This window comes from Myxine glutinosa, chromosome 12 (assembly GCF_964187855.1).
Source record: "Myxine glutinosa chromosome 12, kmMyxGlut1.1, whole genome shotgun sequence".
Taxonomy (NCBI): domain Eukaryota; kingdom Metazoa; phylum Chordata; class Myxini; order Myxiniformes; family Myxinidae; genus Myxine; species Myxine glutinosa.
Genome location: NC_136272.1, coordinates 100,218,912 through 100,338,911, shown reverse-complemented (window position 1 = coordinate 100,338,911; position 120,000 = coordinate 100,218,912). Strand labels below are relative to the sequence as shown.

The 120,000-nt window shown below is 44.8% G+C and overlaps 2 protein-coding genes across 2 annotated transcripts; one reads left to right on the top strand and one right to left on the bottom strand.

The window, feature by feature from the left end:
• Positions 1-38,429: 38,429 nt before the first annotated feature.
• On the bottom strand, positions 38,430-46,234 carry LOC137437684 (uncharacterized). Its single transcript, XM_068132189.2, has 3 exons — positions 45,903-46,234; positions 40,661-40,735; positions 38,430-40,008 (listed from the first exon to the last, which is right to left on the bottom strand). Exons 1-3 carry the CDS (start codon positions 45,929-45,931, stop codon positions 39,690-39,692), a joined length of 423 nt encoding a protein of 140 aa, XP_067988290.1. The 5' UTR covers positions 45,932-46,234; the 3' UTR covers positions 38,430-39,689.
• A 536-nt stretch (positions 46,235-46,770) lies between these two features.
• On the top strand, positions 46,771-114,826 carry PPME1 (protein phosphatase methylesterase 1). Its single transcript, XM_078766131.1, has 10 exons — positions 46,771-46,894; positions 68,122-68,222; positions 71,548-71,639; positions 71,836-71,893; positions 88,050-88,101; positions 94,483-94,637; positions 96,066-96,156; positions 98,874-98,939; positions 114,072-114,222; positions 114,453-114,826. Exons 1-10 carry the CDS (start codon positions 46,830-46,832, stop codon positions 114,750-114,752), a joined length of 1,131 nt encoding a protein of 376 aa, XP_078622257.1. The 5' UTR covers positions 46,771-46,829; the 3' UTR covers positions 114,753-114,826.
• Positions 114,827-120,000: the final 5,174 nt, after the last annotated feature.

The window sequence follows — 120,000 nt, the reverse complement described above, 5'->3', positions numbered from 1 at the left end:
GAGGTGGAAAGAGGAGGAGGTGGAAAGCAAGAGGGCTGTCAGATGCTTGTGATTGGCAGGTGGTGGCAGACCTAAAGCCACAATTGGTATTCCCAGAAGAGATCTGTGTGACAAGGTTGCGGCCTGCCATTGTCATTTGGTCAGGTGCAACAAGACAGGTCATCTTAGGGGAATTGTCTGTACCTTGGGAAGAGAACATGGAGGAGGTGCACGAGAGGAAGAGAGGAAAGTACAGTGAGCTGGAGGCAGAGTGCCGGGAGAATGGTTGGCGAGTTTCGTGTCAGCCATTTGAGGTGGGGTGTAGAGGGTATATTGGAAATTCTTTTTCTGCATTTCTTGCTCGGCTTGGAGTGTGTGGGGCAGAAAGAGGGAGGATGTGTGACAAGGTGGCCCAGGTTGCCTTGAAAGGCTCATTTTGCATTTGGAGGAAGTTTATGGAGGCACGTCCAACGGTGTAGTTTGAGGTTACGGAATAGAAATGGAGGTGTGTGTGTGTGTTGCAGGAGTGGGTCATGAGTGGGTGTGGTTTTGCATGAATGGTTTTGCATGTTTGCATGAGTGGTGCATGTTGGTAAGGGTAGGTGGTTGGTTGTGTGTGTGTTTTTTTTGTTGCTATTATTATTTCTTATTTTGTGCATGTGGGTGAGTGAGTGGGTGAGGGTGTGTGTTTTTGCATGAATGAATTTTTGCATGAGTGTGTGTGTTTTTGTATGTTGAGTGGTGTATGTTGTAAGGGTAGGTGGTTGGTTGGTGTTGTGTGTGGATGTGTGTATGAATGATCTGGTGTGTTGTGTTGATGAGTGTTGAAGGGTATAAAGGTGGGTGTTTGAGTGTTCCACCATGTTTGTTTGGTGCTGTGGATTCTGGATGTGGAGGTGTTGCTGTTGTAGTTTGCGTTCGCACTGGCTGGGGGTGGGGGTATGTACACATCCAGGTGTAGTTGCTGCATGTGTATGTGTATGTGCCCCTGCTGGCCCACCTTAGCTGACCGTATCAAGGTTGAAGGGCCGAAACGGGATGATGCTGAGGACATCGACTGAGGACCCGGTCATATATATATATATGTTAGGGTGGTAGGCTTGGGATCCTAAGGTCCTGAGTTTGAATCCCGTTCAGCTGTTGGATTAATACCAGGTGGGGTTGACTCAGCCTGTCATGCCTTCCGAGGTTGGCGAAATGAGTTATAAAATGAAAATGTGAGTTTACCAGGGTATTGGGTCCCCTCTCAAGGAGGTTGATGGCAGGATTTGCACTCTGGCTGTGGTAAAAACACCTCATTCCGTAGCACACATTGTGGAGTGTGTTGGGATGGTGCTGAGGAGTCGTCCAAGGACGCAGCGACGTGCTGATCCAGCGTATGCTCCCATATATGTGTGTATATATATATATATATATATATATATATATATATATATATATATATATATATATATACAGTATATATATATATATATATATATACCTATATAAATATATTATTGCGGATATGAGGATTGTATTTTTTTTTTATTGTGTGTTTTATTAATATTGCTTGATTCTGGACCCTCCTGCCTCCAGTGTTGTGTAAAGGTCAAAGGGCGTCCCATAATTAGTCCATAAAGCATACACGTCAGCCAATCATAGATTTCCCCCTGGTTGATAGTTATATCTTTATTATGTGTATTAGGGTAAGGCCTTGTCTTCCATTAAGATGACACTCCATTGCACCAAGTGAAATAAGATAGATTCCCTTCATTCTTCATTCCCATTCCCAAAACCTTTCACATTCCCCTTTCATCATTGCCAAGCCTCGATCGCCAATTACATCCCCTCCAAAACCACCATTGAACATGTGCTCGGGTCGGGGAAGAAGGGGCGTGCCCGCCCGTCGTCATCAAGGGCGGAGCCAGAGGGTCGCGCGACCAACCAGGGCCGAGGTGAGCACACCGATGGGCGTGTCCTGAAGGCCGGCGGCTTGATCGCCGGAGGCGTTATAAAAGCGCGCGCGCAAGGTACTGAGAGAGATCATCCGGAGAGATCATCCGGAGAGATCATCCGGAGAGATCATCCGGAGAGATCATCCAGAAAGATCATCCAGAGAGATCATCCAGAAAGATCATCCAGAGAGATCATCCAGGGAAGCACAAAGCCTGCTATTCGTCGCCTTGCTCGCCAAAGTTGGACCAAGCAAGAGAGTTGGGCAAGAAGCAAGCACGTTGTTCAGTTGTGTGGTTGGACCAGACGAGTCCTGGCAAAGCACGCGACGTCCACGCAGCAGCCACAGCAGCTTCAGATACAGCAGCTTGAGGCCTGGACGGCAGTTTGGAGCGGGGCCGCGAAGGAACGGCGGCTGCCCAACGCGCCGATCGTGCTGCAGCACCCTTGGACCTTCCTTTCCCTCCAGCCATCCACCTCCTGCCTTTCCACCCTTCTTGTGTACGTGAGTTTGTTTTGTTTGTTCTGTCCTTGGGTTAATTAAGTTTGTATAAGCTAGCGTTGCACTGTGTCTAATATCTTCTGTAAATTATTTTCTTATCTTTCCTTCTTCCTTGGTTACTTTTGAGCGTGTAAATAATAGGAATAAATTTAGTAGTATTTCCAACCTTTTCGTCTTCTTCTTCTTCTTCTTCACATCCGTGTCGCTTTTGTCTTTTCCATATTGAATATCTGTGGCGCGATCCGGCCAACGTTCGGGAATCGGGTTAGTCGGGGTAACTGTTAGGGCCGCGGGGCCTCCGCTCGGCAAAACCAACATCTTATCCGCGGTCCGTAACAATATATATATATATATATATATATATATATATATATATATATATATTGTTGTGGATATGAGAATTGTGTTTTTTTATTGTGTAGTACATTGTAAAATATCACCCTCCTTCCTCCAGTTGTGTATAAAGGTCAAAGTGCGTCCCGTAATTAGGTCATAAACAATCACGTTAGCCAATCATAGATTTCCTCCTTGTTGGTAGTTTATTTCCTTATTCTATGTAGGTTAAGGCTGTGTCTTCCATTAATTGACACTCCATTGCACCGAATTCAAATAGATAGATCCCCTTTTATTCCCAAAGCCCCATTCCCAAAGCCTCGATTGCCAACTGCATTCGCCGCAGCTGCTGGGCGGTTTTCACCGCGACTCCATTCGCCACGAGGTGGGCTCGGAGAAGAAGGGGGAGGAGCCGCCAAATCCAGGGCGTGGCCCGCCCATCGTCATCAAAAGGGTGGAGCCAGCGAGCCCTGACCAGCCAACCAGGGCTGGGGAAATACCATCACGGGCGTGACGCGGGTTGATCTAAAAGCGCGTTATAAAAGCGCGCGCGCAAGCATTTTGGGGAGAGGCGGCGGATGTGGCAGATGCGTGACAAGAGCAGTCCACCAGAGTTCAGTTCAGAGGAGGAGAGAGGGAGTTCTGGAAAGGGAAGAGCATAGCCAAGGAGCACAAGGCGAATGAGAATCGGCACGCCCTGCTCGCGGTACCAACCAGCACTCGAAGGAACAGCAAGTGCGGGCACGCGAACCTCGACGTCCCGCGGTCCTCGGATCTCCCTGTCGCCCGTTCTGTGAACCAGAGTGCAAGGAGCCGGAGCTGTCACCTCCAGCCCTGCCGTTTGCACGGACCTGACCCTGCCTCTCCCTCCAGCATTCATTCCTGCCATTCCATCCTTCTTGTGTACGTGAGTTTGTTTTGTTTGTCTTGTCCCTGGGTTATAATTAAGACTGTAGGTAAGCTAGCGTTGCACTGTGTCTCCTTGATTCCTTCTGTCTTTATTTTATTATCTTTCCTTCTCCTTGGTTTCTTTTGGTTGTAAATAGTAATAAATCATATTTGTATTTCCTACCTCTTGTCTTCTTCTTCTTCACATCCGTCGTCTTTGTCTTTTCCCAATTAAATACCTGTGGCACGATTTGGCCAACGTTTCAGGATCGGGTTAGTCTTGTTAACGGTTCGGGCCGCGGCCACCATCCGCTCGGCAAATTACCATCTTATCCGCGGTCGCGAACGAAGCGGCTCACTGGCCTTTCCGGAGGCCGCGGTGCAGCTTCAGGGAACACGTCGGTCAGTGACAAGCGAGGGGACTAATCCCCCCTCAAAGGGGAACCATAGGCCGACGTTGGGTTCCGTAACAATATATATATATATATATATATATATATATATATATATATATATATATATATATATACACACATAGATTAGAGCCAAGGGTGTACTTCCTTTTTCCACATGCGAAATTTGCATTTACGTTTATTTAAATTATACAATGGACTACAAAATGTAAATGTTTCATGATATCTGTTATATTATATCACCTTTATCTATCAATATTGTTGAAATGAAGATCAAATAGCTGTATGTTGAAATATGTTGAAAAAGGCAAAACTTTACATGGGATGTACTTACTTTTTCACGTGATTGTATAGTGTATATACAATTTTATACTTCCTAAGGTATACCAAGTGCTGAGCAAGGCTGTGCTGATAAACGTTACCTCTCATTGTCGACTTTACCTGTATCCATAAACCTTTCATATCACGATATACTTTTAGCTATCTCTCTCTCTCTCATCATTGTCATTGACTTAATCAGCAGCCATTCGAGGCCTCAAGCGTCCGAATCGCAGACAGCGACCTCTCGGTGACCTTTTTGGAATATTCTAGGGTGGGTTTGTTCTGGTCTTACCGGTTTTCCCTCGAGTGTGCTCACACTGAACCACACTCGATGCTGTAACATATAGAGACGTTATTGCATTAAATAACATCACCAGTCCACAGCATTAAGGTCTTCAGCTGACAAGTGCAGTTATTTTTTGATGGTGTACCCAGTAAGACACCCTTTTTGGGTTTTTTAATAGGTCTTTGCTGGAGCTACTACAGCCAACACATTTTCCATGTTGAGTGCTACGCCCTTGCAATTTTCGGTTTGCACGTTTTATCACGTCCAAATGACCCAAATTAAATTATGAACTGAAGAAGAAGAGTTCCTTAGCCGTAAGGAGGGCCTGAGGGGTGGGTTTTCCTTGTCTGATCAAACCGGCGGGCGCCAAAGGTCCCGAGCTCTGTATGTCTGCTCAGAAACTCTCACTTCAAAGACCGCTCCACGAGTAGTCACCATTGGGGAGGCGCCTGATCACCAGCTGTGAGGCTCTGCTGTTGGGGAAGCAGTTTGCTTGCTTGTTTGTATGTATTTGTTTACTTGTTTGTTGTGTGCCTTGTGATCGCTGAAAGCAAAACACTGGGCGATAAAGGCGGGAGAGAGAGACATGCAGAGAGATCAACAGGTGCACCTGGTGGGGCGTTGTCCATCCATCCCCATACCATAGGTAATTAGTCATGAAGGACTCGAGTCCCTTTTCTTGGCTTCCTGACTCAAACTCGTACCTGAAACGTTCGGACTTCAACTCGGCTTGGGTTTGCCCCAGGCCTGATCGTGACATCACTGTGAACCGAGTTTGACCACAGGTTCACATTCTGTCGTTCGCATCTGATCACAATGCTGAGGCCCCAGGTTCGAATCCTATGAACCTTGTTTATTTTTTACATTGTTTACCGACGTCCTTGTAATTCATATAAAGTACACCGATGTCTGTCGATATTCCTGTCCTTCATGTAATATCTGCCAAGGTCATCGATGACTCTTACTTACGTAGATCAATGCAAATAAATAAATTACGTGGTACATTCAAGTCCTTGGAACGAGATAAGATACTCCAATAAATAGCAATGCTTTTAGCAGAGGGCTTGCAAGACAGCCTACAGGTATGCCGACTCACCTTTGAATGATCTTTCCTGGGTTCGAATGTCAACCCTGGTGTTTCGCATGCCAGGCATCAATGTGTGCACCGTCCATCAGAAGGGCATTAAGCCCCCAAGAGACCTTAGGGTCTTTAATATCCACCCAACCAATGCAGACCAGTCTGCTAGCATTGGTTGGGTGGATGTTAAAGACCCCAAGGTCTCTTTTGCAAAGAGTGTCGGTGAGTTATCGCCGGAACCCTGAGCAAATTACAAATTCCCGCCTCAACCATGGATGGCAGGTGGTCCGGTGTCCTTGGAGGTTCCTTGACCCCAGGTGACGCCGCTTTTTATCTCCACGTGTTGTTGCTGTCTTGGCAGCAGCATCTGAGCACTAAACGAATTGACCAGGTAGGTCACATGTTTCATGTGAATGGCCTTCTTCGACTACGAAGGTCAACCATGGGTCCGCGACACATAATTGGTAAGAAAAAAAGTTCCTTATTGAAAAATAAATGAATGTATTCCGTCATTCAGAGAATTCCTTGAATGGCCAGTGACACAGGAGTAAATGTGGTTGTATTTTTTGCACCCCGAAGGATTAATTATCAAATGCGCAAAGTTACTCAAAACTTATAAATGGGATGAGCTGGTTCCTTATCGTTTGTCATTTGCTTAATTATTAAAGCAGATATGATCAGCACAGTCGTCTCAATGGATTGAGCTTTTATATCAGTAGACATGGATAGCCTTTCTCCATCGACCGCATTCCAGATCAGATCGTAAGTCGACCACATTCCGTCAGAGCAATATTGCCATATTGATGCCATAGGCTGTTAATAAATTGTCGAAGGCCGATGACGTCATCATACTCGATTCAATTACTCACAATCATGCACTCGGTACAGTGGTGAGAACGCTTGATTGTTGTAATCCGGCTGAAGGCCGCATTAGCAGCCCATCCCAATCATCCCATGCACAGCAGCACACGGGATTTTGGAATCGCTTCTGCCTATCTGTCTGTGTGTGTCTGGCTGGGCCGCAACTTTTGTTAACCATTTGAGCTATTGTCACCAAAGCTTCATTATGATAACACGGAGAAGGCAAATTAATAACTTTGTCAAGAGGTCAAAGGTCAGCATCACATAAAATCATCCCATTGACCTGAAATTTCGATTCACCATTTGAGTTTTGTCATCAGATTTTCACCAAAGCTTTATATAAGAATATGCAGAAAGCAAATTAATAATTTTGTCAAAAGATCAAAAGGTTAGAGGTCAGTATCACCTAAAATCATCAATTTTCATCCAATTGATCTGAAATTTAAATTCACCATTTGAGTTTTGTCATCAAATTTTCAACAAATCTTTATTATCAGAATATGGAGAAAGCAAATCAATAATTTTGTCAAAAGATCAAAAGGTTAGAGGTCAGTATCACGTAAAATCATCAATTTTCATCCAATTGATCTGAAATTTAAATTCACCATTTGAGTTTTGTCATCAAATTTTCAACAAATCTTTATTATCAGAATATGGAGAAAGCAAATCAATAATTTTGGTCATAAAGTCAAAGGTCAGCATCACATAAAATCATCAATTTTCATCCAATTGATCTGAAATTTAAATTCATCATTTGAGTTTTGTCATCAAATTTTCACCAAAGCTTTATATAAGAATATGCAGAAAGCAAATTAATAATTTTGTCAAAAGATCAAAAAGTTAGAGGTCAGTATCACCTAAAATCATCAATTTTCATCCAATTGATCTGAAATTTAAATTCACCATTTGAGTTTTGTCAAATTTTCAAAAAAAGCTTTATTATGATAATATGGAGAAGGCAAATTAATAATTTTATAACAAGGTCAAAAGGTTAAAGGTCAGCATCACCTAAAATCATCAATTTATCTGATTTACTTGAAATTTTAAGAAATTGCATATTGCGTCACTGCATTGGTTCACCAATCAAAAGCTACAAGCCGATTTTTTTTTTTAGATCAAAAGGTCAAAGGTCAAGGTTGTGTAAAATCACCAATCTTCACCCAATTGACCTGAAATATGAAGAATCTACATATTGGCTCACAGTATTGGTTCACCAATAAAAAGCGAGAAGCTGATTATTTTTTTAAAGATCTAATGCTCAAAGGTTAACTCTGCATAAAATCATCATTTTCATTTTGTTTTGTTTTTTAACTGTTTTGCTATTTTGAACATACGGAAGAAGATGAAGATGTCTGACTACAAACGTACGTGGACTGGCTTTGCATTTTCAGATGCATTCTATGTATAGGTTTGGATTATTTTGTTGTTACCTTTGCTTCTCTAATGACCGTTCAGGTAGGAGGTCGGATTGTCAGGAAAAACTCAGCCGGTTCACCAATGACCAACTGGTAGGAGGCAATCTTCTTGCCATTGTTTTGTCAATATGTCATGCCAGTGCACACAATGTGGTCGTCTCTTTATGCCCTCAGGGCACCAAAATGCTAACTTGAGTTTTGAGTGCTTCGATAAACCCTTCTGACGAAATGTAATATCCACCAATGAAATGATTCTGGAAGCCACATTGCCTCTCAGGTGCCAGGAAGTACAGCAATTATTGCCTGGTTTATATGGAATACCAACCAATGGTTATCCATTTTACATCATGAACAGGTAAACCAATGGTTATCCATTTTACATCATGAACAGGTAAACCAATGGTTATCCATTTTACATCATGAACAGGTAAACCAATGGTTATCCATTTTACATCATGAACAGGTAAACCAATGGTTATCCATTTTACATCATGAACAGGTAAACCAATGGTTATCCATTTTACATCATGAACAGGTAAACCAATGGTTATCCATTTTACATCATGAACAGGTAATGGAAGAAACGTAATTTTTGGTATAAAGGCTTCTTAAGAACACTTCGATCCAGACGTTGATCATTTTTTTGATTTGAACACCATCACGAACATCCAGCCTATGTATTCTACCTGTTACCAATAAACCATGTTTGAGATTACTCTTATCCGTCACCATGTTGTCAGAAACTTAAACAAAAAGGGAAAAATCATATGTCTGTCCTGTTTACGTCACAAATCAAACACATGAAGTCACATTCACATATATTATCAAGTCAAGGAAATAACTGAAGATACACCCTGGCCATGGTAGGCCAAGCTACCATTTTCTGCAGACGAGGTATAATCCATGAGCTCATTGCATGACCTCCAGCAATACCACCAAACTCAGTTACATTGACAATCTTCTTTCACGACAAATTCTAATCCTTTTACAGAACACCTGATGTTTTGACACATCTACGTTTCGCTAGGGATTACGAGCCAAGATTCTCTTGGACATTTTCAGGAGTTTGGTGGACACAATGGAAAACGCAATTGAGTTTGTCTTCCCGGCCAATGCCAGGGGCTAAACATTCGATTGTAACCAACCCTGGGGCTTCAACTATCTACCACTGACTCACTATTGTCAGGAAACGGATTTTACGACCTCACTGTCGACTTCACGCCCCTCCCTACTTCCTCCCCTTTCAAGGGCCTTGCCGATTATTAACCCCTTTGGGGATGCAGCAAGCTCCAACAAGGTCTTCAATAAAGGAAGCACCCTCCCTCCCAACTCCTTCCCCCTTCCCACCTGCCCATTGCAGCCCACCATGCTCCAGGTAAGACCGTGGTGCTTTGTGAGATTTAGGGAAATGTTGACTTTGGATCTTGAGCAGAGTTTCGCATCGTAAGCAAAGGAAGGTCACCCACTAGAATTATCAATCAGAAACTAATAATTCACCAGGTATTTGTACACAATAGTAAATGGATGGGTAAAATTACCTGTAATTATAAAAAGGAAACACAACGGCGCTTTGGATGATTCTCGAATATCTGATGCACCAAGAGGAGTGCACCTTTACCTGAGCACCCCCAAACTCGATATTGGTCACTTGCGGAAAGGGAAAACCGTTGACCATAAAACTGGCTCCATGCCTCTGGTTGACATCTGATAACCGGACCCTTTGGTCTAGCATATTCCCACACGTGCACATCTAAAAGACGCGGTGGCCTGGTAGGGCCAGGCGAGGGGTGACCCGAGGGAGATAGTGGACAAACCATCCTTTGATGCTGGTGTGCAGCTGAGAGGAGCAGAAGTTGGTTCCAAAAGCACTTCGCACCTCTGTGCCATTTGGTCTTTTCTCTCAGGCTTCCGCCGGAGCCCTGCTCACATGTCCGTCATCGTCGTTAACAAACAACTACTCTCTTTAGGCATGCGGTTCTATTTTTAAACCAGTCTCAACACCTCAGCATCTCCTTAGCTCCACCGTGCCGGTTATACATTTTCTTTGGCAATTAACTCCCATTTTGGTGAAGTTCTCAGGTGTGGTGTAAAGTCCGAGTCGAATTTGAGTTTAGACATTTGAGATACCTCTCATCAAACAATCGTAACATTGCGTATCCTTCAAGTTATAACTGCCCATTCATTGTAAGGTGTTGAGTTGTCTATTATTTATGATTCAAAATGCAGATAGACAGGATTCTTGTAATGGAAGGTGAAGGCAGGACAGAAATTTAGTTGATGAGACCCAAGTTGCATTTGATGGGCAATGAAACAGGACGTTGTGACTGTTACGATTCAATTCAACGACTACTAATCAAGACTAATAATTCTCATCTTGGTAATTAGGAAGCAATGATCATTAAGTATGTTGTCTTATATTAAATCGGATGTTTTTACTTGATGTGGATACTTCTTCGACCGAAGATGCAAGTATTCCGAGGTTCACAGCTAAAGACCAAATTGATGGTTAAAAATAAAACATTCAAAAACAAAGACAAGATATTTTTACTATTCGTGGAAAGTTATCCAAATATGCCACAAAGTGTTCCAAGAATATGGATGTGCATAAATACTACAAGTAGGTGGTCATATGACTCTAAGGTGGTGTTGTAGCGGTTACCGCTGGATGCACACAATCGCCTTGCACCGGCCAGAACACGGCCAGACGCGCCTCTCCCGGGCATGCCCGGACTCACTGTTCCCGGGCACGCCCGAACCTCCCGGGCACGCCCGGTCTCGTCTTTCCCGGGCATGCCCGCTCTCGCCTTTCCAGGGCTTGCCCAGAGCGTCCGGGCATGCCCGCTATCGCCTTTTCAGGGCTCGCCCAGAGCGTCCGGGCATGCCCGCTATCGCCTTTCCAGGGCTCGCCCAGAGCGTCCGGGCATGCCCGCTATCGCCTTTCCAGGGCTCGCCCAGAGCGCCCGGGCACGCCCAGCCTCGACTTGCCAGGCCGCAGCCAAACACGCCCGGGCAGGTCCAGACTCGCCTTTCCAAGGCTCGCCCTTGACACCCGGGCATGCCCGGTATAGCTTTTGCCGGGCAAACTTCCCGACATAAATGTGTATATATATTGCTGCCCGATAAACGGGCTTGTCAGAATACCTGAGCTGTTTTGTTTCAATAAAGCAACTCGGACGAATTCCGTCTTTGGTCGCGTCAATTCTTTCGACTCGCGTTGGAGCGCAGTTCCTTCATTGGTGACCTACCGACATGGATACGGCAGTGACGCTTAAACTGCCTACCTTCTGGGAGGCTCACGCGGCTGTTTGGTTCGCTCAGGCGGACTCTCAGTTCGCCCTGCGAGGCATCACCGCGGACGACACCCGCTTCCACCATGTTGTGGCGGCGCTCGGTTCCGCCACCGCGGCCTGCGCCTTGAGCCTCCTCGAGCACCCGCCGGCTGCTGACAAATACGACGCGCTGAAGACACTCCTCCTCGACGCTTTCGCCCTCTCACCGGCAGCACGCGCACGGCGCCTGCTCGCTCTGCCCGAGCTCGGCGACACGCGCCCGTCAGAGCGCATGGACTATATGCTCTCGTTGCTCGGTGAGCACTCTCCGGATTTTCTGTTCCGCGAGCTGTTCCTTCGCCAGCTGCCTCACCCGGTACGCCTCGCCCTGGCTGGCACGTTGATCACGGATTCCCGCGCCCTCGCCAGGGAAGCCGATAAGATCTCCTCGGCGGGCCAGCACATCGGCGCGGTTACCTGGAGCCCGCCGCCGTCCAAGGCGACGCCCACGATGCCCGAGCACCCTGCGCGGTTGGAGGCCGAACTGCCGGTGCAACTGGCGGCCGCCACGCCACACCGCCCGCTTCCGACACGACGGCCGGGGCCTCCACCTGACCGTGCGTGGTGTTATTACCACGCCAGGTTCGGACACAAGGCTCGGACGTGCCGGCCCCCGTGCACTTTGGGCAGGTCGGGAAACGGCCGGGCCGGCGTTCATTCCCAGCCATGAGCGCCGGCCACTCGGGCAACTTGCTGTTTATTCGGGACAAAGCGTCTGGGCAGCGTTTCCTGTGTGACACCGGCGCCCAACTGAGCGTCATACCCGCCTCCGAGCAGGACAGGCGGGACGCCGTTTGCGGCCCCTCTTTGGTCGCTGCTAATGGCTCGGCCATACGCACTTTCGGCCCACGCGTCGTCACCCTCTGCTTCGGCAGCCAGCGTTTTCAATGGACTTTTGTGACCGCCTGCGTCCCCATGGCTATGCTGGGCGCCGACTTACTCTGCGCGCACGGGCTGCTGGTCGACGTCAAACGTCGTCGCCTTGTCAACGCCGAGACCTTCAGCTCCCTGGCGTGCACGATGAGCAGCTCCGCGCCGACCGAACTGGCGTGCGCCCTCCCGGCAGCGAACGAGTTCGCTCGCCTGCTCGCGGAATTCCCGGCCCTCATGTGGCCGACGTTTTCGGCCGTCGCGGTGCGGCACGGGATCGAGCACCACATACCCACTACAGGCCCGCCAGTCTACGCCAGGGCCCGCCGCCTCGACCCGGCCAAGCTCGCCGTGGTGAAGGCCGAGTTCGACGCGTTGGAGCACCTCGGCATCGTGCGGCGCTCCGATAGCGCGTGGGCCTCGCCACTGCACATCGTGCCAAAGCTGGGGGGTGGATGGCGCCCGTGTGGCGACTACCGCCATCTCAACGACGCTACCACCCCCGACAGGTACCCGATCCCGCATATTCAGGACTTTTCCGCCCGTTTGGCGGGACGGGTCATCTTTTCGAAAATTGACCTGATACGGGGCTACCACCAGGTACCTGTCCGGGCGGCCGACGTCCCGAAGACGGCCGTCATCATGCTGTTCGGCCTGTTCGAATTTTTGCGGATGCCGTTTGGCCTCAAGAACGCGGCCCAGGCGTTCCAGCACTTGATGGACGGCGTGCTGCGCGACCTGCCGTTTCTTTTCGTCTATCTGGACGATATCCTCGTCGCCAGCACATCCCGCGCCGAGCACCTCCTCCACCTCCGAACACTGTTTGGTCGCCTCAGCGAGCACGGCTTAATTGTCAACCCGGTCAAATGCCACTTCGGCACGACGACCGTTGACTTTTTGGGCCACCGCATCACCAAGACCGGGGCCGTGCCGCTGCCGACCAAGGTCGAGGCCATCACCACGTTCCCGCGTCCCCGTTCCATCAAGGCCCTCCAAGAGTTCCTCGGCATGGTGAATTTTTATCACCGATTCGTGCCCCGCGCTGCTCAGCTCATGCGGCCCCTTTACGAGGCCCTCCGGGGCAAGCCGGCCAAGCATGACATTGTTTGGTCCGCGGCCATGGACGCGGCCTTCGCCAGCGCCAAACGGGCCCTCGCCGACGCAACGCTGCTGGCTCACCCGGTGCTCAACGCGCCCATTGCCCTCACTACGGACGCCTCCAACTACGCGGTGGGCGCCGTCCATGAGCAATGGGTGGACGGGGTTTGGCAGCCACTCGCTTTTTTCAGCCGGCAACTCCGGCCGAACGAGTTAAACTACAGCACGTTCGACCGCGAGCTGCTCGGGCTATTCCTGGCCGTTCACCATTTCCGACACCTCCTGGAGGGCTGCCCGTTCACGGCTTTCGTCAACCACAAGCCGTTGGTCTACGCAATGGCTAAGGTCACGGAGCCGTGGTCGGCCCACCAGCAGCGCCACCTCTCCGCCGTGTCGGAGTTCACCACGGACATCCGGCACGTCGCCGGCAAAGACAACGCCGTGGCCGACTGTCTTTCTTGGGCCAGCGCGAACGCGGTCCACCTCGGCGTGGACTTCGCGCTCATGGCGGCCGACCAGACCACCGACGCCTCGGTGCAGGCACTCCGTGCGGCGGACACGGGCCTCCGCCTGGCCGACATTCCCTTCGCGGGCACCGTCCTGCTCTGCGACGTCTCCCAGGGCCAGCCTCGCCCCATCGTGCCCGTTTCCTGGCAGCGCCGCATCTTCGCCTCCATCCACGGCCTTTCTCACCCGGGCCGGAAAGCTTCTCAGAAGCTGGTGTCGGCGCGTTTCGTCTGGCACGGCCTTCGACGAAACATCCGCGACTGGGCCAATGCCTGCACGGCCTGCCAGCGGGTCAAGGTCCACCGCCACACCCAGGCCCCGCTGGCACCTTTCGCCGTGCCTGAACGGCGTTTCGACCACGTCCACGTGGACCTGGTGGGTCCCCTGCCCCCCTCGCGGGGGTTCACCCACCTGCTCACCATGGTGGACAGGACCACCAGGTGGCCGGAGGCTGTGCCCCTCGCCTCCACCACCACCGCCGACGTGGCGCAGGCGTTCATCGCCACCTGGGTCGCGCGCTTCGGCGCACCAGCGGACATCTCGTCCGACCGCGGCCCACAGTTCACGTCTGAGCTTTGGGGCGCGGTCGCCCGTTCGTTGGGGGTCACGCTGCACCGCACCACGGCCTACCACCCCCAAGCCAACGGGTTGTGCGAGCGGTTTCACCGGTCCATGAAGGCCGCACTCATGGCCGGCCTTCAGGACGACGGTTGGGCCGACCGGCTGCCGTGGGTCCTTTTGGGCCTTCGCACGGCCCCCAAGGAAGACCTCCAGGCATTCGCCGCCGAGCTCGTCTACGGCCAGCCGCTCCACGTCCCGGGCGAATTCGTGCCCGACGCTACCAGTCCCTGGTCCGCCGCTCGCCAGCGCTTGGACCTCCAGGAGGCCGCCCGACGATTTGCCCCCGTGCCGACGTCCCGCCACGGTGGCCCCCAGTCCTACGCCCTCCCGGCGCTTCGCACAGCGGAGTACGTCTTTGTGCGTCATGACGCGCAACGGGGGCCACTCCGGCCGCCGTACGACGGGCCCTTCCGGGTCCTGCGACGGGGCGCCAAGTCTTTCATCGTCGACTTCGGTGGCCGGCCGGACCGGATTTCTGTGGACCGCCTCAAACCGGCGCACATGGACGTCGACCGACCACCACGGTTGGCCCTTCCTCCGCGGCGAGGCCGCCCCCCATCCACAGTTCCCCCCGCTCGACCACCCACCACCACGTCGGACCCCTCCCCACGACCCTCCAGGGGTCGCTTCGGCCGGGTCATCCGGACCCCCCTTAAATTGACCCTGCCGGTGCAGGTCGATTCTGGAGGGGCGTGTGTAGCGGTTACCGCTGGATGCACACAATCGCCTTGCACCGGCCAGAACACGGCCAGACGCGCCTCTCCCGGGCATGCCCGGACTCACTGTTCCCGGGCACGCCCGAACCTCCCGGGCACGCCCGGTCTCGTCTTTCCCGGGCATGCCCGCTCTCGCCTTTCCAGGGCTCGCCCAGAGCGTCCGGGCATGCCCGCTATCGCCTTTCCAGGGCTCGCCCAGAGCGTCCGGGCATGCCCGCTATTGCCTTTCCAGGGCTCGCCCAGAGCGTCCGGGCATGCCCGCTATCGCCTTTCCAGGGCTCGCCCAGAGCGTCCGGGCACGCCCAGCTTCGACTTGCCAGGCCGCAGCCAAACACGCCCGGGCAGGTCCAGACTCGCCTTTCCAAGGCTCGCCCTTGACACCCGGGCATGCCCGGTATAGCTTTTGCCGGGCAAACTTCCCGACATAAATGTGTATATATATTGCTGCCCGATAAACGGGCTTGTCAGAATACCTGAGCTGTTTTGTTTCAATAAAGCAACTCGGACGAATTCCGTCTTTGGTCGCGTCAATTCTTTCGACTCGCGTTGGAGCGCAGTTCCTTCAGTGTAATATATACCAGTGGGGTATGCTTACACTTTGTGTAAGCAATAACAGACCATGCTTTGTATGTAGGTCCATAATAAATAGAAGCTTTATGATTATAGCAACAAGCATCACCGACCTCCTGCGAGATATCAATTCAGGTTTATTTATTTATTTACTTTACAGGTATCTTTACGGTTTTAACATAAATTTTGATTTTTATTTTTATTTCACATTTTATATTTACATGAATTACAATTTTCAAATGCAAGATATCGATTGAGGTTTATTTTTTTACGGTCACTTTTACAGTTATTTACGTAAACTTTCATTTACGGACGCTTTTGTTTTTTCGTTTGCAGACATTATTGTCATGTTTACTTCACAGTTTACAGTTAGAGAAATTACAATTTTCAAATGCTAGATATTGATTGGTTTTTTTTGCCTTTTTACATATTATATATGTATATATATTTATATCTATTTATTTATATAAATATATATATATTATTTATTTATATAAATATATTTATTTATATATTTATTATGTATATGTTTTATTTATTTATATAAATATATATATTTATATATATATATACATATTATTTATTTATATAAATATATTAATTTATATATTTATATATATATGTATACATATATATATTATTATTATTATTTTTTATATAAATATATTTATATAAATATATATATTTATATATATATATATATATATATATATATATATATATATATTATTTATTTATATAAATATATTTATTTATATATTTATATATATATATATTATTTATATAAATATATTTATTTATATATTTATACATATATATATATATTATTTATATAAATATATTTATTTATATATTTATACATATATATATATATATTATTTATTTATATAAATATATTTATTTATATTATTTATTTATATAAATATATTTATTTATATATTTATATATATATATATATATATTATTTATATAAATTAATTTATATATTTATATATATATATAGATATATATATAGATATATATTATTTATTTATTTGTATAAATATATTTATTTATATATTTATATATTTTATTTATATAAATATATTTATTTATATATTTATATATATATATACGTATATATATATATATACACATGTCCACTGACCTTGTTTGCATTGAGGTCGCTCTGAATTTACAGGAAGTTTCAGCACAGTTGCAATACAAACAGCTACTCAAAAGCTCAAAGAGGGAGCAGACATCAAAGGGCAGCCCTAAGTCATTGTGATTCAGGAGGTCGGCAGATGCCTCAGACAAAGCTGCTGTCTGTTAGCACATCCCTGTACAAACCTTAACCATTGTTCTCTGTGTGCGAATGCATACTTTCACCTTGTCAGAAATCTACAAGATGCTGCATTGAACCCTGCGACCTCATACAGCTATACACACTCTCCGGTTCTTATACTCGGGTGTAACAAGCAGTTGAAGCTTGTTTAAAAAAAAAAAAATTGACGGCAAGATAACGCAAGGTGCCGATGAGGCAAAGATCGAGCATGAACACCTGGCTCAACCATCCCACTTGGTTCATGTTCCTTTGTACTTACTCTTCGTTTTTCATATATATTGCTGAGATATCGCATTTTGCATGTAATTATATGTATGCTCTTTTGGGTGGGGCCCTTCAGTGGCAGCCTATACAGGTAAAATTCTCTAAAATATGCACAAAAGACCAAAGGAAAACAACCAAAGGCGTTTTGCATTGAGCACGATGAATATACTCAGAGATCGAATTGATCGGTTGCGGGTAAAGCACAGGCACGGTGGGCCAAACGGTCCCCCTCAAGCTACCTCCTATATCCTTGTGACACTTCAAGCAGATCGTTAAACATAACTAAGACACAGTGGGTCCGAAGCAGTAGCTTTTGGTCCCATAATCAATTCTGCAGGTATTAGCGTCTCTAACGAGGGTACGTCTTCATGCCTGGGCAGAGCTTGCAGGAGAGGCTCGTGCCCAGGATGAATGGCTCTTCACCTCTGACCCAGCAGCAGCAGAAGGGATAGTTGCGGTCAATCCTGATGAGAGGTTAAGCGACCTATAGGCCCTGACATGCTGCGGTGGAGACACGGTTTATACCAGTCCGTGGGTGATTAAGCTGCTGCGGGAGAGTCCTCAACAACAAGCCATTTGCAGGCATCAGAATGACCGGAGAGGACATTTTTCAGCACCAGTTGCCAATCTTATAACTTCCAAGGAGAACTATTCACAACCAAAAAAAGCAACAATAATTGATGCTGCTCTCTTTACACAAAATAATGCTCATATAACTGTCAACAACAATTCTGTATTCGGCTCGTTTTAAGGATGTATTTTTAAGGGCCATAAAAAGTTGATTATATCAATTTTTGAGTGATTCAGCTTTGATAAGGACATAAAAATATTCTTATGTTCCTCAATTCCTCGTCCGTTCAATATCTGTTCAAACGTTTTGATTACAGCAGGTAGATTTATGACGAAGAGGTGCCACAACTACTTGACAAGTCATAAATCTGTCTCGTTAGCTCTTCAAACAAGTGCAATCTACTTTACTACCGATCCAGATCCATCCGGGATCTTCGAGCTGAGGGCAGGTTACCTGGGCAAACCTTGATTCAAAATAAATAATAATCATCTGCACAGGAAGAACGCAAGACAAAACAGAGTAGGAAAAGGTTAACATTCAAAATATTGGCATCATTGTCGTCATCATCATCATCATCATTGATACGATACTCGACACACGATGCTAGTGCTGCGAAAGAGGTCTCTTGGCAAGGGTTATGCTGGGTGGTTTAGTGAGCCAGGTGCTTTAGCTATGCGAGGTGGTTTAGTGAGCCAGGTGCTTTAGCTATGCGAGGTGGTTTCGTGAGCCAGGTGCTTTAGCTATGCGAGGTGGTTTAGTGAGCCAGCTGCTTGAGCTATGCGAGGTGGTTTGGTGAGCCAGGTGCTTTAGCGATGGGAGGTGGTTTGGTGAGCCAGGTGCTTTAGCTATGCTAGGTGGTTTAGTGAGCCAGGTGCTTTATCTATGCGAGGTGGTTTGGTGAGCCAGCTCTTTAGCTATGCTAGGTGGCTTAGTGAGCCAGGTGCTTTAGCTATGCTAGGTGGTTTAGTGAGCCAGGTGCTTTAGCTATGGGAGGTGGTTTGGTGAGCCAGGTGCTTTAGCGATGCTAGGTGGTTTAGTGAGCCAGGTGCTTTAGCTATGCGAGGTGGTTTAGTGAGCCAGGTGCTTTAGCTATGTGAGGTGGTTTAGTGAGCCAGGTGCTTTAGCTATGTGAGGTGGTTTAGTGAGCCAGGTGCTTTAGCTATGTGAGGTGGTTTAGTGAGCCAGGTGCTTTAGCGATGGGAGGTGGTTTGGTGAGCCAGGTCCTTTAGCTATGCTAGGTGGTTTAGTGAGCCAGGTGCTTTAGCTATGCTCGGTGGTTTAGTGAGCCAGGTGCTTTAGCTATGGGAGGTGGTTTGGTGAGCCAGGTGCTTTAGCGATGCTAGGTGGTTTAGTGAGCCAGGTGCTTTAGCTATGCTAGGTGGTTTAGTGAGCCAGGTGCTTTACCTATGTGAGGTGGTTTAGTGAGCCAGGTGCTTTAGCTATGTGAGGTGGTTTAGTGAGCCAGGTGCTTTAGCTATGTGAGGTGGTTTAGTGAGCCAGGTGCTTTAGCTATGCGAGGTGGTTTAGTGAGCCAGGTGCTTTAGCTATGCTAGGTGGTTTAGTGAGCCAGGTGCTTTAGCTATGGGAGGTGGTTTGGTGAGTCAGGTGCTTTAGCGATGCTAGGTGGTTTAGTGAGCCAGGTGCTTTAGCTATGCTAGGTCGTTTAGTGCGCCAGGTACTTTAGCTATGCTAGATGGTTTAGTGAGCCAGGTGCTTTAGCTATGCAAGGTGGTTTAGTGAGCCAGGTTCTTTAGCTATGCTCGGTGGTTTAGTGAGCCAGGTGCTTTAGCTATGCTAGGTGGTTTGGTGAGCCAGGTTCTTTAGCTATGCTGGGTGGTTTGGTGAGCCAGGTGCTTTAGCTATGCTAGGTGGTTTGGAGAGCCAGGTGCTTTAGCTATGCTGGGTGGTTTGGTGAGCGAGGTGCTTTAGCTATACTGGGTGGTTTAGTTATTCTGGGTGGTTTAGTTATACTGGCTGGTTTGTTTATACTGGGTGGTTTCGTTATACTGGGTGGTTTAGTTATACTGGGTGGTTTAGTTATACTGGGTGGTTTAGTTATACTGGGTGGTTTAGTTATACTGGGTGGTTTAGTTATACTGGGTGGTTTCGTTATACTGGGTGGTTTCGTTATACTGGGTGGTTTAGTTATACTGGGTGGTTTAGTTATACTGGGTGGTTTGGTTATACTGGGTGGTTTAGTTATACTGGGTGGTTTGGTTATACTGGGTGGTTTGGTTATACTGGGTGGTTTAGTTATACTGGGTGGTTTAGTTATACTGGGTGGTTTAGTTATACTGGGTGGTTTAGTTATACTGGGTGGTTTGGTTATACTGGGTGGTTTAGTTATACTGGGTGGTTTAGTTATACTGGGTGGTTTAGTTATACTGGGTGGTTTGGTTATACTGGGTGGTTTAGTTATACTGGGTGGTTTGTTTATACTGGGTGGTTTAGTTATACTGGGTGGTTTGTTTATACTGGGTGGTTTAGTTATACTGGGTGGTTTAGTTATACTGGGTGGTTTGGTTATACTGTGTGGTTTAGTTATACTGGGTGGTTTAGTTATACTGGGTGGTTTGGTTATACTGGGTGGTTTAGTTATACTGGATGGTTTAGTTATACTGGGTGGTTTAGTTATACTGGGTGGTTTGGTTATACTGGGTGGTTTAGTTATACTGGGTGGTTTAGTTATACTGGGTGGTTTGGTTATACTGGGTGGTTTAGTTATACTGGGTGGTTTAGTTATACTGGGTGGTTTAGTTATACTGGGTGGTTTAGTTATACTGGGTGGTTTAGTTATACTGGGTGGTTTAGTTATACTGGGTGGTTTAGTTATACTGGGTGGTTTAGTTCTACTGGGTGGTTTAGTTATACTGGGTGGTTTAGTTATACTGGGTGGTTTAGTTATACTGGGTGGTTTGGTTATACTGGGTGGTTTAGTTATACTGGGTGGTTTAGTTATACTGGGTGGTTTGGTTATACTGGGTGGTTTAGTTATACTGGGTGGTTTAGTTATACTGGGTGGTTTAGTTATACTGGGTGGTTTAGTTATACTGGGTGGTTTAGTTATACTGGGTGGTTTAGTTATACTGGGTGGTTTAGTTATACTGGGTGGTTTAGTTCTACTGGGTGGTTTAGTTATACTGGGTGGTTTAGTTATACTGGGTGGTTTGGTTATACTGGGTGGTTTAGTTATACTGGGTGGTTTAGTTATACTGGGTGGTTTAGTTATACTGGGTGGTTTAGTTATACTGGGTGGTTTAGTTATACTGGGTGGTTTAGTTATACTAGGTGGTTTAGTTATACTGGGTGGTTTAGTTATACTGGGTGGTTTAGTTATACTGTGTGTTTTTATATTGCCCTTGTTCAGGGTGCCAGCGATATCTCTCCTATTCTTCGGAAACGACGACATGGGGTCGCTTTGTCGCCGTTTCCTTTGCAGCCTCCGGCTGCATCATTTTCTGGAGGCGCTGCTGTGCCGCTGATGCAGTGAGCTGGCACTCATTTTGCCGACATCGGAAGGCCGACAGGGTTAGTCAACCCACCTGGCGATATTTACCGGCACGACAGGGGCTCAAACCCAAGACCCAAAGGTGTTAAGTCAGCCACCTTAACCGTTATACCAAAAGCAGGCTAATGGGGTCTCTAATATCCACCAACAACCAGCACTAGCTGACAGATCCTCCAGCTTCATGTCCAACGAGGGATGGAGCTCAAATTGATGCCTCGCCCAGCAAGCAAGCTCACCAGTGTGGTCGTTTATAGCCGAGTCGGGATTCGAACCCAGGCTGGACAGCTCAGACGTGAGTGCACACATCTCTAAGCTATCCCGCCAATCCTGAATTGTAAAGCCATTGTGAGAAGAGAATGAATGACTATTTATAATATAAAGGAACGACATATATACATTCGTTGACTCAGATTTTAACCTCGTAGCATTTTACTGGGATTCTTCTTCGATAATACGATTGGTGAATAAAACGGGACCGAGATCCCACAACAAATTGAGCAAACATCCAACAGTCACAGTGTCATTCATCGCAAACGTGTGTGTAATGCAAGGACTCCATGAAGACGGCGGAGGGTGATTTGTAATTCGCGAATAAAGAGGATAGGGGCGGGAGGGGGAGGAGGTGGGAGGGTTCTGAAAAGGTCCTGAGGAAGTTCACATTTGAGTACTGACCTCAATTGAACTCGTGACCTTTCTGGATGCAAGGCACGGAATAGTTTACGACTAATGAAACTTTAAACATATGTATATAATGCAATGTGGAATAAAATAACCATTGGCTTTCAATGGGGATGCAAAACATTTGCAACGAAACAATAGTATTGATGGGAATTCAAATTATCAGTTGCTGTGATTCAAATCAACTTGAGAGTATTTACGGAAAAGTAAGAGTCGTGTAACTTGGGAGAGAAAACATTGCTTAAGGATTACGTTTTGTAAGCAGTCGGTGCTTTCTACTTTCATGGAAACAGATCATTGAGATAATTTCAAAGAGGTCCTGCTCAGTCTGATAGAATATTTCAAATAGGTCATACTCATCGTCCGATAGATCATCAAGTAGGTTTTGCTCATAGACCGATAGATAATTTCAATTAGATACAATCATATTCCGATAGATCATTTCAAGTACGTGCCAATCATAGTGCGATGGATCAATTCAAGTAGGTACCGATCAGAGTCCGATAGATCATTTCAAATAGGTACCAATCATAATCTGATAGATCATTTCAAATAGGTACCAATCATAATCTGATAGATCATTTCAAATAGGTACCAATCATAATCTGATAGATCATTTCAAACAGGTACCAATCATAATCTGATAGATCATTTCAAATAGGTACCAATCATAATCTGATAGATCATTTCAAATAGGTACCAATCATAGTCCGATAGATCATTTCAAATAGGTACCAATCATAATCTGATAGATCATTTCAAATAGGTACCAATCATAATCTGACAGATCATTTCAAATAGGTACCAATCATAATCTGATAGATCATTTCAAATCGCTCCTGCTCGTAGTCTGATAGATCATTTCAAAGAGCTCCTGCTCGTAGTCTGATAGATCATTTCAAAGAGCTCCTGCTCATAGTCTGATAGATCATTTCAAAGAGCTCCTGCTCGTAGTCTGATAGATCATTTCAAAGAGGTCCTGCTCGTAGTCCGATAGATCATTTCAAAGAGCTCCTGCTCATAGTCTGATAGATCATTTCAAAGAGCTCCTGCTGATAGTCTGATAGATCATTTCAAATAGCTCCTGCTCGTAGTCCGATATATCATTTCAAATAGCTCCTGCTCGTAGTCCAATATATCATTTCAAATAGCTCCTGCTCGTAGTCTGATAGATCATTTCAAAGAGCTCCTGCTCGTAGTCTGATAGATCATTTCAAAGAGCTCCTGCTCATAGTCTGATAGATCATTTCAAAGAGCTCCTGCTCATAGTCTGATAGATCATTTCAAAGAGCTCCTGCTTGTAGTCTGATAGATCATTTCGAAGAGCTCCTGCTTGTAGTCTGATAGATCATTTCAAATAGCTCCTGCTCGTAGTCCGATAGAGAATTTCAAAGAGCTCCTGCTCATAGTCTGATAGATCATTTCAAAGAGCTCCTGCTCGTAGTCCGATAGATCATTTCAAAGAGCTCCTGCTCATAGTCTGATAGATCATTTCAAATAGCTCCTGCTCGTATTCCGATAGATCATTTCAAATAGTTCCTGCTCGTAGTCCGATAGATCATTTCAAATCGCTCCTGCTTGTAGTCCGATATATCATTTCAAATAGCTCCTGCTTGTAGTCTGATAGATCATTTCAAGTAGCTCCTGCTCGTAGTCTGATATATCATTTCAAAGAGCTCCTGCTCGTAGTCCGATAGATCATTTCAAATAGCTCCTGCTTGTAGTCTGATAGATCATTTCAAGTAGCTCCTGCTCGTAGTCTGATATATCATTTCAAAGAGTTCCTGCTCGTAGTCCGATAGATCATTTCAAATAGCTCCTGCTTGTAGTCTGATAGATCATTTCAAATAGCTCCTGCTTGTAGTCCGATATATCATTTCAAATAGCTCCTGCTCGTAGTCTGATAGATCATTTCAAATAGCTCCTGCTTGTAGTCCGATATATCATTTCAAATAGCTCCTGCTCGTAGTCCGATAGATCATTTCAAGTAGGTCCTGCTCGTAGTCTGATAGATCATTTCAAATAGCTCCTGCTTGTAGTCCGATATATCATTTCAAATAGCTCCTGCTCGTAGTCCGATATATCATTTCAAATAGCTCCTGCTCGTAGTCTGATAGATCATTTCAAATAGCTCCTGCTTGTAGTCCGATATATCATTTCAAATAGCTCCTGCTCGTAGTCCGATATATCATTTCAAATAGCTCCTGCTCGTAGTCCGATATATCATTTCAAATAGCTCCTGCTTGTAGTCCGATATATCATTTCAAATAGCTCCTGCTCGTAGCCCGATAGATCATTTCAAATAGCTCCTGCTCGTAGTCCGATAGATCATTTCAAGTAGGTCCTGCTCATAGTCCAAGAGATCATTTCAAATAGGAACTATGTGTTGAAAGGAAAACATGAGGCCTGCCCCAATATTGATGCATTTTATTTATTGGTAATTTTAATTATTTCCAAAATAACTGGCATGACTTCAATGTTTGCACATAGGCTGCATTCTTTTTTGTTATCCCGTCACTCACACAATGGGACATGGAGTTTTGCAATCACTTCTGTGTGTTGTCTGTCTGTGTGTCTGTCCAGCCCATAACATTTTTTTTACCATTTCAGCTTTTGGCATCAAATATTCAACTAAACTTTATTATGCATGATAATATGGAGAAGAAAAATTAATAATTTGGTCAAAAGTTCAAAGGTCAACGAAATCAAATCGACAATTTCCATTCAATTGAACTGAAATTTTAAGAATTTGCATAATGGGACACTGAATTGGTTCACCAATCGAAAGATAAAATAAGATCGTTTGTTTTTTATGGATCAAAAGGTCAAAGGTCAGATTGCATAAAATTATCCATTTTCATCAGATTGACTTGAAATTTGAACAGGGTTTGCACATTTGGGCTTTTGATTTCTTTTTGAGGTTTGCACATTGGGTGCTAGAAGCCCATTGCTTTTGAGGTCAAAAGGTCAATGTCACCTAAAACAATCAATCTTTTTGAATTAAAAAAAAAAGCTTTTTCATCATGTTTAGCATACGGAAGAAGAAGTTCAATTACAAAGTTGACACGGACGGGCTTTGCATTTACTGATGCTTTCTAGGTTTTTGTATACGGGGTCAAGACTAGTAGAAGAGCTAGAGCATTGAAAGGATCAGCATGCAACAGAACAAAAGGAACAGTTAGAGACAGAGGGACACCAACAGCAGAGTTGAAAGGCAAAATAGAGAGTGACTTGAACAAACAATGGGTGTGGGGAGGAATGGAGAGTGAGCAGGAAAGGACACATGGGGTAGAGAAGATGGACACAGAAGGAAACTCTCAGGAAGGAAAAACTGGAAATTTGGAAGGAGGAGGGATTGTGGTGAGCTTGGGAATTGGGGTGAGAGGGGGTTAATGGGGGCAGAAAAGATCATGGTTTTGGATTTGGGACAATCTGAGATGGTGGTGAACATGCAGCTGTCTTGAAGACCTGGAGGGAAGAATGACATTGAAGAGAATGTGGAAGTTTGTTCCACAAGCAGGAAAAAGAGGAACAAACGAGTAGAGGTGACCAGTGATCCCAGATTTAGGGAGTTTTACCAGACTTTACCAGGACTATGATTGGATCTACTTGAAATTATCAATCAGACTATAAGTGATATCTACTTGATTATCTATCGGACTATGAGTAGAACCTATTTTAAATTATTTCTCAGACTAGAATAGGACCTATTTGAAATAATCTCTCGGATTACCAGATTTAGGTGGACCGTGTGCACCTACCAGAAACTTTGGGTTGGGGGAAGGGGGGGGGGGGGTGGATCACGGAAAGAGCAGAGGGTGCAAGACTAGAAAGGAAGCGGTATAAGAAAGAAGAATCACTCACTGGTCTGCACTGGGAAAGTGATAGACACATGGACTCAGCTTCAACACGGGAGATTCCAAAATATTTAAAGGCCTTGGTTTCCACGGCGTCAAGCTGATGAAGATGTGAGGCGGGGGAGTCAGCCAAGAATGGAGAGCAGTACTCCCCATCAAGCTGTGGATGAAGGTCTTGCAGGTGGATAGGAGTTCAGGTGCTCCAAGGAAGGATTTTGTACAACAGAGGATGGCCCAGTCGGTGGCTTGCTTTGGAGGCCAACTTTGAAATGTGGTTTGCCCAAGAAGGATCATGGCTGACAGTGAGACCGAGGAGTTTGAATGACTGAACTTCCTCAAGAGGATTGTTAAGAATGTATATGGGAGGGATTGTAAGATGATCCTTTCATTAAGAGAGAGTGAGCATGTGACAGTCTAACCCTAGCTCATTCATTGCAAAGGAGGCTTAGTACCTGACCCATTTATCTGGTAAAATGCATTAAACGATTCAGCATTTTGCTTCCGAACCCATGTTAATGTCTTGGACTGTTACATTTCCCATCTGAACCTCTGGCTCATGATGCAGAGAATCCGGGTTCAAATCCATATATAACATGTGCATTTGTTCATCGCCTATAATGTTCTTGTAATTCCTGTAAAAGTGCATGAATGTCTTCCAATGTCGTTGTACTGCACGTGATTTTATGTAAAAAATCCTCAATGAACCTTAGATCAATATGGGACAAACTAGTTAGTGAATGCTATTGCTTGCAGAGGATAAACAATTAATGGAAATTTGGTGTAAATTGAGCAACAAAAACTATTTATAGAGCAACAAAAACTCCCATGTAAATAATAAGAGAAAGGTAGAGATAGAGGAACGGGGAAAAAGGCCCATTGGACCATCATACCAATGTTGCAATATTAACCTTTTACATTAGAGCAACAACAAACAACATGCATTTTAAGGCCATTTTCCCTGCTATAGCGGGAAAAAACGGGAAAGCCGGAAAAACGGGAAAAAACGGGAAAGCGGAAACCTTTTACAATAGAGCAATTTCGCATAAACCCAAAAGCTTTTCTATGTGCGTGTTTGCACCCACTGTCATTCATCTCGAATAAAGAGGAAAAAAGCACGATAAGATAAGAAACTTGCAATTACTACTAAACAGATGCGTTTTAATTTGAACATTTCTGAATGACTAAGTGCAGGAAGTCTTTCTTATTCGGTGTTTAAGCAACACACACTTTTCTCTCCATTTTCCCTTGTCTCCACTTTCCTTGTTTCTCCACTTTCCTTGTTTCTCCACTTTCCTTGTTTCTCCACTTTCCTTGTTTCTCCACTTTCCTTGTTTCTCCACTTCCCTCATCCTGCACGACCCTCGTCCTGCACGTCCTTCGTCCTCCACGTCCCTAGTCCTCCACGTCCCTCGTCCTCCACGTCCCTCGTCCTCCACTTCCCTCTTGCTCCACTTCCCTCGTTTTCCCACTTCCCTGGTCCTACACATCAGTTGCTTTTTTCACTTCCCTCGTTTTCCACTTTCCTCGTTTTCCACTTCCATTGTCCCCACTTCCCTTGTTCCTGACTCTTTGCCAAACCATGCCACGTGTCAGTTTAAGTAGTGTTTGTGATTTTGATTAAGGGGAAATTTAGCCTCATAAAAACACAATTAGCTCAAACAACTATGTATCACCGAATATAATAAATGAACACGAAACCTTTTTCAAAGTATTAAAAATGTGTGGTTTAGACGATATGAAATTGCATTAAGAGTTATGTATTGTTTGTTTTTCTTAATTTTTTTTTTTTTTTTTTTTTTTTTTTTTGTATACTGAATCGAGGCTCGTGAAAGAGCTAACATTTACTTCACAAACAAATCAACCAGACAAACAAAATATATAAAAAGCGGGAGCGGAAAACAAGATGGGGAGAGAAGGTGAAGCACACAAACACAACATTTGAGAGCAGGGAGATGTGTGGAAGGGAGAGGGCTTGGGGGGAGGAGGCATGGGAAGGGGGGGGGGGGGGTGGAGGGAGAAGTATAAAACACAAGGACACCAATGACTTCCAGGACAGAAGTTGGTATTTCAAAAAAGTGGAATTGGGGTGAAATTAGCGGGGGTAGAAAAGATCAAGGTTTTGGATGGGGGAAGATAAGAGATGGTGGTGAACAGCTGTTTTAAAGACCTGGAGGGTGGAGTGGGATTGAAGAGAGTGAGGGAGTTTGTTCCAGAGGCGGGAGAAAAGAGGAATGAAGGAGTGAAGGTGAGCAGAGAGTCTTGATTTTGGCAGTTTGACCATAAGAGGGTTGCAGGCAGATCTTGTGCGACCTGTAGGAATATTTGCGGGACAGAGCCCAGAGAGAGCTGGGGGGGCAAGGCCAGAGAGGAGTCGGTAGAAGATGGAAAGACCACCAACCTGCCTGCGGTGAGTGAGTGAGAGGCCCTTGGAGTTAGCTTCATCGCGGGAGATTCCAATGATTCTGAATGCTTTGGATTCAACAGCGTGAAGACGAGCTAGGTGTGAGGCAGGAGCACCAGCCCAGAGGGGAGAGCAGTATTCCATTGAGCTGCGGATGAAAGCCTTGTATGTGGTGAGGAGCTCAGGTGTGCCAAGGAAGGACTTCGCACGACGGAGGATGCCCAGTCGGCGACTGGCTTTGGAGGCCAGATTTGAAATGTGGTTTTCCCAGGAAAGATCATGGCAGATAGTGAGACCCAAAAGCTTGAGTGACAGAACTTCTTGGAGAGGATTATTCAGAAAGTGGATGGGAGGGTTGTCCAGTCGGTCTTTTCGGAGAGACATCGTAAGAGTGTGAGATTTGTCAGGATTGAAAGACATGTTCCACTTGTTTGCCCAGTCTGTGATTTTGTCCAGGTCTGCAGAGAGTGAGGAGGCAGCAGACTGCCGATCTGAGGGATGAAGAATGGAGCGACAGAGAGTAGAGTCATCAGCAAAGAGATACAGAGGATTTTCAAGAGAGTCAGAGAGATCATTGATGAAGACCAGAAAAAGGACAGGGCCTAGAACACTGCCTTGTGGAAATCCAGCCTGAACAGGAAGAGGAGATGAGAGAAACCCATTCAGGGCCACACGTTGACTACGACTAGAGAGGAAGTCCGCCAGCCATGCGTGGAGATTTCCATGGATACCAAAAGAGGAGAGTTTGGTGAGCAGAGCGGGGTGCCAGACCGTGTCGAAGGCACGTGATATGTCAAGGGAGACTGCTCTAATTTCCTGTTTGGCATTGAGGACCTCCATCCATTGTTGAGAAAGCAGAAGCAGCATGTCCAGAGTAGAGTGTCCAGGTCTGAAACCAAATTGATGATCAGAGATCAAGCCATTGGAGAAGAGGAAAGATTTCATTACTGAAGCAATGATGGATTCCATGACTTTGCTGATAATTGGGAGAAGGCTGATTGGTCTGTAGTTGCTGGGATCTGTTTTTGCACCTTTTTTGTGCAAAGCGGTGATGTTGGCAGATTTCCAAGCAGATGGAAGATGACCTTGAGCAAAAGAGAGGGTGAAGAGAACAGAGAGAGGGAGTGAAAGAGCGGAAGTACAGGATTTTAGGACCCGTGGGCTGATGCCGTCAGGTCCAGTTGCAGAATCCGAGTCGAGGGTTGACAGAAACTTTTCCACCTTGTCAGGAGGAAAGGACACAGAGTCCAGGAGCAGCTGGGTACGACTGGGTACGGTGGGTACAGAGAGGGATGGGTTTGGGACACAAGATTTAGAGGCAAACACAGAGTTGAGGCATTCAGCTTTTTCGCGTGCGGAGTCAGCCGTGTGGCCATTTGAGGTGAGGGAGGGGATGGAGGGGGAACAAACACCAGAAACAGATTTGACCAGACGCCACCAGGATTGCTTTTGCATTCTATATTGCATTTGCATTCATTTGCATTCTATTTGCATTCTATATGGCTTTTTGTGGTATATGCAAATCTATAGTCCATAAATAGTATAGCAATAGGTGTAAGTAAGGTGATCAACAAGCATTCTGAGTATTGCGCTGCAATACATGTCCCCTACCGGCAGTCTGTCGTCCAGAAAACTGTTGGGGAAATTACCAAAGTTCAAAGTGCCATAACTTTGTCAAAAATGATCGAAACGTCGTGAAGTTCGAACTTGATCTGTAACTTATCATGAGGAAACCATGTACCAAGTTTGAAATCATTAGCATTAAGAGTTTAGAAAAAAAAGTCCGGAAAGCTGTTCTTTGCGTGACGGACTGACAGACGGAGGGACGGAGTGCAAACCTATAGTCCCCTCCGGTGTACACCGGTAGGGGACTAATAAAGTCATTCTTGTTGGTAGCACCCAGAGTCAGGTCATGGGCACAACAACCCCTCGCAGGAGACTTATAATCTTCACTCGTACATGTGCCACAGTGCAAGTGGTTTACTGACACCTGCTGCAGACAGGGGGGATTATTAGTCATGCCACAGAATATATTAGCCCCACTTCCCCCAGTATTTCCCCCCACCTCTCCGTGGCTGTTCTTGAAGTGAGAAGGTGTTTCTAGTTTTATTACTTGGCGAAATAATTTTGCCAAGTATGTTGATCTGTGATGCTTGTTTGACACTTGCCAAACAAAATTCTGCCAAGTATGTTGGTTTGTAGTGTCTGTTTGTCTGTCTATTTGTGTCACAGGATTTTTGGCCACAGATTTCAAGCAATAGGTCTGAAATGTTTTTTTTTTTTAAAGCCACTTGTGAAGGACACCAACGCATAATTTTGGTGAAGGTCAAAATCCGGATGTGGATGTGAGATTATTTTAAAGTAATTCTTCACGATTGAGAGATATGGCCAAAAACGATATATAGCACAACACCAAGTACCCAACCTGTCTACCAAGTATGTATATGTATCACAAAAAGTAATGGACGGATTGGGACGAAACTTGGTGAACATGTTGGATGTGTTATACGAACGCAATTTTGCTGAAGATCCGAATCCGGATCAGAGAATTTTTTTTAATTTTTCAAGTCATTCTTCACCGTTGGGAGATGGGCCAAAACGATATATAGCACGATATCTCAGGTGACAAGAACAAGCTGATTAGATTTTGGTCCATGTCCGGATTTAAAGATGGCCTAGCAGTGGGATACAAAAGGTAAACATTTCAGCCTGGCGGAGGTATGCTCTCTACCGAGAGTCGTTCTGTTTTGCCAAGTGTCGCTCCGAGTGATTTTTCATTTAATTGTTGCAGGAACGGGTTGTATAGAAACTTATGGTGAAAGCTCTCAGCAGAATGGTGGCTATCTATGGAAGATTGCACATTATAGATAGACAATACATGGGATGGGATGTGGGGTAGGGAAGGAGGAGGGGAGTGATCAGTAGATTAAAATCGGAAATGAGACTATAAAAGCTATAGGATTGCAGAATGCTTTGTTCATTTACCTTTAAGGCTGTGGATATGATACAAATCTTGGGGTACTCCAAATGGAAGGGATATGAGCTTGTAGGATAGCCGAGTGGTATATGCACTCCCCTCTGAGCTACAGTCGTGGCCAAAAATATTGGCACCCTTGCACTTTTTTTCAAATAATGCACCATTTCTTCCAGAAGATTGTTGAAATTAAAAAATCTTTTGATATCCACATATGTATTTCTTTGGATTGCAGTGGAACAAAACAAAAAAAGTTTAAATTTTTTCTACTAAATCTTAGCCTATTCCACACAGAAATCAGAAAATGGCCCGGACAATATTATTGGCACCTTTAAGAAGTTGTGAGGAATAATTAGATTTCAAGCAGGTGATCCTCTTTTATTTTGGAATTGAACTCACCTATGGTGAGTTGCAGGTACTTGCAATATAAAAATCACTCATTCAACCAGTTTGAAGAGAGTAAAGGAGTCATTCTGCTGTTTTGTGTCACTGTGTGTACCACAATGAGCATGGAGAAAAGAAAGAAAACCAGAGCATTGTCTGAGAAGGTCAGACACAATATTGTAGCCAAGCATGGACAATCTCAAGGCTGCAAGTCCATCTCCAGAGGACGTTGATGTTCCTGTGTCCACCGTACGCAATGTTATGAGGTTATCAGGAAGTTTAAGGCCCATGGCACTGTAGCCATCCTCCCTGGACGTGGCCGCAAGAGAAAACTTGATCGAAGATTGCAGCGAAGGAATGTTCGAATGGTGGAGAAAGCACCTCAATAAACTGCCAAACAGATTCAAGCTGACCTTCAGGCACAAGGTACAACAGTTTCAACTCGCACCATCCGTTCGCAACTCAATGAAAGGGTTTCTATGGTAGGAGACCCAGGAGGACCCCACTGCTGATACAGAGACGTAAAGAAAGCCCGACTGGATTTTTCCAAACATCCCTGAACAAGCCAAAATCCTTCTGGGAGAATGTCCTGAGGACAGATGAGACAAAATTAGAGCTTTTTGGTAAAGCGCATCATCTCTATGTTTACAGAAAACAAAATGAAGCCTTTAACGAAATGAACACCTTCCCTACAGTCAAACATGGAGGAGGTTCAGTGATTTTTGGGGTTGCTGTGCTGCCTCTGGCACTGGGTGCCTTGATTGTGTGTATGGCGTCATGAAATCAGGAGATTACCAAGGCATTTTGGAACGCAATGTTCAACCCAGTGTCAGAAAGCTGGGTCTCCGTAGAAGGTCATGGGTCTTGCAGCAGGACAATGACCCGAAACACACTTCAAAAAGCACCCAGGAATGGTTCAAGACAAAATGCTGGAGTGTTCTGAAGTGACCAGCAATGAGTCCAGATCTAAATACCATTGAATACCTGTGAGGAGATCTGAAAACAGAAGTTGGGAAAAGGCACCATTCTAATCTGGGAGAACTGGAGCAGTTTGCACAAGAAGAGTGGGCCAAACTGCCAGTAGAGAGGAGGTGTATGAAGCTCATTCATAGCTACAAGAAGTGGTTGACTGCAGTTATTTTGTCCAAAGTCTGTGCTACCAAATATTAAGTCTAAAGTGTCAATATTTTTGTCAATGCCATTTCTTTTTATTTTCTCATTTAAAATGATATATTAAGCTCTGAATCAAAAACAAAGGTTCTGTACTATTAACAGTGAAATAAAGAATTGTAGAGACCAAATACTTTTGTCAATTTCAACTTGTTTTTAGAGAAAATTGTGAGTTATTTGAAAAAAGTGCAAGGGTGCCAATATATTTGGCCAAGACTATCTCGACTGGGATAGAATCCCAATCAATATATAAATTGCCATCCTGGTATTGCACAGGCAGGGCGAGGCATTACCCATTGGATTGGCGTTAAGGCTAGAGGACCCGTCTGCTGGTATTAGTTGATGGGCGTTAAATATCCCAGTGTCTTTTGCGAAGAGTAGATGAGCTCTCACCGGCACGATGAACAAATTACAAATTCCTCAGTGAGTATCACACATCGGCGTGGTGAGCCATCCAGAAGTATAACCTCAAGCCAATGAAACTACCTCGATAGTATTATGAACTTGACGATGCAGGGAGGATAAACAAAACATGGAAGAGATCATTTTGACAGTGATGTACACGTTTATATTCTCATCTGTAAATACTGCTATCTCGCTAAAACAAAGACAATCTCCAGATTTGATCATAAATGTCCAACAGATATCCACAGCAACTGTCCTACAGATAGAGGTGACCTTGCTTTTGTAGTCTGAAAGGAAGAGATGTGCACAAACGACCTCTACCTCCATCTAGTGGACGAACCTTAAACATCCATTTGAAGCGAACAAAATTACTAAATATAAAACCAGCTTCTGATTCTGATGTAGCATACTCTGTTACAGTGTCACTGCTGCCCAAGCAGTTTCCTGGTGTGTTTCCAAATAACTATTCTAATGCAGAAACATGTTTGTTTCATCAAATAGTGATTTAACTTGTACGAAGCAAAACGACACTTATACTAGTAATAGGCGTCTACAAACATCATTGACCATGTTGTGGAACGTCAGCCGAGGCCCTCACTTTTTCACCTTGAGGTCAAAGGTTAAAGTCACAAAATCATCAGTATCCATCTAATTGAATTGAAATTTGAGCAGGGTTTGCATATTGGGTCACTCAAGCTTATGGTTTTTTGAGATAATTGTAAAAAAACATGGTCGAAAATCGTAAATTTTTAAGGCATAGCCCACAGAATCTTGTTTCTCACAGTCTGAGAGTCCTTTAGGTGCTTTTTTGCAAACTCCAAGTGGGCTTTCATGTGACTTTCACTGAGGAGAGGCTTCCGTCTGGCCACTCTGCCATACAGTCACGTGAAAAGGTAAGTGCAGTAGTGCACCCCATGTAAAGTTTTGACTTTTTCAACATATTTCAACATACAGCTATTTGACCTTCATTTCAACAATATTGAAAGATAAAGGTGATATAATACAACAAATATCATGAAACATTTACATTTTGTAGTCCATTGTATAATTTAAATAAACATAAATGCAAATTTCGCATGTGGAAAAAGTAAGTACACCCTTGGCTCTAATAAGTGGTATTGCCCCCTTTGGCAGAAACAACCTCAAGTAGGCGTTTCTTATAACTGTCTACCAGTCTCTGACATCGACTGGGAGAAATTTTTGCCCACTCCTCCATGCAGAATTCTTTCAGCTGTGCGATGTTTGAGGGGTTTCTTGCATGCACAGCTCGTTTCAAATCCCCCCACAACATCTCGATGGGATTTAGATCCGGGCTTTGACTTGGCCATTCCAGAACCCTCCATTTCTTTCTTTTCAGCCATTCCTTGGTGGATTTACTGGTATGTGTAGGGTCATTGTCATGTTGCAAGGTCCACCTTCGGTTGAGCTTCAACTTTCCGACAGATGGCGTCATATTATCCTCAAGCACCCTCTGGTACAATGAAGAATACATAGTGGATTCTATGATGGTGAGCTGCCCAGGCCATGATGCAGCAAAGCTGCCCCAAACCATAATATTTCCACCACAATGCTTTACAGTTGGTATCAGGTTCTTGTGGTCAAATGCTGTCTTTGGTTTTCACCAAACATGTCTTCTGGTACTGTGGCCAAATAGCTCTACCTTTGACTCATCTGTCCAGAGCACATTGTTCCAGAAGCGCTGATCTTTGCAATTTGTTCATTGGCAAACTTTAGTCTTGCCCTGATGTTCTTTATTGACAGCAAAGGTTTCCTCCTGGCACACTTCCCATTTAGATCAATTTTAAGCATTTAAATTTGTGCAGCCTCTTTCTAATGGTAGACTCGTGCACTTTGACATCAACAGTGGCAAGAGCTTCCTGTAGGTCCCGTGATGACATTCTGGGGTTCTTAGAGACTTCTTTCAGCATCTTGCGGTCTGCTCTCGGGCTGAACTTGCTGAGGCAGCCTGGCCTGAACAAGTTGGCAGTTGTTTGGAATCTTCTCCACTTGTAGATGATCTTCCGGACAGTCGAATGATTGATTTCAAATTGTTTGGAGATCTTTTTAAATCCCTTCCCAGACCCGTAGGCATCTATAACCTTCTTTCTGAAGGCCTCAGAGAGCTCTTTTGATCTAGGCATGGTGACGCCGCACACTTCAACAACAAAGAGCAAACCAAACTAAATGTCTGAGGTTTAAATAAGACAGGTTCCTCCAAGATCCTCTCTAACGATGTTCTAATCATTTGCACCTGAGCTGGTGCACCTGATTCTAATTTTAGGTATTTGAAGTAGTGATAAATGTGGGGGTGTACTTACTTTTTCCACATGCGAAATTTGCATTTATGTTTATTTAAACTATACAATGGACTACAAAATGTAAACGTTTCATGTTATTTGTTATATTATATCACCTTTATCTATCAATATTGTTGAAATGAAGAAGAAGCTGTATGTTGAAATATGTTGAAAAAGTCAAAACTTTACATGGGGTGTACTTACTTTTTCACGTGACTGTAAATCCCAGATCGGTGGAGTGTTGCAGTGATGGTTGTCCTTCTGGAAGTTTCTCCCATCTCCACACAGGATATCTGGAGCTCAGCCAGAGTGACCATCGGGTTCTTGGTCACCTCTCTTACCAAGGCCCTTCTCCCCCGATTGCTCAGTTTGGCCAGGTGGCCAGCTCTAGCAAGAGTCCTGGTTTGTTCCAAACTTCTTCCATTTAAGAATTATGGAGGCCACTGGGCTCTTGGGAACCTTCAATGCAGCACAATTTTTTTTTGTCGGCTTCCCCAGATCTGTGCCTCAACACAATCCTGTCTTTGAGCTCTGCAGGCAGTTCCTTCGACCTCATGGCTTGGTTTTTGCTCTGATATGCATTGTCAGCTGTGAGACCTTATACAGACAGGTGTGTGCCTTTCCAAATCATGTCCAATCAATTGAATTTACCACAGGTGGACTCCAATCAAGGTGTAGAAACATCTCAAAGATGATCAAGAGAAATGGGAGGCACCTGAGCTAAATTTCAAGTGTCATAGCAAAGGGTCTGAATACTTATGTAAATGGGATATTTCAGTTTTTTCTTTTTAATAAATTTGCAAAACTTTCTAAAATCCTGTTTTCTCTTTGTCATTATGGGGTATTGAGTGTAGATTGATGAGGGGAAAAAAGAATTTAAACTATTTCAGCACAAGGCTGCAACATAACAAAATGTGAAAAAAGTGAAGGGGTCTGAATACTTTCTGAATGCACTGTATGTCCCTCACATATTTATCCTTCATATTGGGTGAGTTTTATAGCCGACAATTATGCTTCTCAAAGGTACAATGTAATGCCATTTGACTTTGCCAGTTATGTTTCTTTCAACACCTTTTAGGGAACGTTCATGTATTACGTCACATACCTGGTTGGGGCAAATTATCACACTTGATGATTGGGGGCAACTGAAATTATGACAACAGGGTGATGATATATGACGGGGTGGAGGGGGTGTGCATTCCCCCCAAATCATATATCATTAAAACTTTGATTAAGGGCTCTTCAAACATTGAAATATTTATTATGACTGCCTCCAACCTGGGTAATGAACGTAGAGCAGCAACGAAGGCTGGAAAGGGTGGAAATGCGAATGGTTCGGTGGATGTGCGGAGTATCGTTGAGAGAGAGGAAGACAAATGATGAATTGCGAAAGATGATGGGAATAGAGCCTGTGATTGATGCTGTGAAGAGGAACAGGTTGAGATGGTTTGGTCATGTGTTGAGGAAGGATGAAAGTGACTGGTTGAGAAGAGTGATGGAAATGAATGTAGAAGGAAGTAGAGGATGGGGAAGACCGAGAAAGACTTGGCTAAAGATGGTGGAAGAACAAATGTGGGCAAGGGGGTTATAACAAGGAGAGATGCAGAAAATAGGGCAAAATGGAGAAGATCGTCATGGGGACCGCAAGGCTAACCCCCGCTCTAGCAGGGAAAATGGCCTTAAAATGCATGTTGTTGTTTTTGTCCTCCAACCACACTAAGCATGGTGTTGGCTTAACGGTTAGGGTGGAGGGCTTGGGATCCTAGGGTCCTGAGTTGGAAACCCGGTCAGTTGTTGAATTAACACCAGGTGGGGTTAACTCAGCCTGTCGTCCTTCCGAGGACGGCAAAATGAATACCAACTCAGTGTGTCCTCTTTCAAGGAGATTGGTGGCAGGATTTGCACTCCAGCTGCCATAAAAACACCTCATTCCATAACACACACAGTGGTGTGTGTCGGGATGGTGCTGAGGTCACTTTGATAGTGTTGACTAACTGACCAATATATAAAGCAGTGTCTCAATACAATCTCTTCACTTCCATGGTGATAGACAGCTTAGAGACTTGGAGTACTTCAAAATAATTTAATACTTACATTATTTGCTAACTGGTATCTCCACCAAGGTCATACTATCCTCTTCAACTAAAGTATTAAACAAGCCCTGCCATGCCGCTATTAGACTTTCGGTCTTGTTTTTCTATTATTATTTTAAGCTATTTTTGTCATGCGAAGCATAGGAAGAAGTCCGAATAGAAAGCAGATGCAGATAAGCTTTGCATTTTCAGATGCTTTCTAGTTCCTTTTTAAATTTGTTTTCTCCACAAGTCCTTAAGCGATTGACACAAAACTTTCAATATTGGGCACATGTACCCATGGAGCGTTAAATGATGATTGGATGTAAAATGTGGGTGGAATTACAAATCGCCAGCCACACACTCCAAAAAGTTTGTTTTCTGTAGGCATGGGTTGCAGGGTGTTTCACGTCTCAGGAATAAACACCTTCGGCCAAGCGAACATGAGCATCCTTATTTCTGCAAAAATAGCATTTCTTGCGTAATGTAAGCGATTTTGAACAGGCAGCATTATTTCCTTCATATAAGCAAGGGTTATCCTGGGTGGTTTGCCATTGCCTTCCAAGCAGTAGTTAGGGCAGGAATTTGTAATTGGTTCAGAGTGCTGGTGACAGCTCACCTGCTCTTCATGAAGTTCACCACGAGATATTTAACATCCATCCACAAGACAGCACACACTAATGAATCACCCTGCCTGAGAAACACCTGGATGGCAGTTTATAGCTGGGTCGGGATTCAAACCCAGGATAGACATCTTAGAAGTGAGTGCACGTAACTCTAGGCCATCACCTAAAACCAAATAGAAGGAACAAATGTGTGAAGATTTATTCACCTTTAACCTACAGAACTATAGTTTTTACACAAACACCTCAGGCTTACCAAGTACAACTTGGGTTTAATCGACCAACCACCTGATGAAGGACTAATTTAAATTGTACAACATGCGAGCATTTACAAACGTTATGTTAACATCTTCATTCACTCATGTCCACTTTGATTAGATGCAAAGGTTAGTGCATATAGAAAACCCGATGATTGCATGTATAACCCGAATGGCACTCGGTAGAGCGCATACCTTAGGCTGCGAGATCACTTAATTATTGAGGAAGTTCAGCTTGGAAGGTCCTTCAGTAACTTCGCAAATCAATAGATACATTTGGCAGATAATACAAAATAGTGAAATATTACAATCAACAAATTCGTTCAAAACTTATACTAATATACGCAACTTGGCGTCTGTCTGCCTGTCTGTCTAACCGCGATACATTCGCTCGTTACTTGTCCCATCTCAACTAAACTTGACAGGAGGACTAAAGGTCACACGATGGAGGTTGTAGCGACTTTACTTGCCCCACCTCCCCAAGGGATTTTTTCTCCTTGAAATGTGTGAAATGCGCCGTGTTATCATTTCTAAATAGCTTATCACAGCATTTCATGGGGCACGCCAAAATATTATAAACCACAAACACATACTGTAAAATTACCTTTTGAAACAGTCGCTACTGCTGTTCAACACTAAACTGAAAAGGAGAAACATTACCATGTGTGTTCCATTACCAAGCAGCTATCTAGCGCTTGCCAAGCCAGCAGTTCCTTAACGGTTTTGAATGGAGTGCTTGCTTGAATGCTTAAGCAACATAGCTAGCGCTCTACAAGAAATTGGTAACTGAACACACACCGACGTTCTTGAGGACCGAGCCTAGATCTACTGTAGTCCATGTACCCCAGAGAGGATAATAATATGACCATTCCTGCCACTCCCATACGGAGTGGGTGTACTAGTTGTTTCAAAAGGGCAAAACTAAAAGTCTCAAGTATGTACAATGTGCTTTGACAGGTCACTCACAAGAAGGACAGCATTTAAAAAGGTTTGTGGACAAAAGAAAATTATAACATGACAAGGAACCAACCATACATATTTTTGACAAACAACATCAAGTGTTACCTGAAAAGTTTTACAACGCCGAAGTAGGAAGCTATACTTGGACACAAGTAACACGTCACCCCAATTTACCACATCACCAAAAGTTCAGCTCAAGCACCAACATTTAAATAAAAATGGTCACGTTTTCCGAGATGACACATCGCGGCCTTCGTCGCTCCTCTTTTTCCCTTTGGAAACCCCATCCTGTTCCATTTTCCTCCGGTGGCTCGGCGGCTCAAAACCTGCTCGGACCTTTTGCTCATTCTTGCCGCACTCCGCCTTTTGTCGAGACAACTCTGCCCTTTGTTCTTGGTCACCGTTTGAGGAGTTGGCAGAATAACCCTTCCGCTCAATCTGGCATGATGATGACCTTTTTCTGGATACTCTATCTTGTAAGTTACCCTTGATCGTATTGATGAGAAAGCGTTTATTCGTTTTGGGAATGGGAGACTTTTGCCTGAAAAGCAAAACAAAACCAAAAGCACATTATGTTATTGTCTTTAAACTATATTGGCCAATGTCAAAAGCATAATATGCCCAGGTTGTTTGCAACGTACATTGTGCATCAATCATCACACATGCAGGTTTTGAAGACAAACTTCATTACAGACTTGCTGTCATGACTACTACTTTCAATGGCCCCAAGCATTTCTACTCTGTGGCTGCGGATGGGGAACTATTTTGGCTCAAGTCCCTCACAAACCAGGTGGTTAGGACCGATGTTCAACTGAAGGTGATTTACACAGGAATTCGTAATTTGTTCAGGGTGTTGGCGATAAGTCGCCACTCTTTACGAAAGACTCACTTACTGGTTTGTTCACCAACAACCAGTGCTAGCAGATGGGTCAGTCGGGGAACGTTTTGGACCCAAGTCGTTCACGAACTGGATGGCCAGGCATGATATTCTACTGAAGATTATTTGTGGATGGGGGGGGGGGGGGGGGGAGGAGGGGATGAGGACTTCCAGTGGGGTGTGGGGTGGAGGGGTTGATGAGCTTCGGTAGCAAGACTTTTGAAACATCCTGTAGGTCTGTAGGATGAGGCACGTGCTGGTGGGAAATCATGAAACAGGCCAAAGTATAGTTCTGAAGTTCCAAAATACAACTCACCAGCCCAATGGCCCCATCGACTCAGCTCGTATCTTTCCACGCTTTGCTTCTTGTAGGATCTCTTCTCTTGCCAGCCTAAAACAAAACAAAGAGTTGGAATCAAACTCAACGACTTCATTATCTTCCCTCACCCTGAGTAAAGCCGAGAAACGAAAGAAACCAATTGGAATTACCCTTTTTTTTTCTTTCTTTTTTTTGTATACAAGATCGAGGCTCGTGAAAGCGCTAACATTCATCACACAAAAATTCAAACCGACACACAAAACACAAAATAAGGGGAGCGGTAGACAAGATGAGGAGAGAGGGGGAAGGACTGACACATGCACAACTTTGAGAGCAAGGACATCGAGAGAACTGTAGGAGGGAGAGGGCTTGGGGGGAGGTGGGAGAGATATAAAACATATGGACACTGCAAGGACTTCCAGGAAAGAAGTTGGAATTTCAAAAAAGTGTATCTGGGGTGAAAATTAGCAGGGGTAGAAAAGATCAAGGCTTTGGATAGGGGAAGATAAGAGATGGTGGTGAACAGCTGTTTTAAAGACCTGGAGGGAGGAGTGGGATTGAAGGGAGGGGGGAGGGAGTTTGTTCCAGAGGCGGGAGAAAAGGGTGAAGGTGAGCAGAGAGCCTTGATTTTGGCAGTTTAACCATAAGAGGGTTGCTGGCAGATCTTGTGCGACCTGTAGGAATATTTGGGGGACAGAGCACAGAGAGAGCTGGGGGAGCAAGGCCGGAGAGGAGTCGGTAGAAGACAGAAAGACCAACAACCTGCCTGCGGTCAGTGAGTGAAAGGCCCTCGGAGTTAGCTTCATCTCAGGAGATTCCAATGATTCTGAAAGCTTTGGTGTCAACAGCGTGAAGCCGGGATAGGTGTGAGGCAGGAGCACCAGCCCAGAGGGGGGAACAGTATTCCATTGAGCTGCGGATGAAAGCCTTGTATGTGGTGAGGAGCTCAGGTGTGCCAAGGAAGGACTTTGCACGACGGAGGATGCCCAGATGGCGACTGGCTTTGGAAATGTGGTTTTCCCAAGAAAGATCATGGCAAATAGTGAGACCCAAAAGCTTGAGCGACATAACTTCTTAGAGAGGATTGTTGAGAAAGTGGATGGGAGGGTTTTCCAGTCGGTCTTTTCGGAGAGACATAGTAAGAGTGTGAGATTTGTCAGGATTGAAAGACATGTTCCACTTGTTTGACCAGTCTGTGATTTTGTCCAGGTCTGCAGAAATTGAGGAGGCTGCAGAATGCCGATCTGAGGGATGACGAATGGAGCGGCAGAGAGTGGAGTCATCAGCAAAGAGATAGAGAGGATTTTCCAGAGAGTCGGAGAGATCATTGATGAAGACCAGAAATAGCACAGGGCCCAGAACACTACCTTGGGGAACTCCAGCCAGAACAGAAAGGGGAGATGAGAGAAATCCATTCAGGGCCACATGTTGACTACGACCAGAGAGAAAGTCCGCAAGCCATGCGAGGAGGTTTCCATGGATACCATAGGAGGAGAGTTTGGTGAGCAGAGCTGGGTGCCAGACCGTATCGAAGGCACGTGATATGTCAAGGGAGACAGCTCTGATTTCCTGTTTGGCATTGAGGACCTCCATCCATTGTTGAGACAGCAGAATCAACATGTCCAGAGTAGAACGACCTGGTCTGAATCCAAATTGATGATCGGAGATCAAGCCATTGGAGAAGAGGAAGGATTTGATATCCGAAGTAATGGTGGATTCCATGGCTTTGCTGATAATTGGGAGCAGGCTGATTGGTCTGTAGTTGCCAGGATCTGTTTTTGCACATTTGTTGTGTAAAGCGGTAATGTTTGCTGATTTCCAAGATGCTGGCAGATGACCTTGAGCAAAAGAGAGGGTGAAAAGAACAGAGAAAGGGTGAGATAGAGCGGCAGAGCAGGATTTTAGGACCCGTGGGCTGATGCCGTCTGGTCCAGTTGCAGAATCAGAGTCGAAGTTCGACAAAAACTTCACCTTATCAGGAGAGAAGGGCACAGAGTCCAGCAGCAGTTTGGTTCGATTGGGTAAGGTGGGAACAGATTTACTCTTGAAATTACTCTTTAATTATCCTTTACAATTACCTGTCTTTTACAATTACTCTTTAAAATCCTCTAGAATTACCCTTTGGAAACCTTTAAAATGAAACACAGTGGGTTAGAAAGGTTCTTCTTCATTTTTGACGGTCGGATGGACGGACAGAAGGACATAAACAAATATTGAAGGGGCTTCACAACCCCTCTGTGGACTCAGATGGAATTAAAGGAAGATGGAAAAGATATATGGAAATGCTGTTGAATACAGAGAATGAATGGGATGGCAACATAGAGAGTAACCCAGTTTTAGGACCGACAAAGAAGATAACTGAGAAGGAAGTTGAGGAAGCGATAAAAGCAATAAAAAAACCACCTTTAGGTGGTTTTTTATTTTATTTTTTATTTTATTGCTTTTATCGCGATTTTATCGCGATTTTTATTTTTTTTATCGAGGAAGCGATAAAAGCAATGAAGAGTAGAAAAGCGGGAGGGCCGACGGGAGTTGGAGATATGTTGAAGGTAGCAGGAAGTTGGGGTGTGAAGAGAATGACAGAGATCTGTAATCTGGTGGTGAAAGAAGGCCGCATTCCAGTGGATTGGGAACTGAGTACCCTCGTCCCTCTATACAAGGGGAAAGGTGACCCTCTGGAGTGTGGCTCGTACCGAGCGATAAAGTTATTGGAGCATGGAATGAAGGTATTGTAAAGGGTGTTGGAGAGGAGGATAAGGAAGAAGGTGAAGATCGATGAAATGCACTTTGGATTTATGCCAGGAAGAGGAACGACAGACGCGCTCTTTATTGTGAGGCAGTTGCAGGAGAAGTACATGGAGAAGAGGAAGAAGTTGTTTCTTGGGTTTGTTGATCTGGAGAAAGCATTCGATAGGGTTCCACATGAAGTATTGACATGGGCATTGAGGAAGTTAGGAGTGGAGGAATGGTTGATCAGAGTTGTGATGGCAATGTACAAAAGAGCACACACAACTGTTAGGACAAAGGACGGGAACAGTGGTGAGTTTGAGGTGAAGGTGGGAGTGCATCAGGGGTCGGTACTAAGTCCACTACTATTTGTAGCTGTGATGGACGTGCTGGCTCAGAATGTAAAGGAGGGTTTACCGTGGGAGTTGTTGTATGCAGATGATCTGGTGTTGATTGCGGAAAGTATGGATGGACTGAAGGAAAAGATGAACACATGGAAGGAATGTATGGAGACAAAAGGTCTGAAGGTGAATATCGGAAAGACGAAGGTGATGGCAAGTGGTAAAGCATGTGGTGAGGTGGAAAGAACTGGGAAGTGGCCATGTGCTGTGTGCAGGAAGGGTGTCGGAGTGAACTCCATTCAATGTACAATGTGCGCTGAGTGGGTTCATTAAAAATGTAGTGGTCTGAAAGGGTCATTAACCAGTGTGGCAGCTACATTCAAATGTAAGGTGTGCACAGAGGGAGCTGCAGATGGAGGAAATGTTGAGTTGGATCTTGGAGACCGCGTGAAGCTGGAAGGTGTGAAAACATTTTGCTACCTCGGAGACATGCTGAATGGAGAAGGTGGATCAGACTCGGCAACGGTTGCTTGAGTGAGACGTGCATGGAAGAAGTTTCGGGAACTGAGTGGCGTGCTGATGAGGAGGGGAGTGTCGTTGAAGCTGAAGCGAAAGGTGTATGCTGCATGTGTGAGAAGTGTTATTATTTATGGGAGCGAGACATGGGTAATGAACGTAGAGCAGCAACGAAGGCTGGAAAGGGTGTAAATGCGAATGGTTCGGTGGATGTGCGGAGTATCGTTGAGAGAGAGGAAGACAAATGATGAATTGCGAAAGATTATGGGAATAGAGCCTGTGATTGATGCTGTGAAGAGGAACAGGTTGAGATGGTTTGGTCATGTGTTGAGGAAGGATGAAAGTGACTGGTTGAGAAGAGTGATGGAAATGAATGTAGAAGGACGTAGAGGACGGGGAAGACCGAGAAAGACTTGGCTAAAGATGGTGGAAGAAGAAATGCGGGCAAGGGGGTTAACAAGGAGAGATGCAGAAAATAGGGCAAAATGGAGAAGATTGTCATGGGGACCGCAAGGCTAACCCCCGCTCTAGCAGGGAAAATGGCCTTAAAATGCATGTTGTTGTTGTTGTTGTTGTTGTCTTCACAGCCTAAAAACTAGAACGGCACTCAATAGAGAGCATACCTCCGCCTGGTGAACAGTTTACGTTTTGTATCTCAGAGTAGACCAGAAAATCACAATACAGAATCACATTTAATCAAAACCAATCACAGGAATCACCATGGATAGGTGCAGTCTTTCATACCCCGATCTACCCCTTGTTTTTGGCCATATCACTCAATGGCAAAGAATCACTTTAAAATTCTACTAGCTGGATCCGGATCCGGATCTTCACCAAAATTGAATTGATTCTTCCTCGTCGCACACACAACCTGTCCAAAAAGTTTTGTCCAAATCCATCCATAACTTTTTGAGATATCCTGCTATGTATCGTTTTTGGCCCTATCGCCCAATGGTGAAGAAGATCCAGCTCCTCCCTCCAGGTCTTCAAAACAGCTGATAACCACCATCTCTTATCTTCCCCCATCCAAAAACTTGATCTTTTCTACCCCTGCTAATGCACCCCAGATCCACCTTTTTGAAATTCCAACTTCTTTCCTGGAAGTTCTTGCAGTGTCCATGTGTTTTATACCTCTCCCACCTCCCCCCCAAGCACGTAAAAAATTATAGTAGCCGGATCCGGATCTTCACCAAAATCTAATCATTTCGTCCTTGTCACATACGCTACGCTACATCTCTGACAAATTTCGTCGGAATCCGTCCACAACTTTTTGAGATATTTTGTTCACAAACGGACAGATAGGGGTGAAAGCATAACCTCCATCCACCTTTGGTGGCGGAGGTAATAATATCCCTTGGTTTGTGCGTTGGGTTTCCTAAAGGTGACATCTACATATTACGTACACAGATATGGCTGAATTTTTGAAACCTTGCTCTGGACGCTCCAGACATATCTCCCCTTTATCTTACTCCAATCTCCTGCCAATCGTCTCCTCACTCTCTCTACTTCTTCTCAAGTTGATGCTCTCTCTAATAACCCCATTCACATGTATGTAGGTTGAATAAACAAGGGTCATGCATTATAAACGTCTGATGAGACTTCATCCGACCAAACCGACCTACAGCGAAATAAACAACCCTAAATACTGTATTTACCTTTCTAACTGAGAGTCGTTCGTGGCCATGGGCACCTTCAAACCAGATACTGATAGCTTCAGACTTCACCACCTACAGCTAAACATTTGACCTCAGGACGAGTTTACGGTCATAAGGCGCCTCCTCGGCCTAACAACGCCAACAACGTCGTATGTACAAAATGCAGGCAGAAGACAAGCTTGCTAAAGAGTACAGTAATGGGAATTAAAAAATATTTAGTCGTACTGTACAAACATACAATTTACACTGTACATCTACGTCACGGCTTGGTCTTTACTTCCTGTGTAAGTGTATTCCGATCCGACTGTACGATTCGTGAGGGACCCTAGCCTAAGACTAAGTCGTGATCGATTCGTGATCGTGATTTAAAAATTCTTGATCACGATTCGTGATCTCCCTAATTTAAACAATTTGGTGATATATTGTGAAATATATAAAATTGCCATATATTTCGCCGTGATGTGTCTTGGATGAAAAAAAAAATCATTTACGTCGGACGTGACACATCTGCGCTAATTATTTTACATGTATCGCACTTGCCTTTGTCTCATCCTTTACTTGAACTCTGCAGAAAATTATTTATCTGCATTACTTTCAAGCATTATCACTAAATTTATAATAAAACTTTATTTTAAAAAAAAGATGGTATATCAGGCGGTGTATGAAACGACAGTACTGTACACTGGGCTCTCGTCAGTTTCTTTCCTTGCATAAATGTATTTATAAAAATATTTCTTTAAATAATAATGTAATAGACAAATATCTTCACTAACAAGCGGTTAGGTATTGTATTGCAAGCTGATACAAGTAAATAATTTTTTTTTAAACATTCGAAAGTTGTGTGAGAGGTTACATGCTGGGTGGTGTTGTGAATTCATTGTGCCAGCGTAAGCAGCGCACTGTGGTTCGCTGGGCGCGATCATTGCGATGTCGCTGCACAAGAAGCTGAGGATGAGGCCACGGCCTCCTACGCCAATGGATCCGATGAAAAGGTTCGTTTTTTAATGTGAGGTTTTTTGTAGCTTGGCTCGGCTCGCGCGCGTCGTTACTGAGGAACGGGCTTATTTTAGCTGAGAATAATGACTGTACCTGAGTTGATGTGTTGTCATGATTTACACCAATCATAATACAAACAATTATTTTGCACAAATGTATTTGTTGTGTTTGTGATATTACATTTTTATAGGCAATTATGTTGAAGATTTAGGTTGAATGGTTTTTTTTCTTCAAGAAAGAACTCCTCAGCACATACATAGAGGGTAGGTGCAGACTGGAAGTTTGGGAAGATTACACCTCACCACAAAGTAATTCAAAACACCTCACCACCAAGTAATTCAAAACACCTCACCACCACGTAATTCAAAACACCTCACCACCACGTAATTCAAAACCACCACGTTATTAAAAACACTTCACAACCACGTAATTCAAAACACCTCACCACCACGTAATTCAAAACACCTCACCACCACATAATTAAAAACACCTCACCACCATGTGATTTAAAAACACCTCACCACCATGTGATTTAAAAACACCTCACCACCACATGATTCAAAACCACCACGTTATTAAAAACACTTCACAACCACGGAAACAAAAGTTTGAGGGAGTCGTTCAGTGACAACACAGACACTGCCCAGATGTGTAGATATAGATAAATGACTGTACCCGAGTTGCCGTTTTGTCATGGCTAAACCAATCATAATTCAAACAATTATTTTGCACAAATGTATTTGTAATATACGTGATATCACATTTTATAAACAATTGAAGTTGAAAAAAAAATTTGTTTCCCCAAAAAATTAATAAATCGAAGATTTTCAAAAGAAAATACCCTTAGGACATACCGACGGGAGAGATATGTGCATACCAGAAGTTTGGTACGATTTCACAAAAGTTTGAGAAAGTAGTTGTGACAACACAACACAACACAGGACAGGACAGACACTGCACAGATATATATATAGATATATATATATAGATATATATAGATATATATATATAGATATATATAGATATAATAGTAGATATATTATATAAATATACAGTACACGTACTGGTATATCATCTGATTATTTTTTATTCCATTACCAATCGGCTTGTTATCACTTGCCAAAGATGGTGGAAGAAGAAATGCGGGCAAGGGGGTTAACAAGGAGAGATGCAGAAAATAGGGCAAAATGGAGAATATTGTCATGGGGACCGCAAGGCTAACCCCCGCTCTAGCAGGGAAAATGGCCTTAAAATGCGTGTTGGTGTTGGTGTTGTTGTTGTTGTTGTCACTTGCCAAGCAGGCCGTTCCTACCAATCGTTTGCTTTCTTGAGTGCTTAGCCTTAAGCGGCTTGGCAAGCGCTCTACAAGCTGCTTGGTAATGGAACACACCCTGCTGGTTTCTGCTGCTCGACAATCATGCTTGCTGTTTATTACAGGATATATGACGATACAATATTATTCATTGATGATTACGATCAAAAACATTTCCACATAAGATGACGATGCTTCTTGGAGTGTTTGTTTACACCATTTAAAATCGTAATTTTCCATAATTGAGTCATTAAAATAACTAGCGTGACTCGGCTCGCTCTGTGCCCCTCACAACTCGTCGTTTCAGAGGGATAGGCATCTTTGAATATTTTGGTGTCTTTTGGATCATCTGGGCCTTCGAGGGTATTTTGGTCTTTGGGGTGTTTGGGGTCTTTTGGGTCGTCAGGGTCTTTTGGGTGTTTTGGGTTTTCAGGGTATTGTTACAGACGCGGTTGTGGATGTTGGTTTACCGAGCGGTTTGGTATGACCGCGTCTGCACAGTTTACCCGATTATACTCGAACATTGGCCGAGTCGCGCTACGCTAAATCAATTGAGGAAAGGACACAACGGCTGGGTTAAAATGACACGACACCAGGGGTACAGTTCTCAAGACCTCCGGAGGAGGTTATAATATTTCGGAACGTTAGATTACAAGGACAAGAGAGACAGCATAGGAAGGTAGGCACTTAATCACGGTCTTATAGTAACCCCGACAGACCACAGATAAACAGGACAAAACTGACTCACACGGGGATTGATGGCAAGGAAGGGCAGGTAGTCGAGGCTCAAGGTGCACCTTGGCTCAGGGGCAGAATCGACCCGGTCCGGTCCAGAGATGCGGGAGGTCTCTCAGCGCTCGGAGGTGGCGACTTCTCTTTTCAAGCTCGGGCGCATCTGACGTCACGTCCGGTAAGTGGCTGCGTATATCCGGCGGGGAGTGACACGCCCTCGGCTCGTTAGCTCCGCCCCAGATGGAATCGGCCCGCCGCTTCTTATTGGGTGCTGGGGGTTACCGGGCTCCGCCCTTGACGAGGAGCTGACAGCCAGCCCCTTCGTGGTAACCCCGTAACCTGGAGGTAACCTGGAGCACATGGGCAATGGCGGCTAACCGAGCCGGAGTGAGGACGCACACTCCCCGCGCGCTGTTGTTGTAGTTGTTGTTGTTGTTGTTTCATGGGGAAGATGGGAGGAGGTATGGGGAGGTCCTAAACTCACTACTGGTGCCATACAATCACATCCTGGTGCAACGAAGAGTCAGAATTAATGGAAACGAGTCCTTAACTGACATAGACTAAGAATAACTAGCAAGATGTCCGAAAGTTGTCTACGTGAGATGCGGTGGACCTGGGCACGACATTTAATGGGGGAAAAAGGGGAAGGTCGGTTCTACAGAGTGTTGTTTACAGACAATGGGACTAGGGAATGGGGGATTGGGGATAGTTGGGGAGTATTGGGGAAATAGGGGAATATTTACAAGCGGATATGGAGGCCAAATCCCATATCCGCAACATTGCACCCTTCTCTACCCTCGGGGCGTCCCGACCCGATAAATTTTTACCTACTTTAGTGTGGCACTCAGATGTAGTTCCCTCTACTATTAACTCTACCCTGAGTGCGACAGTTTTACAGATGTTCACAAATGAGTAAATATGTCCCCCTGCGACGTTGCACCCTTCTCCTCACAGAAACGCACCCACAGGATAACCGAATCGCGGAAAGAATTCTCAAACTAAACATACAGCCGGTAGGGAGCATTATTTACAAGACTACGCTGATATTTACACTACGATCCAGGACCTGTTTTTGGAGGAACACATGCAGATGTTATGCATAGAGAGAGCACGCATGCCAGCATCGATACACCAACCCACGAGTGCTCTGTGGCCTTACGGCCTTTAATAATGTGCAGAGCACCCCATCCAAGCACCAAAAGCACCACCCCAAGCACCAATCGGTGCAGTCACCATTGTTCATTAAAATAAAAACAACAACCCCTAACCCTGCAGGTGTCTCTTGCTCTTCGTGTGGTGCACTTGGCCTTCTTGCTTCTTTCAAAAATAAAGAAAGGCGCCAACCGCGTCCATTTCTAAATTGTGGCCGTCAGGGGGCCAACTATTAGTGGTTCACCTGTATGGCATAGGTGCCACGTTGACACATAGGTCCATCCACGGGTGGTGCTTGGCCGCAAAAGAACTGCGGTCCATTGTGGGTGGCCACCAAAATTGCGGTCCATATGGTGTATCGATCCAGGCAGCAAGCAGCGAAAGTGCAGGCCCACAACTGCGGAGCCAGCACCTCTCTCTCCTCTCTCTCTGCCCCAAAACCAGATCCTCGGAGGTGGGAGACAAAAGAAGAAAACAAGTGAGTAAGGTGGTAAGGGTGCAAAAGTGCACGCAATACAAGGTGATGCACACTGGGGGCACATGGGAACCAGGTGAGACAGGTACGTTCCTACCGTACGCCCCCCCCCCCAACCAGGTAACCTACATGGCCCCTCCCTTACCCCTTACTGTGTCCACAAAACACAACACTACCCATAAACATCTATTTTACAAATCAACAAACGTCCCTACTGTCTTCCTCGTTCCTCCCATAAACCAAATTCGTCTTCTCTCCCTCCTAACCAATCAAATTTGCCATTTTCAACTCTCATCAAAATTTGCCATTACCAATTCATCATCAGTCCCTCCTAAGGAGGGAGAGATGGAATCACCCCAATGTCTCATCCACGTCGTGATGCGTCTCACCAATCCACAGCAATCTCATTTCCTGCAACAAAACAAAGAAAACACAGGTGTGGAGTCATCATCACCACAGGTAAGTGGCTGCGTATGGTGCGACAGGTTCATCAATCCTAACTATTTCCTAAATGACTTTAACAACTTTACATTACCCGGGGTCTTTCCCTGCCAATCCATTGGCCAACTTACACTATGGGTTCTAAAAACCAATTCCCATTGACCAAAATGTGGTGCTTTTCAATTTGGGGTCTCACTCCCCCGATTCATCTCCCGGTGCCCTCGCACAATTTCTGGGCTGTGGCGTGTACCTCTCCCAGCGGGTCTACCCACCTGCACACCTCCACCACTGCAGTTGCCTCCGAGCTTACCTGCTCCTTACCCTAACCTAACTACCTGGGGAAGGCCCTCTGGCGCTCTCCCCACTCGGTGCCCTCTCTGGCACTGGGCTACCCGATCCACACCCGGGATCCTCAGGCACCCACTGACACTAACGGCTCCCAGAGCCCACCTGCGGCCTCACCTGGCCGACATCCTCACAGTGGTGGAGTGCCCAACCAACTACACACACTAACAGGCTACACGCCCAGCCATTTCCACAACACTAATGCACCCATCCGCAATACCATTCTGCAACCGCACCACAAATGCCAATATCCAACCACAATTTACCTATACCCTCTACCTAACACTTACACTACCCACCCCGGGTACTCGTGAAAGGGGTCCACTCTTCCCCCATCCACACCTTCGCACCATGCACACCACTCCGTACCACTTACTCCAACTCTCTCCACACCACTCATTCTCTGCTCCACGTATTCCACACACCTGCGCTTGCACACCTGTGCTCTCACACCTGGTGCCACCTGCACCCTTCTCTCCCCAAGCGCTTTCACACTGATCTACCACACTCACTACTCATACACTGCTCCACACACCTGTCCAGTTGCACACCTGTGCAATCACACCTGTTCAATCCTCACCTGTTCAATCCTCACACACACGGCATCATCTCAGCTAACTACTCCCCTCTGAAACTTGCGCTTCCCAGTCGTCCCTTTAAACTATTGCGCTCCCACGTCATTATAATCCATACTAATCTACCTGCGTCCCCACTACAGGTATCAGTCACTAACTAAACCTTAACGTCACCTAATGTCATCTTCGCTAGATCCCTACAATTATCCAAGCCCTCCCTGGCTCGGTTGTCATAGCCACCCCCTAAACTATTGCGCATTTGCCCCACTATGGGAAGGGTGGCAGGGATGCCCCCCTTACCCACCGGGCCCATCGCTCATCAATCCCCCAGTCCTCTGGCACTAATAAGCCCCCCTTATTCAGAGGTACTGGGTCCCGCCTCGGCATCTAAAGCCGAGGCAATCCACGGGGGCGCCTGCTCGCCGGTGTAAGGTCTTATCCGGTCGGCGTGGACGATCCGAGGGAGGGCTCGTGGCCCCATTTTGATCTTAATGACCACGTCACAGATTTGCGACAGGACGACTCCTGGGCCTTGCCAGGGGGAGGTGAGTTTTGGGCACCTTCCCTTCCGCCTCCGGGGATTAAAGAACCAAATCTTCATCCCCGGAGCGTATTGACTCCCCTGGCTCCGGTCGTCGTACCTGCGCTTCATCTTTTCCCCCGCCAGATGGAGTTGGCGGCGGGCGAAGGCATGGACTAGCTCCATGCCTTCCTCTCGGTGACGTGCGTACCCCTCCCTCGGCGGGTTAACCACTGTGTCTGGCACGGGACCGCATAGCAAGTCGGCGGGAGCCCGTAACTCCCGCCCATACATAAGCAACGCTGGACTGCATGCGGTGGCCCTGTGCTGGCTGGTTCGGTAGGCCATGAGCAAATAAGGGAGATGTTCGTCCCAGTCATCCTGACGGGTGGCGGTGAACAGTGCCAGTTGTTGGATTAGAGTTCGGTTAAATCTTTCCACCATCCCGTCAGATTGAGGTCTTAAAGGCGTTGTTCTGGTTTTCCGAATTGACAGGAGACTGCACACATCTTTTAGCAATTTGCTCTCAAAATTTCGTCCCTGGTCGGTGTGCAACTCCTGTGGAATCCCATGCCGGCACACAAATCCTTCCACGAAGGCCTGCGCTACCACCCCTGCTTCTTGGTTGGGGAGGGCGTAGGCCTCCGGCCACTTGGTGAAGTAATCCATCACAACGAGGATGTACTTATTACCTAGGCGGGTGCGGGGTAGTGGGCCTAGGATATCCATGGCCACCCGCTCTAGGGGGGCCCCCACCTGGTGTAATTGAAGGGGGGCCCTCATCCTCCGTGCTGGTCCCTTTTTGGCAGTACAGGCGTCGCATCTCCGACACCAGTCCTGTATGTCGCGCCCCATATTCACCCAATAAAACCTCCGGCGTACCCGCGATGTCGTCTTTGTCCTGCCCAAATGGCCGCCGGGGCGGGTACCATGCACCTGTTGCAATATATCGGTCTTAAATTTGTTTGGGACTACCACCAGCCAGGAAGTTTTATCAGAGGGAACCTCCACCCACTTGCGATACAAGATGTTATCCTTCAATTCCAGGGTTTTCCACTGAGCCCAATATGCCTTTGTTTGCGCCCCGAGGGGGGTGACCTCTTCCCCATTAGGTCTTTGCCCCAATTTGACCCAATTGAACACTGGCCCCAGGACAGGATCCTCCTGCTGGGCCGTGCTCCATGCCAAAGTTCCGAATTCCTCATCTGCGGTTAGTGGCAAAATTGGCCCTCTCACCCGGGTTGCCCGGACAACGAGGGTCGGGTCCGAATCGCCCAATTGTTCCCTCTCCTCGTGTCTCGCACAAAATTTGCAGTTTTCCCCCAGACAAGGACGCCGAGAGAGTGCGTCCGCATTACCATGGGCCTTCCCGGCCCTATGGGCCACATCAAAATCGTACTGCTGCAACTTTTCCAACCACCTTGCAATTTGGCCCTCTGGTTCCTTGAACCGAAGGAGCCATTGCAAGGAGGAATGGTCAGTTCTAACCAAAAATTTCCGCCCGTACAAGTACGGGTGGAAATGGTTCATGGCAGCCAGCATAGCCAATAACTCTTTGCGAGTGACGCAATAATTTCGCTCGGGCCTACTTAAGGCCCGACTATAATAACCAATCACTCTCTCCACGCCCTCCTGTGTCTGAGACAAAACTGCGCCCAATCCTTCCTGGCTCGCATCCGTGTCCAGGGTAAATGCCCCATTGCTAGTGGGGTACGCTAGAAGGGGTGCGGATGTCAGACACCCCTTCAATTTTTGGAAGGCCTCGTGGCACTCCCGTGTCCAATTAAATCGCGTCCGCTTCTCCGTAAGCCGGTGGAGGGGACGGGCCAACTCCGCAAATTTCGCCACAAAGCGCCGGTAGTAGGAGCAGAGTCCCAAAAATCCCCGCACCTCTTTGATGGTACGTGGTGCGGGCCACTCCTCTACCGCTTTAATTTTGTCTGGGTCCGTTTTTACCCCCTCGCAACCGATGACGTGGCCTAAATAGGCCACCTCCTTGGCAAACAAGGTGCACTTGCTCGGGTTCAGCTTCAACCCTGCCTGTCTGAGGCACCCGAACACCTGGTCCAAATTAGCTACTGCCTGGGGGAACGTTTGGGCATGTACCAGGACGTCATCCAGGTACACCAGGCATGATTGCCATGGCATGCCGCCTAGTACATGCTCCATCAATCTTTCAAAGGTGGCGGGGGCGTTACACAAACCAAACGGCATCACAGTAAACTGATACAGTCCCTTACCTGTGGAAAATGCCGTTTTCTCCTTCCCTGCCCTATCCATCTCCACCTGCCAATACCCACTCTTGAGGTCCAAAGTCGAGAACCAATTTGAGCCCGCAACGGCATCGAGGGTGTCATCAATTCTTGGCAGGGGATATGAGTCCTTGAGTGTCACGTTGTTTAGCTGGCGATAGTCCACGCAGAACCGCGTGGTCCCATCCTTCTTTTTGACCAGCACAACAGGTGACATCCAAGGACTTCCCGAGGGCTCGATCACGCCTGCGTCGAGCATTTTTTCAACCTGCTCGTCAGCTTCCGCCCTCTTGCTCCAAAGGAGCCGTCGGGCGGCCTGACGAATAGGCCGGGCCTCACCGGTGTGGATCTGATGTTTCACCAGGCCCGTACGTCCAATATCCTCGGTGGACAGGGAGAAGAGGTCCAAATGGGACCCAACCAGTTTGTGTAAGGCCTCCCTCTGGGTACCTCCCAACTCTACGCTACTACGATTTACCATCTCGCAAATGGGATCGGGCCAATTCCTACTTCTTATTGAAGGCTCCCCCCGGGGTCGGCTCGGCTGGACGTTCTCGCCCCTCACTGTCGCGACTTCCTCAACTGGGGTGCAGCCAGTTACCCTCGTGCCCCTTACTATAGTGCGTGGTTCTGTACTCATATTTATTACTCGGACGGCCACTACCGGTCCGTCCGTTTTCACAAGGGTGCGGCCCACGATTAAACCTGGTATGGACTGCGCTGCCACCGGTTCGACCAGGCCGCAGGACTCCTGCCACGTTGGGCGAGCTGCCCACCGGGCCGGCACTATCGCCTCGGCCCTTGGGGGGATGGTCACAGCCTCGGAAGCCTCCAGCTCCGCTCTCTCGGCCGTGCTCACTCCCCCTAACGGCAGCTCTTCTACTCCCACCTGCAGGATCCCCCGGCACAAGTCGATTTTACAACCGCTGGCAGTCAACAAATCCAACCCTATTAAACATGGGTCGCACACCTCCGCCACCCAAACATCTATCTCCCTCCTTACCGACCCTAACTTGAGGGTCACAGAACCACGCCCTATGATCGGGGCCGTTACCCCGGTAGCAAGTTGCAAACTATAATTTTGCAGGCGCTGGATCTTATCCCAGCCACCTGCACTCGAATCAAGGACCACAGGGCTGATGATCGTGGCGCTAGCTCCTGTGTCCACTACGGCGTCTACCCCCACACCAGCAATTTTGCATCTAATTGTCAGGCTACCGGTTCCAATTTGGCCACAATAAATGACCTGTCGCGTCAATGAGGGCTCGCCTCCATCCTCTTCTGCCGAACACCGCCCTACGTGCCCGACACCTTCTAGTTTCCCGGGGTCTGGCGGGGGGGGGGTGTCTGGGGTCGGCTAACCCGCTCCCCCCTGGGCGGAGTTGAGGACCTCAACCGCCGGGGATCATCCCGGCGCGTGGCTCGACAGTGCCGCGCCAGGTGACCCAGACGGTTGCAAGTATAGCACCTCACCTGATAAGGTGCTTGCCTCCGGAATTCCAAATTCCCCCCCCTGTAGGTCCGAATTGGATTACCCACTCGTGGTCCACCGCGGGCCACTTCCGGGGCCGCCTGCCATGGTCCAGGTCCCGCCAGGCGCTGGTCCACCAGCCTCCGGACCATGCCCGCCAGGTCAGGACTCACGTCGGGGGCGGGCCCCCTAAGGGGTCCGCCCTCCATCGGGGGTCCCACCTGGCGGACCGCCATTGCGAGACGCTCGCCCCCCCGGGCCAGGGGCCTCGCTGCTTCCCAACGGGCCGCAGCGTCAGCCGCCTGGCTCAGAGTCTGCGGGCGCCACATGGCGAGCTGTTGCCGGAGCTCAATATCCGGGAGGGCCTGGATAAAATGGTCCAGCGCCAGGCTTTCCCGGGAATCCGCTGCCATGCTAGCATGTGCGATCCCCACTGCGCGGCGAATGTCGTGGGCAAGTTCCCCGATGGCTTCCTGGGGCTTGCGTTTTCGCAGCGCGAGCTGAGCTTTAACAAGCTCGCTCTGCTGTTCAATGCCGAATCGATTAATTAGGGCGTCGCGGAGGGCTGGCAGGGTGAGAGCACCCGCTGGTAATGCCGTCAGCACCTCCATCGCCGCGCCGCGCAATGCAGCCACCAGGTGTACTCCACCTTCGTCCTCACCCCAACCGTTGCCCTTACACACACAGTCGAACTGCGCCAGGTACGCGCGTAGATCACTCTTGCCGTCATACGGGACCTTGTGGGACCACCTCGTATGCGAGTCGTTGCCCGCCTGCCGGACCCCGTGCGTCGCCCCTTGCGGGGTCAGCGCGGGGCCGAACCGGCCGGGCCCCCACAGTACATTACCCCCAAGGGGCTCTCGTGCCTCCCCGGTCCCTCCAACAACTACCCCTGTTGGTGTCGATGCATGGGTCACACCTCCGCAACCCGCTACCCATTCCATACCACCACAACCTTGCTCACCCACACCTCGCACCTCTCGTTCCATACCCTCCGGACCAGCCATACACCTCACTCTTGGCCTCTCACGAACATCCGGGTCTATCTCGACCCCCAAGCTTATTAAATCACCTGGCGCATCATACGCACGACCATATTGGTCACCACTTACACCGGGTCCTCTTTCTCTTCGCTTCTCCTCCATCACCTGCGAATCCCTCATCCGGTTAATGAGCACATCATCACGATCCGAACACAGACTTTGGACCAATTCTTTTACCTCCTCTTTTATCTCTTTCTTATCCTCTCTCCGTCGCTTCTTAATTTCGCTCACCCCTTCTTCCACTTCTTCTAATTTCTGCTTCACCTCCTTCATCTCCTCGTGCGCCCCTTTAAGTTCTTCCTCTAACTCCACTTAATTTTTTTCTATGTGCTCCCGCACCTCCCGCTCTTTAACCTCCATCACCTCTACCACTTTGTTCATTTTCCTCGTCAGGTCCTCATGTACCGTCTGACACTCTTTTTTAATTACCCCTACGTCCTTTTTCATCTCCTTCTGTGTCGATTTTAAACCCTCTATTACCGCTGTGTTCTTCTTTACCTGGTCCCCCAACTCCTTTTGTCCCACTGTCAGTTGTTCTACTCCCAACGTCAACTCCTCTATACCCCCTTGCAATTTTACAGTCCCCTTTCTCACCTCCTTCTCCATGCGCTCCTTACAGTGCCTCACCTCCTCGCGCACTCCTCCGACCTCCTCACTCACACCTCTTCTGATCTCCTCTCCCATCACTTGCATCTCCTGCCCAGATGCCACCCTCATCTGCTCCATTTCCTCCCTGTGAGCATCCAGTTTGGTTTCTACCTCCATTCTGACCCCCTCTATCTGCTGCCCCATTTGTTTAGCTTCCCTTTCCGCCTGGTCCCTCATGTCCCTCAATTTGCCTTCCATACTGTTTTCTAACCCCTCTAACCCCTTTTGCATCCCTTCCATTTGATTCTCCTGGGCAGCCATTCTATTTTCTACCCCCGTTAACCCCTCCTGTATTTCCCCTAATCTATTGTCTAATTTCCCAAATTTCTTGTCTAATCCCTTAAAATTATTGTCTAACCCCTCACCGGTACCCCTCGCTTCGTCCCTCATTACCCCCATTTGGTTTCCCATTACCCCCATTTGGCCCTCTAATCGCTCACTATCAGCCCTCAATTCGTTCCTCATTACCCCCATACTGTTTTTCAAACCTCCAATTTGGTCTCCCATTTGTTCCATAAAGGCCCTCATTTGCAGGAGGAAAAGGTTCGAATCCACCAGCGGCGCTACCACGGTCGCGGGCGTGGTCGCCGTGGCCATGTGCGAGGCGCCATTTCATGCGTCTGCTACCCTCACTGCTTCGCTCTCCTCATGTCCCTCAATTTGGTCCTGGATCGACCCTGCCTCACTCTCTTCTACCGGAACCCAACCGTCTTGGTCTGCCATAGCGCGACTTTCAAAATTCGGGTTTTTATTTTCGTAAAACAAAATCAAATTTCGCCGTTATAATTTCGAGCGCGTGAAACGCGTTCCGGATCGAATTCCACTTCCCGACACCAAAATGTTACCCTAATGGTACAATTGGTGTTCCAAAATTTGGGCCTAACTGAATTTAGTCCCAGGTCCGAATCCAACTCCTCGACACCAAATGTTACAGACGCGGTTGTGGATGTTGGTTTACCGAGCGGTTTGGTATGACCGCGTCTGCACAGTTTACCCGATTATACTCGAACGTTGGCCGAGTCACGCTACGCTAAATCAATTGAGGAAAGGACACAACGGCTGGGTTAAAATGACACGACACCAGGGGTACAGTTCTCAAGACCTCCGGAGGAGGTTATAATATTTCGGAACGTTAGATTACAAGGACAAGAGAGACAGCATAGGAAGGTAGGCACTTAATCACGGTCTTATAGTAACCCCGACAGACCACAGATAAACAGGACAAAACTGACTCACACGGGGATTGATGGCAAGGAAGGGCAGGTAGTCGAGGCTCAAGGTGCACCTTGGCTCAGGGGCAGAATCGACCCGGTCCGGTCCAGAGATGCGGGAGGTCTCTCAGCGCTCGGAGGTGGCGACTTCTCTTTTCAAGCTCGGGCGCATCTGACGTCACGTCCGGTAAGTGGCTGCGTATATCCGGCGGGGAGTGACACGCCCTCGGCTCGTTAGCTCCGCCCCAGATGGAATCGGCCCGCCGCTTCTTATTGGGTGCTGGGGGTTACCGGGCTCCGCCCTTGACGAGGAGCTGACAGCCAGCCCCTTCGTGGTAACCCCGTAACCTGGAGGTAACCTGGAGCACATGGGCAATGGCGGCTAACCGAGCCGGAGTGAGGACGCACACTCCCCGCGCGCTGTTGTTGTAGTTGTTGTTGTTGTTTCATGGGGAAGATGGGAGGAGGTATGGGGAGGTCCTAAACTCACTACTGGTGCCATACAATCACATCCTGGTGCAACGAAGAGTCAGAATTAATGGAAACGAGTCCTTAACTGACATAGACTAAGAATAACTAGCAAGATGTCCGAAAGTTGTCTACGTGAGATGCGGTGGACCTGGGCACGACATTTAATGGGGGAAAAAGGGGAAGGTCGGTTCTACAGAGTGTTGTTTACAGACAATGGGACTAGGGAATGGGGGATTGGGGATAGTTGGGGAGTATTGGGGAAATAGGGGAATATTTACAAGCGGATATGGAGGCCAAATCCCATATCCGCAACAGTATTTTGGGTCGTCAGGGTGTTTGGGTGTTTTGGGTCTTCAGGGTGTTTTGGGTCTTTAAGTGTATTTTGGGTCTTTAAGTGTATTTTGGGTCTTTAAGGGTATTTTGGGTCTTCAGGGGTCTTGGTAGTCTTAAGGGTCTTGGGGGATTTAAAGGGTCGTCAAAGGTCTGAGGGGTCTTGGCAGTCTAAACGTAATTAAGAGTTCACGGACTGTGTTTTGGGTGTGAATTGTATTTGAAGAAGAAGAAGACTTTTTGGTGGCATCTATCTATAATTCCAGTAATCTCTGTGTGTTTGTTTGTTTGTTTGTTTGTCTGTGACCGCTGTTTCTCGACAACCACGGGTCCGATATACTTTAAACTTGCCAGGTATATTGCTGGGGACCCGAGGATGTGCCTTTTCAAGGTTTCATATTAATCGGACAATTACTTACCGAGCTATGTCCAAAAAACGATTCAACCAATCAGAGAGCAGCGAGCTATCGCGTGTGCCGAACGTGGCGAACACACTCTGCCTCGGATGGCACATTTGAGAGCGTATTCATTTATTTCACGTTTGCATACTATGTTGGCGCTATGTTGGCGTTAAACTATGTTTTAAAACTAATAAAAACGAATTTGCGATTCATCGTAACTGCGATATACGACCTTCCGGAGCTCCCGTGAGAGCGTGCGCCATTACGGATAGTAATTCAATTAAAAACATAAAAACATTGTCCCAATTCAGTCAGAGCGAAGGGCGTTGTTTTAAGCGAAGAGCGTTTTATTTTTCCCCTTAAATTCAGTCGCCGGACGGTGAAAGCTTTTTTTTGGGGGCAGCTACTGGCAGCCACGTACGGCCAATCACAGGACACGTTGTTGTGTCGACGTGCCGTGTTGTTTTCCCTCGCGGTTTGGAATGTTTTTCCTTTTCATTTTTTTTCTCTTCTCTTTCTACTTGATGATGGTAGCAGTTCTGTACTCGCAAGCCGTTCGCCGTTCGCTTTGGCGTTGCGAATGGACCAAAACATTTCATGAACCAAACCATTTCATGTAAAGCGTTCGCCGTTCGCTTTGGCGTTGCGAATGGACCAAAACATTTCATGGACCAAACCATTTCATGTAAATAGAGGGGGGGGATATAATTTTAGATATATATATAGTACGGGCATGCCCTAGTATAAACAAACAAACATAACCAACCATATACGTTTTCTCTATTATAATAAAGATGTTGGGATTGATTTTATGTAGTTTTTCGCTGTTAACAGCTTATAGAGAGGTTTCAGGACCCATGATGCAGTGCGCGGGCGCCGTATTGGTTGGCAAGTGAGAAAAGGTAAACAAGACCTAACAAGGCCAAATAATTATTGTAACCTTCCATTGCAGTAAGTCAGAATACCGAGATAAATGTGCTGGATTGTCGAGGTACTAATGCTATCGCATAGTTGTCATCTCATACCTGCTTGAAGGAGTGAGAATATTTCGTAATGGGGTACAGGAGCCCTGCCCCCTGCCCCCTGCCCCCTGCCCAGAACAAATATAGTAAAATAGAACCCAAATGGAGAGCTTTGGTGGCTATAATGGTCATTATAGTAGCAAATGAGAAGGAAGAAAAAATTATTCCGAATTATACTGAACTCGTCAAACTAATAATAGTCACTCAGTATTCTAAACTTTTAAACAAGACATTTTAATAGTGAAATCTACTATATAAGAGAGCCGTTGGTCTGTATGTGTGTTGCCATTTTTCTCAAAGATGGCTGAATGGATCTTTGTCAAACTTTCAGGTTCATTAGTGAGTGCCTGGGAGTGTTTTAGGGCAAAACAAATCATTTGAAAAATAAAAAGTTAGTTTTTTTGGATTTTTAAAAACATTGCACTATATTGCCTAAACCTTTTTTGATTAATGACAGTTATATACAAGTACACATTCACATAAGTAAATACAAAATGATCGCCAGACATTTGAACACAAATGATAAAACAATTCCGGAAGCGGTCGAAGTTGGTAGTAAGGCTTCTTCTTCTTCTTGAACGTCGTCATATTTAACTCAGAAACATGATGAACAGCACATTCACCAGCATATATTAAACGAAAAGGTAAAATGATGATTTGATATTTGCGATGGATTCTGATTAGGATGTAATTGCTTTTCCATTATATTTGCCCTCATTTCGAATATGTTAATGTTTTATTTTTCGCTTGAGCAACGCCGGGTACTCCAGCTATAAACACTTTTATACTTTACTCGGGGTACAAATACAAATACAACTTTGTCTGGCGGGTAACACAGGCTATGTGGCCGCGGCCTCATGCGGGGGTGTGGGGGACCGAGAGGGGCATAAATTCTCTATGTAACACCACTGGGTACAGTGTAGCACCACCTGGTGATAGTGGCAGAGGGTATTACAATTTCCTTTTTTACCTGTGCAACACTGAGAGTATGAAGCACTCTTTGCATGGTAAAATATTTCCTCATTCCTCCCCCCCCCCCCCTCCCCCAAAACGGAGGGGCCTGTCAAAGCCACCCCACCCCCCAGAAACGCTGGGTACTCCTGCTAGTTACTCCCGCTAGGGAGTAATGCATTCGTGTGTGTGTGTGTGTGTGTGTGTGTGTGTGTGTGTGTGTGTGTGTGTGTGTGTGTGTGTGTGTGTGTGTGTGTGTGTGTGTGTGTGTGTGTGTGTGTGTGTGTTCGTTCATGTGTTTGTGAACAAGATATCTGGAAAAGTTCTGAACGGATTTGGATGAAAGTTGGTGGGATGATTGCCCTTGGGATAAGGAAGAATTGATTAGTTTTTGGTGAAGCTCAGGATATTATTCCGGATCCAGGAATTTTTTGAAGGTTTGTTTACCATTGGAAGACAGGGCTCATTTTTTTTTTAACATTATCTTCTATATATTCTATATTTAACATTGTGATATGAAAATAGTTTTCATATTTGTTGTAAATGTAGTGTAAACTCGTGGTTATGCGTTAGAGCGGTGTATTTTGTTAGCAGCGTCGTCTTCAAGGTTCTTTTTTTTTCTTTCTAATAAAGACATTGTCATTTTAAAACCACCAAAGTGTGTATTAGGTTTCCCCGTTTCATAAAATGTATCGTTTGATATGTATAATGCTTTAAAACTTTTTTTTTTTTTTTTTTTTAACCTCAGAAAATATATCAACATTTACCTCAGTGAATGTCAATCGCGGTGTCAGTATTTGATGAACTTATAAAGACTTAGGTGAGTTATAAGTATAAGTGTGACCAGCATGTGCACGGTATTCTTCCCAGAAGAATGAGTGGTCGCATTAGCTTGCACGACTTAAAATGGGCGAGTTTTGTTTTCACGTTTGGGCCAGTTTTACATGTTGTATCCCTAAGGAATGAAATGAACGTTTTTCATGGCTTACAATTTTATTTGAAGTCACACATGCCTCAAAATACACTCACCTATATAGAATTGAACGCTGAATCCGAAAATGTAAGTGAAATTGCCTTGTTTTTTTTTTTACATTATCTTCTATATATATTCTAAATATATATCTGTGCAGTGTCTGTCTGGTGTTTTCTTGTTTTGTGTTGTCACTGAACTACTCCCTCAAACTTTTGTGAAGTCGTACTATTCCAACTTGACCCACGGCGGGAGTATGCGCTCTACTGAGTATGTGGTCTAGTTATGTCTATATTTCTAGTCTAGCATCAAAAACCATTTCGCATTTTATCACAAATGTTCCATGCTATAAGCTCCTTGAAAGTAATTTCTGAACAAGCAAATGGATGGCTAAATAGCCTAGACCCAGAACTGTGCACAGTCTCCCCTGAGTTTTCCAGCCTGGGTTTGAATCCCTACCCAGGTGTAAACTGTCATCCTGGTGTATAGCAGGCAGAGCAAGGTATCAATTCATTTGCTGTCCATCGGATGGATGTTACAGAACCAGCTAGGTTAAAGGTCCTTTAGCGTGGAAGAAAACTCATCTGAGGCATTCAGATTCCCAGTCAATTCTTTTTATTCAAACAGACCACACAAAAATATCCCACTCGTTCTTCTTCTGTCTAATCCGGTACCAGAAATCCCTTGATCAACCAGAACTCAAGCATATTTACGTATGAAAATAAAAGGCAAGATGATGCCGCTACTGTCCCATGGTATATTTCGTGAAGAGTAGAGAAGCTATCACCGACTACTTGAATAAATTACAAATTCCTTCATAAAGTTGAACACCATAACCCATATATCTAGCTCTTTCTGATGTCTGTAGGCTCTGGCTGAATGATTGTTACACTAGGCATTGGAATGATGGGTTTAGTAAGATGGCGTTACATCTGGAACGTCATTACAGCGTTAGGCGGTTATGTCTGTTTCTGGAATAAAAAAAATTGCAAACAAGTACAGATACATTCAAAGTACACCGCCTCCATGCCAAACAAGCATTCTAAGTATTGTGCTGCAATACATGTCCCCTACCGGCAGTCTGTCGTCCGGAAAACTGTTGGGGAAATTACCAAAGTTCAAAGTGCCATAACTTTGTCAAAAATGATCGAAACGTCATGAAGTTCGAACTTGATCTGTAACTTATCATGAGGAAACCATGTACCAAGCTTGAAATCATTAGCATTAAGAGTTTAGAAAAAAAGTCCGGAAAGCTGTTCTTTGCGTGACGGACGGACGGACGGACTGACTGACTGACAGACGGAGGGACGGGGTGCAAACCTATAGTCCCCTCCTATCCGGTGTACACCGGTCGGGGACTAATAATTAAATATCCTACAGCGCGGCATTGCCGTGGCGCCTTAGGTGCCCGGCAATACCGCAGTGCAGCTCATAGAGACTGCGTTGGGAGGGAGAGGTGCACAATAATTGACTGTCAATAAACTGTATTACTGTACTGTAACATATAAGTTATTATTATTAGCCCATCAGGAGATGATATATTATGCACAGCAGGAGACGGGGTTTTCTAATCACTTCTGTCTGTCTCCCTGTATGTGTGTGTCTGTCTGGGCCATAACTTTTTTAGCATTTGAGTTTTGTCATCAAATTTTCACCCAAGCTTTATTATGATAATACAGAGAAGGCAAATGAATAATTTTATTTAAAGATGAAAGGTCAGCATCACATAAGATCATCAATTTTTCATCCAGTTGACTTTTTTTTTTTTTTTTTTTTTTTTGGTATACAAGATCGAGGCTCGTGAAAGAGCTAACATTAATCACACAAGTCAAACCGACACACAAAACAAAAAATAAGGGGAGCGGCAGACAAGATGGGGAGAGAGGGGGAAGGACACAAACACAACATTTGAGAGCAGGGACAACGGGAGAAATGTGGGGGGGGGGGGGAGGAGGGCTTTGGGGGAGGTGAGAGAGGTATAAAACATATGAACACTGCAAGGACATCCAGGAAAGAAGTTTGAATTTCCAAAAAAAAGAAAAAAAAGAAAGTATCTTGGGTGAATTAGCAGGGGTAGAAAAGATCAAGGTTTTGGATGGGGGAAGATAAGACATGGTGGTGAACAGCTGTTTTAAAGACCTGGAGGGAGGAGTGGGATTGAAGGGAGTGGGGGAGTTTGTTCCAGAGGCGGGAGAAAAGGGGAATGAAAGAGTGAAGGTGAGCAGAGAGCCTAGATTTTGGCAGTTCAACCATAAGAGGGTTGCATGCAGATCTTGTGCAACCTGAAGGAATATTGGGGGGACAGAGCACAGAGAGAGCTGGGGGAGCAAAGCCAGAGAGGAGTCGGGAGAAGACAGAGACCACCAACCTGCCTGCGGTGAGTGAGTGAAAGGCCCTCGGAGTTAACTTCATCGCAGGAGATTCCAATGATTCTGAAAGCTTTGGTTTCAACAGCGTGAAGCCGAGCTAGGTGTGAGGCAGGAGCACCAGCCCAGAGGTGGGAACAGTATTCCATTGAGCTGCGGATGAAAGCCTTGTATGTGGTGAGGAGCTCAGGTGTGCCAAGGAAGGACTTTGCACGACGGAGGATGCCCAGTCGGCGACTGGCTTTGGAGGCCAGCTTGGAAATGTGGTTTTCCCAAGAAAGATCATGGCAGATAGTGAGACCCAAAAGCTTGAGCGACAGAACTTCTTGGAGAGGATTGTTGAGAAAGTGGATGGGAGGGTTTTCCAGTCGGTCCTTTCGGACAGACATTGTAAGAGTGTGCGCTTTGTCAGGATTGAAAGACATGTTCCACTTGTTTGACCAGTCTGTGATTTTTTTCCAGGTCTGCAGAGAGTGAGGAGGCTGCAGACTGCCGATCTGAGGGATGAGGAATGGAGCGGCAGATAGTGGAGTCATCAGCAAAGAGATAGAGGATTTTCCAGAGAGTCGGAGAGATCATTGATGAAGACCAGAAATAGCACAGGGCCCAGAACACTACCTTGGGGAACTCCAGCCAAAACAGGAAGGGGAGATGAGAGAAATCCATTCAGGGCCACACGTTGCCTTCGACCAGAGAGGAAGTCCGCAAGCCATGAGTGGAGATTTCCATGGATACCATAGGAGGAGAGTTTGGTGAGCAGAGCGGGGTGCCAGACCGTATTGAAGGCACGTGATATGTCAAATTAGACAGCTCTGATTTCCTGTTTGGCATTGAGGACCTCCATCCATTGTTGAGACAGCAGAAGCAACATGTCCAGAGTAGAATGACCTGGTCTAAATCCAAATTGATGATCAGAGATCAAGCCATTGGAGAAGAGGAAGGATTTGATATCCGAAGCAATGATGGATTCCACGACTTTGCTGATAATTGGAAGCAGGCTGATTGGTCTGTAATTGCAAGGATCTGTTTTTGCACCTTTTTTGTAAAGCGGTAATGTTTGCTGATTTCCAAGATGCTGGCAGATGACCTAAAGCTTATTTGATGACCTAAAGCTTAAAGATGACCTAACCTATTTGAGTTTTGTCATCAATTTTTGAACAAAGCTTCATGATGAGAGTATGGAGAAGACAAATTAATAATTTGGTCAAAAGGTCAAAGATCAGCATCACATAAAATTGTCAATTTTTATCCGATTGACTTGAAATTTTAAGAGGATTTGCATATCTGGTCACTGAATTCAACCACCAATTACTTTTGAGGTCATCATGGACCAACAACTTATTTTAGGGATTTCGCAAGTATCGTGCTATGCACGACATATTTCTTGTTTGTTTGTCTGTCTGAACAAGATGTCTCAAAATGTTGTCGACGGATTCAGATGAAATTTGACAGAGAGGTAGTTTAGGCGACAAGGACGAAACAATTAGAATTTGGTGAAGATCCAGATTTGGCTAGTATAATTTTAAAAACGATTCTTCACCTTTGGGAGATAGGGCCAAAACCGATACACAGCACGATATCTCAAAAGGTTGTGGACGGATTTGGATTAAACTTGGTGGAGAGGTTGGGAGTGTGACAAGGACGAAACGATTTGATTTTGGTGAAGATCTGAATATGGATTCGGATATGAGAATTATTTAATTTTGAAGCGATTCTTCACCATTGAGAGATCGGGCCAAAAGCGATATATAACATATTTTTAAAAGTTTTCGATGACTTATGACTAAACTTGGTATACAATTTGGTTAGGTGACAAGAACAAGCCGATTAGATTTTGGTTCAGGTCCAAATCCAGAACCGGCCTATCAGTGGGATACAAAACATAAACTGTTCAGCTTGGCGGAGGTATGTGCTCTACCGAGAGTGCCATTCTAGTTTTTAAACTGTTTTCGTTATTTTGAGCATACTGAAGAAGTAGTATAAGAAGAAAAAGAAGATGTCTGAATAAGACGTTAGGTTATGGTTATAGCAAGTGGTGGTGGCAAGTTATGTTGTTCAACTACCATCAGCGAAGTGACAGGTTCAATGCTATTATTGTGGGAAAAAACTATTGAGGGTACATTTGGACGTGATGACGAAAGCACATCAATCAACAGAACAGAACAGAAGAATAGAACAGTATTAGGATTTTCTGAGAAGAGAAGTGTGCTGCTGGCACGTTGATACTCCTTAACTTCAGGTTGGTTAATGATGCTACCACGCAGATACGGAATCAGAAAAGTCTTTGCCCATCGGTTGGAGGGAACATAAATGCTAAAAATTGCAGTCACTTGGAACATGTTCACCATTAATAAATGTCCAGATAATCTTATTCGTTTGAATGTGTCGTCGTTCCGTACACAAAGCGACTTTTTCATCACAGTTGCAAATGTATCATCATTTCATAGGACACTCCATACCATTGTCACTCAGACCCAGCCAGTAAATGTAATTGTTTGCTTGCACATGTATTATTTATTTATTTATTTCCCACAGCCATGGCATTGGTCGGAAGAGGGACTACACACCCATGACCTGGGACCACTACTTTGAGACCATTCAGGATGTTGCAGTTGGCGATGATGGCAACGGGGATATATCCTCTTCTCTATTTGCGGGAAAAGTTTTTATTTAATGTTTAAAAGATTTAAATGACTTCTCTTGGTTGCTGTTTTATTTTATTTTTTGTATATAAGATCGAGGCTCATGTAAGAGAGAGACAGAGAGAGAGACAGAGAGAGAGACAGAGAGAGACAGAGAGAGACAGACAGAGAGAGACAGAGAGAGAGACAGAGACAGAGAGAGAGTACAGAGAGAGTACAGAGAGAGAGAGAGAGACACAGAACGAACGAGACCGAGAGAAAGAACGAGAACACACACAAGTGCAACAGTAGAGAACAGGGACATCAGGAGATCTGTGGGACGGAGAGGACTTGGGGGGGGGGGGGGGGGGGGATTTGATTTTGGCAGTTTCACCAGAACAGGGTTGCTGGCAGATCTTGTGCGACCTGCAGGAATATTCGGGGGACAAAGCACAGACAGAGCTGGGGGAGCTAGGCCAGAGAGGAGTCTGTAGAAGACAGAAAGACCACCAACCTGCTTGCGGTGAGTGAGTGAAAGGCCCTCAGAGTTAGCTTCATCGCGGGAGATTCCATTGATTCTGAAAGCTTTGGTTTCAACAGCGTGAAGCCGAGCTAGGTGTGAGGCAGGAGCACCAGCCCAGAGGGGAGAGCAGTATTCCATTGAGCTGCGGATGAAAGCCTTGTATGTGGTGAGGAGCTCAGGTGTGCCAATGAAGGACTTTGCATGACGGAGGATGCCCAGTCGGCGACTGGTTTTGCAGGCCAGCTTAGAAATGTGGTTTTCCCAGGAAAGGTCGTGGCAGATAGTGAGACCCAAAAGCTTGAGTGACAGAACTTATTGGAGAGGATTGTTGAGAAAGTAGATGGGAGGGTTGTCCAGTCGGTCGTTCTGGAGAGACATAGTGAGAATGTGAGCTTTGTCAGGATTGAAAGACATATTCTACTTGTTTGACCAGTCTGTGATTTCGTCCAGGTCTGCAGAGAGTGAGGAGGCTGCAGACTGCCGATCTGAGGGGTGAGGTATGGAGCGGCAGAGAGTGGAGTCATTAGCAAAAATATAGAGAGGATTTCCTAGAGAGTTGGAGAGATCATTGATGAAGACCAGAAAAAGCACAGGGCACAGACCACTGCTTTGGGGAACTCCAGCCTGAACAGGAAGGGGAGATGAGAGAAATCTATTCAGGGCCACATTTTGACTACGACCAGAGAGTAAGTCAAGTCCGCAAGCCATGCGAGGAGATTTCCATGGATACCATAGGAGGATAGTTTGGTGAGCAGAGTGGGGTGCCAGACCGCATCGAAGGCACGTGATATGTCAAGGGAGACAGCTCTGATTTCCTGTTTGGCATTGAGGACCTCCATCCATTGTTGAGACAGCAGAAGCAGCATATCCAGAGTAGAGTAACCTGGCCTCAAAACAAATTGATGATCAGAGATGAAGCCATTGGAGAAGAGGAAGGATTTGATATCTGAAGCAATGATGGATTCCATGACTTTGCTGATAATTGGGAGTAGGCTGATTGGTCTGTAGTTGCAAGGATCTGTTTTTGCACATTTTTCGTGTAAAGCAGTAATGTTGGGATTGTTGGCTGATTTCCAAGCTGATGGCAGATGATTTTGAGCAAAAGAGAGGGTGAAGAGGACCGAGAGAGGGTGTGAAAGAGCGGCCGAGCAGAATTTTAGGACCCGTGGGCTGATGCCGTCTGGTCCAGTTGCAGAATCAGTCGAGGATTGACAGAAACTTCTCCACCTTGTCAGGAGAGAAGGACACAGAGTCCAGGAGCAGCTGGGTATGATTGGGTATGGTGGGTACAGAGAGAGACGTTCACGGTACACTATCGTGTTCAATAAAATATAAACTCGAAGCCTTGAAATGAAAGCTAAATTAATGCCGAGAATTGGGAGATCCAATCTTTCACTTATGTCCTTGTAGAAAATGTTCACTGATGAGCAGGAGAGGTAACTTTGAGTGGTTTTATTTTTCAGCAATTTCTGTGGAGGCACCTACATGTTCCCATTGTGGGGATGCCTGATTGGTTGTGAAATGCTAATTATGTAAATTAGGTAAACTTGTTTTGCACGTACGTAAACGTGTACTTCAATATAGATCATTCATTCCCTGATCTTCTCTAATCTCTGTACCCCCTGGGAGGCTCAGCATTGTTAAATGCTCAGTATTTTGTCAATTTGATTTTGAAGGTGGGTCAATTCACTGAAAGCTAAGTGCAAGTATGAGGCATGGTGATACTCAGAGCCACCATTCAACCATGTTTGAAATTTTAGTTTTATCATGATCTTTTCTTCAGGGTCTATGACACGCAGCGTATCTGCAACACAAATCACTAACCCGCATGCAGACAAGTACATGAGACAATACTGGACTTCACCACAGACAAATGGATGAGCCAACACTGGAATTTACCATAGACAAATACAGCCACTGAGGTTGAGGGAAGTGGCGTAACTTCCTGGGGTGCTCTGGGTACTAGTGACATCATGTTTATGACATCACTTTTCTCTCCGCACTCAAAGGGACATTTCCTCAAGAGAAATGTGCTCCTCTCAAAGGACGCCAACAGGTTTGTTCATGGTCTAGCCTCTTAATTCCGAGCGTCAAGCAAGGAATCAGCAAGACGTACCATTTTAAAAATCTGCTCTAACTCGGGGAAGGTCAGAATGGAACCGCCAACCTCCCAGACTTAGAGCTGACATGTTAACCATTATGCCACACTGCCACGAGATGTGACTCTCCCTTTCATCGATCGATCCATAATGGTAGGCGAGGGTCTTCCAAGCAGGAATCTGTTCAGCAACCCAAACTTGGAACAACACACACAGTAATCAGGACCCCCCCCATTCTTCTATTCTTACCTTTTATACCCCCCCCCCTCTCGTCCTTCCCCCCCCCCCTCCCCAGAGACTCTCTGTGAAGGTTGTTCCTTACACAAGTAGCCCGCACTTTCTAGCCAATTCCAAATTCGGAAGTAACTGGCGAAATCTACCACCTTTGTGATCACTCTATACAGTTTAAAAACTAACCCCAATTTGATGACCTCTTCGCCGCTTTTGACAACATAACTTCCAGAATACACAGCTTACTTCTGCGAATATTGCACGATCATCCATTATAACCGGGGTGTTTTTATCAACCCCAGGATTATCAGTGTCGTCCTCCCACCATACATATACACTGCCCAATAGACGCGAATAAAATTTGTGACACACTTACCCAAGATAACACTTACAAGAGAAATGAATATTAAGTTCACCATAGATGGCTTATGGTCGCTAAATAATTTATGTGCCACGCATGAAGAAGCTATCCTTGACAAAGCACACACCTTTCGTGTTTACTGCAGTGGTTCTGCAGGCCCTGTACTTGTGCTCCTGCATGGCGGAGGACACTCGGCATTGTCTTGGGCAGTCTTCACGGTACTAAGCATGCAATATTTAACCATACTCTTCCCTTTTGGATTCATTTTGGCACTTTATTCGTTCTTCAGCGTTGCTCAAATTCTTGCCTTTCTTGGCATTACCTAACATGCTGCAGAACATGTGCGTATATGCAGAACAGTTAAATTTACCTAACATGCTGAATCTATTTTAAGAGATTGCATGTGGTCTGCAGGCCACAATCACCAGCTGCTTGAATTGCCGCGTCGTGGCGATCGACTTGCGAGGACATGGTATGTGAACCATTCACTTTTTTTTCAGAGAGGGTGTCGCTAAACAAACTTATTCATATATGCACTATAACAATCATCCATCAATCTCGAAGAGATGAACTTATAAAATGGGTAGTGATTTCCGTCCGTCCAGTCGTCTGTTAACCTTTTGCTATTTTTGCTGCTACTCCCTGATCATCCGGTTTATTGTTTTGAAACTTGATATACGAATACAAGACAGTAGCCTGCACAATTGCTTGGGCTTCGATTTTTCGATTTTGGATCATCGGCGTGTTATCCCCTGAAACTTTGGGATCCCTACCTGTTGCTTATTTACCAACCGATTGCTCTGAAACCTGATACAGTGCCTCTACTCGATGGTCCACAGAACCGCTCTGTCTTAGATTTTTCGATTTCGGATTTTTCGTATTTGGATCATGGTGGTTCCCAGGTGCAGGGGGAGGATGGGGGATGATTTATACCACCTCCTCCCTCCAGGCTTCGGATCCCTACTTGTCCCTTATTTACCAACAAATTTCTCTAAAACCGGTACAGTCCTTCCCTCTGTCCGACCCTCCCAACTACATTTGCATTTTTGCCCTGCAATTTAAGGTAATGAATAATGAATGAATGATCGTTTTAAGGCCATTTTCCCCGCTAGAGCAGGGGTTAGCCTTGCGGGCCCCATGACAATCATGGTTCCCTGTTTGAGGCAATGTTTTTATGGCCGGATGCCCTTCCTGGCGCCAACCCTAAGTCGCCTCTTACGATGCGCAGGGATACGGTGTACCTATTCTAAACCGGGGTACACACCGGGTAAGGTAATGTGCTTTATAAATGTCTTAATATTAGATTATTTCTCTGAAATAACCGAAATAACAATCTGAAGGTTATTTTTTGATACAACTCCAAAACTCTGAAAAAATTCTTCGAAATAACCTCAGAGTGGGTCCAGACATTCATCTGTACGCATGTACGTCCGTTAACATTTGACTAAAACATCTCACAAACAACCCGACTGTTACGTATTACCTCCCCAAACTCCGGTTACGGTGCCCCTCAGAGTCTCGAGAGGGAACGCGGCAGAAAGATTTGTTATTTGGAGTGTTTTTTTTGTTTGTTTTTTTTTTGTTTGTTTTTTTGTTTTGTATACAAGATCGAGGCTCGTGAAAGAGCGAACATTAATCACACAGAAAGACAAACCGACACATAAAACATATAACATAGGGAGCGGTAGACAAGATGGGGAGAGAGGGGGAAGGACACAAACACAACATTTGAGAGCAGGGACCGAGAGACATGGAGACATCGAGAGATCTGAGAGAGGGCGAGGGCTTTGGGGGGGGGGGGCGTGGGAAGGGGGCGGTGGGAGAGGTATAAAACATATGGACACTGCCAGGACTTCCAGGAAAGAAGTTGGAATTTCAAACAAGGTGGATCTGGGGAGAATTAGCGGGGGTAGAAAAGATCAAGGTTTTGGATGGGGGAAGATAAGAGATGGTGGTGAACAGCTGTTTTAAAGACCTGGAGGGAGGAGTGGGATTGAAGGGAGTGAGGGAGTTTGTTCCAGAGGCGGGAGAAAAGAGGAATGAAAGAGTGAAGGTGAGCAGAGAGCCGAGATTTCGGCAGTTTAACCATCAGAGGGTTGCTGGCAGATCTTGTGCGACCTGTAGGAATATTTGGGGGACAGAGCACAGAGAGAGCTGGGGGTGCAAGGCCGGAGAGGAGTCGGTAGAAGACAGAAAGACCACCTACCTGCCTGCGGTGAGTGAGTGAAAGGCCCTCAGAGATAGCTTCATCGCGGGAGATTCCAATAATTCTGAAAGCTTTGGTTTCAACAGCGTGAAGCCGAGCTAGGTGTGAGGCAGGAGCACCGGCCCATAGGGGAGAACAGTATTCCATTGAGCTGCGGATGAAAGCCTTGTATGTGGTGAGGAGCTCAGGTGTGCCGAGGAAGGACTTCGCACGACGGAGGATGCCCAGTCGGCGACTGGCTTTGGAGGCCAGCTTGGAAATGTGGTTTTCCCAAGAAAGATCATGGCAGATAGTGAGACCCAAAATCTTGAGCGACAGAACTTCTTGGAGAGGATTGTTGAGAAAGTAGATGGGAGGGTTGTCCAGTCGATCTTTTCGGAGAGACATAGTAAGAGTGTGAGATTTGTCAGGATTGAAAGACATGTTCCACTTGTTTGACCAGTCTGTGATTTTGTCCAGGTCTTCAGAGAGTGAGGAGGCAGCAGACTGCCGATCTGAGGGAAGAGGAATGGAGCGTCAGAGAGTGGAGTCATCAGCAAAGAGATAGAGAGGATTTTCGAGAGAGTCAGAGAGATCATTGATGAAGACCAGAAAAAGCACGGGGCCCAGAACACTGCCTTGGGGAACTCCAGCCTGAACAGGAAGAGGAGATGAGAGAAACCCATTCAGGGCCACACGTTGACGACGACTAGAGAGGACGTCCGCCAGCCATGCGTGGAGATTTCCATGGATACCAAAGGAGGAGAGTTTGGTGAGCAGAGCGGGGTGCCAGACCGTGTCGAAGGCACGTGATATGTCGAGGGAGACAGCTCTAATTTCCTGTTTGGCATTGAGGACCTCCATCCATTGTTGAGACAGCAGAAGCAGCATGTCCAGAGTAGAGTGACCTGGTCTGAAACCAAATTGATGATCAGAGATCAAGCCATTGGAGAAGAGGAAAGATTTCATATCCGAAGCAATGATGGATTCCATGACTTTGCTGATAATTGGGAGAAGGCTGATTGGTCTGTAGTTGCTAGGATCTGTTTTTGCACCTTTTTTGTGCAAAGCGGTGATGTTGGCTGATTTCGAAGCAGATGGCAGTTGACCTTGAGCAAAAGAGAGGGTGAAGAGAACAGAGAGAGGGTGAGATAGAGCAGCAGAGCAGGATTTTAGGACCCGTGGGCTGATGCCGTCGGGTCCAGTTGCAGAATCAGAGTCGAGGGTTGACAGAAACTTTTCCACCTTGTCAGGAGGAAAGGACACGGAGTCCAGGAGCAGCAGGGTACGACTGGGTATGGTGGGTACAGAGAGGGATGGGTTTGGGACACAAGATTTAGAGGCAAACACAGAGTTGAGGCATTCAGCTTTTTCACGTGCAGAGTCAGCTGTGTAGCCGTTTGAGGTAAGGGAGGGGATGGAGGGGGAACAAACACCAGAAACGGATTTGACCAGACGCCACCAGGATTTGGAAGAGGGAGACAGATAAGAGAGTTCGGTCTTGAGAACGGAGAGATATTGTTTCCTAGCTCTCCTGAGGGTGGACACACACTTGTTTCGGGCTTTGTGAAAGGAAATGAGATTTCCTTCCGTTGGATTTGCTTTCCAGGAGACGAATGCAAGTTGTTTCTGGGCAACAGCCTCACCACAAGATTCCGTGTACCATGGACGGGAGGAAGGGTATGACAACTGAAGACGAGATGGGATAAATCTGTGCATGAGAGAGAGCAATTTACTTTGGAAGAATTCCCAGGATGAGTTGATGTCAGAGGTGGTAGAGATGGGAGACCAGTCCAGATGATTGATGGCTGCTTGAAGACCGTGCCAGTTGGCCTGAGTGAAATGCCAGACTCGTCGATGCTGAGCAGGCTCCCTGAGGATGGTCAGAGAGATGTCCACTTTAACAAGGACATGATCAGATGATCCGATCGGAGCAGAAGAAGAGCAGCAGACATTTTCAGGGAAGTTAGTCATAACCAAGTCCAGAAGAGAAGATGTTCCGTTGACTGAGATCCGGGTCGGGAAATTGACAGATTGTGTCAGTCCCAGTGAGTCGCAGAAGTCCTTTGCTGAGGAGCCATGGCTGGTGAGAGAGGTACCCACACCCAGCCAACTGGCATGATGACAGTTGAAATCACCACATATGAGGAAGAGAGAGTTGGGATGAGTAGATAGAAGTTGGTCCATATCATCAGACAGCGAGATGTAGATGGAGTCATCACTGTTTGGTGGACGGTACAACACACATATGAACAAGAGGTGGGAGCGAAGGGGAAGCCGTAGCCAGAGGTATTCCTGGGGGTGAGGTGGAGAGAGTGCAGTGCAGGGCGAGTGAGGAAGAGAGTTTTTGATAAAGATAGCAACCCCGCCTCCAGGACGAGGCTCAGGTCTATCATACCGGAGGAGGGAGTAGCCCGGGAGAGATACTATGGAATCAGAGACATCATAAAGGAGGAAAGTTTCTGTTAAGCAGATCACGTCTGGTTTGACAGAAGCAACCTGTATGGAGAGATCAGTTAAGTTTGAACGAAGGCCCCGGATGTTTGAGGTCCATACCGTTAATGAAGAGGAAGGGGGAGCATCAGATACAGAACAGGGGGGAGGAGGGGTAGGGTAAGATGTGGAAGAGGTGGAAGAGGTAGGGAGAGCTGTTGAAGGTGTGTCAGAGATTTCAGAATAGCTCGGAGAAAGGGAAGGATGGGGCGGACAAAAGGTTTGATGGTGATTGGGTGAGCCACAATGAGGTGTTATTTGAGGAGGGGGAAGAGCGAGGCAGAAGGTTGGGGGAGATGGAGGTGAGAGTTTGAAGGGGGAAGAAGCGGGGAGGACGCTTTGAGGAGGGGGAGTGAGAGGGGGGAAATTGAGAAGCAATGAGGGTGGGGAGATTTGAAGGGGAGGGGTGAGGGGGGAGTTTGGGAGGGAAGGGACAAGGGGAGGGATTTGAAAGGGATGGGATATGGGGGAGATTTGGAGGGGAGGGGTGAGGCAGGAGTCAAGGAGGGGAGGGGCGAGGGGGCGTCTTGGCGGGGAGGGGTGAGGGGGTAGTTTAGGAGGGAGGGGGCAAGGGGGGAGATTTGAGAGGGATGGGTGATGGGGAAGATTTGGAGGGGAGGGGTGATGGGGAAGATTTGGAGGGGAGGGGTTGTGGGGAAGATTTGGAGGGGAGGGGTGAGATTGGATTTTTGAAAGTGTACGATTTATGGGAAACGAACATTTATTGCAACATGAGTTTCTTGTGACCTTCGAGTTAAAAATACGTTTAAGGACGCTGGATGGAGGATGGAGTGCAGGAGAGTTTAGGGAATGTAGAAAAAAGGCACTATAGGAGATGGATATTTTTTTGGGGATGAATTGATTTGGTGAGCAAGTCGAAAGCAGCCTTTTAAAGAAGAAGAAGAAAAAGGTGTTATAAAATATGACGGAATACATAACTTGAGGGGAAAGTGTAAACATTGAAGGTTAATGAGTGAAAACTATCTGGGGAAATGGGGGAGAAACACGTGGTCGAAGAACGAACGAACGAATAAGAATGAATAAACGATTTTCTCCGCTTTGCACACACACATGAAACCGAAACAGCAATAAAGTCTTTGATTACTGACTTCTTGAAACGAGAAACTTGAGTTTCTCCCACTAGCAACGGTACCCGCCCTATGGGCGGGGCTTCAATTGGGAAGCCCAAATGAAAAGGAAAAATATCAGAAATTGAAGGCTTTTTTATTTTAAAGATTCATATAAACATGCATTGAATCTTATCACACACAAATCATCTAAATCTAAACAGTACATGGCGCCCATTTTGAAAAAAGATTGAATTCTGCAAAACGGAAGCGGCCGCTACACGTCTTTCTCAGTCGCATGCTCATGTGTGAAGAGTGCACGCCGAATCTGTAATACGGAAGCGGCCGCTACACCTGTTTCTCAGTCGCTTTGCACACGCTGCCATGTTACTTCGGAGCCGCACGTTTATATCGGAAGAGTTCGTCAGGAGTCGATCTACTCTCTCCTGGTACGTAGAATAAACAGTATTTGTAGAATTTCAACCAAAGCCACATCACTGTTCATATCGGTGAATATTATTCCATCATGTTTGGAAAAATTGGAAAACTTGGAAAAATTGGAAAAACAATATAGCCTATTTTACTCCCAGGGGTCCCAGGAATACCCACCTAAAATATCCTTGCGATCGGTTTAGCCGTTTTTGCGGTACCTTCGAACAGACGGACATTTGGTGAATTAGAGTAAGTTTCTTCCTTACAGATTTGCTCAGGCTCTGTCAAGTTGGATGGGAAACGTCGGTGAACAGCAATCTTCAAGTCTTTACACAGAGTCTCAATGTGATTTAACTCTGGGCTTTGGCTGGGCCACTCAAGGGCTTTCACATTCTAGTTCTGAAGCCATTCCAGTGTTGCTTTGGCTGTATGCTTGGGGTCATTGTCTGTGGGAACATAAATCTTCGCCACACTCGAACGTCTTTTGCACTCTGAAGTAGGTTCTCCAAAAGGATTTGCCTGTATTTGGCTCCATTCATTGTTCCCTCTATCCTCACAAGTCTCACAGTCCCTGCCACTGAAAGGCATCCACATAGCATTATGCTGCCACCACCATGCTTCTCGGTAGGGATGGTGTTAATTGGTGATGAGCTGTGCTGGGTTTCCACCACATGTAGCACTTTGTATTCAGGCCAAAGAGTTCAATTTTTTGTCTCATCAGACCACATAATATTTTGCCTCATGCTCTCAGTCTTTTACGTGCCTTTTTGCAAACTCCAGGCATGCTGTCATGTGCATTTGTGCATTAGTGTTCTAATTAGTGTTCTAATAAACAATGGTAAAACCACACCAATGCAATTGTGTAGAACAAAACAAGTAATTGTTTTAAGAACTCTCACATACACAACTAGAACGGGCACTCGGTAGAGCGCATACCTTCGCCGCAGCTACTGTTCTGTACTTGGCATGGGAGTGTAGGGAACAGAACAACAAAAATACGATTTTGACCTTTTCGTGACCTTGACCTTTGACCCGATTGCTCCCAAAATCTAATCAAATGTGTCCCGTATAATAACCAATCATCCCACCAAATTTCATGCAATTCGGTTGAATACTTTTTGAGTTATGCGAATAACATACACACACACACACAGACATACAAATAAATACACAGCGATCAAAACGTAACCTTCCGCTTTTGCGAAGGTAATAATAACGCTCTTGAAGAAAGTACAATGAAAATATCACTTGCATCAAATTAACAATACCGTTGATGGTACCATCATTCCCCAATGCTCTCAAAGCAATAAACGCACGATACGCCAAGCGCGAGTGGAATGTAACACTCCCAAAGTCCGTGCACAAATCCCCATGCGGGGTGAAGGTTGAAGTCGTGCAGAACGACAAGAACAGGCAGGTATCAGCACGCTGGCGGACGAGGAGTTACGAGGTGAGAGGTCCATATGGGAATTGAGCCGATATGGAAACCAACGGCGATCAACACGGTTATATCGATTTGGGAATCCCAACGACCAAACACGATGCACCAATCGGATGGCCTCTTCAAGGACAAAATGGCAGATCGGCCTGCAATGGAGGCTCTTGCTTTCCCGCCAACAATAACTCGCGCTTGGTAATAAAACCTGAGACGCTGGTTTAATTGCAATCGCAATATAGAACGATGTCGCGGGCAATCCCTTTCCCGGGAAGCCTCAACTCATTCGCAACCAATATCAAAAAAGTCCGCTTGCAGCCTCGCTGCGACTTATGGCTGTATCTCTCTCATGGCCGTCTCCTCCTCTCCGATCTCATCCTCTTCCGGTTTCTTTGCCGCGTTTTCCTTTTTCCTTCGCAAACATTTATTTTTACCTTTTACTAAAGTCATCTCCATTTCACACAAAAATCTTAACAACAATATTACCTGAAATTAAAAATCCTACAAGTATATAATAACAACAAAGGCAGAAGTGACGGATCCGTAACACGACAGATATGGACTAAATTTGGTACAATGCATCAGGACAGTAAGGTCTTCAGGTAATTTATTTTAAAATCTGAGAAACTTTCAAAATTAGTCAGTCCCCCATGGGGATTTATTTTTTCTATTTTAATTTTGATATTTTTATTTCATTATATTTTTTAGTATATTATATTTTTATATTTTATTTTATTATATTATATTTTTATTACATTATTATTTTTATTTTATTATATTTTTTTATGCCTGCGCCCCTGAAGGTGGCTGGAGACAATGTTTTCGGGTTGTACGTCCGTCTACGGGCTAAACCTCGTTTTTCTCAGCAACCATTTGTCCGATTGAGATGAAACGTTCGGGGTAGGAGTGACACCCATGCAGAATGTTTTTATGATAATTGTGGTATCAAAGCTCACGTGGTATGGCAGCCATCTTGGATTAAATACAAGTATTAAAAAAAAAAAATTCTCGGAAACCGCTGAATGGAAAAATTAGTAACTTGGCACGTTGTCAAGTACTCCCAATGGGGAATAAAAACATGATAATGATTGCGTCATAGGTAGTGGGGCGGCTTAGCCCAAATATTCAAAAGAATTGTGCATTTTGTGATACAAGCACCAAATTTGGCACAAATGTACATTAATATGTTGCGAACATTTTCAGATATTGGGCCACTTGAAATTCCGTAATTTTCTTTTTCAAATTTTTTCAAATTTCGTAATTTCAAATTTTTCGGGTGACACCGTCACAATTTCGGTCTTCGAGGCCGGCCGATAGGCAAAGTGTGACCGGAAGGGACGAGGTTCTCCTGACCACGTGGCCCTCGATCTGGGAAGCGAGAGGCGTTCCATTAGTGGACGCGCCCCTCACGCCCGACTTTTGGGTGGCCCCGGCAGGCCGTTTGTTTTGACGTTCCGTGACAGGCCCCGCACCCCCACCTCCGGGCCGACCGGAAGCTTGTGCTGAGTACATCATACCTGAACAACTCAGTGAGGCAGAACACAGCAGTGCACACCAGGGTGACCCCTTCAGTGCATAAACCAATTAACCTGTCCACTGCAGGGCATATAGAAATGAAGTTATTTTCTGCATATAATAATAATATAAGTTCAGTTCTATATAACAATTTCTGTTATCACCACTACCACTACAACTACCACTACTACAAGCTTTGTCTGGAATTTTGTGGACTAACAGACAAACAGACATACAGACAAGCTGGGATCAAAACATTACCTCCTTCCACCATTGAGTGTAGAGGTAAACATCATGGAAATTATATCATGCCCTAGATTTAATTCATGCTTACCCGTGTATTTGCTTCACTGGTTCACAAGGTCTTTTGCATACATGTAATTCAGACTCTCGTCTTCATTGCTGACCACACAATGTTCGCAACATATTAATGTACATTTGTGCCAAATTTGGTGCTTGTATCACAAAATGCACAACAGGTTTGCTATGCTGCTACACTAAGGTGAAGTGGTGTACCAGCCAAAATGTTTTAATCGAATTCCTTATCCTAAAAATCTGTAATTGCATGCACATGATCTATGACCCATTTGTATTGAAATATTTAACTTATGACATCATAGGTCACATGTTTTTGCAGCCATATTGAATTTAACCTAAAACCTTAAAAAAACATCTTCTCCCAAACCACCAAATCGATTGACTCGAAACTTTGTGTCATTGACCAGGCATGGCGATTAAAAGATGATCACGAAAACATCATTGGTCACATGGTGTGGCAGCCATATTGGATTGAAGGAAAATATTAAATAATTATACCTATCACTGCGAAATTGTACAAATATCATCCAACACCATTGTTGCATATACACTACTCACAAAAAGTTAGGGATATTGGCAGGTTCTTCGGTTTGGTTGATTTTGTGTATTAATTATGTTGAAAAAAGTTGTTGGTCCTAATTCTATGGTTATTAATGAGTGTGAAAAAACACAGCATTCTTTATTTCAATACCCTAACCCTAACCCCTATAAAAAAAAATAAACTCACTCCCACAATATCCCTAACTTATTGTGAGTAGTGTAGTTTGAAAATGATGTCGTAGGTCACGTGGTTTGGCAGCCATCTTGGATAGAAAAACGAACCTTATCGGATCGATACGAAACTTCCCGTTTCCAATCCCCTACCCATACAGATGCAAAGTGTACATTTTTAAGGTCATATGTCATGTGGTGTGGCAGCCATATTAGCTGTCATGTGGTGTGGCAGCCAGATAATTATATCTCTGAAACCGCTTACCATATCACTGCGAAATTCTACAAATATCATCTAACACCATTGTTGCATATAGTTTGAAAATGATGTCATAGATCACGTGGTTTGGCAGCCATCTTGGATAGAAAAACGAACCTTATCTGATCAACACGAAACTTTCTGTTTCCAATCCCCTACCCATACATATGCAGAGTGTACATTTTTAAGGTCATATGTCATGTGGTTTGGCAGCCATATTAGCTTGAAAGCCTATATTAAAAAAAAAAAACCCTTCTCTGAAACCACTTTACTAATCGATGTGAAACCTGTCATACTAGAAAACTTTGAAAATGAAATGTGATACTAGAAAACACCTGAAGGTATTTAAATCAAGCTGGTTTGTTTTTATGACTGTAAACGAGGGCATCTACCCATTGTGGGACTATGAGGAGGCATATTGGCGACAGTCGCATTGCTCTAGTTTATTTTATTTTTCTTTTATATTATATTTTGGATTTTTTTTTTTTTTTTTGATATTACATATTATTTCTTATTTGGATTATTACACAAGTTGAGTCACCTGATCAAGATCGGGTTATTTATGCTTCATTTAAAACATCTGAAAGAAGATCGCTGTTTAAAGCTGGAGCAAAATAATTAACTCGGTAGGGCAACACGGTAATAACGGGCCAACGGGCCTCCTCATTTCCTTGTTAAAGGTCCTATACAAGCCAAGCTGTTAGTCTTTTAGAGTAGTCCCTTCAGAGACTGTGAATCCTTTGAGTTTGTATTTTACTTTTCATTGTGCATTCGGAATATTAATATTTAAATGCCAGTGGTTTGATTCGCGACATAATCACCTTCAAACATGGAAGCTCAGAGGCTCAAGCCAAGCTCCTTCCCTCTCCCCACCAAAAGGGACATCCCATCATTTCATGTTTTAACATAAATTTGATGAAAAATTGAAAGTTTTTATTTTATCGTTGACCTTCTGCTTGTGAAATGATTTGGTATCGCAGATTTCAGGGCAGTTGGCCGAGACGGATGGAATTGTACAAAAATCAAAGAAGAGGCTTCATACAGATACAGGCATATCTTGATTATATAGCTTTTCCTGGCAATATATCTTGTTTGGCTTTTCCTGGCTACTTTGTGCAACTTTCTTCTGTGAGAGGAACATGAAATGAGTTAATTTATTTTATAATCCTAGCCACCTGGGGTAATTGATTAGGTGAGAGTGGATTGGTTATTCCCTCCAATTACAGGTGAGGGATGTGATTGGGTTTTGTTTTCACCCTTACACCTACCAGTATGACATTGCAACATATCTTGCCATACGGTTGCATCTCAAAGGAATTGGTTTGTGGACAACGATGTTGAAAGCCTGGTGGTGGAGCCTGGTGTTGACTTAGTGGTTCGGGTGCCGACTTGGGATCCTAGGATCCTGAGTTCGAATCCTGGTCGATCACTGAATTAACACCAGGGGGGTTGACTCAACCTGTCATCCTTCTGAGGTCGGCAAATTGAGTACCAGCTTGCTGGGATGAATGATCCCGGTGTGTACCCCGGTTTAGAATAGGTACACCGCATCCCTACTCATCGTAAGAGGTGACTAAGGGTTGGCGTCAGGAAGGGCATCCGGCCATAAAAACTGCCTCAAAAAGGGAACCATGAGGGCATGGGGCCCGCAAGGCTAACCCCCGCTTTAGCGGGGAAAAATGGCCACAAAACGATCATTCATTCATTCATTCATTCATACGAGATGAATACTGGTCGAGATCTCGCGAGATCTTGGAGACGGTGGCAGGGGTTTTCGACGGTCCACACGGTCTCCACGTTTTTCAAAGTTAAGTCTGTTCACAATTGTATTTTGTCGAAACTGTATTGATCGTTCGGTGTGTGAACTTATAGTGTCCCCCTTGGAAGTTTCTCGGTGTTTATCTTTCATATATTAATCGTTTGTTTGCCGCGTCACGAGCAAGGCCTTGCAGCCGAAGGCTTCCCCCGTCGAAGGTTGTTCCTTCCTTCGCTGTTTTGCTAGCTTTTTTGATTTCCCCTTCTCCACCAAGCTTCACCAAACATCTACTATTTGTCTAACGTTGTAACCCCCACACCCCCCCCCAAAAAACAAACAAAAAAACAAACAAAAAAAAAACTTTTATTTCCCTTTCTCCTCGTGTGCTTTTGCCTCTGCCCACATGCGCTGTCTCGCCCCGCCCCCATTTTCCCCTTGCCTTCCACCTTTTGCCCTGTTCAAGTGACTCGTGGTCGTCGCTCTAGGCTTCCTCTCCCCATTGGTATTTTTGTCAATATAAGATTGTTCTTCACAGTTCTGTTTAAATATGTTTCAACTATCCCCTTCAGTGTTTTATTCAGTGGTTTATTACAACACGCTGTTTTTCTTCTTATTTAAAAGGCTCCTTTCAATTTCCTCTTCAACTCATTCCATTTCAAAAAAATATTCAATCTCTTTTGATTCCAAATCACTCCATGCTCTAAATTCTCATTCATTCCATCCCTCCTCCATCGTTCTTAAACGAATCGCTAACTTGAAAATCACAACAAACCCAATTTGTTATATATGTTCATCTTTCATTAATCATCCACTTTCTAAACTCCCCCCTTGCCCCTCCCCTTCAAATCTCCCCCCCAACCATCCATCCCAAATTCTCCCTCCTCCCACCTCCTTCTCAAAGCTGCCTCCTCCCCACTTCGTCTCCCTTCTATGTCATACCTCCACCTCCCCCAACCTTCGACTTTCCTCTGCCCCCCCTCAAACAAACTCTCACTGTGCCTCATTCCATCACCATCAAACCTTTCATCCTCCTCATCCTTCCCTTTCTTGTAACTCTTCTGTAATCTCTGACACACTATCAACTGCTCTTCCTACATCCCCCTCTCACCCTTCATCTGACCCTACCCCTCCCCTCCCCTGTCCTGCACCCGATGCTCCCCCTCTCTCCTCACTAATGGTATGGACCTCAAACATCCGGGGCCTTCGCTCAAACCTGATTGATCTCTCCATTCAGGTTGCTTCTGAAAATCCAGACTTGATCTGCTTAACAGAAACTTTCCTCCTTCAAGATGTCTCTGATTCCTTAATATCTCTTCCTGGTTACTCCCTCCTCCGGTACGATAGACCTGAGCCTCGTCCTGGTGGTGGGGTGGCTATCTTTATCAAAAACTCTCTTCCTCACTCTCCCTGCACTGCCCTCTCTCCACCCCACCCACAGGAGTACCTCTGGCTACGGCTTCCTCTCCGCTCCCACCTTTTGTTCATATGTGTTCTGTACCGTCCTCCAAACAGTGATGACTCCATTTACATTTCTCTGTCGGACAACATGGACCAACTTCTATCAACTCATCCAAACTCTCTCTTCCTCATATGTGGCGACTTCAACAGTCATCATGCCAGCTGGCTGGGTGTGGGTTCATCTCTCACCAGCCATGGCACCTCAGCAAAGGACTTCTGCGACTCATTGGGACTGACACAATCTGTCAATTTCCCGACCCGGATCTCAGTCAATGGAGTATCTTCTCTTCTGGACTTGGTTATGACTAACTTCCCTGCAAATGTCTGCTGCTCTTCTTCTGCTCCAATCGGTTCTTCTGATCATGTGCTTGTTAAAGTGGACATCTCTCTGGCCATTCTCAGAGAGCCTCCTCAGCGTCGACGAGTCTGGCATTTCACTCAGGCCGACTGGCACGGTCTGCAAGCAGCCATCAATCAACTGGACTGGTCTCCCATCTCTAATGCCTCTGACATCAATTCTTCCTGGGAATTCTTCCAAAGCAAACTGCTTTCTCTCATGCACAGATTTATCCCATCTCGTCTTCAGTTGTCTTACCCTTCCTCCCGTCCATGGTACACTGAATCTTGTGGTGAGGCAGTTGCCCTGAAACAACTTGCCTTTGCATCTTGGAAGGCAAATCCAACTGAAGGCAATCTCAGTTCCTTCCACCAAGCTCGAAACAAGTGTGTTTCTACCCTCAGGAGTGCCGGGAAGCACTATCTCTCCACACTCAAGATTGAACTCTCAAACCTGTCTCCTTCCTCCAAATCCTGGTGGCGTCTGGTCAAATCCGTTTCTGGTGTTTGTTCCCCCTCCATCCCCTCCCTTACCTCAAATGGCTACACAGTTGACACCGCACGTGACAAAGCCGAATGCCTCAACTCTGTGTTTGCCTCAAAATCTTGTGTCCCAAACCCATCTCTCTCTGTTCCCACCTTTCCCAGTCGAACCCAACTGCTCCTGGACTCTGTATCCTTCTCTCCTGACAAGGTGGAGACGTTTTTCTGAACTGAATGGATTTCTCTCATCTTCCCTTCCTGTTCTGGCTGGAGTTCCCCAAGGCAGTGTTCTGGGCCCTGTGCTATTTCTGGTCTTCATCAATGATCTCTCCGACTCTCTGGAAAATCCTCTCTATCTCTTTGCTGATGACTCCACTATCTGCCGCTCCATTCCTCATCCCTCAGATCGGCAGTCTGCAGCGTCCTCACTCTCTGCAGACCTGGACAAAATCACAGACTGGTCAAACAAGTGGAACATGTCTTTCAATCCTGACAAATCTCACACTCTTACAATGTCTCTCCGAAAGGACCGACTGGACAACCCTCCCATCTACTTTCTCAACAATCCTCTCCAAGAAGTTCTGTCGCTCAAGCTTTTGGGTCTCACTATCTGCCATGATCTTTCTTGGGAAAACCACATTTCCAAGCTGGCCTCCAAAGCCAGTCGCCGACTGGGCATCCTCCATCGTGCGAAGTCCTTCCTTGGCACACCTGAGCTCCTCACCACATACAAGGATTTCATCCGCAGCTCAATGGAATACTGTTCCCCCCTCTGGGCTGGTGCTCCTGCCTCACACCTTGCTCGGCTTCACGCTGTTGAGGCCAAAGCTTTAAGAATCATTGGAATCTCCTGCGATGTAGTCAACTCCGAGGGCCTTTCACTCACTCACCGCAGGCAGGTTGGTGGTCTTTCTGTCTTCTACCGACTCCTCTCCGGTCTTGCTCCCCCAGCTCTCTCTGTGCTCTGTCCCCCCAATATTCCTTCAGGTCGCACAAGATCTGCCTGCAACCCTCTTATGGTTAAACTGCCAAAGTCTAGGCTCTCTGCTCACCTTCACTCTTTCATTCCCCTTTTCTCCCGCCTCTGGAACAAACTCCCCCACTCCCTTCAATCCCACTCCTCCCTCCAGGTCTTTAAAACAGCTGTTCACCACCATCTCTTATCTTCCCCCATCGAAAACCTTGATCTTTTCTACCCCCGGTAATTCACCCCAGAGTCCTTGCAGTGTTCATATGTTTTATTCCTCTCCCACCTCCCCCCAAGTCCTCCCGATGTCCCTGCTCTCAAATGTTGTGTTTGTGTCCTTCCCCCTCTCTCCCCATCTTGTCTGCCGCTCCCCTTGTTTTTTGTGTGTCGGTTTGTCTTTTTGTGTGATTAATGTTAGCTCTTTCACGAGCCTCGATCTTGTATCCAAAAAAAAAAAAAAAAAAAAAAAAAAAAAAAATACAACGATGTTGAAAATAAACATGGCCAGTCCAGAGCCTTGACCTTTTGACCCAATTCTCACTCTTCAATTCTGCTGATGGTGATCCCCCTTTTCATTTTGTTCTCTTCCATTCTTCTCTAGCTAGTCCACGAGCCTCGATCATGTATTTAAAAAAAATAAAAATTTAAACCAATCAGGAACATCTTGGACCACCAGAGGTTCAGAGTCAACAGAGGGTTATCAACTACTGCCACCTGGGGTAATTATGACATGACATATGACCTTATTTGAGCACTTCCTCCGAAGGAAGGAATGGATAATTATCATTCCCGATATCGAACACCATTCAGTGTAAAGTGTCGTTGACAGTGACACCCCGTTAGGAATCGGTATATATATTGTGTGCGTGTGCGTGTTGTACCTAAAATGAGCTTTTAGTTGCATATTAATTGAACTCGCTGAGGTGCTTCTTCAAGAGGGTGCATTTGATATATTTTGCACCTGCCAATTGTAATCTTTTCTACCATTTAACTCTCTTAGCAATATAAAGTAATATTTATTTTCAAAATCATACATTTCATATCTCAATAAATCCCTGATGCTTCCAAAAAGCCAAAATCTGTATCATCCTTAAACAGCTGGCATGCTGCCTAGTTTATTGTCATGTAGCTCAACGACTCATGATGGTAATTTGGTCAGAACAAATCCTCTTGGTTATTGTGTAAAAATAACTTTCCTGTTCACTTCCTCCAGGAGACACACATGTTGAAAATTCTGAGGACCTGTCAGCACAAACAATGGCCAAGTAAGTGAAAATGAGAACAATGGTTTTATTTTAAATATGTTAAATAATAAATATTAAAATGTTATATTATTGGGGTTTTTTTTTACAGTGGTCTAATACTCATGGAGGAGCTTGCGTACATCATTACCTGTATGTCAGGGATATTGGGAGATATTAGTGTACCTTGCATGAATTAAAAGTTAATTACTACATGATGGACAAAGCAGCACAGTCTATATAGGATTTGAACCTGGGATCCAAAGGAGCCATGAGCTTATCCATCATGAGCCTTGAGCGAATATGGGAATGCCAAAGATGCAAACCCCTGAGCTTATTTGGGATTTTGAACAAACTTGGTAGAAGTATATACGATGCAAAGATGAACTGATTGGTTTATGGCATCAAAATTCAGAGGACATGTCAGGTAAAAATGTTATAACTTGAGAACGACTGAAGGGATTTAAATCAAACTTGGTACATGTATGTATAATGATGTTAATATGAACTGATTAAATTGTGGGGTCAAGAGGTCAAAGGTCAGAGTTCATGTTAAGTAAAAATTGTTTCTGTGCCAATTTGTGAACAAGTGATGGGATTTTGAACAAACTTGGTATAAGTACAGTATATATGATGCAACAATGAGCTGATTGGATTATGGCATCAATAGGTCAGAGGTCATGTCGGGTAAAAAAAAAAAGATAACTTGAGAACAGCTGAAGGGATTTAAATAAAACTTGGTACAAGTATGTATAATGATGTACACGTTAGCTCATTATATTTTTGCGTTAAGAGGTCAAAGGTCATGTTCAGTAAAAATCCTGTTACTGTGATGACTTGTGAACCATTGATGGGATTTTGCCCAAACTTGGTACAAGTATATATTATGATGCAAAGATGAGCTGATTGTATTTTGGCATCAAAGTTGAGGAGTGAGGTAACTTTGTGATTTTTTTTTGTGAGGTCAGAGGTCATGTCAGATAAAAATGTGATAAGTGAGAACAGCTGAAAGGATTCAAATCAAACTTGTACAAGTATTATAATGATGAAATAATGTGGGCAGAGGCATAACGGTCGATGTCGTGACATCGAAGAGTGTCGTTCTACTTTTTTCTTTTCAGTAAAATCTTGAGAGTTGACTTCTTCTTTGTTCAAAGAAACATTTGATACACCATTTCGTTAACTTTTCATCTTTGTTCAAGGAAACATAACGCACTTTTTATAGATCAGTGGTTCTCAGCCTATTTACCATAGTGGGCCGAACTTGCAGCTCTCAATGTGCCATGGGCCACATCCACATAACTTACTTCCTGTGTATGCAATTTAAAAAAATGTTTTGTATCTGTTATCTGACAGTAATGCAATACAAATCAATATTCTGTAATACCTGTAATTTCTACATTGTTAAATGTCTACTGTTACTAAGCACATTTTATATGGTGCAAGCTAAGTGCAAGTATATTAACTGTTAAAAGAAATCTGCTTTGACACTTGCATTAGTGGGAGATCTTGTAATTCCCTTTGTTCGAAACTGTTTTTTTTTTTAAACAGGATATCACTTGGGCCCTAGCAGTGTGCTCATTTGGATCCATGCAGCTTGTGGGTTCATGTATTGAGAAACACTGCGATAGATTCTTGTCTTTTTCTCCTCCTCCTCCTCCTCCTCCTCCTCCTCCTCCTCCTCCTCCTCCCTTTATAAGGGGTGAGGTCCAATGGCACCAAGCTTCTGCCCTGCCTTGACCACGATACTCCTCCACTCCTTCCTGTCCTCAGCCAACTCTCTCCACTCTCTAAACACTCCCACCTTAATTATATCCCTCTTCACACAATCCTCCCATCTCCACCACAGGCTAGCTCTTTTCCTCCAACCCTTGTTCCCTCAACCTATCCGCTCTCTTTGCCATTCTCTCTTCCCCCATCCGCACCAAGTGTCCAGCCCATCTCAGCCGGAATTTCACCATTCACCAGCATTCACACCCACCTCTGCCTCTGACTTCCCATCCCTGGTCACTGTTTCCCCCAAATACCCGAACCTATTGTTACGTGGGGTGGTGGGGGGGGGGGGGGGGGGGGAATCCCATTGGAAAGGTAGGATTGTATAATGTATAGCATGGATCGTGAACGCGTAGGAGAAATCTCAATGTACTTAAGTAGGAAAACTGTAGCTTAAGATTGTTTGTGTCTTCACACAAGGGGTGAAGCAGTGCTAATTGGTGTAGGGATTAAGGCTAATTTCCCCCAATATGTGAATTCCCCTCTGTAATTTTCCTTTTACGTTTTGCTGACGCGGCCGGCCATACAGACCTCCTTTAAACAACTACCACCGCCGATAAACGCCAAGCAGAGCCGATCAGACTAAGCCCCGCCCAAAGGACCTAATAAGGAAAATGGCCACACCCCTGAAGGTCATGATTGGCCGAGACGAGCATAGGAAGAGTTGGAAAGAGCAATCCTCCAGAAACGAACCCTCTCTCATACATACATACATACATACATACATACACATCCAACAGCGTCTTCGTCCAATTGACTCAGACTTCTCCCGCTGCAATTATCATCTCTGTACACAGCTCATTAATGCCTGGTGTCCTTCAATGCTGTCCACACTTCCTCTTCTGTGATCTCCACCAATTCCACTTTCCTCTCCACATAACTCGGTAGCTCCAGCTCACCGTTGCTTCCTTTCTGGTTCAACAGCTCTTTGAAATATCCTTCCCACACCTCCAATACTGCCCCCCTTTCTGTCACTAGCCCCCCATCACCATCTTTAATCACCATCCTCATTCCTGTCACGAGCCAATTTATAGATCACTAGCTGAGGTACCCGGCTTCGCCCGGGTTGAATAAGAATAATACAAATATATGATGAAAAGCACATGTATATTTTAGAGCAATATCACAGTACATTTCCTACATGACGTTTTGTCAATTGTCAATTTCTCAAAACCTCTTGGTATACAACATTTCTGGTTTTCTTACTTGGTGCCAAGACATAAAGATTGCTTGGTTTTCCAACCCTCGAGCACCCCACGTACAGCTGGCCATGGGAAGTACCCGGCATTGCCGGACGGGGGAAGGGAGGGGGGGAGAAAGGGGAGGGGAGGGGAACGGGGGGGGGTGGGGAGGGGAGAAGAGGGGGAGAGGGGGAGAAGAGGGGGAGAGGGGAGAAGAGGGGGGGAGGGGAGAAGGGGAGGGGAGGAGAGGGGAGAAGAGGGGGGAAGGGGAGAAGAGGGGGGAGGGGAGAAGAGGGGGGAGGAGGAGAGGAGAGAAGAGGGGGGGATGGGGAGGGGGAGGGGAGAAGAGGGGGTAGAGAAGGGGAGGGGTGTGGGGGGAGGGGAGGGGGAGGAGGGAGGGGACGGGGCAGGGGGGAAAGGGAGGGCCGTGAGGGGGAGGGGGGAGGGAGAAAGGGGGGAGGGGGAGGGAGAAAGGGGAGGGGGGAGGTGGAGGGGAAGGGAGAAGGGGAGGGGTTAGGGTGAAGGGGAGGGGGAGAAGGGGAGGGGTGAGGGGGGAGGGGAAGGGGGAGGGGAGGGGGGGAGTCAAGTCGGAAGTCATTGTCGTCAATTGAATGTCGCATTTATTTTTTATTCCCTGTCAAATGGCATTGGTCCCGCATTCCGAACCCGGAAGTCGGAAGTCATTGTCGGCAAAGTTGAAAAATTAACGTTACGAAATACGCTGATGACGTCATAATTTTAAAACCCGAAGGTTTTTTAAACATTTAAGGTGTGCTGTAGTTGCTCTGGGACGTACTGATTCCGAATATGAAGTTGAAAAATTAACGTTCCGAAATACGCTGATGACGTCATAATTTTAAAACGCGACGTTTTTTTTTTTAGTTGAGATTTTATTCGAATTCGAATGCCATTAAATTTCAACTGTTGGAAACAATAATTATTTCAATTTCCAACAGTTGAAATTATTATTGTTTCCAACAGTTGAAATTTAATGGAATTCGAATTCGAATAAAATCTCAACGACTGTTTATTCGTTCTTGGCGCGAAAAAATGGCGCGCATTTTGTCATTATGTGCGACTTTACGTCACTCCTACGGACGTGAAAACATTTGTTTTCCTTAAAAATATATTTAAAATAAATACAATAGTACATAAATTAACAATAAAAGAAGCTAAAAAACAATTTAAAATACAATAAAAAGCACATTGAAAATATATAAATATGTATGTACAGTATACTGTACGTACGCGCAACCGCGGGATCGGAAAGGGGCAATAGCGCCGCCACAAACTACACCATGGAATTGCAGCTGGCACGGTTTTTTAAACCATTGATATTAAAATAAAACGTAGCCTATAACAACCAGGATTTTATGCTGATTCCGAATCTGTGTCTAAAACTTTTCTCCGATGTGTAGTTCTTGAGTTATAAGCGGACATCCAGACAGACACACACACACACACACACACACACACACACACACACACACACACACACACACACACACACACACACACACAGACACTCCTCCTTTATATATAGAGATTGTCCTCCCACCATCCTCTTCCAACTTGTTCTGCACCTCCTCTTCCATATTGTTCCTCACCTTATCCACAACTCTCCTTGTTGCTTTCTTCTTCTGCCCATACATGTGTAGCAACCCTGCATCCGGCTGCCTCCCTCTATTTTTGATCTTCTCTATCCTGCGCAACAATGCGCAACAACCTTCATCGTGTGACCCTTAGTCCTCTTGTCAAGTTTTGTTGAGATTGGATAAGTAACGACCAAATGTGTCGCAGTCAAAAATTGTCAGAAAGACAGACAGACAGACAGACACCAAATTGGGTATTTTAGTATGATGAGCCAACTATGGCCAACCCATTCCTCGCCACGAGCTACACCAGCTCTTGACCCTCTCTATTCCTCGTTCCCAACCAAATTTACCAACACATTCCTCTTCACCTGGCTCTTCTGCTCCCACATGCTCATTAAGTCCCCCACAATGCACAGCATCACCTCCAGCTCAACCATTACCATCATCCTTTCTAGTGCATCCCTGAATTCTATCTTCTCCTCCTCAGCCCTTCCTGTTTGTAGCCCATATCCTGATATAACACACACCATTTGCCTCTATCACCACCCATGCCATAACTATCCGTCCCTCCCATCTTTCCACTCTGACCACCTGCTTGCTGATATTGTCCAATACTATTATTCCCACACCATTACTCTTTCCATCCCCACCTACTTGCAACAGCTTGTATCCTCCTACCAACCTCTTTGTGCTGTCTCCTTTCCATCTTGTCTCCTGCACACACAACACTTCCAAACTTCTTCTCTGCATCATCTCCACCACCCTGACCCCAATTACCCCCATTGATCCCACATTCAAACTATCTAGCTGAACTTTGCTTCTGAACCGCTGCACGCCAGGCAGAGCTAGTACCATCTTTATTAATTTGCGAAGCTCAGGTTATCAATCAGTAGCGCTGCCCGGGCTGACCTGCTGGACCCACTACCCCAGCCTGTTATCCTAACCCTGTGTGCGTGCTAGCAAATCAGAATGTTTGATACAAGAAGCCTCCTCCTCATACAACACCTTGATTATCTGTACCAAGCACATGAGAAGGAATATGTCAACTTAAATGTTTTATTAATTTATTAATTTATTAATTTATAGAATTTTTTTGTTATGTGCGGTCGAGGTTCATGGAAGAGTGAGAGCAAACTCAAAGGGAACAAAATGCAAAGGGGGAAACACCAATAACATAATAGAAGTAAGAGGGGGAGTGAGATCTTTGGCAGGAGAAGAACACATGGGGGTGTACAAGCTGCACACATGCTGGATAAAACATAGCAAGAGGAAGGGGTTAATGTAGATGAAACAGAAATGGCCCAAACCAACCGACAACTAACAAATAAAAAAGTGGTGAGGGATTGAGAGGGGGAATAAAATCGCAACAACCTGGAAAAGGAAATGCTTCGGAATGGAGTCATTTGGGTAGAAGAGATCATGAGTATGGAAGGGGAATGACCTGAGATGGTAGTGAATAGCTGCCTTGAAGCTCTGGAGGGAAGGATGGGACTGAACAGACTGGTGCAGTTGGTTCCACAGGTGAGAGAAGGGAGGAACAAATTAGTGGAGGTGAGCAGTGAGCCTGGATTTTAAGACAAGAAAAGGGTTACTGGCAAACCATGTGCGCCCTGCAGAAACCTGGCAGTGACGAGGCCAAGGAGGTGGTAAAATACAGAGAAGACACCAACTTGTCTGTGATGTAAGAGTAACTTAGAGTCTTAGACATTCAGCTGCATTGTAGGAGATACCAATGATTTTGAGGGCTTGCTGCAAATGAAATCCTTGAAGTTGTGAATGAACTACATGTAGTTTGAAGTTCTGATGTACATATAGTTTGAAGTTGTGTCTGTATGTCATCTCCACCCATACCACAGGGATGTTGGACTGGTCCTGAAAGCCCTTTATGGCTCAGAAGCACCACCCATTGTGCTCGTAGGACACAGCATGGGTGGTGCTATCGCTGTTCACACAACTGCAGCCAATGAAGTGTCATCGGTGATCGCTCTGGTTGTCATTGATATTGTTGAAGGTAAATCTGTCGATGCTGACATTTATACCCAATGTCAATTACTCTAATTATTGCATGGAATTGTAACTGGTTATCCTTTTGAGTGACATTGTTACCTCCGCCCCCGAAGTCGGATGGAGATTATGTTTTCACCCATGTCTGTTTGTCTGTCTGCTTGTTTGTGAATGTGATATCTCAAAAAGTTATTGATGGATTTGGACTAAATTTGGTGGAGAGGTTGTGTATGTGATGAGGACAAAGTTACTAGATTTTGGTGAATATCCAGATCCGGATATGGATCTGAGATTTAAAAAAAAGAGTGATTCTTCATCATTGAGAGATAGGGCAAAACGTGATATATAGCATGATATCTCAAAGTTGTGGACAGATTTGAACGAAACTGCGAGAACAGGTTCAGTGTGTGACAAAATAGAATGGATTCAATTTTGGTGAAGATTCGGATTTGTATCAGATAATTTTATAAGTGATTCTTCACTATTGAGTAATAGGGCTAAAACCAATATATAGCATGATATATCAAAAAGTTATGGACGGATTAGGTTGAAACTTGGTGTACAGGTTTGTGTGTGTGACAAGGACGAATTGATTCGATTTTGGTTAAGATCAGAATCCAGATCCAGATACGAGAAGTTTTACATTTTTAAGTGATTCTTCGCCATTGAGTGATATGACCAAAAAACAATATATAGCATGATATTTCAAAAAGTTGTGGACGACTTGTGGCAAACTAGATGGTTGAGTTGGTAAGGTGACAAGAACAATCTGATTAGATTTTGGTTCAGGTCCGGATCCAAATCTGACCCATTGGTGGGATAGAAAACTTAAACTGTTCAGCCTGGCGTGTAGGTATGCTCTCTACCGAGTGCCGTTTTAGTTGCTCTACATATTGTGTAGGCACGAGATGAAAAGAGGGCTGTGCAGCACTTACCTGTCAAAATGATCAATAGAGGAAGTAAATACGGAAGATACAATAGTTGTGAACAGATAGACATGGCATAATGTTCAGATGAACAAGGCGAGCAATAGTATATTTAAAACGCTCACAGGTAAATTCAAAAAATCCTCTTGGTGAACTGAATGCCTTCATTGCGCCGCATGCCTAGAGATGTTTCCACATTGAGTTACCGCTAGATTCCTTTTAGATTTTAAAAATGGAGTTGTCGTTCAAATAAATAGAAAATACAACTTAGTTGTATTTTCTATTTGTTTTTAGCTTCCCGTCCACTCCTTATGACTTGAAGGGCTGTGCATTTTGTGAGTCTTTGAGGCGGCAGTGTGGGAGTGAGTGTATATAGTTTGTTCATGATAAATAAATGAGGAAACTTAGAATGTCAAATCCTGTTATCCATCATGCTGGCTTTTAAGAAAACTTTAACTTGATAAGTGCGCTTGCTTTGCGATAAGATGATAATTTTCACTCTTGTGCAGGCACGGCACTGGATGCCTTGCACAGCATGCAGACGTTTCTCCGCAATCGTCCGAAGTGTTTCAAATCTTTAGAGCATGCCATCGAGTGGAGGTATGGTGCAACTGTATTTTAAACTTGTCAAAATTGCTGTTTGTGCTCGAGCAATATGATTTGTTGATTTGCAAACGAATGGTGGATACAGTGGATAATATGTTAATAGGCCATTCTCACATGCGCTAATTTTAGGTAGCAGCAACCAATGCTAATTAGAGTAAGGACTGGGAAAAGCATTTATAAGTAGATGTCCATGAAGGTTCGTTTCTTTCAACAGAAAGAACAGAAATTCACAAAGGGCAATTATCGTTAGTAGGGAGAATTGAGGCTATCTTTAATAGTCGATCATTCATTCATATATATTTTTTAATAGTCTGATCGCCACTCTGCTCGTCATGCACACTTCCGGTCGGGTTTCCATGCCAGATGACTAAAAGCGCACTTTTATTCACCATCACTTATAGCATGCATACTGTACTTGCATACAAGTTCCGATATCATACGTGCACCTTATATTCATTGCTAGTGCTACACTTCAATCACTGACATCACACCCCCCCGAAGAACGGCTTCTGATGGTGCAAACTATCAACATCTAAGAGTGATTAACTTTTAAATAATCCTAACTGAGTGGGGAGTGCCCTGCCAGGAGAAAAGCACGATGTGATCTGTTAAGTGTAAAAGTAGAGACGTGTTGCAGCACATGATTGAAAGCTGAGACCACAAGGAGCTGAAGCGGAAACATCGGCACTTGTAGAGTCAAGTCGGGATGTTGGTGAACCTGAACGGGACAATTGTGGTGTGGGTGCCTGATCTCGGGGCCATACCCCCACTGCATTTGGCAGATGTGTTCACGTGTTTGACCATCGAATGTCAATGGACCACACAGAAATTAAAAAAACACAAGTAGGGGTTTGCATTGCTGAGCACTTGGTTAGAGCTTAAGGGAGGGTGCGAGTTACTGGAGGCAGAGCAGCTGAGAGTAGCAGCTTCAGAGTTGCGCTGCTGGTGGTCATGGACCGTTTGATGATGGCTCGTTTACTGTGTTGAATCGCAGGTTCCCCCTGGTTGATCCAGGCAAAATACTTTGGATCTCTGATGAAGTGTCCATCAGGTGTGATCTGATCGTGTTTGAAATATCGTGAACACAAACGTCACCATTTGCTAATAACGTCTGCCGTTCCATCTGCTCTCTCCTTCTTCTCCCCTCCCTTACCCAAACCTCACCATGGCTTAGCAGTTTTTCCAACAATGCAGTGAAGTCTGATCTCGTGGAAATTTCACCCATGTCACGCTCACCATTAACGGATATTTTTTCACTCTTTGCAGAATGTGAAGTGCATAAGCAAACGCCATTTTGAGAATTTCCCAGAAAATCATGTGACGGAAAAAACTTAAAACTAGCGCAAGTAGACTCACGTCATCGATCGTACAGTTAAACACATGTAAAAAGCTATGGCAGATCACACTACCGGATGTATGTATGAAAAAGCTATGGCAGACCACGCTACAGGAAGTACTTATGAAAAAGCTATGGCAGACAACGCTACAGGAAGTACTTATGAAAAAGCTATGGGAGCAACGCTACCAGAAGTATGTATGAAAAAGCTACGGCAAACAACGCCACCAGAAATAATTTTTCAAGCGTTAACAGTGCCTCCTGTGGCAGCGATATGACTATTTAAGATTGCCTCATTTCATACTCCAGAATGAAAAGGCACCCACAATTCTATTAACTAACTATAGCTTACTAGTCATGAGGTCCTCAGCAGTTGTTGTGTAGTTGGTGGTGCTTTTTTTATCCTTGAGATAATGGAAATATTCAACAGTTAACAAATTTGGTGAGTACTATACTTTATACTATTTGGATCTGCTATTGGAGCATACTCCTTTGCAAGCCGATAACTTTGAACCAGTACACCTTTACTTATGGGTGCCATACAACGAAGTGCCTTGGGCTTTACGAACATCTGATATAATTTTAATCAGGCATTTTTGGGAGGTCAAGTGATTGCAGCATGACTTGATTGCACGGCTGCCATCCCATTTGATGCCAATTTGCTCATGCCCCCATAACCCCCCCCCCCCATCCCCTCTTACCCAATCCCTCTGGTGAAATGGCACAACATGTCCACAGATACAATTTGTGTAATCACTACCATGTTGTGTTACTGTCCTAATGAAGGCCTTGGGGTGGTTCAAGCTGCTATTTTGTAACTTGGGTCGATCCACAAATTGGGGACATTCTATTTTCTATTTTTTTGCATAACCCTATTTTTGAAAGCAATTGCTTTTTCAGCAGAATTGCGCAGATTGAATTTCATGTTGTTGATCAATTTGTGTGCTTTCCTTTATTCTTGTTTATTGAATGCGAGGTGTGAAGCCTGTGCACAATGCCAATAATTTTAACAAATGTGGGATGGAATAATTATTGATGCAGTCCAAAGGAGAATAAGATGTTAATTTGTGGAGTTTTTACAGCTTTGAGCTTAAAATTTATTCAACAAGGAACTTGTTAATTTGTTGATGTGGAATCTGTAGAAATACTGGGTTTTGATTTGTTTTTTGTTTTATGGGTTTCATTCCCATCTGCAGTATCGCCGTCGTGATTACCTGCGAGAACAATTGTGTATTCTTTCAAGAGCTATTTGAGTTGAAATGAAATGGTCCACTCATTGTTAAACATGTGGAATCATTTATTTTCCGCTGATATATTGAGTTGATTATGAATTAATAATTGTACTATGTCCATGTTTTTGTTTGTCACGGCTCAGCGTAAAAAGCGGACAGATTAGAAATCTGGAGTCTGCAAAGGTGTCCATGGCAGGCCAAGTCCAGAGGTAAGTGAAATGTCTTTGACATGGCACTTTATTGAGGGTTTGATTGGCTTGAAAGTAATTTTAAACAAGTTAAATTCAGAATTTATGTCGAATATATAGAAAATTTATGTAAACTATTCAGAATTATATTCCAAATTTTTTGTAGATTATGTCAGCAGTCATCTTCCATAATATGGACGAACTGTCCTCGGGAGTGATTCTGCATTCATGTTATCGCAGACGCTCCTGTTATTCTCACTAACAAGCCACCAGGAAGTAGCCTCTCAATTGTCACATTAATACTTGGTCCTGAATGAGCTATTTTGAGAATGGTTTTCATTACTCGCATGATGCATGTATGACTTCTGAAGTTCAAAGAGCTGGGATGTTTTAAAAGCGGTTCACGAATGCCTCGGCATGGCATATTTACAGTTTGTTTAAACGAGAGTGAAGGTGTCTTGTTACACGGTTGCGATGAGCGAGTGTATTGATTCAAGGGCGTACTCAAACATTGGCCAAGAATCAAGTCTCTTGTGGTTGTGAGACTATTGTTTTATACACAGCCTGCTGACCTTTCAAATACTTATCTGTCCCCTGAACTCTCATGTAGCTATGCTTCACTTAATACCCTTGCTGAGCTACCTTTACCTGAGTTCTTTATATAAGAGTATGTCTCGAGGAAACATCGGCACAAAAACCCTGTAAATACAGCGATGTGTTGTAGCTTGGTATCATAGCACCAAGTCTAATCAGCACGTCTTTGCATTTCAAAAATTATCAAAAAACAAAGTAGAGTGGCACTCGGTAGAGCGCATACCTTCACCAAGCTGAACAGTTTATGTTTTGTATTCCACTTATAGGTCAGATATATGAAATACGAAAATTGTTTAATTTTTAAGTGATTCTTCACCATTGAGTTTATCATTATGTGTGGTATGGTTTATTTATTTATTTTATTACTCGGCAGCCCAGGCTGTGTCCGTCCTCACCACCTTCCCTCTCATGTGCAATTTTGCAGTCATTTCATTTTAACTGCTTGTAAAAAAACTCAGCCTATTTTTCCATACATTTTGTAACGTAACATTTATGTAACTAGCAAGTTGCTTGTGCGCGCACGGGATTCTAAATGGGGTAGGGATGCAAGTGGCAAAAAGGCAAATGGCATCTTCTATCATCGGGCCGGTAAGTAGAGAGCAACAATTCACATTTATTGCCACATCTGATGCAATTTAAATGTTCTAATAGCAGCGAAGCGCTCCATTTGAAACTGTTTGTTCGAGATACTCGTATGTAGCTTTTTGATGCCCAGAGCCCGTAATAAAAAATTGTATTGGTGTCAAAGCCAGTGACCAATTGCAAATTAATAGTAGGATTACTCAAAATGTACAATTTTGTGATTTACTGTAAAACATAGTTGTACTTGGCTGTGCATCCAAACAGGTGGGGTTTTTACCTCCGCTCACAACGTCGCCGGAGGCATTATGTTTTTGGGTTGTCTGTCCGTGATGGGCTTTTTTCACTGCGATAACTTAAGAATGACTGATGGTATCTATGTCAAATTTAGTTCAAGTACGTATAATGATGCAAAGATTAAACTGATTCGATTATGAGGTCAAAGGTCAGGGGTCCCGCTTTTTTTTTTTTTTAAATATGTTACCGAGCTAAATGTGATCCAGTGATGGGATTTTGACTAAACTTTGTACAAGTACCTGTATATATATAATGATGCAAAGATGTACTGATTAGAGTTTTGCATCAAGAGGGCAAAGGTCAGAGTGTGTAATAGGTTTTTGTTTCCGTGATGACTCGAGAGAATGGCTGAAGGAAACCAAGTCAAACTTGGTACAAGTATAAATACTGATTTAAAGATAAACAGATTAGATATTGAGGTCAAAGGCTAGAGGTCCCGTTAGGTAAAAATTCTGTTATGACGCTAACTTGTGCATCAGTGATGAGATTTTGATCAAAAGTGGTATAAGTATATACAGTGCTCTCCATAAGTATTGGAACAGTGAAGCCAAATTTGGTATTATTGCTATATACTCAATACATTTGGATTTGAGATCAAAAGATAAACATGAGGCAAGAGTCCAGAAGGTCAGCTTTTATTTCTTGGTATTTATATGTAAATATGTTTTACCATTGTAGAACAATAGCACTTTTATGTTCCGTCTGCCCCACCCCCCATTTTAGGTAAGCATAAGTATTGCAACAAATGACTGTCAGGTGTTTCTCGTTGCATTGATTGTTAACACACAAAAGGGCTGTGAATGTCCAGTCTTGGTTTTAACCTTTTCTTTTGCTTTGGGTGTTAGTAGGTGCAAACCAACATGAAGACCAGAGGACTAACTGTCTATGAAAGAAAAGCAAGAAATTTGGAAGCTGAAAGAACAGAATAATTCAATTATAACCATAGCACAACAACTGGGCATAGTAAATACAGTAAGTTATTCTATAACGTCACTTCCTACAACGTCGTTTTACTATAACGTCACAGGGGATTACTTTTCTTATACCGTCGTGGTATTTCCATTTAACGTTGCCGGTCGGTACTTGCGGTGATTATTCCTTTCAATGTGCTGGTTATGATGATGGTGTTTAAACCAGAACAAAATTAATCTCACTCACATTTAAAACGCAATGACGTGTGTAAATGAAGTCCTGCGGTTGGTGAAGAAGAAAAGGGTTTACAGTATTGGTGTCGATCCACCGTTGCTTTTAGATGGCGTCAGAGATGTCAAGCACACCAAGCAAACAAAGCCACTTCGCTCAATAATATTGTTGATGTACAACAAGCTGTTCCAATCTCTGAAGGAGAAGGGCGTATAATGATTGAGCCATTCAAGCCTTTGCAGCTTAAGAGGGTTACTGACTCTGTTCAGGGCTCGATGGAGTATTATTATTATTATTACAGTACCTTCACACAAACTCGAGTCTCATCTCATCCTTCTTTCCTCTTGTCCTGCCCTCTATGAGTCCTTCCGTCTGCAATTCCTTTTGCTTCACTTTGCTTGCTCGTTCCTTCTTTCATTCTCCTTTGCGTTTTGCAGATTCATTTATCTTCATACCATTCGTCTTCATTTATTACCTCTGCCAAATAAGGTGGGATGGAGGTTATGTTTTCACCCCTGTCTGTTTGTTTGTTACTTGCCTGTCTGTCTTCAAGTATATTGATCGGTTGCGTTTGTTATTCTGTCTGTTTGTCACTCGCCTACAGGTCACTATTTTAAACCGATCGTCATGAAACTTCAAGTGGTAGAGTTCGTCACAATTGAGAAGCCTATTGATTTTGAGGTCAAAGGTCATCTGGAGGTCGAATTTCTAAAATTGCCATTTTTTTATCTGATTGACTTGAAAATTGCACAGCATTTGTATATCGAGTCACTAACATAGGAAACCAACGTTTTTTAGGTCAAAAGGTCAAAGGTCAACTCAAGGTCAAACTTCCAAAATCATCAATTTTCCTCTGCAAATCCGTCAATTTTCATCCGATTGACTTGGAAATTGAACAGCATTTTCATAGTGCCTCACTGCATTGGGAAACCAACTATTTTGAGGTTAAAGGTCAACTCTAGGTCAAACTTCTAAAATCATCAATTTTCATCTGAAAAATCGTGGAGCTTTGATCAAGATCGTCAATTTTAATCTTGATGAAATGGCTAATTTGATGGATTAATGGAAACCTTTTGGGGGAAGGAGGGGGGAGAGGTGGGGGAGTGGTGGATGGGTGGATTTTGCAAGTATTGTGCTCTGCATGACGTCTTCTTGTTTGTCTGGTTGTGAACAAGATATCTCAAAGTTGTGGACGGATTCAGCCGAAATTTGGCAGAGAGGTAGTGTATGTGACCAGGATGAAATTATTTGATTTTGGTGAAGATCCGGATTCAGATCCAGCTTGTAGAATATTTTAGGTATTCTTCACAATTAGGAGGTAGGGGCAAAAACAATATAGGATAATATTATATCAAAAAGTTGTGGACGGATTTGGACTAAATTTGGTGGGCAGGTTGTAGGAATAATCCATTTGATTTTGTTGAAAATCTGAATATGTATTCGGATAAGAGAATTATTTAATTTTTAAGTGATTATTCACCATTGAGAGACCCGGCGAAAAGTGATATACAACATCATATTTAAAAAAGTTATGGACGAGTTATGACTAAACTTGGTGGACGAGTTGGTTAGGTGACAAGACCAAGCTGATTAGATTTTGCTTCAGGTCTGAATCCAGATCCGGCCTATCAGTGGGATACAAAACATAAACTATTCAGCCTGGCGGAGGTATGTGCTCTACCGAGTGCCATTCTAGTTCTTTCATGCAACTTGCTTCTGTCCTTTCGCTCTCTTCCTTAATCCTTTGCCTTCTGCCTGTGCTGTGCACACCTTGGATTTCACATTTGAAGATCCGATAGCTCCGTCGCTGGAGATGCATTAAATACATGTCGCGCGTGACATGGAAAGTTATCATGAAAATAAAAAGGCAGCGAAGCAAATCTCCATAACGTTTTATTTTTAACGTGGACAAATGTGCACTGGCATTCCATGCATTCCTCATGGGAAATCCCTCCGTGTCTGCCACGACCATTTCTCGTGCTGCGAAAAACTCCGCAGAAGTCACTCGCCTACGGACCGCCCCATGACTTTGGTCACGCCCACCTCCCCTACGTGGGACTTCCTGCAACAATCTCTGGTCGCAGGATGTGCCGGTTCTCACACCACTTTTGTACACAGGCTGCCCTGCTACCTTACGCACACCACTTTTACTTTTTTTTTTTTTTGTTTGTTCGGTATTTTATTTTATGATTAGTATGTTATGGAATGTAATTACACAAAAATATGCTGTGTTATTTGACTTATTAAAGTCAAATAACATGACTTATTAAAGGTTTTCAAATTTCAACAAAAATATGACTTATTAAAGGTTTTCAGTGCAAAAATCACAGAATTACAAAGGCTACACTGCAAGATGCTGACCTCTCATCAGCACCAAATATAGATTAGAATTAGAATTTTTTTTGCCAAGAAGTACAGCGGTGATCCAGTAGAGTTCTGCACCAAAATATTATAGACAGATGAGACTAAGATAAACCTTTACCAAAGTGATGGAAAGGCAAAAGTGTGGAGAAAGGAAGGAACTGCAGATAATCCAAAGCATACTAACTCATCTATGAAGCATGGTGGAGGTTGTGTTCAAGGCTTGGGCTTGCATGGTTTCTTCTGGAACTGGCTCACTCATCTTTATTACCCTGCACTCGCGAAGTGAAAGGCAGGGTTAAGCATTCGGGTCCATCCATACGTCGTACGTACATACGTCGTACATACGTAAGTGTGTGTCTGCATTTTAAAAATTCATTTTCTCGGCAACCATTGGTCCGATTGACATGAAATTTTCACCATAGGAGGGACTCCTCCTGTAGAATGTTTTAGTGAATATTATGACGTCGCATGTCACGTGGTATGGGCGCCATCTTGGAAAACCCAAAAAACTTTGCACCACTGCATCTCAAAAACCGCTGCACAGAAATAATTGAGACGGGTCTCATTGCAAATAACTCTCCATGCGGAATAACATATGTGAATGATGACGTTATCGGTGCCGTCGTTATGACATCATAATTCGACAAGTAAAAAACTTTATCCGATCAGGATGAAATTTCTTGAGCATCTTCTCTCCGCTCACAACATTAATTCTTCTCTCCGCTCATAAATTGATGCAGAAATGAAAATTATAATGACGTCGTAGGTCACGTGGTTCGGACGCCATATTGTTTTGAGTGAAAAACCACTAAAATCCAATTTTCTCCGAAACGACTGAACAGATCGAGGCCAAACTTTGCAGGCAGAATCGCATACCCATGACAAACAAAAAAGTCAGCTAGCAGGAAGTCATGCGTCACATGGTTTCGGAGTTATGACATTTTAAGCATTAACTTTTAAAACCAAGCTCATCCCTCATTTTTCATCCTATCGAGGGGAACCTTCACAGATTTGTTCAGCATATCGGTCTACTAAAATGACCTTTTGGAATTTGCGATAGGTCACGTGGTTTGGCAGATAAAAATAATTAAACGAAAATATTTTTAAAAGTATAACTCTTGAACCGCTTCATTGATCGACGTGAAACTTTATATTATAGTAGAGGTAATGAAGTGTAACATGTGTGCAAAATTTCAAGATGATTGGATGTACGGTCTGGAAGCTAGAAGTTGTTATTGCGTGAAGAAGAAGTCTTTTAGAGTGGCCATAGAATTAATTATCACATGCACATGACGAGCAGGCAAAGTACGGAGCGATCTCACGGGGTAATTTTGACCTCAAATAAAATTCTGATTTCAGATTTGTCAATCGCTAAGGTATATTAACACATGGACAAAACAGATTTGGCAAAATTCTGATTTTTGACGAAAATATAACATTTGTGTCTGCATTTCAGTAAAGTAAAGCGTGTGCCGTGTCAGCATTTTGAAAATTGAAACGTGGCTCATTGTAAATAACTCCATATGGGGAATAGGTATTGTTAACGATGACGTCATTGGTGCCATAATTATGATGTCATAATTTGACAGGGACAACGCTTAGTCTGATCAGTTTGAAATTTATTGAGCATGATCTATGCAACAATTATTTAGAGAATATTAATTTATGATGTCATCGCTCACGTGGTCTGGCAGCCATATTGGATCAAAAAATTCAAAAATAGAAGAGTTGGCTCACACCAAGTTGACTGTGCAGGGTAAATATTCTATGAATACCATCTAGTTGATGATGTAACTAATGATGGCAGCAGCACAATGAATTTGGAAGTGTACAAAAACATTTTGTGTGCCTAAGTACAAGAAAATGCCTCCAAACTCATTGGGTGGCACTTCACCATGCAGCAAGACAATGACCCAAAACACACCGCCAACACAACCAAGGAGTTCATCAGGGGAAAAAGTAGGTTTTGGACTGGCCAAGTTAATCTCCAGATTTATATCCAATGGAGCATGCATTTTACTTGATGAAGAGGAGACTAAAGTCAGAAACCCCCAAAACAACCCCTCTCTTTTGCTCAAGGTCAACTGCCATCTGCTTGGAAATCAGCCAACATCACCGCTTTGCACAAAAAAGGTGCAAAAACAGATCCTAGCAACTACAGACCAATCAGCCTTCTCCCAATTATCAGCAAAGTCATGGAATCCATGATTGCTTCGGATATGAAATCTTTCCTCTTCTCCAATGGCTTGATCTCTGATCATCAATTTGGTTTCAGACCAGGTCACTCTACTCTGGACATGCTGCTTCTGCTGTCTCAACAATGGATGGAGGTCCTCAATGCCAAACAGGAAATTAGAGCTGTCTCCCTCGACATATCACGTGCCTTCGACACGGTCTGGCACCCCGCTCTGCTCACCAAACTCTCCTCCTTTGGTATCCATGGAAATCTCCACGCATGGCTGGCGGACTTCCTCTCTAGTCGTCGTCAACGTGTGGCCCTGAATGGGTTTCTCTCATCTCCTCTTCCTGTTCAGGCTGGAGTTCCCCAAGGCAGTGTTCTGGGCCCCGTGCTTTTTCTGGTCTTCATCAATGATCTCTCTGACTCTCTTGAAAATCCTCTCTATCTCTTTGCTGATGACTCCACTCTCTGCCGCTCCATTCCTCTTCCCTCAGATCGGCAGTCTGCAGCCTCCTCACTCTCTGAAGACTTGGACAAAATCACAGACTGGTCAAACAAGTGGAACATGTCTTTCAATCCTGACAAATCTCACACTCTTACTATGTCTCTCCGAAAAGATCGACTGGACAACCCTCCCATCTACTTTCTCAACAATCCTCTCCAAGAAGTTCTGTCGCTCAAGCTTTTGGGTCTCACTATCTGCCATGATCTTTCTTGGGAAAACCACATTTACAAGCTGGCCTCCAAAGCCAGTCGCCGACTGGGCATCCTCCGTCGTGCGAAGTCCTTCCTCGGCACACCTGAGCTCCTCACCACATACAAGGCTTTCATCCGCAGCTCAATGGAATACTGTTCTCCCCTATGGGCCGGTGCTCCTGCCTCACACCTAGCTCGGCTTCACGCTGTTGAAACCAAAGCTTTCAGAATTATTGGAATCTCCCGCGATGAAGCTATCTCTGAGGGCCTTTCACTCACTCACCGCAGGCAGGTAGGTGGTCTTTCTGTCTTCTACCGACTCCTCTCCGGCCTTGCACCCCCAGCTCTCTCTGTGCTCTGTCCCCCAAATATTCCTACAGGTCGCACAAGATCTGCCAGCAACCCTCTGATGGTTAAACTGCCGAAATCTCGGCTCTCTGCTCACCTTCACTCTTTCATTCCTCTTTTCTCCCGCCTCTGGAACAAACTCCCTCACTCCCTTCAATCCCACTCCTCCCTCCAGGTCTTTAAAACAGCTGTTCACCACCATCTCTTATCTTCCCCCATCCAAAACCTTGATCTTTTCTACCCCCGCTAATTCACCCCAGATCCACCTCGTTTGAAATTCCAACTTCTTTCCTGGAAGTCCTGGCAGTGTCCATATGTTTTATACCTCTCCCACCACCCCCTTCCCATGCCCCCCCCCCAAAAGCCCTCGCCCTCTCTCAGATCTCTCGATGTCTCGATGTCTCCATGTCTCTCGGTCCCTGCTCTCAAATGTTGTGTTTGTGTCCTTCCCCCTCTCTCCCCATCTTGTCTACCGCTCCCGATGTTATATGTTTTATGTGTCGGTTTGTCTTTCTGTGTGATTAATGTTCGCTCTTTCACGAGCCTCGATCTTGTATACAAAAAAAAAAAACAAAAAAAAAAACACAACAACAACAACAACAAACAAACAACAACTGAAAATGGCTGCAGTAAAGGCTTAGCCAAGCATCTCAAAGGAAGATACCAAGAGTTTGGTGATGTCAATGGCTCATGGGTTCGATGCAGTTACTGTATGTAAGTGATGTGCAGCTAAATACTATTGTACTACTTTAATTTACTTTAAGTTAATCTGTTCCAATACTTATGCTTACCTAATATGGGGAGACTGAACATAAAAAGTGCTATTCTACAATGGTAAAACATATACAGTGCCTTCAGAAAGTATTCAAACCCCTTGACCTTTTCACATTTTGTTACAGCCTGAATTTAAAAGGGATTAAATTTAATTTTTTTGTCACCAATCTACACAAAACAAGACCGGAAGTCTAACAGCGGTGTAGCTGGACTTGTAAAATATTATAAACCACAAACACATATGATTAGCTTTTTAAACAGTTGTTAATGCTGTCCATAACATTAAACAAATAAATTTGGAGGAATCCCAACATCCGTGAGATAGGTTTTACTTACAGAACTGAGCGAAGATCTACTGTAATCTATATACCCCACAAGGGTTGGGTAAATAACATGACCCTTCCTGCCGCTAAAGTGGTGTTTTTCTTCGGGGCCTTTTGAAACCCACCAATTAAGGTTTTGTTTTGAAAACCACCAATGAAACCCACTTTTCCTGCTGTTTAAGACGAAACTGAAAGGGAGGAAGACAGGGGTGTGCTCATTTACCAAGCAGCTAGCTGGCGCTTGCCAAGCCAGCCGTTGCTTAATGATTTTGAATGGAGTACTTGCTCGAATGCTTAAACCACTTGGTGCTCTCTCCACAAGAAACTTGGTAAATGAACACACCCAATGTTCTTGAGACCGACCATAGATCGACTGTAATCTATATACCCCAAAGAGGAATGACCCTTCCTGCCGCTCCCGTAGTGAGCGTGTGTAATTGTAAATTAAAATGTCGGTCAGTGGAGTCAGCCGTCATAATGACATAATAGACGTAATGACGTAGCGTGACCGCCGGACACAAAACTGCCTCTACTTTAATAAACAGAAGAGGATATATTTTAACCTCTAGTAACTTTGCAATCACTACAAAAGGATTAGTGTTGCGATTAGATTTACTATAATATTAACGTTACATTATCATTATTATGAAAATGCCTATTACTAAAAAAAACTGAGGCTAATTCCACACTTCCGCATTATTTGTACCATACACCTCTTATCATTGAATCATGAACCATACACCGCTTCAATCTATAAACTTTGCAATAACGACAAAGGGATTGCAGTGTTATGATTATATTTACTATATTATTAGTATTAACGCTATTATTATTATTACGAAAACAACACCACTGTATTAAGAAACCTGGGCTAATTTGTCCAAAGTGGCCTGAAGGTAAGGCATGAAGTCTAAGGCCTATACGTACTGTCATTGGAAGATCCGTAACGTCTATGCTTTCAATATTTGATGATGATTTTAACAATCGGTTTGTTTGTGTATCACACTGAATGAAAAACGTAAAGGTAGAGCTTGGCGATTGTGATATATGACAGGTTCGACGATATGTTCGGCCTGAACGACATTGCAGTCAAAATGCCGGAGTGTGGAGTCAGCCGTTGAACGCCGTAATGACATCGGACGTAATCACATCACCTTTTCATGTAACCAGATCCTCAGCTCTGATTGGTATACGTTTGAGGGGACATACACACATACATACGGACGGACAAACACTGTTCTGAACTGCTTTGCCCTATGGGCTACGCTGTAAAATCCTCATTGATGACAAAGGGAAAACATGTTTTTAGAAATTTTTACAAACAAATTAAAAATGAAGCAGAAATATCTAACTTACATAAGTATTCAGCCCCCTGTAAAAATACTGTTGTGTGCCTACCTTGCAGTGAACACCGCAGGGTGACACGGATGACCAAACAAGCTTTATTCCAAGGCGTTCAATCCAAAAATGACGGTATTCTTGACACGCGAGGGAAAGGAGGATAACAAACTTATCAGGACGGCTTCCACCCGACGTCTTCGCACCTGGATAATCAATCAACTCAACGATGCAGAGTTAAAATGTACAAAAATACCGGCTTTATTGAGGAAATGCCATTGACCAAATGATGCACGATAAAATTAAGTCCTAACTGGAGTGCCCCCACATAGAATCAAATACAAACAATGGGAAAAATAACTGAAAATAAATATGTGTTTGTGTGGCACTTAGCTCTATTCGGCTCTTGAACCTCGTCAGGAATTGTCCCGGGCCCCGCTTCTTTGCACGCGAAAATACACTCGTTGGCATGAAATCTTTGCGCAGGAACGACCTTGGCGCGCAGCTCACTTCCAGCTGCCGAGTTCAAAGCGAACAGGCCGTGCTCAGCCACTCGCCGTCTGCTCCACACCAGCACCCACGTCTCCCAGCGCAAGAGCGCTATGAACTCCGACCACTCGCCGTCGAATCCCGAAAATCAGAGCAAGCCGAGAGAGAAACCACGAGACAGGAAGAAGAGGAAAATGTCCGGACATGACCGTTCGTTATTGAGGCCAGGACTCAAGAGGACGAAGAAGAGAGGAGAGAGAAAAAATGTCAGGCAGAGCGTTCCTTTATACTCAAGGCTCTGACGTCATCGCATGACGTCTCTGGGTCCGCTCCTATCAGCGAGTGCCATCTTCGCAGTCCTTACTTGAACCAAATTTTCGACCAATCATTGCTCTTCGGGGCATGGCCTCACGGACCTCCTGTGCTTGTGTGCTCACCAGTTCGGTGTTATCAGCGGTAGTGCTCAATGTCCTGCTTCTGGTTGGTTTTATTTAGTGTGCTGAATGCGCGATTTCCTGGCTATGTGTGTGCGCTGCATGTGTCATAAGGAACAGAGGAAAAATAGAGGCCCTTACATACAGGGGATTAATTACCCATAATCCCTAACTAATTAACATAACCCCACCCCTTGTGATGGGAACGAAGATACGCGCTTGCACGACATATGGTCTACCGGATCCCTACTTATGATACATGGGGCTTATTCTTCTTCATGATAGTCGGAGCACACTACCTATGCAATTCTACCTGGACTCAGGTATTGCCTACCCCCCCCCCCCCAACCCCCCACAAACGTAACAATACTTTGTAGAAGAACACTTGGCAGTGATTTGCAGCTTCAACTATTCGTGGGTGTCTGTATCAGCTTTGCACTTGCACATCTGGATTTATAAAAAATTTTTTACACTTGGGCTAATGCTCGTAATAGAGCTCTCTCTCTCTCTCTCTCTCTCTCTCTCTCTCTCTCTCTCTCTCCCTCTCTCCCCCTCTCTCTCTCTCTCTCTCTCTGACACACACACACACACACACACACACACACACGGGCATACTGACGAGACCCACACAACAGCCATTGTGCTTGAGGGAAGTGGTGTCACTTTCTGGGATACTCTGGGTACCAGTGACGTCATAACAATGGCGCCGCTTTTCTCACCACACTCAGCGGGACATTTCTTCAAGAGTAATTTACTCCTCCCCATGGATGCCAACTGATTGGGATTGTCCGTGTTCTATCCTTTTCAAGCAAGAAAGTAGCATTTACCATTTTTGAAGTCTTTGATATTACCTGAACCAGTCCAACCCGGAATGGGTGTTTTTTTGGAGACACAATCTCCTTACTGGATGGCCGTTGGCTCCCTATGGGAGCACATCTGCCCTTTACCAGGTGTTGTTTTTGGTCCTGGCATGGTGTCACAGTCACCCTCCCCACTAGCAAAGTCAGTGAGGGGTGTCAGTTTATTTGCCGGCAACCCGACGATGCGGCAAGTAGCACTGGGTTACACGTTACCAGTGGCAGTACCAAAAGATTGACCTGACCTGTGATTTGGGATTTTGGGCGTTTCTCCTAGTCTTCCTTTCAGATTTGCTCAAGCTCTGTCAAGTTGGATGGGGAGCGTCAATGAACAGCAATCTTCAAGTCTTTTCAAAGATTCTCAATGGGATTCAAGTCTGGGCTTTGGCTGGGCCACTCACGGACTCTCACCTTCTTCTGAAGCCATTCCAGTGTGTGCTTTGGCTATATGCTTGGGATCATTTTCCTTAGTGCTGTAGAGACTGTTGTCCTTCCGGCAGGTTCTCCCATTTCAGCCAAGGGACTCTGTCGTCCCGTCAGAGTGGGAATTTGGTTTGTGGTCACCTCCCTTACCAAGGTACTTCTTGCTCAGTTTGGTTGGACGGCCAGCTTGAGGAAGAGGCTGTGTAGTTCCATATTCTTTCCATTTCCTAATGATGGAGCTCACTGTGCTCTTGAGAACTTTCAACACTCTTTCAACACAACTCAACGCTTTCAGAAATGGTTTATACCTTTCCCCAGATCTATGCCTCCTCACAATTCTATCTCGGAGTTCTACGGACAGTTCTTTGGACTTCATGGTAGAGTTTCTGCTCTGACATTCACTGTCAACTGTGGGACTTTGTATAGAAAGGTGTGTTTCTTTCTAAATCATGTCCAATCAATTCAGTTGATCACAGTTAGACTCCAATCAAATTGTAGAGACATCGCAAGGATGATCAAAGGAAATTGGACGCACTTGAGCTCCATTTTGGGTGTCACAGCAAAGGGGTTGCATACTTATTGACTCGAGACATTTCAGCTTTTCATTTTTTATTAATTTGTAAAAAAAAAAAAAAAATTCCATTGCTGTTATGTGGTATCAGTGACAAAAAAAATCTCAATTTAGTCTTTTCAATTGAGGCTGTAACACAACAAAATGTGCGAACGTCAAGGGGTGTGAATACTTTCTGAAGGCACTGCATGCATAGAAATCCCAATAAATAAAATCTGACTTGTACTTTTGCCTCATATCTATCTGATCTGAAATACAAATTTCTTGAGTAAATAGCAATAATAACAAATTTGACTTCATTGTTCCAATACTTATGGAGGCACTGTATTATGATGCAAATATGAACTGATTCGATTTTGGTTTCAAAGGTCCGAGGTCATGTACTATGACAACAACAACAACAACAACAACAACAGGCATTTTAAGGCCATTTTCCCTGCAAGAGCGGGGGTTAGCCTTGCGGTCCCCATGACAATCTTCTCCATTTTGCCCTATTTTCTGCATCGCCCCTTGTTAACCCCCTTGTCCGCATTTCTTCTTCGACCATCTTTAGCCAAGTCTTTCTCGGTCTTCCCTGTCTTCTACTTCCTTCGACATTCATTTCCATCACTCTTCTCAACCAGTCACTTTCATCCTTCCTCAACACATGACCAAACCATCTCAAACTGTTTCTCTTCACAGCATCCATCACAGGCTCTATTCCCATCATCTTTCGCAATTCATCATTTGTCTTCCTCTCTCTCAACGATACTCCACACATCCACCGAACCATTCGCATTTCCACCGTTTCCAGCCTTCGTTGCTGCTCTACGTTCATTACCCATGTTACGGTCCCATAAATCATAACACTTCTCACACATGCAGCATACACCTTTCCCTTCAGCTTCAACGACACTCCCCTCCTCGTCAGCACGCTACTCAGTTCCCGAAACTTCTTCCATGCACATCTCACTCTAGCAACCGTTGCCGAGTCTGATCCACCTTATCCATTCAGCATGTCTCCTAGGTAACAAAATGTTTTCACACCTTCCAGCTGCACGCCGTCTCCAAGATCCAACTCAACATTTCCTCCATCTTCAGCTCCCTCTGTGCACACCTTACACTTGAATGTAGCTGCCACACTGGTTAATGACCCTCTCAAACCACTACATTTTTGATGAACCCACTCAGCGCACATTGTACATTGAATGGAATTCACTCTGACACCCTTCCTGCACACAGCACATGGCCACTTCCCAGTTCTTTCCACCTCACCACATGCTTTACCACTTGCCATCACCTTTGTTTTTCCGATATTCACCTTCAGACCTATTGTCTCCATACATTCCTTCCACTTGTTCATCTTCTCCTTCAGTCCATCCATACTTTCTGCAATCAACACCAGATCATCTGCATACAACAACTCCCACGGTAAACCCTCCTTTACGTTCTGAGCCAGCACCTCCACCACAGCTACAAATAGTAGTGGACTTAGTACCGACCCCTGATGCACTCCCACCTTCACCTCAAACTCACCACTGTTCCCGTCCTTCGTCCTTACAGCTGTGCGCGCTCATTTGTACATTTGTCTGAGGTCATGTCAAGTATAAAAATGTGATACTTGAGAACATGTGAAGGGATTTAAATCAAACTTGGTACAAGTATGAATAATTATGTAATAATGTGGGTGGAGGCATATCGATTAATGCCGCAACGTCAGAGTGCTGTTCTATTCTATTAATTTTTTTCCCAATTTTTACCTTAGATGTGAAAATCCAATGGTTGCCTTTGGATTGAGTACCTCACTGGCAGAGGGAATTAAGGAAGAGGTAGAGGAGGAGGAGGTGGAGGAGGAAGAAGAGACGGTAGCTCCACCTAATACAAATGAACTCGTTCAACCCCAAAGTCAGCCTGAGGTAGGTTTAGCGACTTGGTTGTTTGAAGTTGCATTTAAAAGTTTCATCAGACCAGGTCATGATTGTTCGACCAGTTGTTACCAGGTGAAACAACAGTGTCATTTATTAACCTGAACCATTACTAACAAACTTATTCTTTGCCAAACGAATGCAACATATTTATGTTGCACTTGTCAGATGTCCACCATTTGGATTTGGCATTTTTATAAACTATCTATTCATTTGTGCAGACTGGCACCAGTGTGAACTACTCATGGCGAATCGACCTGTCGCGCACCGAGAGGTTCTGGGAAGGCTGGTTCCGTGGCCTGTCCTCCCTTTTCCTCAGTTGTCCTGTTCCTAAAATGCTGCTGCTTGCAGGTGAACCTCTCGCATCGTTTTTCTTTGAGTTATCCAACAAGAAATGTAAAAGCAATTATTATTGTCAGGAGCACTTACACCATGTCTTGTTTGCCATTTATATTATGCTCATCCATCTAGAAGATAGTAAGCACTTTATATTTGCACAGGTAATTACTGTACTCATTTAACTTGAATAGAAGATGGCAAAACAATTGTTTGGCTCTGGTCACCTGGATTGTCTGTGTGCCTTTTTTTGTACAATATTATTTTGTCTTTCACAGGCAATGTAAGGGATTCTATCAGTATGGACAATGTACATCACCTGCTACATTGGAGGATCATTGTTAATCAATGCAACATAACGCCCAAACGATAAAGAGAATTGCAGTTCATGTTATGGACAGATTACTTAACAGTCGGAAAGGGAACGAGACCGATGATCAGCTCGAAAATATAGTACAACATATCCATTTGGAGACTTCACTTCAAACCTCCATAATGAATGATCTATTCATTCGTTTTTTGTCGCATTGACACACAGAAGTGCCAGCCGTGGTGTCACTTTGTCTGCAATATTCAGCGAGAACGGCATCGATGGAGCACATACTCGTACCTCCACCAGGCTGAACATTTTTTTAAATTTTTATGTTGAAGGCTCCAGTCATGGATTATAAAGTCCTCATCGAGGCCAGGCCTTAAATAAAAGGGCTACATTGATAGAAACGTGATGAAAGAGAGAATAGTCTGAGTTTTTGAGGAAGTAAAAAAAATCTGCTTTTTGAAAAGGGGAAGGTCTTAAGTGCTTGGGAAGACATGAGAAGGTAAAGAGTTCTAGAGTTTGGGAGTGTTGTGGAAGAAACAAACATCATAGCAGGCCACCCTTGAGTTGCCAATGGCCACACAATAATCATGTGATGTAGTGGCTTGTTGAGTATTCCGTGGTCTCGCTAATGGCGGAGGTACACAAGCAGCAAGTTCTTAGGAGCAGAAACTGAAGTAATATCTGTAGAAAAGAGAAAGTGAGCGACTTTGCGACATAATTCGAGTGGGTCGAATTTTGAGGTCAGATTGCGAGAGTTGATAAGTCGGATAACTTTGGATTCAATTCTGTGCCGTAAGTATGTGGAGCTAGAAACGCCCCAGATGTGAGAGCAGTACTCTAGACAAGAGCGAATCAATCCTTTATATTTTTGAAGCAACTGTTCAGAGGAGGATAATCTTCGACATCTGAACAGGACTCCTAGTTTATTTGAGGCAAACCTAGCTATTTGCGTAATGTGTAGATCCCAGTTTAAATTAGATGTTTGGGTAATACCTAGTAGGTTTATTGTATCACATGGTGTACTTGTGGAACTTTAATTACACTTTGACATTTTGTATCCCAATGAATGGCTGCATCTGGATCCTGACCTGAATCAAAATCAAATTGGCTTGTTCTCGTCACCTAATCAACTCATCCACCTAGTTTTGTCACAAGTCCTCCACAACTTTTTGAAATATCATGTTCTATGTTGATTTGGCCCGATCTCTCAATGGTGAAGAATCACATAAAAAAAAAATATATATATATAGGATCCGGATCTTCACCAAAATCTAATCATTTCGACCTTGTCACACACCCAACTTGTCCACCAAGTTTTGTTTGAATCAGCCCATAACGTTTTGAGGTATCCTGGTCACCGACACATAAACAGACAGAGAGGGGTAAAAACGATCCCTGCCAACCTTTGGGGGTGGAAGTAACAGGTGTACTGGACGGGCTTCGATTCTGCCGTTTCTTGAAAAAGCCTGTTAAATAACTTCTTCATTTGCACATATCAATCTATCGTTTGTCTCCATCCTCAAATAACTTGTCAACCCTCAGGAGAGCCAGGAAACAATATCTCTCTACTCTCAAGACTGAACTCTCAAACCTGTCTCCCTCCTCCAAATCCTGGTGGTGTCTGGTCAAATCTGTTTCTAGTGTGTGTTCTCCTTCCATCCCCTCCCTTACCTCAAATGGCTACACAGCTGACACTGCACGTAAAAAAGCCGAATGCCTCAACTCTGTGTTTGCCTCAAAATCTTGTGTCCCGAACCCATCTCTCTCTGTACCCACCTTACCCAGTCGAACCCTGCTGCTCCTGAAATCTGTGTCCTCTTCTGACGAGGTGAGACATTTCTGTCAAACCTCGACTCTGATTCTGCAACTGGACCAGACGGCATTAGCCCTGGGTCCTGCTCTGCCACTCTATCTCCCCCTCTCTCTGTTCTCTTCACCCTCTCTTTTGCTCAAGGTCATCTGCCATCTGCTTGGAAATCAGCCAACATTACCGCTTTACACAAAAAAGACGCTAAAACAGATGCTTGCAACTACAGAGCAATCAGCCTGCTCCCAATAATCAGCAAGGTCATGGAATCAATCATCGCTTCTGACATCAAATCCTTCCTCTTCTCCAATGGCTTGATCTCGGATAATCAATTTGGATTCAGACCAGGTCATTCTACTCTGGACATGCTGCTTCTGCTGTCTCAACAATGGATGGAGGTCATCAATGCCAAATAGGAAACGAGAGCTGTCTCTCTTGACATATCATGTGCCTTCGATCTGGTCTGGCATCCCACCCTGTTCACCAAACTCTCCTCTTATGGTATCCATAGAAACCTCCATTCATGGCTTGCGGACGTCCTCACCAGTCGCAGTCAACATGTGGCCCTGAATGGAATTCTCTCATCTCCCCCTTCCTGTTCAGGCTGGAGTTCCTCAAGGCAGTGTTCTTGGCGCTATGCTTTTTCTGGTCTTCATTAATGAACTCTCCGACTCTCTGGAAAATCCTCTCGATCTCTTTGCTGATGACTCCACTCTCTGCCGCTACATATCTCAACCCTCAGATCGGCAGGCCACAGCCTCTTCACTCTCTGCAAACCTGGGCAAAATCACAAACTGGTCAAACAAGTGGAACATGTCTTTCAATCCTGACAAATCTCACACTCTCACTTTGTCTCTCCGAAAAGACCGTCTGGACAACCCTCCCATCTACTTTATGAACAATCCTCTTGAAGAAGTTCTCTCACTCAAGCTGTTGGGTCTCACTATCTGCCATGACCTTTCCTGGGGAAACCACATTTCCAAGCTGGCCTCCAAAGCGAGTCATAGACTTGGCATCCTCCGTCGTGCGAAGTCCTTTCTGGGCACTACTGAGCTCCTCACCACATACAAAGCTTTCATCCGCAGTTCAATGGAATACTGTTCTCCCCTCTGGGCTGGTGCTCCTACCTCACACCTAGCTCAGCTTCACATGGTTGAAACCAAAGCATTCCGAGTCATTGAAATCTCCCGTGATAGAGCTGATTCTGTGGGCCTTTCTCTCTCTCACCGCAGGCAGGTAGGTGGTCTTTCTGTCTTCTACCGACTCCTCTCCGGCCTTGCTCCCCATGCTCTGTCTGTGCTCTGTCCCCCAAATATTCATACAGGTCGCACAAGATCTGACAGCAACCCTCTTCTGGTGAAACTGCCAAAATCAAGACTCTCTGTTCACCTTCACTCTTTCATTCCTCTTTTCTCCCGCCTCTGGAACAAACTCCCACACTCTCTTCAATCCCTCTCCTCCCTCCAGGTCTTTAAAACAGCTGTTCACCACCATCTCTTGTCTTCCCCCATCCAAAACCTTGATCTTTTCTACCCCCGTTAAGAAACCCCAAATCCGCCTTTCAATCCCCAACTTCTTTCCTGAAATTCCTAGTAGTGAAATTCCGAGTAGTGTTCATTTTCTTTATACCATGTACCCCTCCCTCCTCCACAGCCCTCCCCCTTCCACAGAACTACCGACGTCCATGTTCCCTACTGTTGTTGTGCTTGTGTGCTTCCCTCTCCATCCCCCTCTTGTCTCCCACTCCCTTCATTGTATGTTTTATGTCTGTGCATGTTTTCATGTTCAATGTGTTAGCTCTTGCATGAGCCTTAATTCTGTATACAAAAAAAAAAAAACCTTTCAATTCCCACATATCTCCTACATATTCTAAATGGCTATCTCAAATAATTGATTTGCATTGGTTTCGCCATTCTGAGCTACTGTAAAGAAGTACTGTAAACACGATGCTTTCCTGTTTGGAGAATACAATGAGATCATTGCTTCCTTACTTTAAGAATCCAGCCTTTAAGTATTAGCTGTACATTTCTGTTGCCATTCATATAAAAGCATCAGCACCATTTTACTAAGTACATTGACATGGCTAAAAATACATAAGAAATACCACCACTCATATTAAATATCTATTTAGATTATAAAAGGAGCCGTGTCTAACATTGTCTGTTTGTCATGTTATAACTTGAGAACCGATTAACCGATTTCAATAAATCCAACGAAGGTAGATTCGGGTAACTCCCGGGAATATTTGTGATCCAAATTTTTTTAAATGGGTGGGTACATGGACACACGTGTCAAAACTACAAATGCCAACACGGGACGTTGGTTATCCCTGCACTGAGAGCAGGATCTCCAGGAATCCTTTTTTTGTTTTTTCTTCCCCCCATAGATTAGCCATCACAGCAAAGATTGGTATTTCCGTCAGCGAAGCGACGGGGGTCTTATATTCTAGTGTATATATATATATATGTGTATGTATGTATATATATATATATATATATATAACACAGTTTGTGTGTGCGTGTGTGTGTGTAATGTTACCGATTAGACTCCTAAACGGAGAGGTTCACGTACTTAATATTTGGGACGAACATGGCTGACCTAAAAATTTATTCATAATAAGTTTTTACCATATTTTTATCTCAGCGCGAAATATTATGACCGGAATCTGACCGGAAAGCAGAGCAGCGCGCTGATTCGCTCAGAGCGATCACGTGATGTTCGTTGCCGCCATTAACTCAGTTACGCGTTCGCACGTATTTCAGAGCGATTGCGTTTTTGCCGGGTACTTCTGCATGATTAGCATTTAGCATGATTTAGCATGTTTCACATAGATTTGTTTTCAGCGAGCAGAAGTACCCGGCATTGTACGAATAATATATCGATAGTGCCGTGTAGGGCGGAGTGATGCCGCTGTGGGAGGGACCGAGCAAGGTCGCTGTGGGGCGGGACCGAGCGAGGTCGCTGTGGGCGGGCCCGGGCGAGATCGCTGTGGGCGGGGCCGAGCGAGGTCTGCGTTAGTGCGTTGCCGTTGCCGTTGCCTGGTATAAAAAGATGGTGCTTGATGCTCTCTGCGTCAACATACGGACTTGATGTCCGTATCTTTACAACAGACATTCCAATGATGATGATGATAAATGTAATACCACTCAAGGAAGGCCCACAACTCAAGGGAGTGGAAAAAAACAATAAAAGGAACAACTAGAACGGGCACTCGGTAGAGCGCATACCTTCGCCGCAGCTACTGTTCTGTACTTGGCATGGGAGTGTAGGGAACAGAACAACAAAAATACGATTTTGACCTTTTCGT

What these genes read in the sequence shown, in the direction of transcription:
- LOC137437684 (XM_068132189.2), bottom strand. Translation starts at nt 45,931, where the DNA reads ATGGCCACGAACGACTCTCAGTTAGAAAG. An exon ending in AACGACTCTCAGTTAGAAAG is followed by an intron (nt 40,736 to 45,902) that starts GTAAATACAGTA and finishes GTTTTGTTTTAG; the next exon opens with GCTGGCAAGAGAAGAGATCC. An exon ending in TCGATGGGGCCATTGGGCTG is followed by an intron (nt 40,009 to 40,660) that starts GTGAGTTGTATT and finishes TTTGCTTTTCAG; the next exon opens with GCAAAAGTCTCCCATTCCCA.
- PPME1 (XM_078766131.1), top strand. Translation starts at nt 46,830, where the DNA reads ATGTCGCTGCACAAGAAGCTGAGGATGAGGCCACGGCCTCCTACGCCA. An exon ending in CGATGATGGCAACGGGGATA is followed by an intron (nt 68,223 to 71,547) that starts TATCCTCTTCTC and finishes ACAAAGCACACA; the next exon opens with CCTTTCGTGTTTACTGCAGT. An exon ending in ATGGCAGGCCAAGTCCAGAG is followed by an intron (nt 98,940 to 114,071) that starts GTAAGTGAAATG and finishes TTTTTACCTTAG; the next exon opens with ATGTGAAAATCCAATGGTTG.